General features: G+C 35.0%; 2 long non-coding RNA genes across 3 annotated transcripts; both read right to left on the bottom strand.

The window, feature by feature from the left end:
- Nucleotides 1-15,943: 15,943 nt before the first annotated feature.
- On the bottom strand, nt 15,944-29,280 carry LOC103879826. 2 transcript variants are annotated; one of them, XR_640601.4, is made up of 4 exons: nt 29,193-29,275; nt 27,983-28,081; nt 20,832-21,202; nt 15,944-16,147 (listed from the first exon to the last, which is right to left on the bottom strand). It is a non-coding gene; the product is annotated as an uncharacterized LOC103879826 (long non-coding RNA). The 2 variants fall into 2 exon arrangements; XR_004180106.1 differs by lacking the exon at nt 27,983-28,081 and having other exon boundaries at nt 29,193-29,280.
- Nucleotides 29,281-76,403: 47,123 nt separating this feature from the next.
- Nucleotides 76,404-137,584, bottom strand: LOC103879825. Its single transcript, XR_001897471.1, has 6 exons — nt 137,515-137,584; nt 130,406-130,540; nt 129,688-129,815; nt 92,167-92,295; nt 78,469-78,577; nt 76,404-76,984 (listed from the first exon to the last, which is right to left on the bottom strand). It is a non-coding gene; the product is annotated as an uncharacterized LOC103879825 (long non-coding RNA).
- Nucleotides 137,585-144,179: the final 6,595 nt, after the last annotated feature.

Raw genomic sequence — 144,179 nt, 5'->3', positions numbered from 1 at the left:
TAATTATAGGTATTCTAATGCAGATTTACTGACATCTCATTGTGGTTTTGATTTTCCTTCCTGTAATTACTAATGAAGTCAAGACATATTTCCATGTCCTTATATGCTGTCTTTATATATTTGGTAAAATCTCTATTCAGATCTCTTGCCTGTTTCATAATTGGGTTGTTTACTTGCTTATTATGGAATTTTATGCATCATGGGTTCATATTTATCACATGTGTGTGTTGCAAATATTTCTGCCCCTCTCTGGCAGGATTTTTATTTTATTTTGAAGAGCCAAAGTTTTTAGTTTTGATGAAGTCTAATTTGCTATATCTTTTCTGTTAAGAATCATGCATTTGGTGTTATACTTAAAACATATTTGTCTAACCCAAGGCCAGAGGTTTTTGTTTTTGTTTTTTAAATCATTGTTCTAAATTTTAAATTTAGGTTTATGATCTTCTTTGAGTTTATTTATGTAGGTATGATGTATGGATCAAAATTCATGTTATGCACGTAAGTGTTCAGTTTTTAAGTAACATGCGCTTAATGTCGTATTCTTTCTCTATCATATTGCGTTGCAGTTTGTCTAAAACTCATTGTTCACATACGTATAAATATGTGCAGAAACTGTATTCAGTTTTGTTTATCTATGAACTAACTTTATTCCAATACCACAAGCTCTTGATGAGTGTTGTTTCATTACCGTCTTGAAATAAGATCATTTTAACCATCCAATTTTGTTCTTGTATTTTACATCTTGTTTTGGTTATTAGTTATTTTAGGTCATTTCCATACAAATATTAGGATTTTTAAAAATTATCTACCAAAACAGATATCTATCTATCTATCCATCTATCTATAGATATATTTGAGCAGAACTGACATTTTACCAATATCGAGTCTTTTCTTATATAATCCTAAATTAGATGTATCTTTTCTTTTATTCAGTTATACTTTAGTTTCTCTCAGTAAAGTTTTACAGTTTTCCATGTATATATCTTGTACATCTCATGTCGGAATTACCTTTAGCATTAAGGTTTGAGAAGGTACAATTCTCAACTCCAGAAAATTCCTATGTCTAGGTAAGTATCCTGGATTGGGAAGGAGTAACACATAGAAAGTTTTAAGAATATCTGAGTTGATGCATCCTAAAACACTGAAACCACAGATTTCTTAGAATCTGTCGGGCCTCCACAATAGCTCATCCCTCTTTAAATGCTCATGACCTCCTCTCTCTATGCCAGCCCTTCTTGAAGACAATCAAACTGTCTCTGCCTTGAAAGATCATCTGTGTCCCACTCTGGACCTACAGAGAACTTTCTTCATGACCAACAGACCAATAAAGTGTTGGGGAGAAATTAATTATATACTGACGAAGCTTCAGGACCTAACCAACAGGTACCAGCAGGAACCAGGAGATGATATCAAAATGAATTATGTGGATGGTGAATGAAGGTGGCAGAAAATGATGTGAGAATATGGAGAGATGATCTGTGTGTCAGAGTCCACCACAAGATTTCACAATGATCCACTCCGTCAAAGACACCAAGCAAATAAGAACCCAAGATCAAGAAATGACACAAATGTGTTGATGGTTTGGAACAACAAACAAGCTCCAGAGAGTGGGAGAAAAACCTGACAGAGTTCATGGGGCCTGTTGTATTCATGAAGTTATTAGTAGTAGTTCAGGAGTCTGGTGCATGCAAAAACCTTCTCTCTAAATAGAGGACAAGTAACTTCATCAGATTATGAAGAAAGAACAATCTTGATAAGCCAATTTAATTTATGGGACAACATATTCTACACTTGCCAATATTTTTTGACCCATTTACGAGGTGATAGACAAAGTTACCACTTTTGAGAGAGGACAAAAAAGGAAAAACGTCTGCAACAAGACCAAGTTTCAGTAGAAAATCAGCTCAGCCATGTAGACCATATAACCAGATAGATCTTATAGTATACTAAAGATATGTCTGGTCAGAAAATATTCCAGGTGGAGATGGTGGCAAGTCTAATTAGGAGAATTTCAAAGTAAACACTTAGGGTTCTGGATTAATGTTACTACATTCAAACAAACAAACAAACAAAAACAGCTTTTGGACTATTATCATTGCATATGACTGAGAAACCCTGATTACAGAAAACAAACACACGCAAAAAGTGGCACAGGTGCTTTCAGATAACACACCACCTGGAGACGGCCAAGCTATTATAGGAAAAGCATAGCATGTTTGAGCTGCAGTGGAGGCATCAGCTTGGAGATAAACACCCACAGTAAAGAATGTCCTGCACCAGGCGGTTGCAGGTATACTGAAACTATGACCTTTTTGCCAACCCTTTGGACCAGCTAAAAAAATATTGGCATGTGACCCTAGTGAATTTCCATATCAAACAGAAGATTTGTCCAGCTGAGACCTCAAAACCTGCCTCATAAATGCATGAGATATAATAAGTCAGCTATTTTGAGCTGGTTAATTTTGTGATGGTTTGTTATCAATAGATACCCAGAACAGAATATGGTACCCAGAAGTGGAATACAGCAATGAGAAAAATAACATAACATCATTGACATTGGGATCAAGAGGCTAACAGAAGCTGAAAGACGCTCAACAGGGCTCATGGTGGAATCTGGATGGACTTAAGGGAACTGTTGGGGAAGACATAAAGGAGACTGTGCAAATGTTATTGAAGGCTGGAGGAAAATGGAACCTATTTTATACTGTGGGGAAGTTTGGCCAATGACCACCATCAGCGGGAGGATAAATAGAAAAGGGGTCTTATAATTTGACTGGGAATATTTCCAAGAAAGAGGCAGACAGTGTCAAATGGTTTCTTTTAGCTGTCTGTCATAAAATATGAGGGCACAGAGATCAGCCCGAGAAATAATTGTACAGGTTTTATGGAGAATTTAGAGGAAATATAAAGAAGTGAAGACATGCTAGGTGTGAAAATAAAACTGCTTCTCATCCTCATTTTCTTTCTGGAAAAAAAAAGAAAACTTCCTCAAAGTCATAAATGACCTCAGATACAGATCCCAAGGATCTATTTGTAAGACCCTTTGTTGATACCTCAGAAAGACCTAATAGGGCTTCTAAGAGTCTTAAGCTCACACATACCTCATAAAATGTTTAAAATAGACCAAACAGATTCTAGTAATCCTAAAGGTATTTTCTCACTGCATCTATTCTCTTACCTAAAAGTAGTTTAGGTTTCAAAGGTATTCACTACCTTTAGTTAAATAGAAACAAATGGATCAGTGAAGCACACAGTTTCAGCATTAATAACAGGTTGGTCTGAAAAGGGCAGATGGAGTTCAAAAGAAACAGCCATTTGGACCCTAAAACTTCCATAGGAAGGAAGCCAACCAAAGAGCCTGATCAATTAAAAACACTGTTGTTTTGTTTGTCTTATTGAAAAGGAAGGATGACAGGAGCAAGAACCAAATGCAGCCATGCATTATTCCCAAGGACAGGGCTGAGCCCTAATGCAGGAACTACTGACCTCTATAGATCGGTGGTGGCTATATCCCTTGTGATTTGCCTTTTTTCATAGAGGGTATCTTACAATGATCCTATACCCATCTGTGCACTGGATTTTGGACACGGGTGGGGAATATAACTTATCAATCTATGGGTTTCCAAATAGAGAGGAACTAGACTATGCTTGTGGAGTTGTTTGTGAAGGACCACATGGATCTTATTTACACACCACAGTCCCAGACTTGACATCTATATTCTGGGCTGAGACTTTTGAGGGATGTAAAAAGAGGAGGGTAGTTTGCTGGTAGGAGAAATGTAAATCATCTGTGGCCAGACTGTGGTATATTAAACATGGTCACACACACTTTGTTATTCTTCCCATTGAATGGTTAACTTTCATTCTCCTCCCCCTTGAATATGAGATGGACGTAGCCTGTTGCTTGACCAATAGAATGTGGCAGAATTGACATTCTGGAACTTCTGAAGTTAGATCATAAGGAGGTTGAAGTTTCCACCTGGGTTTCTTAGAACATTCCCTCTGTGATGCTGGACCCACCATGCCGGAGGAGCCACAGGTTTGCATCCTGTGTGAAAGCATTCACACACTCCAACTTTCCAAACATTTACGCCAAAGTGTCCAACATATGAGTGAAGGCAGCATGGACCTCCATACTAGCCCTCCATCCAGCCCACCGATTCACCTAAGTTGATGTTATTTGGAGCATATGGGTTGTATGTTTTCTCTCTAACCTTTCTGTTGTAAATTTCCCCAAGAAAGGAAACCAAATAGAATCTTGGAGAAGATGTTCCCAGTTGGGGTGTCTTACTAAAGGAAGTTGATCCAAAATGCACAAGGGATGGACTGTGTTGGGTGCTGTGTCTGACCAATCAGATTTTTACTTCTCTTGGAAATATGAGTGTGAGAAGTCATGTGAGCCGTTATCTGGGAATTTCCCTGAGATAAAAAGTACTGCCTCCTTCAAGTTTCAGGCGCCTGCTCAGTGGTCATGTATCTAATGATGGAGGATGCAGGAGTGTGAAGGACAGCTCCATTTTCTCCATCTGCCTTTGTCATACAAATATGAAAGATGGCCTTGAGGCTAAGTATCATTTTAATGAAATCGTTTCTTTGTAGGCACTTAGTGATTGCTGTTTAACTCTAATTTGTTTAAAAATGTTTAATAATAACTGTTGGATAAACCATGTTGAACCTATCTACACACATCTTAGTTTGCTCGTTGTGGTTTATTTTAGATCATTTAAAGAAAAGAAATTGAAAATGTCCCTGAAACTTTCATTTAAGTTAGTGTCTAAAACACACTGGTATATTTTTACTTACACAGAGTACATGTTTAGAATAACTTCTCATTTATCTAAAACACTTTTCAGTTTTATGATTTTCTTCTCTCTCCCAAAATAATTTTGAATCACCTTCAACTTTAATTAGGAGCATTGTTTCTTATTAACATATATGTAAGACATTATTATTTAAGAACACAATTACTTTTTCTCTTCAGAGTTCGTGAATGAGCTACACTATGAATATTTTAACTTTCTCATAGTCATCTAGGATTTAGTGCAGGATAAATAAAAAATATGTGGATTACCAAAATACTTCAGAGGTCTTCCTGCTTCTCCTCTTGCCTCTCTATCTTCTACTCTCAGTCTAGTAGGCTGAGGCTCAAAATGTAAAACAGACTCCTCCTCTGTGTAAACTTCTCCTGTGACTCTCTGTTCCCATTCAGGAGCAGTCAAAGTTGTAACCTTGCTTTACTAGGCTCCTTGCAACTGGAGCCAAATCACCTCTGTCCTCAACCCCTGCTTCTCCTTTCTGCCAACTGTGCTCCAGCTTCCCTGACTTCTCATTGTTTCTGGGACAGGAACCACCTTGACTTAGGGCTTTGTTCCAGGTGTTTCCCTGCCTACAGTGTCGGCCTCCCAGCTATTCTTTGCATAAATTCCCTCACTACCTTCAAGTATTTTATTCAAATATCTCTTCTCAGTGACTGCTTTCCTGGTGGTATTTCCTGCGTGCCTAACACCCGCAATCACAATGTTTCTTTCCATTGCCTACTTTCTCACACATGGATCACATTCTAGTATCATGCATCGTTTGTGCATATATCCTGGATGTTGATTATTGTCCCCTTGTCCTGCCATAATGTACGAGCCACAAGGTCAGTAGTCTTCATCTTATTTATTGATATTGCTAGTACCTAGTAGCTGTTCAACCAGTATCTGTTTACTGAACGGCTCAACATTGGTGTATATAATACTAACATTTTGCACATGCCTCATAAAATGTTTAAAATAGACCAAACAGATTCTAGTAATCCTAAAGGCATTTTCTCACTGTATCTATTCTCTTACCTAAAAGTAGTTTAGGTTTTAAAGGTATTCACTATCTTCAGTTAAATAGAAACAAATGCATCAGTGAAGCACACAGTTTCAGCATTAATAACAGGTTGGTCTGAAAAGGGCAGATGGAGTTCAAAAGAAACAGCCATTTGGACCCTAAAACTTCCATAGGAAGGAAGTCAACTGAAGAGCCTGATATATATATATATATATATATATATATATACACACAAACAAAATATACCCCAGATTGTAAGCAGTGTGGCTACAGGGGATAGGTCTTTTGTTGTTAAAAGTCGTAGATTAAGACACATACAACACACGTAATTATCAAGAAAGCTTCTGTCATTATTCCCCATGCATACACAGGTAAAGAAACATTTAAAAGGGCTAAAAGGCTTTTCAGATCCATATAGCTAATCATGGGAAAAAGGTAAGAAGTTAAATATATTTTTAAATATAAATATCTAATTATTGCCATAAGTATTTTGTGTTAATTAGAAAATAATCCAAATATTAAAAAATATGATAGGCGATACATAATTTTACCAATGACAGAGCTGACTTCACGTTTGGTGGCAATAAAATACTAATGTTGATGCTTTTCAATATTAATAACCACTTGAGAAAAGAAAGAAAATCTTTTTTTTTTTTTTTTAGACGGAGTCTCGCTCTGTCGCCCAGGCTGGAGTGCAGTGGCGCCATCTTGCCTCAATGCAAGCCCTGCCTCCCGGGTTCCCGCCATTCTCCTGCCTCAGCCTCCCAAGTAGCTGGGACTACAGGCGCCGCCACCACACCCGGCTAAGTTTTTGTATGTTTAGTAGAGACGGCGTTTCACCGTGTTAGTCAGGATGGTCTGGATCTCCTGACCTTGTGATCCGCCCGTCTCGGCCTCCCAAAGTGCTGGGATTACAGGCATGAGCCACCGCGCCCGGCCAGAAAATCTTCTAATATTGTATATGCATCAATTTAATATTGTGGGTCGCATAATTTGCAAAGCACTCTTTCAGGTCTCTCAATGAGAGGCGTAATTTTTACTTTTACTTTCTTCTGGAAAAATGCTAACATTGCTTTAATGCACATATGCACTAATAATACATTATGAAATACTGAAAGCACTGACTAACTAATATCATGTTTGGAGCTGAAGGAGCCAGGAGCAAAAGAATGCAAATTAAAGCCATTATTTCATCCTTATTCTGTATCAACAGGAGAAGACAAGTTAAGGCACTGCCATTTGGAGCCAAAGGTTGTACTTTTTGTGGGCAAAATTCAGTTGTGATTTTTAACATGATTTAATGATATAGATTCAACAACAAATCATATTCTGGGTGATTATTTTAAATTTAAATATTAAATTTATTAAAAATTGTACCTGTAATTTGTAATAACAGTGCAACCCAGGTCAGTTGAAGTTTTTGGTTCAAAGCTTCACTATTTTGCTGAAGCTAGATTTTGTTGTATCCATCATTGTTTGGGAAAATATAACTAATTGGAAATAATCCTCAACTAGTTATTGTTCAAAAGAAACAAGTTGAAGAAATAAAAGATGAAATATATGACAGGTATTTAATTTCTAGTTATTTTTATTTCATGCTGTGAAATGTTACCGTTCTGATTTCTTCCAACGAAATCCTTTCTTTTATTTTGAATGATAGGTCACTGCAAAAGGAAACATAGTTTATTTGTGCAATATTTTTCTTTACCATGAAATTATCTGTAACTTAGGACTTTGTGAACTGTGGAATACAGAAATAAATGCATAACCTAACTGGAATATTTACGATAAAATAGAATCCATAGAGTTAACAATTGAAAGTGTTTCTGCTAAGAACATACTATCTTGGTATTCCATGTTGCTAATTAACACAAATTTTCATGCCTTGGAAAATCAAACAAGCAGGAGGTGGGACTGACAGGATATTGTGAGAAGTATGATGATTTCTTCTAAAATGAAAAGATTGCCCATCTCCACTTAGGTGACCACCGGAGCTCTAGGGACAGCATGGTGAGGGGTCTACTCCGGAGCAGTGCAAGCTGTATCTGCTCCCGTACAAACCCTGATTGCATCCCCAGAGTTCACACAGTACAGCAGACTAGGGAGGATGTAGGACTTCGCTAACAAAGATGTTAGCAGTAACACACCACAGTCCTGTACAGGCACCGCTGTGCTCCTACAGGCAGTGTGATCAAGAGCAATGTGGCTTCTGGCCTGTCTGCCAAGGGAAGTAGCTGGAAAAGGCATCACAAACTAAGTAAAGGCACTGACTAGGTGCAACAAATCTTCATTGGTTGGGTGAATTCTGCACTAAGTATATCAAATGTGATAGTTTTATTTTTATATTTTGCATTTTGCATGCTTGTAAATACTGAGAATGACATTTTTGCTGCAATTTTTGCTTTGCATTAATAAATTGATCACAATCATTTAAAGGAGTATATTTATATCTCTTTTATCTTTTGTTGAAGGAAATTTACTCAACTCATCTAGAGTGTTTTAAAATCTTTACCACATTAAATTAAGGCAGGATATAAGCTGTCTTAAAATATAATCCTATTTTATCTGTTGATATCTCTGTGTAGGCAAGAGAACAGGCCTGCTTTCATTGACTCTGGATAGTAGTAAAAGCTAAACTTTCCAAGAGCATTACTAATTGAGACTCTAAGTACTATTCACATACTTGGCTCATACTCAAAATCTGTCCAAAATCAAAGGGCATTTAAAGATAGCTGAGAGAAAAAATTCTTACTAGGTTATTTTTATCAAATTTCTTCAAGTAGTGTGTTTGAAAATAAAATTGTGATCAATATGACAGTGAGCCCACTGATGCCTATTAGTTTCTAAGGTAAAGCATCTGGGTAAACATTTTAGTTGTGTAGTTGAAGGAGGAAAAGATTTTGTACTACTCCCTGCCACTCGTCGACTCCCCAGTAAATTCAGAGGCATAAAATTTTGTTCAGTTTTACTCTTTTAGTCGACTCACAGGTGACTGGGTCTGAGAAATAGACTGAAATAAATACATCCATAAAGATCAGAAAAATACTCTGATCAGTCTTAAAGCACTGGTTTATACGATTATCTCCCCAATTAGCAATTGCACTGAGCATTGAGCAAAAGAGAGCGCGATGAGTTCCCTATGAGAATGGTGTTCTGTCAGGAGAAGGACCAGGATACTGTGACAAGAGCTGGGGAACCTTAAGGTGCTTGAGCTCCTGAAAATAACTCCAAAACCAAACTTACTTGCAGCGACGGAGGATTTTATTATTGTGGTGCTAATAAATGTACACAGATGTGATGGAGTTAAAATATAGTACTCAGACATATTGACTATTTAAGTTAAAGGCATCTGGAAAACAGCAGGTTCAAAATGATCACTTTGATCTTTGTGCTGTTTTTAAGAGAAAGAAGACAAAATTCCCACGTGAAAGACGCCCTCCAATGCTATGTAAATCCAACATCATTATTTTCAAAGACGAGAAATTGAAACTGAGAGAATACTATACACACTTTGTTAGAATAACTCTTATTTTTACAGCCTCCCTGCATAATTTAGTTGCTTCTTTGCAACTGGCTACTCCTTGTCCAATTCGCTATATGAGTAACTGTCTCTAACTACTTCGGTGGGTCATTTCTTTATGAAGGGCTCCCATGCCACATAAAACTTATGCTTTCCTTTTATTAATCTGTTTTTTGTTGTTTAATCCTCAGACCCAGCTGAGATCCTAAGAGGAAAAAAGTGGAATTTTTCTGCTCCTACCCATGCCAGGAAATGCATTGTCCCAACGTTCTGGAGTTTGACCGTATTTGACCCATTTTTGACCATGACTATTATTGACCACAAAATACCAAAACGTATACCACACAGTTACATAATCTATTTCTAAATGCCACCCCCAACACCACACTAGTTCTATCTACATCTGGGCATTTTACATACGTGTGTGTGTGTGCGCACACGTGTGTGTGTGTGTTGAGCCATGTCTTTGGAGCAAAATAAGTCCACTTGCCCCTTTAAACTTTCTATTTTGTCTGGGGTGAGAAAGTTTATGTCAGTTAATCTTCCTGGCTGCTAACTTTTGATATTAAAGACTGCTGAGTAATCCAGCTTTTTTTTTTTTAACCTGTATTTCAGACAGTAGGTGGTTGGAAAAAATCCGTAGTGAAATAGATGATAAAATAGAAATAACATTTTTTAATTAGTCTGTATAAATTTTAGAAGGATTACCATGGGACCATTTGAAACATAATGAAGTACAGGCTGGAGTGTTGTGATCTTTTTTCATCTTGAGTATCCTAAGGGAGAAGACGTCAAAGACCCTTGCGATTGATTTCACCCAAACCTTAGATTTCATGTAAACCTTAGAAATCTTTGATCCATTTCCTCCAAGAAACATCTGAAGCCATGAGTTGGTAGAAAGCAAAAGTAGGGCCAATTTTTAGTCACATTTATGTCAGTAGATCCTGACTTGAAAGTTGCCTAGCTTACACAAAATTTTGAACAAGTCAAAGTACCTTAAAACTGGGAGAAAAAGGTGAACTCTCTGACATTCTGCTTTATAATCATTTTATATTTCTTCATTTAGTCACTAATTTGTTATATGATTTTTAAAAAATGGCAAGAATAAGTCCCTATTTGGAATCCTGTGACGTGATGCGTGAGGCATCATTCTGTATCCTCCTGCTCTTGATTATGGACTGAAAGTGACCACATACGGGGTGTGCTGGAGGTTAATTGTCAATAATGTTTCTTAATAGTGATAATAAATCAATTACCTTGGCATAGTAATGTTTAAAATAAAGATTTAACTATGAAGACACTTAGCAATATTTCATGTTAAAGAGAATTTAAACAGGTGCTCTTGCTTATGACGTAGCAAGGTGTACTGAATACATGTACAAGAATCTTGAGGATTGAGTTCTCTAATTATTCCTGTTTTGATGATGAGGAAACACATATCATATGTAAAATGATGTGCCTACTGTGCATGTCTATTAAATTTTAAGGGGTTCTTTATAGAGTTCTAACTTATTCCAAAGCTTATAGACATATCTTTTCAATTTCTGCACTGCCTCTCAAGAGAAATACTGGATTCCAAATGATTTCAAAAAAAAGGGATTCAAGATTTCATTTGAAAAAGTATAAATATTTTGTGAAAAAGGAAGAAAAATAACTTCAGTTTTGGCTGTTTGTATAAACACAAGTGTTAAAATTTTGTTTGCTTTTAGCCTACCCATGTTCAGTCTTCTTGGAAGAAATAGAGTTTAGAAGTATAGAGGATAAGGTATTTTCTCCTGCCCTCCTAGGTTTTTAGCATTCCTGAGATAATTCTTCATTGTCAAAAATAGTTCATGGAGAATTTTTATAGCCTTAAAAGTATAAGTAAAGACAATGATAATATTTAAAAAAGGTTCATAAAAACTTTAATAAAAATTATCTGGCAGTTGTTTCTACATTTGTTGGCTCTCAGCTAGTTAAAAAGCACATGACAATGAAAATGAAGACACTTGCTCTCAATGATCAGGAATGTACCGTATCTGTAGGGTAATAATTGATCTCAGAACCTCTGAAAACAATTCTAAAATGAGAGAAGCCTTCTCTCATTTACTATATTCTTGGAAAATGGTTCTGCCACTTCTGTTTTCTCTTAACTAATGTGAAATTACATTACTTTCTTTATTTTTCATACCAGTGTCTATTTTATTTTTTGTTCAAACATCTTTCTTAATATTTCTTTCTTCCTATGACTCTTCTTTTCTTTTTCTTAAACTAAAGCAAGCATAAAGAGAGGGATAAAGAAGCCAGGTGATTGAGGGCAGGTAAAAGGGTTGTTTAATAAACTGTATTAAAAAGTATAAAAATTAAATATGATAATATTTTCTATCCCTTTATCTTATTGAATATTACAGTTTTGCTCTCAAGACCTGTGCAAATCATTACAAGCTGATGTCAGTATGCTTAGAGTGGTCAGAAGAAACCTGAGTTTTAGTATCTGTGGCAGCTATGCATAAAGTACAGTATTTGTGCATTTCTGTGTTTGATGCAGATCAGCTATTACCTGAATCTTTAGCGTGTTATCTTATTCTGACTATCTGGTTTCCAAACTTACCTATGACTGTAAGTGGTGACAGTAAACTGGAGAATGCAAGATTTCCACCACATATTCTGAAAGCTGAACTTCATTGATTAGGAAGTGTCAAGACAGATTTTATATTCAGGGATTCTATGGTATTTTAATGCTTTGTTGAAATGTACTTTCCTTTTGAGTGCTGCAAATTCAGCATGTTTAACAGTGCCCGATTAAGAAAAAGCCTAAGGAAGCCCTAAGGAAAATCAAACAATTACACAGAAAAAAATATTGTTTAACAAGTTTCAAAGTTGATCATATTTTAAGTTTTGATGGAATCTTTACAAGGGACAAAATTTAGTAATACGTATATCAGTAAAATCTATTTAATAAATTATTAGAGAAAATTTTGAAACATCAGTTCAGAGGGAACATTTGATATCTCTCATCGTTCTGCAAAACCAAACTGTGAAACTAAAAACTGGTTCAATTAGGAACAGGCTGTCAGGGGTACTAGAATGTGAAAACTGTGTGTGCATTTTGTACAATTTGAAAGAAAAAATGTATTCTGTTTATGGAAGGAAAAAAGGCCTCAGAGTCTCTTCTTCCATGAAGATAGTTAAGGTCAATCAAATTATTGAGTATTTAAAGGTTATTTTTACATCTATTCCCTCTCTACTTTGTATATTAGATTCCAGATAGAGCAGTAACACATGAGAGTGTAGGAGATGGTTGTTTTAGCAGGGGAAAAAAAACTCCAAAAACAAAAACCAAGTTTTCCTCTGTTTGATATTATATTTGAAGCATATTTTCTTACTGAGGTTGAGAAAAATCTAGACAGAGAAGTTTTGGGGGTTAACTCTTATGAATTAAAGCATTTATATAAATGCAGAATAAAATGGTCTAAATTTTGGCCTGAGTATCAATTTATTGGCTCTGTAAATTTGTATTTGTTCAATTTTTTAAATACTTGATTGCAACGTTAATTTGCTTCCTCTGGTTTATACATAATAAGACTTCTGACTTCCTACTAAATGAAGTAGGTTTTCTACTTTTGCCTTACCGCGTTTCTTCTGCCTTACCGCGTTTCTACTATATGTATGCATATATACATATACACATATATTACATATATATATACACACAGAGACATATTTCAAACCAATGTTAAAGTTCATAAATATTATTTTGTATGCTCTCAAGACTCACCCATTCAATATTCCCCAACAAACCTTGGATCTATTCTCAAGATTTCTCTCTACCTGAAAACAGAAACTGTATTCGATTTGTACACTGAATTCCAAATGTACCTCTGTCAAAATGCATGGCTTTTTTTATTGTTGTTCAAATATTTCAAAGTCCAGCCATTTTGTTAAAATAAGGTTATATTTATAGAAATATTCCAAATATAGTCACAGTTTCTAGAGACCCTACATCCAGATTTCACTAATGTTAGCATCTTGCATAACCAGGGTGTCCTTATCAAAATTAAGAAATTAGCATTACTATGATACTGTAATCAAGCTAAGGGCTTTGTTCTGATTTCACTAGTTTTCCCACTGATGTCATTTTTCTCTTCCAGTGTCCAATCCTGGAATTCACATTGCATCTGTTTGCCTTCTTCTATATGCCTCTGTGTCGTCTTAGTCTTCTCTAATTTGTGGCAGTTTCTCAGTTTTTCCTTGTCTTCCATGATATTGGGACTTTTGAAAAGTTGCGGTCTGTGATTTTTGTAAGATACTTCTCAATATGGGTGTATCCGATGTTGTGTCATGATTACCCTGGAGTTATGGGGTTTTGGTGATAAATACCTTAGAGGTGAAGTACTCTTCTTATCATGTCAGATCATGGAGTGCATGATATCACCAAGACTTTTACAGCCAAGGTTCAACCTTAATCACCTGGCTAAGTGCTGCCGGGTTTCTGTACCATAAAGTCACTCTTCGTTAGCACTTTGAATAGTATACGCCTGTGTGGGTGTTTGTTTGTATATGTGTGTTTGGTTTTGGCATTTTTTGTTTTCGGTATTTACCCTGCTTGGTTTCCTTTAGGCTTCTTGCATATGTGTTTTGGAGTCTGTTATAATTTAAAAAGTTCTCAACTATTATTTCTTCAAATATGTTTTCTGTCTCATTCCCTCTCCTCTCTCTTACTTGTGATGCCAGTTTTGCACAGGTTACACAGCACTTTTATCCCACATTTCTTAAATTCCTCTATTTTCTCTACCCACTGTTTTTTCCTTTCAACTTCAGTTTGAGTGATTTCTGCTGACTTGCTTTCAAATTCACTGAGTCTTTTATGTTGTCAAACCTACTAACTACTCCCTCAAAGGAACACTTCACTTCCATTACTCTATACTTTCTAGCATTTCCGTTTGATGCTTTCTTAAAGTTTCTTTATCTTTGCTGAAACTACCTATCTAATCATTGATTATGTCTAGCTTTTCCATTAGATTTTCTAATGTTTAATTATAAATATTTAAAATTTTCTACATGATGGTTTCAACATCTGTGTCACATCTGAGTCTGATTCTGATCATTGCTTTGTCTCTTTAAATTGTTCTTGCCTTTTGGTAGGCTTTTTTATTTATTTTATATTTTATTTTATTTTATTTTATTTTTTTTGGTTGTTGTTGTTTGTTAAAAGCCAGAAAAGTAGTGCACAGGAGAGCAGGTAGTGAAGTGAATATATTTTCTTATTGGATATCACTTTAGTGTAGGGGTTTGAGTTAATATAGTCAGAAATTGTGCTGGGAGTGAATTTATCATTAGATTGGCCATAGGCACTGAATGTCATATTCTTCCAGTGATGCATTGTTTTTAAGTGGCACTTGTCTGGCCTGGTTTTCCAGAGAGTTTCTTTCTTTCAATTTCTTCTCTCTACTTGGCTCTTCCTCCCACCCCTGTAAGCCTATGCACTACTCTCCAGAAAGAATGTGTCTCTTCAAAATCTTCTAACTGTGGTGATGTGGGCTGGGGACAGAGGTCATCCTCTGATTTTCTGATTAAGGCTTAGTCTTAGGCAGCCATTGTATACCTGGGTCTCAGGGGTGTATGTATGTGTGTGTGTGTGTGTGTGTGTGTGTAGGTGTGGGTGGTCTACCTGGGTTCTCAAGTGTGTGTATTGGTTCTCAGGTGTGTCAACTTCCCAAATGCTCCTCTTCGCACTCCAGCTTCAGTGTTGGGCCTAGCATGTATTCGTGCCCTTCTTCCAGGTGTGAAGTTTTGATCTCCCTGTCCCCTTCCACCAGCCCCAGTGAGTTTCCACTCATGCCTAAAGGCAGCAATTTTCATTGTTACAAATTTTCTCTTTTTTTGTGAATGGAAATAGAGCACATGGATCTTGGGAGAAGTTTCAGCAAGGGCTGCTTTTCTACCCCTCTGGCCCTGCCCAACACTCAGAGAAGTTTTCCAGTGTCCTCCCCTCAAGCACCTTTCTCAAGAATCTTCTTAGTGAGCTGCTGTTTGTACTCACGGTGGAAAGGCCTGCATGATCACGAGAACACCTTGGTACCCACGAATCCCAGGAGGTTCACACTCTCACACTACCCTGCATTCGGCATACAGCAATTTGTCCATTTGCGCTGCTATAACAAAATACCTGAGGCTAAACAATTTTTAAAGACCAGAATTTTATTTCTCAAGATTCTGAAGGCTGGGAAGTCCCAGACCAAGGCACAGCATGTCTGTGGTCTGGCGAGAGACTGCTCCATCAACGCTGTCTTCTTCAGGTGGAAGGCAGAGGGGCCAAAGGAACAAGTGCTTTGTCATCACATGGCACAAGATGCGAAGGACAAAAGGGACAAAAGGTGCTAAAGTGAGTTCCCTTCAGTGCTTGTATATGGCACAAACCCTTTCATAAAGGCAGAGGCTGAAGATCTAATCATTTCCCCAAAGACTCCACCTCTTAATACCACTACAGCAAATATTAAGTTTCAGCACATGAATTTGGGGAGCATTCGGACCATAGCATATAAAGTACTAGTTTACCTCAGCTGCAGAAAGAAACAAAAGGACAAAAAACAAAACAAAACAAAACAGAACTCACAGATCAGGTCATTAGAACAGCAGACATTTATTTTCTTCCAGTCCTGCAGGCCAAAAGTCTGACAGCAAGGTGTCTTTAGAATTGTTTTTTTCTGAGGATCTCCAGGAAACGTGCGTTCCATACCCTTCTCTGAGATGCTGGTGGTTTGCTGGAACTCTTTGGAGGTCTTTGGCTTGTGACATCATACCCCTCAATCTTCACGTGGTATTCTCCTGTGTGTGAGCTCAAATTAGTTTTATTTTTATAAGAACACAATTCATACAGATTAGGGGCCCACTTTACTCCATTATGACCTCATCTTAAATAATCATATATATGGTCGGGAGCGGTGGCTCACGCCTGTAATCCCAACACTTTGGGAGGCCGAGGTGGGTGGATCACGAGGTCAGGAGATCGAGACCATCCTGGCTAACACAGTGAAAGCCCGTCTCTACTAAAAATACAAAAAATTAGCCGGGCATGGTGGCGGGCACCTGTAGTCCCAGCTACTCGGGAGGCTGAGGCAGGAGAATGGCGTGAACCCGGGAGGCAGAGCTTGCAGTGAGCCGAGATTGTGCCACTGCACTCCAGCCTGGGTGACAGAGTAAGACTCCGTCTCAAAAAAAAAAAAAAAAAAATTTCCCTTTTTTTTAAAAAAGTTTTATTCTGAGTTGCTAGGGCTTGTAGCTTCAACATATGGATTTCTTGGGTACAAAATTCAATCTATAACATACAAGATCTGTCAGGATTTGTCCCAAGTAACCAAATTTATACTTACTTTTCTCTGTGAGTACCTATCTTTCTCCAAAAATTACCCTAGTAATTTGTCTTGAGACATTAGCACTCCAATAGGCTCAGAGAAGTTATAAGTTTATAGTTTGGCCAACATTTTTCTTGTCATAAGTGTGAATACAATGCTCTTTCTAGCTCTGTATCTCTGACATGAAATGAGAATTAAATCATTGTATTTTCATTTCTAAAAATGGGTTTTGAGACCTAAGAATGTTTATAAAAATTTTACTTTATTCTCGATAATATCATATTTGTAATAAGTTATTCATGCCCTGGATTAACATTATTTACCTAATTTTAATGCTTACAATTTATGATGTCTGAACAAGGAAACTTTACGTAAGATATCTTGAAAATTTTCTGGATCAGTAAGCATTTAATAAATGCTCAATAAATACATATTAAGAATATAAATGCTATCAGACATAGAAATGAAGAACAACCACCATAAAAAATCACATACATGCTGCGTAAATGTGCATATACCTAGATTATATATTGCCATGATTATTTTTGAGGTATGGTTGACTTTTTTTTTTTTGTCTGCATTGATATCGATGAACATAACAAAACAGCAAAACAGAGAAGATAGGTTAGTTTGTAGAAATTTTATAGTTGTCATGACAAGCCACGGAATGTTTATTCCTTTGTAAAGGAAACATTTTAAACCTTTGGGATAAGTCTGCCTCATTTTGTAAACACAGGACCTGTGGACCCTCTGAACAGATGACTGGCTGATATTTTATATAAAAATGTGTGTGTGTGTATACCTGATTTTTAGTGCTCTCGTTGCTGTAATGTGACAAAGGTTTCAGAGAAGCACCTGACACAGTTCAAAATATTTCCAAAAATTTACTTCTCTGGGCAGGCATCATGATTTACTACCGCTGTCAGCTAGAGAAAGCTTCTGTGCCCACCAACACAATGCAGTTTGATACCATGCCCAGAAATGCCAGCACTGGCAAATGTCTCTCTTCAAGTACTAGACCATTATTGTGTAAGTTCCCCATAGAGCTATTTTCTAAATGGTCTGAGAAAGTACAGTGGGAATGGCTGAAAAGAATAAATGTTTCTCTTCTCCTTGTGGTTGGCAAGGAGAAAGACCAGCTTGTTAAAAGATGGGTCTAAGAGAGTGAAAAGGAAATCATCTTCCGTCACCATTTGCATTTTCCTAGATACTCTCAGCAGGATTTACTTTGCACATGTGTCTGTTTAAACTGTGTAAGCCCCTCATTTCTTCATTATCAACACACTTGGAGTTCTTGCAAGAGTAGGAATTAATATTTTTTAAAGATTAAATGCATTTATTTTATAAGCTTTGTGCATGGAAAGCTTGATATCTTACGTAAAGGAGATCTTAGGTGTTTTTGATAACTGTCATTTAGAATACTCCTTTAATGCTGAAGTCAGAGACCTTGTAAAATGACTTACAATATGTACAGTTAAATGTGTGTTATATAATATATACAAATATATGAGATGAGAAAAAATTGAATACAGGTGTTCTTTGCTATTATGAATGACTCTGCTTTGCCATGGTCATATTCTATATTGTGTATGATAGTTGCTGTTTCATGAAGAGATGTGCAAATGGTTAGGTAGAAGCCACAGCCAAATATCAGGAGGAAGTGAGCTTATTGAATTAAAGGCCTTGCAATGTTCAAATTGCTTTCATCCCCGCCTTTCTGCATCTCTCCTTAATGATATCCCAGATAAAAGGTACATTCATGTAATAAAATCCAGGCTAGTCCAGTTCAATTTTAAATGTAAATCTTACGTTTCATTCAAGCGTCTTCTGCTTTCCATCACAGGAAGAATAATTAGGAAAACCAGAGGAGACTAATATTGAATTTGAAAATATTTACAGAATTAATAGACATTCTGTCGTATTTTATTTTTACACACTTGGACAGATGTGGTTAAAATAAAATGCCCAAGCTTAGATTCTTATAGCAAAACAAGACCTGAATTGTCTTCCAATTCATATTCCTCAATGTGCAAATGTGGAAAACAAAGTTCAGAGAAATGAAGTGCATTCCTTATGACATACTTGACAATAGAGGTAACATTGGGAATACTGTATGATCTCTATTGATATAAAGGCATTTGATTAGTCTCCACTCTTCACAATCTTCCGGACCATGTTTTAGATCCATTCTCTTTTCAGCTTGATCTATTCTACATTTTCTATTCTTTTATGCATTACCCTCCCCCTTTTCCTTATTCAGGGCCAAGTTTTAGATTGGCACAGCTGGAAGTTTAGTTAAATTCAGGGGAGGTGGAAAACACAAGTAAATGCATTTGAGAATAATTCATGCCAGTGTTCTCACAGTTGGAAAAAACACGTATAAATATGAAAATGAGAAAGGCTCATTTTCTGTAGCGTAGTGTCAGATTTTAGTTGGAGGTATTATCCACACTCAGGGTGTTTAAACAAAATTTGGATTATATCTAGTCTATACATATACAATTACCTAGATGCATTTTTCGATTTATATGTATATGTATCTGTGTGTTTGTATTTATGTTTCTTAACAAAGTCAGCTTAGGGCAGCTAGAAACAATAAAATCCTAGGAGCAATGGGTATAATTACCATCCAAATCTTGGTTTATAAGTACCATTCCCTACAAAAAGAACCAGATCTATTTGAAGAAATGGCTAATCCTTAGGCTTGGGTTGGAAAAATACAAAATGAGTCTAGAACATCTGGTGCTGGAAAGTAAAGCAGTTATGAGAAATTGATGATAAATAAAAATCTCTCATTCCTAATTGTCTAAGAAAAATGATTTAGATAGGCATCCTCCATGTCCCTTGAATTCAGATTTCTGTCAATAAAGATGATCCTTTGGTAATGAAAATCAGACCTTACAGAATCAAGGTAAATAGCATATATTAAAAATGTATGTATTTTCCACATTATTTTACAGTTCCAGGACTCCTAGTGAAATCAAAATCCAACTCTGAGTATTCTAGAGGCTGTATCAGCAAATGTATACTAAAATGTGGCATTTTATTATTGATATTTTTACTTAGCAACAGTGGGAGATTACAGGTGTTAACTGAACTCTACAGAAGTCCGCAACTGCTGACTGAATGAAAAATACTCTAGACAATTATTATTAGAGAAAAGCAAAATCTACGAAAATTAACGCATACAGATCCAGAGTTGCTCCATCTCTGTGCCAATGATTATCTAGCCAGAACAATTATTTCTCTTTTAGATAAGGTTTTAATTTTTAAGTACTTTTAAATATGCAGAAAAGTTGCAGAAATAACACACACAGCTGCTTTATAACTAGCATGTAACTTGCTGATGAGTTACCCCTTTTCTCTCAATACATCAGTGTGTATAAGAACAAGGACCTTCTATTATCTATTCAGAGGTCAACTTTAAATTAAGTAAACTGAAATCAAGCCCCTATTACCATTTAATACACAGAACCCAACTTATTTCACCAATTTACTCGAACACATCATTTTTAGGTCCAGAATACAATGCAGGGTTATGGTGACAAGTCATGATTTATGCACTTTAGCCGTAAAACCACAAACATAATAATGCAATCCTCTCAGTGCGTGGTATTAGGAGACATACAATATGGATTTATCCCAGGGAGTTAGAATATGTCATTTAAGATGGTGTCTGATATTTTTTCACTGTAAAGAATATATTAACAATAATGTTGAAAGTACTACATAATAATGATGTGCCAGTAGTATGTATTTTGTGTGGAGATATCTTTAAAATATGAAATTGTTCTGAATCTCATCAAACTTTCAATCATCACTTTTAGCATTATTGATCATTCTTGTCTCAATCTATGATCACAAGGGTCATTGTTAAATGATGATTTTCTAATTTAGTTCTCTACCCTCATATTTTCTTAGGCAATTAGCAGAAGTCACATGGTGCTTTCTGGAATTTCCCTAGTGGGATCCATGAATTCATGGGGTGCACTTTTGATTTTCCACATTATGTAGGGTAAAGTTTTGCTAATTATTCTGTCAGTGCAAAACTAGGTTGTCCTTATCTGTAGCCTAAAAGAATTGTTATTTACACACAATTTTCTTGTATCCTTTTAACTTCTGTTTTCCAATCCAAATGCCAAAGCTGCATGTCTTACCTCAGCACCTAAATTCTAAGCACCAAATTATATTCTAGTTATCTAGTGTTGAATTACAAACTACTTTGAATGTTAGTGACTTAAAAAAAAAACAAAGCTGATTCTATTTCATTAATATGTAGTCCAGGAATTTGACCAGGGACCAGGTGAGCAATTCTTCTGCCCCATGTTTTGTCACCACAAAGTAACTTGATGGTATGCAGCTTGAGGCTGGATTTGCAGGCTCCAAGATGGCTTCACTCACAAAGCCTAGTGTCTGTAGAAATGTCAGTTGGCTGGGCTCAGATGGGCCACTCTCTCTTTCCACATGGTTGGTCACCAAACTTCCTGGGCTGCTTCTATGACAGTTCAGGGTTCTAAGAGTGAGTATTCTAAGGAAGAGAAGCAGAAAGTTGCCAATATGTTAGCAACGGGTCCAAGAAAGTGGAATAGTGGCACTTCTGCTATGTCTCTTCCACATGTATCAGGTAATTAATTTTTGAAGATGAGGAAATGTAATTGGAAACATAATGCTGCAACAACTGAATGAATGTATAAAAATAAACCTCAAACATAACTTCACATAATATAAAAATTTACTGTGGATAATAGGCTTATACAGAAATCCCTCATTTCTAGGAAGCATAGAAAAATATGTATTTATGATTTAGGGGTGAAAAAGACTTCTTTATATGCCATAAAAAATATCATAAGAAACAATAACTTGGAATTGATCCAAATTTATAATCTTTATTCTTCAATATACATAAATAGGAAAATTAACAGCCAAACTGAGATTCTAAGTAAATTTTACCATACATATCTTACAGATATTGCATCTAGGATATATGAATAACTCCTACAAATTAACAATAAAAATGTAAACAATCTCCCACCAAAAGACAAAAATATTTAAAGAGACATCACAAATGAGAATCCATACATTAAAAGAAGGTTAAACCTCATTCGTTATTAGGGAAATAAAGATTAAAATCATTATGAGATACCACTTCTTAAAACTAGAATAGCAAGAATTAAAAATACTTTAAAGAATAACAAATTAAGTCCAATGTAAGCAGAAAACAAGAATTAGAGCAGAGATCAGTAAAACGGAAAACAGGACATCAATAGAGAAAATCAGCATAACTGAAAGTTAACTTTCTTAAAAACATATAAATTTATAAGCATCTAGCCATGCTAGCTAAGACAAAAAAGAGAGAAGATATAAATTCCTAATATCAGAAATGAAAGAAGGGTCTCACTACAGATCCCATGGACATAAAGAGGATAATAAATAAATATTGGGAACAACTCTGCACTCACAAATTTTATAACCTAGATGAAACCTAGATGAAGATGAAACCTTCAAAGACACAATATAACTAAACTCATATAGGAAGAAAAAGATACTATGAAGAGACAAATTTATAAAAGAATTAGAATCAATTGTTAATAACCTTCCAAAACATAAACCACCACACCCAGATCAGTTCACCAGTGAATTTTCCCAAACGTTTAAAGAAATTATACCATTTTTTTTTTATTTTTACAATCTTTTACAGAAGACAGAAACAGAAGAAATACTTTCTAACTCATTTTAGGAGGCCAGCATTACCCCAATACCAAAACCAAAAAAGTCATTACAAGAAAATAAAACTAGAGATCAATATATACCATACAGATAAATGTAAAACTATCAATAAATATTAGCAAGTTGAATCCAACAATGTATAAAATAACTATACACCACAGCCATGTGGGACGTATCCCAGGTATTCAAGGCTTTTTCAACATTCAAAAAATCAATTAGTTTAAGCCTTTACATCAACAATTTCAAGAAGAACAACCACAAGATCGTGTCATTACATGCAGAAAAACATTTGACAAAATTCAACACTTATTTACATATATACGCATGCAAAGTTGAAGCAAACTATGAATGACGGGAAATAATTCCTAGATAATGCAATAAGAAAAGACAAGGAAATTAATGATATACAGGTAGGAAAGGAAAAATAAAACTATCATTGTCCTCAAAAATATTCCCTATGTAGAAAATCCCAAAGAATTGGCCAAAGAGAAATTCTTCGAACTATTAAACAATTATAGAAAGATTGTAACCATTATACAAAGATTAATATATGAAAGTCAATCACTTTGCTATACACCAAAAATGAAGACGTAACATTTAAAATTAAAAAGGCATTAACATTTACATTAGCACCTAATAAAATGGAATGCCTTTGTATAGATCTAACAAAATATGTACAAGATGTATCTGAGGGAAATTACAAAATCTGATTGAAGGGGAACAAATAAATAATTAAAATATTCAATTTTCATAGACAGAAAGGATCAATAAGGTCAAGAGGTCAGTTTTTCCCAACTGTATCTATATATTAAACACAATCCCAATTAAATACCAGCAGGGTTTTTTTTGTTTTTTGGTTTTTTTTGTATATCAACAAACTGATTCTAATGTTTGTATGGAAAGACAAAAGACCCAGAATAGCCAACTCAATATTGAAGAAGAAAAACAAAATCAGATGTCTGAAATTACCTGACTTCAAGACCTACGAGAAAGTTTAAATAATCAAGACAATATGGTGCTGGCAAAAAATAGACTAATAGATCAACAGAACAAAATAGGGAGCCCAGACATAGACCTGCATAAATATAGTCAACTGATTGACAAATAAGCAAACGGAATGCATAGAGCAAAAGAAGACTTTTTGCCAAATGGTGCTGAACAACTGAATAGTCGCAAGGAAAACAGTTAATCTGGACTCAGAACTTACACCTTTCACAAAAATTAACTCAAAATAAATCATAAACAGAAACATAGTATGCAAAACTCTAAAACTTGTAAAGATAACATAAGAGAAATCCTGGGTATTTTACTTATGATTTTGGCTTTTTAGATAGAACACGAAGGGCAAGATCTATGAAAGAGACAATTGAAAGGTGGGACTTTATTAAAATTAAAAACTTCTGCCCTGTGAAAGACAATGTCTAGTGAACGAGAAGATGAGCCACATATTGGGAGAATATCATTGCAAAAGATACATCTAAGAAAGGACTGTCCTCCAAAACATACAAAGATCTCTTAAAACTCAACAATAAGATGACAAACAACGCAGTTAAATGGCAAAGACCTGAAAAGACACCTCACCAATGAAGATATATAGATATTAAGTAAGCATATGAAAACATGCTCAACATCATATGTCATTAGTGAATTGCAAATTAAACTGACAATGGGGATGGGATCGGTGGCTCACGCCTGTAATCCCAGCACTTTGGGAGGCTGAGGTGGGTGGATCACGAGGTCAGCAGATCGAGACCATCCTGGCTAACACGGTGAAACCCCGTCTCTACTAAAAATATAAAAAAATTAGCCAGGCGTGGTGGCGGGTGCCTGTAGTCACAGCTACTCAGGAGGCTGAGGCAAGAGAATGGTGTGAACCCGGGAGGTGGAGCTTGCAGTGAGCCTAGATCGCGCCACTGCACTCCAGCCTGGGCGACAGAGTGAGACTCCGTCTAAAAAAGACAATGGGATATGATTACTCACCTATTAGAATGGCCCAAATCCAAAACACTGACGCCACCATATGCTGGCAAGGATATGGAGCAACAGGAACTCTCATTGATAGTCAGACTACAAAATAGCACAACCACTTTGGAGGACACTTATGCGGTTATTTACAAAACTAAATGTACTCTTATCATATGACCCAGCAACCACACTCTTTGCTATATTCCCAAATCAAGAGAAAACGTGAAAACATATGTCCATACAAAAATATATATATGGATATTTATATCAGCTTTATTCATAACTGCCTAAACGTGGTAACAATAAAGATGTCCTTGAAAAGGTGAAAGGGAAACCAAACTGGCACATTCATGCAATCAAATATTAGTGATAAAAAGAAATTAGCTACCAGCTACAAAAACACGTAGAAGAACATCATGTTACTGGGCAAAATAAGCCAATCTGAAAATCTACCGAATGATTTTAATTATATGATATTCTGGAAAAGGTAGAACTATGGAGACAGTAGAAGGATCAGTGGTTGCAAGGAATTAATGGGGAGGGAGAGATGAACAGATAAAGCACAAAGGATTTTAGGGCAGTGAAACTCTTCTGTATGTAACTACAGTGGTTGATACATGTCATTATTCCTTTGCCAAAACCCATAGAATGTACAACACGAAGAGCAAGCCCTAAGGTAAATTAAGGACTTTGGGTGATAACGATGTGTCAATGTTATTTCATGAGTTGCCACAAAGGTACCCATCGAGGTTCAGGATGTGGATAGTGGGGGAGACTGTGTGTGCGCTTGGGGACGGGTGTGTATGGGAAATTGCTATTATTTCCATTCAGTTTTGCTGTGAACCTAAACATACTTTTTAAAAAGTTTATTAATTTAAATACAGTGTGTAATATACACATATATATGTGTGTAGTATACACACATACACACAAATATATATGAAGACTGACAATATCACATGTTGGTGAAGATGTGGAGCTACGTATAAGTTGTTTCTGGGAGTATAGAAATCATGCAACCACTTTTGAAACCCATCTGTCATTTTGTTATAAAATTAAACACGTGCCTTCCTTATGACCTAGCAGTTTGGCCATTGTGTATATGAACAACAAAAACAAATATCCACAAAACATCTGCATAGTTATGTAGCTTCATATCACACTTGGGCAAACATTTCTTTCATAGCAGCTTTGTGTTCCTTTTTGTATACCCCTCAGTTTAAAAAGGAATAACTTGCTGCATAGTCACACAATTAAATATCACTCAACACCCAAAAAAACCTGAAAAATAAATATGAATCATTATAACATTATCATAGTGCACAAGGTAGGCACAAAAGAAAATGTGCCACATTATCCCATTTATACGAAATTGAAGAACAAATAGAACTAGGCTGTGCTCATCGCAATCAGAAGATTAGTCATCTACAAGAAAGGCAAGACTGACTGAAAGGAGGCAAAAGGGAATTTTTGGTGTCCTTGCATTGGCTCTTTCTTTTGCCTGGAGTGCTCATCTCCTGGATTTCTACATCCCTAATTCCTTCAGTTCATTCCAGTGTTTGCCTCAGCAATCCGTTCTTAAAAAGGAGAACTCGAACAAGCTACTTTAGTGTTGTTTTTTTCATCCCTGTGTTTTTCTCATACCTTGTCTTCTTTCATAAAACAAAATGGGCTTGTTTTTAAAAATAACAATAATTTTTTTTGTTTATTGTACATTCTCCTGAAATCACAAGTCCCTTGAATCCAGGGTGCTGGTTTCTTTCCAGTGCATCCTCGGGACAGCGTTGACACATAGCTGATACAGAAAGTCATCTCCCAGCCGGGCGAGGTGGCTCAGGCCTGTAATCCCAGCACTTTGGGAGGCCGAGACGGGCGCATCACGAGGTCAGGAGATCTAGACCATCCTGGCTAACACAGTGAAACCCCGTCTCTACTAAAAAAAATACAAAAAGTAGCCGGGCGTGGTGGCGGCGCCTGTAGTCCCAGCTACGCGGGAGGCTGAGGCTGGAGAATGGCGGGAACCCGGGAGACGGAGCTTGCAGTGAGCTGAGATCCGGCCACTGCACTCCAGCCTGGGCGACAGAGCGAGACTCTGTCTCAAAAAAAAAAAAAAAAAAAAAAAAGTCATCTCCATAATCTCATTACTGATTCTGATGCAGGGCTACTCTTCTTTCAGAGTCAGGAATCTCTCCCCTGTCCCCGCTTACTCTGTTGTTTATTCTATACCTTGTCTACGCTCTGGTGTCTTTATCCCAACACTCTCACAGCTTCAAATGTGTCCCCTGTCAAAATTTTCCATGTCCTCCTGTCTTCGAATTCCCATAAATGACCCTGAGCTGCGGGTTTTCCTGGGACTAGCTCCACATCTAACTCTTTTAGTTGATTCACAAAATATTTCTGGACTATATGTATGCTAATGGGGGAGCTAAAAATAAACACAAAATACGTAAGTTAGAAGAATTTTTAACCAGAAAATGTTAGTATGTGAGACTGAAATAGTACTTATTCATTCATAATTTAGTATCTTAAACACTATGGAGACTTTTCGCTTTACATGTTTCAATTAATATATTACTAATATATGTGAAAACATTTTATCTTAAATGATTCTAAATTAAAAATGAGAAATTAATTTGCTGTTTTAACAAAGTCTAATAATGCATTTGTCCTAAATATTATGTCCTTTCCATCTGTATGGACATGGAAACCTTCTTCCACACACACACATTTGATTTTGTTTGGAAAGAAGTACTGCTACTTTTATGTAAGTTTTGCCACAGATTCAAACTGATTTAGATGAGATTTACTTAAAAACCAATAGACAGTATCTATATTACAATTTCTTACTCTTTTTTTTTTCTTTCCTTTTTTTCAGTTCCATCCCTCTGAGTCGTTGCTCATCAATCATACTGGGAAGCTGACTTTTATTCCGCACACTTCACCACTAACTGCATTACAGAGCTGAAAAACTTACTCAAAGTTTAGAATGTGATAAACGTAATCAAATTGCTCTAGTCAAATTCTAACAGTGGTGAATAGATGACACTAATTACCTTTTCTTATTATGCTACAAATGTGGTTTACTCCATCTTTATTCATGAAGAAATATCATGCAACCCACCGAGAGGACTGCAGCAGGATGTAATATTGGCTTATTTGTTTCCTTAGTTTTACTTCTTTCTTTACCAGCATCCAAAAGATGAAATTTTAAGCTGCAATATATTTATATGCAGTAGTTTTTTACCCACTTTGGAAGATAATTGCTACCCATTGCAAAGCCTCACAATTCTGCATAAACAAGTGCTTTTGAAACTCCAGTAAAATGATATAAACTTTTTTTTGTGGTGGTTGGCACTTACTTTTGTTTCAGAGTAAGTGATATATTTTTTTTAAATGAGTTAACACAGAAAAAAATGAAGCATGTGCTTAAAAATGCATCGAGATGAGAAAAATTGAACCACTCTTTTCAGAAAAAAATATGGAACTATGCCACATTTAAAGTTTTTTCTACATTTTTACATGTGGAAATTTCTCACTAATTCACCTTGAAACTAGTTCATAGGAAATAATTATTCAAACTTGCTTACATGCTATCTGGTTGAAATAATTTACATACCTATTTCCAGTGGTCATAGTAGAGCCAAGTTTCAAAACCTTGTCACCAGATGATTACATGCTCTTTCCATACATCAAATGCTGTACTGGGGATGATTATCTGTGAAAGTTTCTATTTTCATTTGTCAGATAACCAGAAACTATTTTGTTTTAATACTTGCAAGGTTAAACCAACCTCAATATTTTCTCATAAGTCCATAAGGCTTACTTACGATACTAAAGGTTAGGACATGAAAATATTAAGCAGAAGTATGCCTATAACATCCTAAGTACAATAGAATATTAATTGATTTTAGAACCACTAAATTCTTCACATTACAATGGAAAGTATATCTGAAATTCAATAAAGAAGATCTAAATGAAATGAAGAGTTTGGAAGTTAATATAGACATTGAAATTAAATAAATTAAAGTGTTTTAGGTTCCTCCCAGAAGTAATCAGTATAGGAATATAAGATGTGAACCATGACTATAACTTATAAAATGACCTGCAGCATAGGAAAAGCATATACCTAATATGCTCAGGAAAATTCACTTCTATGCCTGATGTCCTTGTTTAAATATTGATAACACTTCCTTTCAGTTTTAAAAATGGTCTGGTTAGGATGCTAAGTTGGGCGGACATACTACTTATAGACAATTATAATGGAATTACATTCCATTAAATCCTTAGAAAGGATTTAAACAGATAACTCCTTGACAGATAACTCCTTGACAGAATTCATATTGCTGTGTGGAGAATAGATTGGAGACAGCAAGGCACGGAATGAGTTCAAGAGTGGCTATGGCACAGCTGGCAAGGAGGAAGGTGGTAAGGAATGAAAATGGACAACAGAAAGGCTCCAGATCTTATAATTCTTTAAAACCGTGATAGGCCAGGCGCAGTGGCTCACGCCTGTAACTCCAGCACTTTGGGAGGCTGAGACGGGCGGATCATGAGGTCAAGTGATAGAGACCATCCTAGCCAACATGGTGAAACCCTGTCTCTACTAAAAATACAAAAATTAGCCAGGCGTGGTGGTGGGCACCTGTAGTCCCAGCTACTCGGGAGGCTGAGGCAGGAGAATCCCTTGAACCTGGGAGGTGGAGGTTGTTGCAGTGAGCCAAGATCGTGCCACTGCATCCCAGCCTGGCAACAGTGAGACTCCATAAAAAAAGAAAAAGAAAAAGAAAAAGCCATGATAAGACATTTTGGTTATTTCTCCCTCTTACCTTGAGATAAAAATGTTGTAAGGCATTAAGTAGTTTATTTCAAATATGAGATTTACATTTCTTCTAATAATTTATTATTTTGCATATTATAGTGGTATAAGGGTGGACGGAGGAAGAGCAGTTGGAACCAATTGTGATGCTGCAACCAAGAACAATGAGGGCATAGACTGGCAGGTGACCATGGAAACACATGAAGGGTTTGGCAAGAGCGTTGGAGGCAGAGAAGTTGGATATATTAATGGATTCAGGGCAGCATGTGAGGGACGCATGGATTTACTGCATCCCTCACAAGGGATGACTCCTGGGTTGCCTGACTGAGCAGTGAGAGGGGTGTTATTTATGGAATGGGATAGGCATGTGTAGGATTTACAAAGAAAACGTCTAGTTCTGTTTGCAAATATTAAGTTTGGGACGTTTTGAAGTATCCAAATCCCAAGAGCCAATTGGATGTACAAGCCTGGTGATGAGAGAATTCCGATATAAGGATACAAATGTTGGCATTATTAGAATATGATATTCAAAGTCCTGTTGCTATTTGCCCTAGATTATAAGTAACAAATTTTTTAGAAAAAATACACTAGGATACACTCTCTGATGGCAAATGGATTTGGTAACCCCAGGACTTTTGCTTTGTGAAGGTGGATTAGTCAAAGGATCTCGATTTCCTGGCCCATTTGCTCCTCCCTCAAAATTATTTTAGTGGATGCTGCTCCATTGTCTGCCAGCAACTCTGCTGCTGAGGTAGGACTGAGGCCAGCCTCCCAGTGACAGGAAAATTCTTTCTCAAATCCAAAATAATTTATTGTCAAAATCCAATTTCTTAATCAATATATGTTTCACAGATGGTTAAATACAAATAACTTCATTGGTATATATTGTGTACCCTTTCGATCTACAGATTTAGGTCTTCTGTAATCAGACAGACTTTCCTATATTTTAAAATATATTTCCATTAAATGCCCTGTGCTCTCTCCTTTAAGAAAATCAGAATGCCACGTGCTGGCTCTTTACCATTAATAGTCACACATCCAGCTCCTGCATCTAATCAACTTAACTTTTTGTTCTTCTCCTTTGCATTGTGGAAATTTTTTTTTCTCAAACCAAATTTCCATGTCACTGTCCTGGTATTTACCAGTATTTTTTTTTCTTTCATCTTTATTACTTTCAGTGTAATTTTTGGCATTTCTATGTAATTATATATGTGAGCACTTACATTTTAAAAATCCATTCCAATATCCTTTCTCCCATGGAATCACTTTCTTCTTAAAACCTGTGCCTCCTTTATCTTCCTTGACATAAGGATGGATATTTTGACTATTTTCAATGTGATGGAATAAGTGTTATTCAAAAAGTATTTATTTATTTGTTTGTTTGTTTGTTTATTTTTAGAGACAGAGTTTATCTCTGTTTCCCAAGCTGGAGTGTAGTGGCACAATCTTGGCTCACTGCAGCTTCTGCTTCCCAGGTTCAAAAGATTCTCCTGCCTCATCTTCTTCATTTGTTTCTTTTATGGGCTTTTTTTTTTTTTTGAGATGGAGTCTCGCTCTGTCCCCCAGGCTGGAGTGCAGTGACGCGATCCCGGCTCACTGCAAGCTCCGCCTCCCGGGTTCCCGCCATTCTCCTGCCTCAGCCTCCCGAGTAGCTGGGACTACAGGTGCCGCCACCACGCCCGGCTAGTTTTTTGTATTTTTAGTAGAGACGGGGTTTCACTGTGTTAGCCAGGATGGTCTGGATCTCCTGACCTTGTGATCCGCCCATCTTGGCCTCCCAAAGTTTTATGGGCTATTTTAACTGACATTTTAAAAGCATTTTATGTCCGATTTTCCCACTATTAACATATTTTTAAAACATTTAATATTCATCCACACTTCGCTTCACAGTATTTTGATAGACTTTCCTTAGCTATTTTATTTATATTCTTGTGCACTATATCAAACTTTTTTGGTAGATAGATTATCTTATCTATTGTGTTGTTTATATGATTCAAGTAGATAGGGGGCATCAAAAAATTTAGTCACTGTGTATCTTTTCTAAATATTTTCAAAACCATCAAGAACTACAGTTGCTGACTTGTAGATATATCTCACACATTTTAGAAGTGCTGCCTCTGTTTAGATGTTTCCTGTTACTGGGATTAAATTTAAATTTTTCCAAACAGACAAGGGAAAAGCAGATGTTACTATAGTATGTACGTGGTAACTTTCATAAGTTAGCTTATCTACTAACAGAAAAGAGTCTATTACTTAAATATCTCACATTTTTTGTTACCACTCTTTGAGCCTTCTGTCCAACTTGTATTTCCAAATTAAGAAGGTTTATTGTTACCAAATATTACTATTTTCTAACAAATTGCTCAACTCTCTCAAGAAGAAATGTTATGTGTTAATAGTTTTAATACTTTTGTTTTCAAATTTTATCTATTTTTTCCAATCTTTCCCAATTTTGTAGTATGATATTGAAGCCATTTATTTTTATTAATACTTATTTTGGTGTATACATATTAGCTGGGTTTATTTTGGCAAGTTTTATGCAAACTAAAATTTGTAGTTTTGCATTTTTTGCAGTCATTTTTCATAGAAGACTTTTTCTAATATTTTCAGGTATTCATAGCTTAAAAAGTCATACCTAGCTAGAAAATTTTAAATAAAGCTACTTTTAATAATGAAAAACAGTTTAATATATTGAGAACATAAATATTTTAACACAAAAAGTAATGGAGGTAAAAGTCAAGATAGATATTCTACAGATGTATAAAAGAAACAGTAGACATTTTCTACAATACAAATACATTGTATTATATAGAATTTTTCTATTATACACAAATATTATATAGTACAACAAATAATAGACTGATTTTCTAGTACAAAATATATAAATCAACCCAAGTGTTTCAGATTCAAGTTATATCTGGTTAGAAATGCGAAACTGCTTATTAACACTGTATAGAAAGGTTCCAACTTAGCATGCTGCTATAGTAATGTGATAAGTGCCCAAATATGTTAAGGTTATATATAGAATCTTTATTAAATACCCAGATATACAGAAAGATTAACCATATATCATTATAAACATTGAGCTAAGTTCTTAATGTTTTAGGAAAACAAATATTTATTAAAATGTTGTAACAATTGAGAACTACAACAGCAAGAGAACTTAAATCAAGCCAAACAAAAACACAAACACATTTGAAAAAAAATGTCCTTCAAATATACTTGGAGTTCAGTAACAATGAACTAAGACGTTGTGTTAAATGTAAGTGTTGCAGTCTCCTTACTACTTAGTTTAGTGAGGTCTGAATTATTGTCCTACAACCAAGAAGAATAAGGCATGCAGACACCAGAGAGTGAGTAAGGCAGAGTAGGATTTACCAAGTGACAGAAAAGCTCCCAGGGGTGAGAGGGGCCCAAACAGTGTTGCCAAACATGGGGCTGAATTCTGGATATTTTATGTGGCAGAAACAAGGAGGTCTTCTATGGGTTCTGCCTTAATTGGAGGGTAAAATTTCCCACCTTAGCAATGCAACCGTGCATGCCTGGGGTTGTCCCTAGTGACTTCATCTTGGTTACCCATGAGTGCCTAAGCAAAAACCATGGGGGGTAGCTAAAACCACAATGCTAATGGCATTATAATGAGTTCAGGGTAATTTTAGGACACCCTCCATCCTTGTCTGCACCTGGGTGGGTGACTGGAAAGTCTCTTTTCAGCAGACATCTTGGTATAAAAAGAAGTTCTTAGCCACATTTCCTCCTGCTAGCTGCAAAACAGGTTATATCTGGTTAGAAATGTAAAACTGCTTATTAACGTTGTATAGAAATGCGTTCCAACTTAGCATGCTGGGGCATGCTACATAACAGGGGCAATGCAGTGCGGTCTTGCAAGCATTGTCTCTTCCCAGACCCTCCCTCTCTATCTGCCTAACCGGCCTCTACCTGCCTCCTCTCTCATAAGCCTTGGTAATTAGTGACAGAAAGTGACCAAGGACAAAAGCTGCTGCAAGCTTGAGTAGCAAAATTTGAAATTTCTGAGTTTCCTGAGATTACTATTTTTCAAAGACAGAACATTCTTGCTGTTGTGAGTGTACTCTTGAGAGTGCTGTTCCTCTCGGAAGCTTACTAAAATCTACAAACTACCTAGAAAAATTCTACAATGAAAGGTTGGAGGTCCTGAAATCTACACAGAGTTATTTTTTAGGACAGCCCCGTAGTAGGCTGTCCTTAGCAGCAACAGTGACTGAAATCTTGGGCTGGCTTGCATCTGTCGGTCAGGGTCCTACAACCCACAGAAGTAAATTGTACCTATACTCAGAGCAACTGTTCAGGTTCTGCAGTGAATTCTTACCAGGTAGTTCTTCAACAGATTCTTGTCTGGATTCCTGAAAACACCCAAGAGCGTTGAGAATTCAATGCTCTTCTGCATTGGCTGCCTTTCGCCTTTGCTAGTTTTCTGCAAAGAAGAGACGAGTGTCCCTTATTATTTTCACTGTGTTCTGGTTGTCTGGATAGACATCTTGTAGATAGCTGAGTTTAGAAAGTCTGTGTCTTGAAAAATATCACCCTAAAATGATTATGGAACAGCATTAAAAAAAAAAAAACTGTTCTCACAAAATAAATTTCTCATAAAAATGTGTGTTATGACTTAATCCTAATATCAGCAAAATGTTACAGAGATATTATAGAATAATTTCTAAGAAATTTTTGGCTGCAATTTTCATTAATAATGGATCCTCAGGAGTTTTGTAGATGGAACAAAATTAAATATTTAAAAGGTGAAGAAGTATAATACCATCCGCCATGTTTAAAGGTTAATATTTATTTAGTATTGTTAAGAAAAATGTGAATAATGTAGAGGAAGTTATTTTATATGAACAGTGAGGTTTTATATACCTCCTTGACTTTGTCAGGAGAGTATCTTTTAACCCAGTTCTGTAATGGGAAGAACACAAGATGCTTTTAGCTCACAGAGTGAAGGGGACTGGCAAGTACCATGTATTAATCCTGCAGCTCCTGAGACAGTCTACCTGCACTTTCTCTTGCCTTTATTCACAAAACCACTCTGTTAGCATGTCAACAGAAAAATGGAGAAAGTGGTAACATTACACATTCCTGTTGTAATCAGCAGTGAAGCTGTTCTGTCTTACTTCCTGTAATACATTTACAAGAGTACACAAAAAGTATAGAAAGATGGTAAAAAGATACATTTCTGATGATTCTTTCCCTCTTGAGAAAGCAATATGTTGGCAATTTTAAAAATAGCCAAAATTTTTCTGAGATAATAGAATTAATGGTCAAATATCTGCTCCAGGGCCGCCCCACCTCTTGTTATTGTTGAATAAGAATACATCTGTGAGTGAACATGACTCTAGGCCTTCGAGTCAACTAAAATCCCCTGGGAAAGATGGGATTAAAAGAAATGAGGACTATATAGGCTTTCTCCCTCTGTATGGCATGAACTTTTATGTACTTTAGAATTCTGATGTGTAGTACGGTGAGAGTGTACCATAGAATGAGCTTGGGCTATCTACCTGCCCACGAGCTGACGAAAAGGTTTCTCTCTGTTATGTTCAAGATCAAGACTAATATATTCTGTCTCTCCCAATATTACTGTCTTTGCCATTCTCTCTCCTTTGTCATGGATTGGAAGGTAATATATTTGACAGAAGGTGTCTGGGAACACCACTGTCTCTGGAAAGGGCCAGTTCTGGGCCATCTTTTGCTTTAGTGGTAAGGTGAAATCCAAGTACCAGTTATTATGTGATTTCAAAGCGTCCAAAAATGAAATGAGCTGTAGCATTCATAAGAGCATAACTGACTAAATATTTTAAATAAACAATGGAAAAGAAAATAAACTGTATATTTGTTATGCCAGCGACATAAAATAAAACAGCTCTGCTGTATGTTAATTTTTACATGTTATGTGAACTCACTTTTTAATAGAGTGTGATGACATTTACATCTCTCTAGAGCGAGACATGACATTTAAGTCCTGAAAGAAATTTCAAAATTGTAATATTAACAAAAATTACATGGTAACACAAAATACAGTCTAAGGAATTAAATTTTATAAAGGGATACCTATATTTATATAAAAAACATAGTTTTCCCTTTAGCTCCTTCCCCTTCGAAAAAAACAACCATTTTCCCATGAATTCTAGATTTTACTCAAGTTTAAATTACATTTTAACTCATAGATATTTTAGTGTAACTGAGAAATGTCTACCTTCATCGCGCCTTTTTTTTTTTTTTTACAAATATAATTAATTGTCTAATTGATTTAGTTGGTAAAAGAGCAATTTTCAAGGTGATTTCTGGAAATGAGCTCGCGGGTTAGGACTGGGAAGTCTAGTAATAAAATGTAACATATTGTGTGTGTGCGCATGATACGGGTTGGATATTTGTCCCCTCCAAATCTCATGGTGAAATGTGACCCCCAGTGTTGAAAGGGATCTGGAAGGAAGCGTTTGGCTCATGAAGGTTTTGGTGCCCTCCCCACGGTGATGAGTGAGTTCTTGCTCTGAGTTCTCTTGAGAGCTGGTTGCTAAATAGAGCCTGGTACCTCCTTCCCTCTCTCACTTGTTCCCTCTCTCACTTTTTCCCTCTCTCGCCACATGACACACCAGCTCCCCTTCCCTTCTACCATGACTGAAAGCTTCCTGAGGCCCCACCAGAAGCTGAGTAGATGCTGGTGCCATGCTTGTACAACTTGCAGAACCTTGAGCCAAATAAAATTCTTTTATTTATAAATCACCCAGCCTCTGGTTATTCCTTTATAGCAATGCAATAAAGGGTAACACGCAGTGGTTTGCATGAGTGTGTGCGTGTGTGTTTCATTTCTTTTTTTGTTTGCTCCCCTGACACACTTTTAGGCTTCTTCAGTTAAGCACATCACAAGGATATTGCTATCTTCTTCCTCTCCCTTTTTGGTCATATCAATATGAACAGAAACATTTATTGACCTACTACAGTGTACTGTGTTTGAAGTTTTTAAGGTTTTATTTCTCATAATTTTTACAACTTTGTGATGAGTTTCTTATAATTTCCAAGCTTATGTCGCAGAAGTCAACATTAAAGTTTATTGATCTTGTGTGAGAGAAAGGTAATTTAAGTAAAATTCTCCTAATTCTTGAGAAGCTAGAAAAGAATGCATATTCTGTTTAGCATTATATGAGAAATTTAAATTTAAGTACCAGTTCAGATTTATATTACTTCATAAACGTATAAGTCATGTTAGACTTTGAAAATCTATTTTCACAGATTTATGTATATATCTACTAATTGACACTTTAAAAGACAAAAATAAATTCTATCTCATTTAAATCCTTTCCTTGAGCCACTGAGATATGCTGCATGATGTTACATATCAATATTCTTGGTATGACATATAATTTACTGAAAAAAAATAAAAAGGATTCCGATACCTCCTGAGAAAAAACTGATGTATTGAAAACACTTTAGCATTAGTAGTCATTCATTATATTTTTAAATACACTAGTTTTAAATGTATTTATAGTAACTTTTTTTTGTAAAAGATAAAAACTTTAGTATTTATTTTTAGAAAAATTTACCCTTTAAATTATGACATAAAATCTTAATTTATATCATCTATTCAAATAATATTGAGGTGTAGCATAAACACTAAAAATAGATTCACAGAAGAAAGTATAAGTTAATATTTTTATAATGAGGCTGTTCTTCCTCTCCAAGAGAAGAAGGAGTAGCCTGGGATCCACCGGCACCCCCAAGTAGAACTAGAAAAGCCACACAACAGATCAGACTCATCTCTATAAAACATCATATAGCTGCTGAGGTCACAAGCATGATAGGCCTTTGGTGAGGGCAAAGTTGACCCAATTTTCCCATAAAACTGATGTTGATAGTGTCTTTTGGATAAGCATAGGAATTAACCCTTCTAGTTTTAAAAGTTATGTCTTATCTGAGTTATTTTCTCAGATGAGTTAACAGCCAGAAGTCCTCCCAGATAATATCAAGGAGCTGAAACTCACCAGATCACTGCCTTTGGACAATGAGAATTCAGAACCCTCACCCATCAGGACTGCCAACGTGATCATCTGCTTCCTGTTGAGCAACTCCTTCTCCTTACCTCTTCCTAATTTCTGTTTTCCTGCGTGTAGTTTTTTTCTGCTATATAAATCCCTAATTTTAGTCTATCAGGGAAATGGATTTCATGATAATCTCCCATCTACTTGGCTACAGCACCCGATTAAAGCCTTCTTCCTTGGCAGTAATGGTTGTCTCAGGTATTGGTTTTCTGTGTGGGAAGCAGAAGGGCCCAGACCAAACCCCTGATGTTTTGGTAACAAGGGATGAACCTCAGAGAAGTGCACTAACTTCTCCCCATGCTTTGGGTTGGGAATCACTGACCTTAGGAGTCTGAGGCTCCTGACTGCACTGGCTTTGCACAGAGCCACTGCTCGGGTGAGAGCCACTCTGTAGCATGTTTGGCAAAGATGAGGTGGGCCTTAGCACAAAGGCAGCGGTTCTCATGGAAAGTTTGAAGAATTCTTAAGGTCCCTGCTTGAGTGTGCTCATGTGCACATGCAGATCTGTGGGCACGTGTGTGTCTATATGCTAAAGCCTCTACAACTCAGTATCTGAAATGCAAAGTTTACAAAGCTTTTGAAAGAAGCACAAGTGTATGGAACCTTACCAGTCTTGCCCTTGAGCCTCAGGTTATTGCCCAGTAGACTGGATTAAATGAAGGTGGTGATGAATTAAATGTGACGGTTGAGGGAGAGGGAGGTGTCAGTAAACATACCTGGATATTTACTTGAGAAAAAAATGTGCGTGAAAACCAGAAGCATCATATGGGGTGTATCATCAGGATTTCAGAGTTGGACCTCACAAATCGGGTAAGCGTATAAAACACCTGAATGTTCGTATCAGTGAGGTGGTGGAAGTACGACTCATGAATGTTAAAGGAAGAGGCTTCAGATAAATTGGTATTCTATTAGCATATTCATAGAATATAATTGTGGGAATGTATTCATAGGAGATTACCTAGGGGAAAAGATGGGACAGTAATGAACCCCTAAGGAATCTGATATTTTTATGTAAAGAACAAAAGGATACCCTGACCTGTAAGTTCCTGAACAGATGATAGAGTGGTGAGAGGCGATTTTTAATTGTTTACAGCTCTAGACAAGCTTTGTGGCTATGAAGGTGAGTTAAAGTGACTTTAATGTATTGAATTTATTTCAATTTATTTAACTTTTCAAACTTCATTTTTTATATTAATTACATGCAGAGGTAGTGCGGTTGGAAGCAATTTTATTAAATGACTGGGAAAAGCAAATTAACTGAAAGAAATTTGGAAATAAGTGCAAAACTACATAGGTGTGAGAAAGTGTAAACTTACAACTCAGATCAATTTGACAATGAATATTTTCTAAGTTTTAAATTAAAGGGGGTTTATCAACTCTTCAGCTTTACAGTGTAAGGGAACAAATGTCTGTATTTGTGAAAATCTGGGATTGATTTTCAGGCAGTTGCATGTTCCATATCCTCCTTTGTATTAGTAAAGTTTTCTGTTACTGGGAACAGTGAAGTACCAGTTTAAAAATAAAACAACCAACAGCAATAACTGCAACAATAAAAATAAACCTTCCTTCCCAATAAGGGTAACAATGAAAGGCATAAGGAAATAATTTACTAATGCTTAAGAATTTGGGGAAAATTTATTGACTCAGGGAGAAGCTGACTCAAAGGTCTTGTTCCCATGCACAGGATGGTGGAGGGGCAGCTGCCCTGCTTAAGTCATGAAGGTTTGAGCCCCACCCCAAGGCTGAGAGTGGAAAGACAAGGGACATTGTGTTCTTGGTCCTATGTGGATTCATACAGCTGTAGCTGACTTCCAATGGACTTCTCATTATGAGAAAGTTAATAAACTGAAGTCGTCTTAGTAAGCCACTAATTTTCTTAATTCTGCATTAATTCATAACTGCTTGACTTCCAACCTCTGTGATCTTGTGCAAAGTATCTAACCACTGCATGATTCAGAGACTCATCTGAAGATAGGATACGCTCCACGTTGCTTCTACAGTGATAAACAGGGATGATGTGCTTGAAATCCCTAGCACTGTGCCAGCCAAAAGTGAAGTTTCAGATATTGAAATAAGTTATTAAAATTTAAGAAGGGGATGACAATCATAAGATGTCTACCATATTGCAGTTTTTAAAATATGCTGTACAAAGATACTATAAATAAAATAAAAGTCAGACCAGAGTGGGGAAGGTTATTTGCAACCAACATGACAAACTACGGATTAGAATTCAAAATGCATAGAGCACCTACTGATCACAAATCAAATTTCAAATAGAATAGATAAATGAGCCAAAAATATAAATAGGATGATTCTGTTTTCCTGAAAATTATCTTGGGCAAATTTTAATATCAAACATTGCAATTTTATTTAACTGTGTTATGAGCACATCAGTCTTTAATATCTTTATCTGATCAATATCTTATAGTAAAAGTAAATATTACTAGTTGGCAAGAAAGATAAGTGTTTTTACAAATATTAAAAATGTACATGAATCTGGACTTTGGTGAATAATGCTCCCTCCACCTAAAGCTAGCTGTGTCCTGGAACCTACGAATATGTTATTTACAGGATAAACGGGACTTTGCAGACGTGATTAAATGAATAATTTTGAGGTAGTGAGATTATCCCGGATTATTTGTGTGGGTCTGTTGTTATCATAAGTGTCTTTATGCAAAGAAGGCAGAAGAAGCAGAGTTGGAAAGAGAAGATGTTAGGATGGAAACGGAGGTGAGAACAGAGAGTTTTGCTATGATTCTGATTTTGAAGGTGTAGGATGAGAACATGAGCCAAAGAATGTGGGTAACCTCTAGATGCTAGAAAAAGGCCAGGGAATGAATTTTTCCCTAGAGCTTCCTGAGGGAATCAGCCCTGCCAACACCCTGACATTAGTCCAATAAAACTGATTTCACATTTCTGACCTCCAGAATTGTAAGATAACAAATTCATTTTGTTTTAGCCACTACAGTTGTGCTAATTTGTTACAGCAGAAATATGAAATGCAGTCTCCTTCCTGAATTTCTGTAGCACAGCTTCATTGTCCGCAGCTGTATCGTATCATCTGCAAGAAGTGGCTTGTACTCTCATCCATCCAGGTTTTTTTATTTATTTTTTTTTAAGTCTTATCAACCCAAATGCAGTTTAAAGCCCTTAAGGCAGACAATGTATTCTATATTTCTTGGTATAAAATAAGGGTGGTGATTAGATATATTTCATATCTATACTTTTATTTTCTCATTTAAACATGTTCTTCAGCAGCACTTACCTCCAAGAATCTTTTTCTCGGACAATGAGTTATCATCCCCTGGAACCCATGTAAAATTCAGTGATCAGCTTAAAATTTCACAAATAGTTTTCTTGAATCTTAATAAATAATAGTAGTACAGTTTGAAACGTAGGCTTTGTTCTGGAAAAGAAAAGGGACTCTCAAACTCCATCAACTGCTAATTAACATATCCAGCTTGGCACAAGAAGGTAGAAGAAGTTGTGTGGGAGGACGAAAGGGAGGACACTGCGGTCCCTGAATAGAGATAGCACTTGTCACTACACACGTGACAAGAGGGCCCCATAGTCACAGATTCTGTAGACTAGAAGGTCAGGTACTTGTTGGAGGATGCTGACTAGGCTGCCATGCGGGACAGGGTGGCCAGGCGGCTGTTCTCAATGCCTAGCCCTGGTGCCTACACATGACCCCCAACATCTGGACAGGGCATTTCAGAGCACAGACTGCAGAAGCACCAGCCCTTGCGAGAGAGCTGTGATGCAGCCCCTTGAGAAGAGCAGGGACTTGGACTACACACGGCTTTTCTCCTAGGACCATCAGCAGGGGTTCCTGATGACATTTTCAGAGGAGCAGGGAGAAGGAGAAAATCTGAAAAATAGCTGAGAAAAAAAAAATAGCAAAGTTATATGCAATGTAAATTCCTGTTAGACATCTTTGGTTGTCTTACGATATAGAAAAAGTATGTTCCAAAATGAGTCCGCTGTTTTAAAATTGTCTCATCTTCTCCACACCATCCCTGCAACGGACATTTCCCACTTGTCTAACATTTCCTAAGTGTCATTTTTATCCACTCTGTCACCCAACACTGAGAAAATAATTATCATAAACCACTTGCTCAGTCTGTCTATCAGACCGTCTCAACATCCCTTCTCGACTGTCTCCTTTCCCAGAAGCCAAGGGCCTGCTTTGAGCTCCCGCCATCTCTTGAGTAAATTATTCCAAGTGAACCTTGTTAAGGCAATCTTTTATATGTCATCACAAAGCCCTCCATTTATGATACAGGTAGATTGTAAAGTAGCTCCGAACCAAAGTGAGCCGCATTCGGTCACTCAAGAGTATATTCATCATCTCTCTGAATGACAGCTTTAGAAATCTTCCTCCTATCTCTATCAAGTTCAGCGTCCCTATGTCGAAGAACACAGTGAAAAGTATAAAGAGAAAAGGTGAGAAATAATGGCAAAATGTGAATGTACTTTTCAGCGAGTAATGAAGACGAAAAATATTTAATTGCCTGAATTCAAATTTATTTTGATAGAAAATAACCATATGTAGGAGAGCTATATATCACATAACTACATTTGTTGTGCAGATATACTTGGCTCCACTTAATAGACTTTTCCCATAGAATGAAATGTAAGGTACAAATATGATAAGCATATCCTTTTTAGGGACAAAGAAGTTAATAGAGAGAATTAACCTCAACAAAAATAAAATTAAGTTTTCAAAGAAGATGGCTTTTATTATAAACAAACACACCCTTTTATTATAAATACAGTTCTACTTTTAAAAGTACCTGTCTACTTCATAAACACTTTCCTACCTCAGACAAAAATATTTTAAAATTTCTCAAACTGTAAATGTAACAATGTATCTTTAACCGTGCTTTATTAAAGAAAAAAGCTCTTCTTATTACTTATGTAAATGGGGAAGACAGACACTGATGATTTTGAATCTGGAACACAGCTCCTCGCATGACATCTGGCCTCAAGCAGGTAGAAAAAAACCACTCTGGAATAAAGTATACTTTAATTAACTGCAAACACTTCTCAAGGCCATCTTCAAACACTTGCACTTCATTGCAAGACAGAGAAAAGATAATTAATAAAAGAGTCTCTCTAGAAAATAAATTAGTCAGAAATAATTCTTTGTTAAAATTTTTGGCACCGATGACATCCAATGTGACAGGAGTTGGCCGCCTCCACCTGCTGTTAGTGTCAGTCTCTGCTCCCAGGACACTGTTCTGAGATTGTCGTGTTCCTTCCATCCAAGCAAGAAAGCAATAATCAACAACTCCATCGAGTAAATGGAAGTGTGAATAGCACTGGATATGCATGAATAACTGGGCAAAGTAACTCTTTGCACCTGCTCCTTTTTTGTATTTCATAATTGACATCAAAGGCTTATAAAGGCAGTGCTTTTTCCCAGTGATTGCTACATTGGTGTTCACTTACTCTTTCTATTTCATTAGAAGTGGAAAAATGTGTTCACATTTAATGACTATCTACCTGACGCATTAGTGTAGTCACCTGTGATGGTAAAATCCTGTTGGGTTTATTAATAAATTATTGCTTATCAGGCAGAATAACATTTACAGTCACACTAAGTATAATTTGTCTTGAGCTCCAAGAACAATATAAAGGATAATGGTAGTGTGTCCTAAGTTGGTTGTGAATCTATTTTCTATAGAAAAGAGTTCATGTTTCTAAAAGTGGTCTTAAGGCCCTTCTTTTCTCACTGATACTACATTCAATACACACACACACACACACACACACACACACACACAGCTCTTTCAACATGTCTCAAATGTAATAGCACTGAAGAAAAAGCGGAAAATTGAACAAACCCATAGGGACAAATTCAGTACAAAAAGAGTTTGAAGGATTTCAAATAATGTAAAAACCTACAGAATCCCTACCATAAAGATCCCCAATGTATATAAATTAATCGTAAGAAGGGAAAAAAAATATGGCATCTAGAAATTTGTATTTTAAGAAAAAGCCTCAATGAAAAAGCAATCTTCTTTGGCAATTCTTACTACTAAAGGCATTGAATTTGATAGCTGTTGTAGAAATTTACAAGAAAATTAGGTGTTCTAAAACAAGTCGTGCTTCAGTTTTCAATGTCTATTTTGAACTATTTGCCTGGCTAGGTAATGATGTAGAATAGCAGCGGGGGCACTGGCATGATGATGTTAAGCTGTAAGATCATCAGTGGAAACATGTATCACTGTGCATCTAACAGTATATTGCCACCCTATGTATGCTTCCTAAGACTTCATCCTGTCTCCTCATGAGAAACATAAGTTGAATAAAAGTGAGAAAGGTAGTGCAGTACTTGGTCTGCTATAACCAGTATGGTTTAAAACTTATCATACTTGGGGTATTCAGAGGAAAGCTGAAGGACAGTAAGATGGAGCTAAATGATTGAATACATACTTTTAACTCTGGAACTGGAGTAGGAATGAATAATGTCTTGTTTAAAAGGTGTGATTGTGGGAATTGGAGGTTAAGGAAACCTGGTGTGCTAAAGTGTAAGAGGTAGTCAAATAACAGAGGCCCTTGATTGATGAGCTGTTCACATTGTCCTTGTCACTCAAGACTCTTTACGGATTGATTAGAATTTTCTTCGATTAATAAAAATCTCAAACTTTTTCATTGAAAATGTACATATTATTCCTTTCCCTTTGATGTTTGTCTTCACTTATTCTTAGTGGTTGGGTAAAATGTCACCTAATTGGAGAAGTATCCCTGGGTGTCCTTCCCAATAGAGCATTCTGCAATGATTCTCTGTCACTGCTCCTGGCTTTCCTTTGCTCTGCATTTGCTTTTTCCGGTGTTTCTTGATGGTCTACAATGTACATGCCAGTAAGGCGCAGACCTTACTCTCCTTAGTCAGCACTCAGTGCTCAGCATTCAGCAGAGTGACTGGCCCTTGACTTGTGTTCAATGAATTATTGATTTTAAAAAGCAAAATAAATACTTTTGAATAAAGAATAGATAGCAACATATTAGCTTCCTAATAAGTGCATGAAAAGTCACGAATTTTAAGGAAAACGGATCAAAGATATATAGAAAATATAAGTAGATCGAGATCTGTTAAAAATAAAAATAACTCTTTCAAACGGCTTCTCCCATAAAACTCTCCATACTCAGATGGTTTTATGAGTAAATTCTTGCAAATTAAGTGAAATCGATAACTCCCATGGTGTTTGCATAGTTCAACAGCACACAGGAAAAAGATAGCTTCTCAATATATTTATAAAGCAGTGCTGTGCTGGCAAGGAGAGCACATAGAGAATATTTCACTTATAAATATTGATACTAAGTTGTAAATAAAACATTAACACATAGAATCAAGTAAAACATCACATGAATAATACACCCAAACAAATAGGAATTACTCTTTTAAGATAAGAATGATAGAAATGGTTTGGAACTACCAAATTAACTAAATGTATTTTATAATGTTAACTGGTCAAAATAAGAAATATATAAAAATTTTTACTGATGCCAAAAAGGTCTTTCTGACAAAGTAATCCACTAACATGTGAATCGAGGAATACTTTCTTAGTAAGCTGGGAGTGCAGGCCAAAGTGCAGAAGGCTTAATGTTGAGGCGTGAGAAGCATGCAGATACAGGAGCAGGAGGAAGACGGAGATTTCCTGGTCTTTGTAAAACCTTTAATGGTGTTACGAAATTTCTCACCAATTCAAGTAGACATATGAATGACAAAAAACAAATATGATACATACAGGAGTACCTTGGAAATGTTGTGGGTTTGAACACAATGAAGCGAATATTGCAATAAAGAGAGTCACAAGAACTTTTTGGTTCCTCGGTGCATATAAAAGTCATGTTTACACTACCCTGTAGTCTATCGTGTGCAATAGAATTGGGCTTGAAAACCAATGTACGTACCTTAATTAAAAATACTTTACAGTGCCCTGGGGCGGTGGCTCACACCTGTAACCTCAGCACTTTGGGAGGCTGAGGCAGGCAGATCATCTGAGGTCAGGAGTTCAAGACCAGCCTGGCTAACATGATAAAACAATGTCTCTACTAAAAATACAAAAATTGGCCAGGCATGCTGGTGCATGCTTATAGTCCCAGCTACTTGGTAGGTTGAGGCAGGAGACTTGCTTGAATCCAGGAGGCAGAGGTTGTAGTGAGCCGAGATCATGCCACTGTGCTCCAGCCTGGGCAACAGAGCAAGACTCTGTCTCAAAAACAAAAAAACACAAAAACAAAAAAACTTTACTGTGTGAGTCACATGTATTTTTTTGGTTTTTCAGTTCATACAAAAGTATTGTATACACTATACTTCAGTCTCTGAAGTGTGCAATAACATTATGTCTAAAAGCAATTTGCATGCCTTAATTAAAAACTGTTTATTGCTAAATAATGCTGACAATCATCTGAGCCTCCAGAGAATCGTAATCCTTTTGCTAGTGGAGGGTCTTGCCTCAATGTTGGTGGTTGCTGACTAGTCAGGGTGGTGGTTGCTGAAAGCTCGGGTGGCTGTGGCAACATCTTACCATAAGGTAACTGTGAAGTTTGTCACATTGTTTGGCTCTTCCTTTCATGAAAGTTTCCTCTGTAGCATGTGATGCTGCTTGATAGCACTTTACCCACAAAAGTCTTCTTTCAAAATTGTAGTCAATCCTCTGAAACCCTGCTACTGCTTTATCAACTAAGTTTATGTAATAATCATTTTTTGGTTATAATTTCAACAATGTTTACAGTGTCTTCACCAGGTGTAGACTTATTCTCAAGAAATCACTTTCTTTGCTTATCCATAAGAAGCGACATTTCATCTGTCGAATCTTTATCATAAGACTCAGTAGTTCCAGCACATCTTGAGTCTCAACTTTCAATTCCAGTTTTCTTGCTACTTCCACCACGTCTGAAGTTACTTCCTCCACTGAAATATTAGACCTCTCAAAGTCATACATGAGGGTTGGAATCAACTTCTTCCAAACTCCTGTTCATGTTGATATGGCATCGAGAATGGTAAACTCCTTTTTTTCCTTTAAGGATATATTTTTCCTTTTTAAAAGAAGTTCTACTGTAGTTTAGATTCAGGGTGTAGATTTTCATTTTTTAAAAAAATTCCAACTTTTCGTGTAGATTTAATGGGTAGATGTGCAGGTTTGTTACATGGATGTATTGTGTGATGTGAGGTGTAGGGTAAAATTGACCTCATCACCCAGGTAATGGGCATAGTACTCAATGGGTAGCTTTTCAACCTCTGGCTCCCTTCCTCTCCTGCACCTCAAGAAGTTCCTGGTGTCTATTGTCACCATCTTTATGTCCATGTGTACCCAATATTTAGCTCCCATTTATAAGTGAGAAGACGCAGTATTTGGTTTTCTCTTTATGCATTAATTTCCTTAAGATGTGGGTCTTTCACTGCACCCATGTTGCCACAAAGAACATGATTTCATTCTTTTTTATGACTGCATAGTGTTCCATAGTGTACATGACCAATCCTAGGTTGAGTTCATGTCTTTGCTATTGTGAATAGTACTGCAGTGAATATATGTATTCATGTGTCTTTTTGGTATGATGATTTGTTTTTCCTTGGGTATATACTCAGCAATGGGATTACTGGGCAGAATGGTAGTTCTTTTTTAAGCTCTTTGAGAAACCACCAAACTGCTTTCCACAGTGACTGAATTAATTCACATTCCCATCAACAGTGTATAAGCATTCCATTTTCTCTGCAGCCTTGGCAACATCTGCTATGTTTTGACTTTTGAATAAAAGCCATTCTAACTAGTATGAGATGGTATCTCACAGTGGTTTTGATTTGCATTTCTCTGATGATCAGTGATGTTGAGCATTGTTTTCATATATTTCTTGGCCACTTGTCTGTGTTTTTTAGAAGGTTTTCAATTTGCTTTGCCAAGACCCATCAGAGGGATCACTATCAATTGCAGCTATAGCCTTACAAAATGTATTTCATAAATAATAAGACTTGGAAGATGAAATTTCTCATTGATCCATGGGCTACAGGATGGTTGTTGTTTTTGCAGGCATTAAAGCAAGAGTCATCTTCTTGTATATTTCCATTAAGGCTCCTGGGTGACATGATGCATTGTCAATGAGTACTAATATATTCAAAATAATCTTTTTTTTTTTTCTAAATAGTAGGTCTTAACAATGGCCTTAAAAATATTCAGAAAACCATGCTATAAACAGATGTGGTATCATCTAGCCTTTGTTGTTCCATTTATAGAGCACAGGCAGAGAAGATTTGCAAAATGCTTCAAGGCCTTCTGATTTTTAAAATGGTAAATGAGTACTGGCTTCCATTTAAAATCACCAGCTTCTTTAGCCCCTAAGATGAGTCAGTCTGGCCTTTGAAGCTTTGAAACCAGCCATTCACTTCTATATTCTATCTATGAAAGTCCTAGTGGTGTCTTTTCCAAGAGAAAGCTGTTTGGTCCACGTTGAAAACCTGTTGTTTTATGAAGCCACCCTCATCAATGCTCTTAGCTAGATTTTTCTGGATACCTTGCTGCTGCTTCTATATCAGCACTTGTAGCTTCACCTTGCACTTGGCCATCCTTTCCTTAAACCTCATGAACCAACCTCTACTAGCTGCAAACTTTTCTTCTGCAGCTTACTGACTTCTCTCAGTCTTCATAGATTCAAAGGAGCCTTGCTCTGGATTAGGCATTGGTTTGAAGGAATGTTATGTCTGGTTTGATTTTTCTAATCAGACCATTAAAATTTTCAATATCAGCAATAAGGCGTTTTTCCCTTGTGTGTTAACTGGAGTAGCACTTTTCATTTTCTTCATGAAGTTTTCCTTTGCATTCACAACTTGGTTAGCTGTTTGGTGCAAGAGGTCTAGCTTACAGCCTATCTTGGCTTTCAAAATGCCTTCCTCCCTAATCATTTCTAGCATTTGATTTAAAGTGAGAGTCATGCTTCCTTTCATTCAAATACATAGAGGCCATTGTAGAGTTACTTATTGGCTTAACTAGAATATTGTTGTGTCTTAAGGAATAGGGAGGCTTGAGGTGAGGTAGACGGAGAATGGTTGGTCTGTGGAGCAGTCAGAACACACAACAGTTATCACTGAAGTTTGCCATCTTATGTGGGCATGGTTCATGAGGTCCCAAAATAATTACAATAGTAACATCAGTGATCATTGATCACAGAGCAGCATAAAAGATAAAATAATAGTAAAATTATTAAAATCTTTTGATAATTAGCAAAATGTAATACCAAGACATGGAGAGAGCACCTGCTGTTGGAAAAATGCTGCCAATAGACATGCTGGATCCAGGATTGCCATAAACCTTCAATTAGTAAAAAATGCACTTCTCGGCAAAGTGCAATAAAATGAAGCAGAGCACAATGAGGCATGGCTGTATTTTAAAATGACAAATCAATAAAATATAAACATGAAAACATGCAGTAATTAGCATTTTTACAAGTATAATGTTCTAAATCAATAACCTTCTCATATATAATAAACATAGGTCAATAATAAAAATCCCATTCACAATAATAACTGCAGTGTAAATAAAAAGAAAGCAAAACAAATGGGCAACATACACAATCATGTGAAAATGTGCACAGGGTGAAAAAAATGCATAAATAGATAATATTTTTGTTTCAAGTATGAAGCATTTTAAGCATTTTTCCTAAATTTAAATAAATTTCAATGAGAATTACATAATTAAAAATAGTTGAAAGCTTCATAAATTTTGAAGACTAATCATCGCCAGGCAATTAGGAAAGATAGAACGTACTAGAAGACATACTGCTCTACCAGCACTGAAATATTAAAAAGAAAGCCAATTATGATCCTGAAGACAAAATCCCAAATGCCATAGTCCCAAATGTTGAAATTCTGAGAGATGAAAATCCCAAAATATAATTCTGGAAAAAATTATTTTAAAAATTATTCAAAAATATGCATTTACATTTTTAAAGGAGATTTATTTAAGAAACATATAAAGACATGGCAGGACACTTCATAGTCCACTTTACACAATAAAACAGGCAATAATGCCATACATATCTCTGCAAGCATAAATACCAAAGTATATTAATGAGTCACACTGGTATAACAGTTATAAGCAGATGAACTGTATTCATAAAGAAATAGGTCAAAAAGAAAAATGTGTAAGTGTATATCATTATGGTTGATAATTGTATGCACCTAGCTTTATAACTTTGTCATTTCTGAAGTACCATGATGGACAACCTGTTTTTTGACAAGATTGATCAAAAACTGCAGTGGGTCGCCACTGCATATGCAACCATCCAAAGAGCTGAGATCTGAAGAAATGTATCTGTCACAAATGTGGATGTAGACATTTCTTTATTTATTAATTTTCAATCCTTTAATACATACATATACAATGCTCACACACAAAGTCCACATTGTGCAAAAAAAAAATGCATAAAACAAATTAGAACTCTCTAAAAGTCTTTACACAATTTGTGCATCCAGTATAGAAATAAGGCAAAGATGAAATGCAAAGCTTAGTGAATTATAAAATATAATGTAGCCAATTTAAAATAGTGGGACAAAAAAACTAAGTAAAGGAAAAATAAAAAAGGATAAAAACTAAATAAAGGCTAAAAAGAAAATTCAACATGTGAAAAAGTGTATTATAGGAATAGATTATAAGCCATTGCATGAAGGTTGTCCATAACAGCTGGCCGACTTTCACCATCATTCATGATTTTTGAAGTCTTACATCATGATGAATAGCTGCTGTTTTGCTTTTGAGGCATAGCTCTCCATGGAGAATATGTTCACATGCATTTTCTATGTGATGCTACTCTTTATGGAATCCCATGATACACTGACATGAACATTTCCTATTAAATTTTGCCATATTATTTGCCATGCTCCTGTGTCGTTTTGGGTGAAGAGAAATCCTTCTGCATGCTCCTATCTACAGGCCACAGATTTGGTGGAAACAATACTGGTGCTCAAACAGCAACATCATTGCATAAGTGTCTTCTTAACCTATATTGCACATAATTATTTCCTAATTAGCCAGTAGCTTCACTGATTTCTTCAGGCAAATGTAGCTTTAATTCATTAAAACTTCTTGGAATTTCATCAACTGAAAGAAATGCCAATGCAGACAAATAATTCATTTTAAAACTGAAATTTTCATTGTGTCAGTCCACTCATCTGAGTTTTCCACTAAATGCAAATAAAGATAACTAATAGTTTCTCCTAACATGATGCAACTATCCTATGTACAACCAAAAATGCACTAACCAAAAAGGACAATCGTATGCTGTTTATCAATGCAATGCAAACATATGATTTGTACTAAACATATTTTTAAATTGAAGAAGTTAATCACACACAGGTTACATGCTCTTATTTATGTTAATGAACTACCTGGTTGAATGCTCAGAAAATTATCTATTAATCGTTGGATATATAATTTCAGGGATTTGTTTCACTTTTATTTTGGTGTTCTAGTTATACTAATTGAACATTTTTACCCCAATAGTTTGTTTTTAATAAGACATCAATTTTTTCCCTTTTGTGTAACAAAGGTGACTAATTTTCATTAAAAGATATAATTCACTCAAAATTTTTCTTTCTCAGTTTTGATTTTGATTCATTTGAGTGTAGTATTTTTAAAATATATATTTTTGAAGATTTGGCATAGATGTCCATTAATCAGATGTTGATTGTCTTGTATTTTTCCAAACATGGATATATAATATTCAATATAATCTATGTAAACATACAAATTTTCACCATGGAAGGAGTGCTGTTTTTTTAGTTTTAGCATTGAATGGGTAATATTATAATATTCAGCAGCAAAATGTATAAATATGAAATTATATGAGCAAGATAATTTTGAATTTCAGCCTTTATGATTTTCCTAAATGTCAAAGAGAATTTGGGTTTAATATTAAAATTATCAATTAAGTGTGTTTTGTGTCAGCTACTTTGCATAAGAGATCTCATAAAGTCTTCACAAAGGCAGTTTGGAGTAAGCATTAGCATTCTTATTCTGTGCAGTTCATAGTATAGAGCTGTTAAGGCATCCGAGCAATGTAATAAACCATGGAGCTGGGGTAGGAATTCAGGTTCATTTGACTCTATTCACAAGGATTGCTAATGCTGCATAATGCCGCTAATATGCAGAAGTGAATGTGATGGCTTATCACATCACGTTAGGAGATATGTAAGAAAAAAATATAGGTGTAGTCTCTTAACCCCTCAAATAAAGGCTGAATTGACATTTAAGAATTTATAATGGAATAATTTAAAGTATTTTTCGGGGTGATTTAAGTCTCTTCTCAGTCTCTAACAACCTTGGTATTTGAACTGAAAGGCAAGATGCTAAGGAGTACTAAATACAATCAACACCATACGCTAAAAATGCCTGAATTTGTAGAACAGAATGATATGGATTGGTATGTAGCTCAACTCCTTAATATTTTTCAATCTTGTGAAACTTACTAATCAAAATTCCCTTAAAAACAAGATGCAAGAATAAAATCACCAGAACTCCTACCACTCCAGATATACTCCTGTGGTAGATGACATGGTTGTTCCTAATTCTTTGTTTTCTCATCGTTTAATTTTGGCATATACCAGGAAAGCAGAGATTGTATATGCAGTTTTCTCTGACTAATGTATTATTAAGAGACATAACATGAACCAAATATTAGATTTAAATATGTTTATGTTATTTTGCTTTCCCTCTTCCACTTCTACTATCTGCTATAAGAACAATCCGTGGAGAGTCACTCTGTCAAGTACCATGAAGACACAGAGGAAGCAGACCTGGCCCAAACCCCAATTGGTAGGCAGGCAAAGCTGAGCCCACACATGATCAGACAAACTCCAGACAATGGAGACCTGTGAGTAAAACACAAAAGTATTGTCATAAACCACTAAGGTTCTGAGGTTGCCACACAGCAATAACTAATACATGGACTCTTGACCTTCTGTTGACTATCCCATCATATATTTTGCTAGATGTGTGCCCGTACAAATCCACAACAAAATGGTCAAATTTATAACTTAAAATAATTGTGTATAATTTTCTTCATTATTTCTATATGTGAATATATATAAAATATATTACGATACTGCTTTCAGTTATTATTTTCTTTATTGTCTTTATTATCTAGTTTATCATCTGCTCTTTTTTTCTAGAAGATTTAATGTAAAAGTTCAGATAATATTTATTCCTGAGAGCATTAAGGGGTCATTTCTGCATGTTTTTCACAAACTAGAGCAATTTGAGATAAACAATATTGCAACATATGTTTTTGTAATTCTACATTAAGAATGCAATTTACATATTACATGATAGGGCAAATTTGTTTTATACAATGTACAAGAAAATCAGCAGAACTTGTAACTAAGAGCCTCTCTACAACATGATCTAAACAAAGCAGGTGAATTTGCTGTTGGTTGTTAATATTAACTCGTCACTCCACCTTTTAGTGTGTCAAATTTTCCTGTTGCAAAACTGGATAACATGAGGACTTAGGTAACTCTCAGACTTCACCTGATGAGTGTACAGTCTTTTCTGCAGTTTTGATTTTCCAGTAACTCCTAACTGACTTCTGTCATTGGCATAAAAACATGGCAGCAAATGCACCACTCCAGACAACTTTACATCTGAAAGTTATTTTGGAATATTTGTAATTCTGCAGTGTCTGTGTCAGGTTTTCAGTTGATGACTGATCAGCACACATGTGGGAGGAAACTATCTAAGCTGGGTAAACATCACCCAAAGGATTAGAAGGGAAAGTACTCTAAGCTCACACCGGTTTGGCAGAACACGTGTTCCCAAAATCCAAAATGAAATTCTCATAATTCACAAATCTCTTAATTCTGGGGCATCAGTTGCAATTCTGTGTCAGAGAGATACATAGGATGGCAAATTTCTACATTAAGAAGTAGTGAATGTGGGCTTCAAAAGTGAAATTGTTACAATTGCATTTGTGTCACAAGGCAGTTCTAGCTGCTGCCGTATCCACACAAGTATTTACTTTCCTGAGCCCCGCCTGTGCAGCTGCTGCATCAGGGCTGTGTTCCTCATTTCTTCCCCAGGTATCATTGCAGCACACCCTCATCCGTCAGGGTTCTCTGGGCATGCCACTTTAAAAAAATCTGAAATAGTCTTACCAAATAGTCAGGCAACATGAAACAAGCAGGATGCAATGAAGAAAAAATGATGCCACAAAAACGGAGCACCCACCAAACCCAAGTTCCTTTAGCTAGATTTTAGCTCAAATAATGCAGATTAAGAAACAGTGATGTCTTTGTGTATGCTATATTATTGCTGATATATTTTAGCTGCTTTAATTACCAGGCATTTCATTGTCATTAAGAAGGGTGAAACTATTGATGAAATTTATGTATTACGGGTCCACTTACCAGCATTTCCTGAACAGGATATATTAGTATGAATAATATCAAGAAGTAAATATTTCACAAAATATGTATTTCCAAAAGTATCTCTACTTTATATTATGCAGAAAATATTCCACTATATCATATTTAATTAACTAAACAAATCTCATTTTATGGAAGAAACAACATTTTCCCTTTTTGTTGACTGTAATTTGATACTAATGTACTGCAACAGTATACTTCTCTATAAAGAAAATCTCATTTTAACTTTTTACACGTAATTTCTTTGAAAAGTGGATTAATTGAAAGACATGCCAAATTTTGAGTTTTCAAAATGTGTTGAATGAATTCCTAACAGTTGGTGAATTCTTAACAGTTCATTCTCTAAAATATTTATGCCAATTAAGATTCCCACTATTTGCCCATTCTTTTAATTCTGATTATTAGTTATTTTTTCCACATACACTTTTGACTTTCTTCATATGCAAATATCTCATTAATTTTTACATTTATTTAGCATTTTTTGCTTTCTAATGAGATTGAATATTTTGTTCTCTTCTTTTATTTTAGTTGACATGTAACACCTGTACATATTTATGAGATAGTGTTATTTTGATATATGTATAAAATTAAAAAATGTTTAATTTTCAAATAAGAGAAATTAGTACATCCATCTGCTCAAACATTGATCATTTCATTGTGTTGGGGACATTCAAAATCCTCTCTTCTAGCTATTTGAAAACATACAATAAAGTATGTTAACTATTAACACCCCTACAGTGCTATGGAACACGAGAACTCATTCTTTCCATCTAGCTTTAACTTCGCATCCATTAACCACCCTCTCCCCATCCTCCCCTCCCCGCTATGCTTTCCAGCTTCTAATAACCACAATTATACTCCCTACTTCTATGGGCTAAAATTTTTTTTGGCTCCCATGTATGAGCGAGAACATGCAATACTTGTGTTCCTATGCCTGACTTATTTTACTTAATGTCCTTTGGGCTCATCCACGTTGCTGTGAAAGGAATAGCACAATGTGGATTTCATTCTTTTATGGCTGATTATATTCCATTGTGTATATGAACGACATTTTCCTCATCCTTTCATCTGTTGATATACACATAGGTTGATTTCATATCATGGCTATTGTGAATAATGATGTAGTAAACGGGGGGTGTAGATGGCGCCTCAGTGTACTGATTTCCTTTTCTTTGGATAAACAGTAGCAGGATTGCTAGATCATGTAGTAGTTCTACTTTCAGTTTTGCTTTTTCCAAGATCATTGCAGCACACCCTCATCCATCAGGGTTCTCTGGGCATGCCACTTTTAAAAAATCTGAAATAGTCTTACCCAATAGTCAGGCAACATGAAGCAAGCAGGATAAAATGAAGAAAAAATGATGCCACAAAAACGGAGCACCCACCAAACCCAAGTTCCTTTGGCTAGGAGCTCGCTCTGTCGCCCAGGCTGGAGTGAGTGGCGCCATCTTGGCTCACTGCGAGCTCCGCCTCCCGGGTTCCCGCCATTCTCCCGCCTCAGCCTCCCGAGTAGCTGGGACTACAGGCGCTGCCACCACACCCGGCTAATTTTTTTTTTTGTATTTTTAGTAGAGATGGGGTTTCACCATGTTAGCCAGGATGGTATCGATCTCCTGACCTCATGATCTGCCGCCTTGGCCTCCCAAAGTGCTATTTTCAGTTTTCTGAGAAATCTTTAGAGTGTTTTACATAATGGCTGTACTAATTTACATTCCCACCAATGGTGTTTAAGAGTTTCCTTTTCTTCACATCCTCACCAATGTTCGTTATTTTTTTGTCTTATTGATAATAGCCTTTCTAACTGGGGGAACATGCTGTCTCATTATAGTTTTGATTTGCATTTCCTTGATGATTAGTGATGCTGAGCTTTTAAAATACACTTTTTTGGCCGTTCGTATGTGTTTTTTGGAGTAATCTGTTCAGATACTTTGCCTGTTTTTTGGTTGGAACATTTCTTATTTGTGAATGATCATGTCTTCCGGTTATGTTCACATTTTTCTCGGGAGATTTTTATCTTTTCTGGTTAATCTTTAAGAGATTTTAGAAAACGTTTTCAAGACGAAGTTTATGTGCTTCTAATCTTCCTTTTATTATTTCTAATGATGTCTTTTATTTTTAGTGTTCTACTAGGTATTTTTGAGCCACAGAAATGTGTGCATTTAAAGATTTAATGCAGTGAAATCTAACATGTTGTGTGGAGCTTTTGATATTACTATTATTTGTTTTGTTTTGCAATTGGTGTCATTTTTGCAAAGTCCAACTATATGGAGAATATATTATCATCATTCTCATTTTACTATTGACTTCTATGTTTATATGGCAGATTATATCTGTTTATAAAATATTCCATATTCTTTGATATTTAGCAACACAAGATTTCTTGTTCTTTTCATTCTTTGGGGTTCAAGTTACCTGTCATTTCTCCTCTATCTCAATATTCTTATGTCAATGATAAAGACACTAATTGGCTTCTCCTGGAATATATGCCCATACATATGACAAGTTATAGTTGCCAAGGGGGTTGATTTAAATGATTCAACATATGGGGACTTGGAGTCATCCCTATACCAAGAAAGGAAAGTTATTTTATTTGTACAAATAACATAGTACAGCGAACCAGCAAAGGATGGTGGCCTAATAAACAAAAACGACAACAAAAAATAATTTAAAAAATACCTGGCAGAAAAAAAGCTCATGTTACCTACATCTAGCCACATTTTTCATTCCTGTTGCTACTACCATAGTTTAGTCCTTTATGATTTTTTACTTGAATTGGTTGGGCAACTTTCAAAATGAGATTACTGCCTTTTGACCTTTCTCATCTGATTTATTTTAACACACTCAGGGCAGTATGACATTCCTAAGAACACGAATCTAATAATGTTGTTTACATGGCTGAAGTTATTTAAGGTACTTCCATTGTTTTTAGGAAAATGTGAATTTGTTTCCTGGAAATAGGAGGCTGGTTTTTAATTCAGTTCAATTTATCTCTTCTCTCTCCTGTGTTAAATCTCAATATCAAACTATACCAAAATTCCTAGAATTATCACAGTAGGACCAGATGCTTCCCACTAACTAGTACATGAACATGACCCTCCATGGAAAAGTACTTTAAATGTAATTTATTTTTTCTGCCATAGTATTTTGAATTAACCTTAATAATGGCATTTATCACAGTCTATGATGTCGGCTTGCTTATATTCCTCTTCAGAATGTAAGTTCCTTGAGGGCAATGACTGTGTTATTCATCTTTGTAATGAGTGCCAAGTGGCTATTGTAGAGTAAGGACTCAAAGCATGCTAGTTCAGAGAGCACATGCATGAACTCAGCGTGAAGATGCCCACGATTGGGGAGAACAGCTGTTCATGGTATCGAGTCTCCATGAGGGCATCTCCTCAAAGTCCCACTGCAGTCTCTCCTCCCCTTTTTTTTTCTCACCACCGAAAAGAACCATTTACATGATACATGAAAATAGAAGAAGAAAATAAACAGGCTAGCATATTCTTTTCTCAACACGCCTTTCTCTCTCAGTTCATGATCCAGATGCCTATCTAGAATGACATTCCCGCCTTCCCTCCACCATAGAGCAGGAATGTATCTGCCTCTTCAAAGGAGCTATCAGCTTATCTCCCAGGCAGGTTTAAAGGGAATAACCTTGGAATCAAACATCCTGCTCTCTAATTTTACCAATTAGACTTTTTGTTTTCCCACTCTTCTGATTCATGTGCTTGTTTTTCAATCCTTTATGAACTCAATATGGAAAAACAGGTATTATTTTGTTAGAACCCTCAACCCAAACATTTATGTGCAGATTTTCTCTGATTTTGACAAGATCTTATAAAAATTCAAAAATAACTTTCAAATTTAAGGTAGTCTAGGGTGGGATACATTTGCTGGAATGTTTTTATTCCATACCTTTCTTAATCTTTTATTTTATACATTCTTGAAAGCATTTCTGTTTGTGGATCTAGATGTTGCCGATCTTACCACCTGCATTCTTTTTCTCTATACCTTATATTCAAATTCGACTGGAGGGTTACCTGGCTACAAGACAGTCAACTCCCTGTTTAGAAGGGCACTTGTACTATAGTCAAGTCACTTATAAGCAACACGAATGATGACTTATGTACAAGGAGACACTATTTGGTGTTTTGCTGGGTAAAAGGTAACTGATCGGTATGAGGATGGATAATGAGTGTCTTACTAGAGAGTGATGTGATTGATGTCTATAAGAATCATAAACAACCAAACGTATTAATGATTCAAGCTCATATTCAACTTTCTATTTTGAAGGCTACCATTTCCATAACTTATTGTTGTGTATTTATTTAAACCTAAAAATATATTTACATTTTGCAGATAAATTTTCTGTTACAGTACAAATTCAACGTGGAAGAAAAAAATTGAGAAGAGTCCAAATGACCAAATCCCTCAATTACGGAACAGTTCTTTGGTCAGACAATTGATGAAAATAAAAAGGAAAACTTGCTTGTAGGAGACATTTGGTGAAAGTGCCATACTCGACGTTAAGAGGGACTCACAGTAAAAGTAGATGTGGGAGTTGAAACTTAACGAACGAATAGCAAAGCTCTCATCTCATTGTACATCGGGAAAGCACTCATACAGACCTTGAGTCTTTGAGTGGGATGATAAATCAAATCACTAGCATTTTTTTTTTTAATTCCGAAGATGGAATGTGTCATTGAGAAACACTACTGACCAGAATCAACAGAAGCAAAGAAAAACAGCTGTGGGAGGATGAATTCTTACAATATCTGCTTAAGCACTGTGGTACTCAGATGTCTAAGGTGGTCCGCATGACCCACAAATCCTTGTGTGACACCCTTGTGTAACACCTCCTCCCTTCGAATGTGGCAAAAAAATATATACAAAGACCAACCAAATGAGAAAAACAATGGCCATTTATCCTGTGCTCGCATAGCAAGAGAGTCAACCAACATTACCTGCATGTTGGCATGGATTCAAAGGCAGGCAGAGAAGTGCGAGAGCTTTGTAGTGAAAAACAGGACAGCTTCAGGCTTGCCATGATTGGAGGCTACTGGCATGAAGAAGCTGCAGGCCAGTTACCTGGAAGTGGGACATCCTATGGGATTGGTTAGGAGTGTGTATTTGTCTTTCTCTGGTTGAGCGTAAGTTAGAAAATGGGACAAAAATTAGAGAAACTGTGAGTTGTTAAAGTTCTGGTCATTTTGAACCAATTGTTGCAAAAGTTATTGTTTAGCTTTCTGAATTGTCACTAGAGACAGCAAACTGGCTTCCCACAGATCTGATTTATAACAGGCTGGCTTCCTGTTTTGTTCTGATTTCCGTTGACAAACAAAATTGTATATATTTGTGGTGTCCAACATGTTTTGACACATGTATACATTGTGAAATGGCTAAGAAAGCTCATTAACTTATGCATTACCTCAAAGACATTTCTCTCCCCTGCGGTGAGAAAGGGGGCTGTTTCCCTGGTTGCTGCATATTGTGAGTCAGATTCTCTCCTTTTGTATATGAACTGGTCATTGTTTGTTTATATATTCAGTGCTTCAGTTGGCTTTACTTAGAGACTTTCTTCTTACAAACAGAATAAAGCAAAGTTGGTGGAAGGTAGCAGATGTGATTAGGTTACCTTAGATTGTGATTCCATCTTGTTCACTGACTTTCTCTTACTGGATGTGATGAACCAAGTTGTCCAGTTGGAGAGATCCACGTAGCAAGAAATTGTGGGTGGGCTCTGGCCTGGAGCCAGTGGGGAGATAAGGTCCTCAGTCCATCAGTCCTTCAGAAATGAGTCTTACCAAAACTGGTGGAGGAGATCTTTTAGTTGAGCCTTCATAAGAGACCCTTGCCCTGGAGGATAATCTGATCATAGCCTTTTGAGAGACTCAGAAGCAGACAACCTCATTAAGCTATGCCTAAATTCTTGAAAAACTATAAAATAGATGCATATTGTTTTAAGTGCCTAATTTTAGGGTAATTGGTTACACAGTAACAGGTAACCAATGTGATACATAGAAGCATCACACTTTTGGAGTTTGAGATTCAGGTTCCAACTCAGAATTGCCCCTATCACGAAGTATTAAAGGTAAATGCATGTTTGTGTGTGTGTGTGTGTGTCTATATGTATGTGTCTGGAGTAATAATGGACTTTGTATATCTTAGCCTGGTAACAATAAACATTAACTTAAAAAAAAAAAAAAAAACTAGCTCCTTTTCTTTTCACCACATCCTCATGTAAAGACTTTCCAATTCAAAGGTATATCAGTCCATGCGGAGAAAATGTGCAAATCGTAACAGCAATGGGCCTTTCTAGTCATCCTAGTCAGATATTTCTTAGAGTAAATCAATAAAGAAGTTCTTGCTTTTGACTTCTTTTCAGTTGGTTTACCAAAAGGTGTGAATGAATTGAATGTTTTTAAAGACTCCCTGTTCATGCAACAGTTGCTTTTGTCTTTGATTGTAACAAGCTGTCACTCTGTTATCAACTGTAGTGGGCATATTTTTTAATTAACTTATAATTATCCTCTAGGCTCAATCATCTGTAGGATCTGACAAAAGTAAGTCTCTAGGGCTTCAAAGCAAAGGGCCATGATATAGAAACTGTGGTTTATTCAAACTGATCTGAACGCTAGTGACCCCATGTGTTTTTCTCCCCTCTGTTCCTTAATAGTTGATAAGTGCCCAGAATGTTACAGTGGGAGAGGAGGAACAAATAGGAAAACATGCTAAATATTGCACGCTAAATTTTACAGCTCAAATCTTGAGAAACCACATAATTTTTCTGAGTTTTTCAAGACATAGAGTATTTTTGTCCTATCAGGCAGAAATCATATTTTAAAAGAGAATACAGCATAAAAGCCTAACAAATGCAAAAGTAATTTCACTCTGAGAAGATTCAAGGATACAATGCAGTTTCGTTTTGACTACGATGAGTTCAGGAATTAGAGTGAGCACCTGGAGAAGGTTGTGTGCTGATGAAAGTTGTTTATAGAATTCTAAATAGATGCCCTTAATCGACAAAGCAATGTGATGGGCATTGTTCAGGCGTTAATTCCATCTGACAGTGGAGCTGGCATATTTATGTTAATGTTTGCATGAGTAACAATATGATCCAAAGATGGGATCTTAGAAAGAGAAATACATAATCAGGAACCAGCATCTAAAAGGGAAGTATCAGATAATGAAGAAGAATGATCCCCAAGAGATGGGAAACCAACAAAGTGAGCCTTGCACTGGCCACAGATTACAGCGTGAAGAAAGTGTCCAGGCTCCCTGTGCGGCAGGGACGGGAACCCAGGCACAGCCTGGCATTTTCCCTGATTTTAGCAGATGGAACAGGGAGTCTAGGGAGGCCAAGGTGAGTTCACAGGGCAAAGTAGAGAGTGCTGTCAGTAAATCAGCTGTGTCTGTGTTGGGTTTTCAGTTGAGTACCAATGAGCATACGTTTGGGAGGAAACAATCTCAGCTGGGTAAAGCATCACCCAAAGGATTGGAGGGAAAAGTTCTCTAGGGTCACACCAGGTTTGGCAGAGCATGTGTTTGCAAAATCCAAAATGAAATTCTCGTAATTCACAAACCTCTTAATTCACTGGCAGCAGTTGCCATTCTATGTTAATCTGCATCCACACAAGAGATAGACACCACTAAAAGATTTAAGCAGGGGAAGTGTAACATTTGAAATTATTATTTATTCTGGTAAAAGAATGACTATGAGGCATATGAAGATACTACATGATACCATATGGGTTGAGGGAGAGGACACTAAAAAAAGAGAATTTTGGAAGTGGGTTCGTTTCCTGAGAATGGATTTCAGACCTCTTTGCAGAAATTATAGTTGCAGCCCATTGACTGCTAGAGAAATGTGCAGGTTTGGTAAGGCCAGAGCCAGCCTGAATTCCCTAGGCAAGATGCAAGTAACCTCCAGAGCACAGGAACGGTGCAGGTGACTTGCTATGGGTGACTGGCCATGGGTGGCTGGTGAAAGGGTGTTCAAATAAACAATCAACACTCTGGCAGCCAGGCTCCAAAGCCTACCAAGGGAGAGGACAGAATTGCATGTAACTTATCTCAACTCATGTTTCAGGAATGAAAGAGGTGACATCAATGCAAAATATACATATGTGTATGGACACAGATAAAGATCAAGATAGAACACACATAGGAGAATAAGAAACCTTTATTTTAAAAAAGTTATGCTAGGAAATCTGACAACTTACAGCAACATTCTCACCCAGAAGTGACTTTCCTTCCCACCCTCTCTTCTCCATTCCTGTCCAAAATGGCAATAGTGCCGGCCAAAGTGGAGAAGCCTTGATAATAGATGAAGTTGATACATTTCTTGAATAATACAAGCTGCCAAAATTACTCAAAAAATCTGAATTAAATTCTTACAATTTATGATACCTGAATTATGTCTCAACATAGCTGGCAAAAAACATCCTATGAAATCTTTAAACCTCTACCTGAACTATCTGAATTATGTCTCAACATAGCTGGCAAAAAAACATCCTATGAAATCTTTAAACCTCTACCTGAACTAAGCAAGTCAAGGAAGTTTTTCAGTTACAAGATCAACACACAAAATCAATGCATTTCATTATATTCTCAACAAACATACATTAAATTTAAGACAAAATCGTATATAATAGCACAAAATATTAAATACAGACAAATCTGGAGAAATATGCACAGACCTAAATACTGAAATACATGGTATTGATGAGAAACACTGAACAAAGTCTAAATAAAAGGAAGATGTAATGGGTTTATTTATTGCAAGACTCTATTTTGTTAGGATATAAATTCTCTCCAGAATGAAGTACAGATTTATTGTAACCTCAGTAAACACTTTGCAGGATTGTTTTTAGAGAAACTGACAAAGTGATTCTACATATTACATGGGAATGCAAAGTTTCTAGCAGCCAAATCAGCTTTGAAAATGAACAAAGTTTAAGGCATTGCAGTACCTGATTCAAGGTTTATTAAGTCAGCTACTCTTCAAGACAGTGTTGTGGTGATGTTGAAATATTCCAATATTTTAGTGTTGTCACTTTACCTTGCAGTCTGGTAGCTAAGAATCTGTACTTTCTCCCCCATAGCCTGTATTCAATTCCCAGTCAAACTTATTTGTGGATCAAAATAGAAAATATGGAATTGGACTCACTTATACATGTTCAATTGATTTTTAATAGAAGTGCAAAGGCAATTTAGTCAATAAAAATAATCTTTCAACAAGTAGTGATAGAACAATTGTATGTCCACATGCAAAAAAAAAAAAAAAAAAAAAAAAGAAGTGTAATTTATACCTGCACGCTATTTACAAAATAAGCTAAAACTAGATCACTGACCTTAATGTAAATTTATACTTTTCAGTTAGATGGATGAATAAGTTCAAGAGATCCATTATACAACATGGTGACTATAGTTAATAATATATGATATTCTTAAAAATACTAAGACAGTGGATGTAAAGTGTTCGCACCACAAAAGTGATAACCATGTGAGGTATGCATATGTTAATTAGCTAGATTTAATCATTTCACAATGTATATATACCTTAAAGTATCATGTTGTACAAAGTAAATACATACAATTTTATCAATTTAAACACATAAATAAATAACATCATAAAACTTATAGGAAAAGAAAAGAATAAATTTCCAGTGATCTTGGATTAAGCAAACATTTCTTAAGTATGACAACAAAACTATGATCAGCTTAAAAAAGAGAACTTTTACTTCATTTAAATTAAGAACTTCTGCTCTTCTAAAGATGCCTCTAAGAAAATGAATAGGGTTTTAAACAGTTTTATTAAGACATAATTTACACACCATAAATTCACCAAATTAAATAGTACAATTCACTGGTTCTTATTATATTCACATAGTTGTACAACCATGATCACAGTAAGATATTCTTAGAGAATTATAAAAGACTGACATTCAGAATACATGACAATCTTTCAAAACTTAATAATAAGAAAACAAACAAATAAGAAAATAAAATGTGGGCAGAAGTTTAAATAGACTCTCTATGAGAGAGGACATATTGGTGTCAAAAAGCACATGGGCTTGGTTAAGATTTCTTAAGTAGATAATAAAAGGCATTCACTATGTAATCAAAAATTGTGCTTAGTAAAATTAAAACCTTTTTATTTTCAAAGGATACCTTTAAACAATGAAAAAGCCATCCACAAACAGAAAGAAATGTATTTCTTACAAAGTACATGAATCTAAACTGCATAATGAACACTCACAAATCAATAACTTGCATGCAAACAACCCAATTAAAGGTGGCAAAGTATTTAACAGCCTCCTCAGACAAAAAGATATACATATATATATACATATATATATATGTAGTGAATAAGTTTATCAGTTGATAGCCATCTCATTACTCATTAAGAACATATAAATTAAAACCACTTGGAAAACAGTCAGGTAGTTGATTAGTAACTACATTATATAAATAAATATACTTTATGCCCCAGCCATTTCAATCCTGGGTGTTTACTCAAGAGAAATTAATGTATACATCCTTGTGAAACATGTATGTGAATATTCAAAGCAGTTTTATTTGCAATAGTCAAACACTTAATGCAACCCAAATGTCCATCAGCAGGGGAATGGATAAACATTTATTAGTATACGAAAATATTGGAATACTTCTCAATAATAAAAAGTAACGAACTATGGATAAATACAACAGCAAATACGAATCTCAAAGTAATCATACTGAGCATTGATGCTATACCCCAAAAGTAGATATTCTGTGATTAAATTATGTAAGATACTAGAAAATGCAAACTAATCCATAACACCAGGAAGCAGATTAGTGATTTCCTAGTGTTAAAATAAATACTGTTTGTTTGTTTATTTGTTTTGAGATAAAGTCTTGCTCTGTCACCCAGGCTGGAATGCAGTGGCATGATCTCAGCTCACTGCAAGCTCCGCCTCCCGGGTTCAAGCCATTCTCCTGCCTCAGCCTCCCAAGTAGCTGGGACTACAGGCACCTGCCACCACGCCCGGCTAATTTGTTGTTGTTGTTGTATTTTTTTAGTAGAGACGGGGTTTCACCGTGCTAGCTCAGATGGTCTCAATCTCCTGACCTCAAGATCCGCCTGCCTTGGACTCCTAAAGTGCTGGGATTACAGGCACAAGCCACCGTACCTGGCCAAAGAAATACTTTTAACAAATTAAATTTAGCAGAGCTTACTTGAGTAAAAGCCCTCAGAACCAAGAATGATTCAGCTATCTCCATCCAGCAATGTGGACAGGTCATATTTACAGACAGAAGAAAAAAGGGATGCCCAGAAACAACTTAACTGGTCACAGGTCTGCATTTGCGTTATATGGGCATGGTCTGATCAGTTGGCAGCCTGTGACTGGCTGAGACTCAGCTATTTGTTACGAGAATATACTCTTAAATTAGACTGCAGTTTGCTAATTAGGAACTCAAAGTACAGAGGCAGCATTAGGCCACATTTAACTTAACAGGAAGGAAGGCTGGTCTGGGAGAATGACAGAAAATGATTACAAGGAGACAATGAAAGTCTTGGGAGTGATCAACGTGTTCACCTTGGTTTTTGGTGAGAGTTCCACAGCAGTATTCATGTGTCAACACTTAAACTGTACAGTGGAACATATTTCAATTATATCTCAATAAAGCTTTTTATGTAAAGACCAATGGAAAGCCAGAGTTGTTATTTATAACAAAGAAACTTAAGAAATTTAAAGTTTGACACAATACTATGGATGAATTTTACATAGTGTTAAGTTTCCATTTATATGATATTCAAAAACAGGCAATACTAACATGGTGAAACAAATCCCAAAAATGTTTACCAGTAATGGAATGATCAAGAGGCTGTTGATCAGAAAAATTATGGAACTGTATTTTGGGAAGCTTGAAATATTTTCATCATTTGAGTTGTGGTGCCATGGTATATAAATAAGTAAAATGTACTGAATTTTACAATTAAGATCTGTGCCTTATACTGTAAGTAATGTATCTCAATAAAAAAGAAAAAAATCATTGCCTTTATTTCCTTGTTCCTTATTACAATCTGATCTCATATCTTTTTGACCAAAGACTTACTGTATAAGAATACGTATTTTAATATAGTGCTGATATTAGATATTTTCAAATGTTAAACATTTTGCACATTTCACAGAACTTGAAAATATATTAAATATTTTCAAAATAGTAAGTATAATATTAATTACAGCTGGCTAAAGAAGGGCAAATCAAAAGAGTAAATATTTTTCTCAATATAGTTCTTGGTCTAATATTTTGAAAATTCTAATTCCTTGTAAGTTTTTTGGAGCATGTGCTTTATTTTATTTCCAAAACCTTCAAGTACAGTATACGATTTATATACGACTAGATTATTGTTGGGTAATACCTAGTTGCTTTAGAAATTCTGCAGAACATTTAGTGAAGCTGATTATGGACATAAGCTTTCAGTGAAATGAAGAACGTATTGAAAAAAGTATCTATAGTAAAATGCGATATACTAAGCCATCTGCACAGACAGCAAAACCAAAACTTTTTCTTTATTTCACTGAGGCTTTGTTCAGCACCATACTTTGTACATTTTCCCCCTTTTATTTCAGGTCAGAGAGTTCACGTGCATTGTTACTTTTATTTTTTAGCATTTGACTTCTATTTTTTTCATACTCTTTCTCTTCTTCTTTTTGCTGCTTTTGGCCAGATTTCCTATTGAAGAGTTTAAATAGAGTTGTAGAGGAATAGCAGGAAAAATGGCTGAGATCTCATCACTTGTCAGATAAATCCCAGGGTGCCTCTGCTATATAACCAAGATATTGATTGATTTCTTTACTCCTAGAAGTCTGTGACATTACTGCACCACTTAACGCTCCAAAACGAAAAGTCTTTGCTTGAAGGTGCACTTCTGTTTCAGGTACCTTTACTAGTACCTGTGACTGAATATTACTTTGAAATTTGAAATATCATGCAACGAATAGCACTCCAAAGGGAAATATTGTATAACAAGCTTATGTGTAAAATATAATGTGTATATATCAATTATTTAATGCTCTAAATAACCAATTTACCTTTTTCTTATTTCTCCTTCATCCTATATATTTTTATGATATTGGATTAACTATTGCCTGCACTAAACAAAAGGGAACAGCATTGTATTCCATTCAATATTACTCTTCTCTTTGAAATTAATTCATTCCTGGCATATTTTAATAAGCTAGATCTACTAAATGTTCCTAATTTACTGTGATTTACTTCTACAATGACTGGGCGTGTTGGCTCACGCCTGTAATCCCAGCACTTTGGGAGTCCTAGGCAGGTGGATCAATTGAGGTCAGGAGTTTGAGGCCAGCCTGGGCAACATGGTGAAACCCCATCTCTACTAAGAATACAAAATCAGTTGGTCGTAGTGGTGGGCACCTGTAATCCCAGCTATCTGGGAGGCTGAGTTGGGAGAATAGCTTGAACCCAGTGGGCAGAGGTTGCAGTGACCCAAGACTGTGCCACTGCCCTCCAGCCTGGGTGAGAGCCAGGCTCTGTTTCAAAATAAACACAGAAATAAAAGTCATATTTCATACTCTTCACTGTTTCAAAATAAATAAATATAATATATATAGTTTAAAAGAAAATTGAAAGAAATTATCTAACCTTGTATTAAGTTTGTCCTTAAACACACGGTGAAAGCAATTTATTCAACGGACTTTAAACAGAACATGTTTGATGTAATTCCCTGTGGAATTCTAAATGTATACACACATACACACACACGCACACACACACAAATTGATAGTTTATCAAAATGTAATTTATGAAAATTTAATTGGTACATGATTTATCCATGTATAATTAGTACATGAAAAACTGCACGTACTTAATGCATGCAATTTGATGAGTTTGAATACATGCATACATAGCTTACCATTGCCGCGATCAAGGTAATAAACAGAACCATCACCTCAGAAGGTTTTCTGGTTTCCCTTTGTTTGTTTGTTGTTTGTTTTCGGTAAGAACACTTAAAATGATAGCTACCTTCTTAATTTTTTAATTTTTTAAGCACACAAAAATCTTATTTTTAACAATAGGTTTTATGTTATATAGAAGATCTCTGGAACTTACTTATGTAATATAACTGTAACTTCATACTCATTGAAGAAAACCTCCCTATATTCTTTATCAACATCCTCTGGTGACCATCATTCTATTGTCTGCTTCTGCAGAGCGGAATATTTTGGAGTCCGCATGTAACAGGAACCATGCGGTTTGTGACCTTCTGGGGCTCATTCATTTAACGGAGCAAAATGTTTTCCAGGCTTATTAACGTCGTCAAAATGGTAGGATTTCATTCTTTTTAAAGGCTAAATACTATTCCATTATATGTATATACAACACTCGTTTTTAATACACTCGTGTTTATGGATATTTAGTGGTCTCCCTGTCTTGGCTTTTGTAAATAATGCCACAATAAAGAGTGACAGTATAGATGCTCTTTAAGATTCTGACTTCAATTCTTTTAACTATATGCCATAAAGTGGGATTACCGGATCATATGTTAATTCCATTTCTAAATTATTGAGGAACATTTGTAGTGTTTTCCATAGTAGATGCACTATTTTACATTCCCACCAAGAGTATACAAAGTGAAATTTCTCCACAACTTTGCCAGCACTTGTTATATTTCTTTTTTTTTTTTTTTGAGACGGAGTCTCGCTCTGTCGCCCAAGCTGGAGTGCGGTGGTGCGATCCTGGCTCACTGCAAGCTCCGCCTCCCGGGTTCCCGGCATTCTCCTGCCTCAGCCTCCCGAGTAGCTGGGACCACAGGCGCCGCCACCACGCCCGGCTCATTTTTTGTATTTTTAGTAGAGACGGGGTTTCACCATGGTCTCGATCTCCTGACCTTGTGATCCGCCCGCCTCGGCCTCCCAAAGTGCTGGGATTACAGGCGTGAGCCACCGCGCCCGGCCTGTTATATTTCTTATAAAATAATAGGCATCATAAAAGAATGTAAGGTGTGAGGTGACAAATATCTCATCATCATTTTGATTTGCATTTCCCTGATGGTTCGCAATGTTGAGCATCTTTTGTTATACCTGCTCGAATTTCTGACATATATAAGGAACTCCTAAACTTAATTGAAACAAAATGATGCAATTTCAAAATGGGCAAAGAACTCAGATACAATTATTAAACTTTCAAATATATTTAATAGGTTTATTGTTACTCTGAAATTATTATTATATATATTTTGAAAAGTAAATGACTACAGAGATAATAGTAACATCAAGATTTTCTGTATAAAAATAAAAGACATATGAAATCAAGGAAGCTGAAACAGAAAACGTATAAACTTAAATCAGAAATTTCGAATTGAATTCGTGAAGTCCTAGAATATAAGTTTTCTAATCCTGTTCACTAAATGCATTTAAAAGCAAATATAACCAATAGTAATGGCATCACTAGTGATCAGATTATTAATAACAACTTACATAATACATAGCAAAAACCAAGGCTTTTTGGAGTAATATCTGTTTCCAGTTCTCCTATAGGATATTTAGGAAAAGCACTTGGAACATATTTTTATTTACTATGAAATATGTTTTTATTTAAAAATCTTTGAATTTCAGTTTAAATTTTTTCAAGTTTTTTTACAGATCATCAAGCACAACACTTAATGATAAGTGAGTACTGTCACCAAAATCAATTACATGGTAATATCTTCTGCTGAAATATTTCTGGTGTTTGAGAACATACTTTCTCTTGGGGAGGCATATAATCCTGGAACATCTTATAGAGCAAAATATCAAGGAAGGGAACATAGACTAATAGGTCATCTTAAAAGCACACAAGAGCCTACCTAGAAGGTCTCCCACCGTCCTATGATGGCAAATTCGAACCTCAAAAAAATGAAGGAAAATGGGTTCACTCATATTAGATATATGTTTATCTCAAGATTATAATGACTTCATAGTGATCAAGGCATGGCATATTATCAATCTCATTACTTATTTTGAAAGTCATTAAGTTGCCAGCTCATTACTTGAGAATTGATAAATAAAATATTAAAGCATCTATCATGTCTTTATTTATATATTGTGTTCTCAATAGCTGGGTATTTGATTAGGGAAAGATTTCTAGATAGACTATTTCCAAAAAAAATGAAAAGATTAAGAATATTGAAAATACACCATTTTCCCCATGCACAATGAAACGTAAATCTGTATGATGATCCTCAAAGATTAGGTACAAAACACTTAGATATAGTTATATGGGAAATTTTCTACTGAGGGAATCAAACTGACATGATCTGAATCCAATAATCATCATAGCGTTGGAATAAAATGAAAATAGTAAGACATTATTGCACACCTAATTGATGGAATGGAAGATAGTCCACACTGGCTTGAGCTATTCTGCACTGAATTAAAACATTCTGAATCTAACTAGCCACTAGGATTATGAAAGATAGAAGACTTAAAAGTATAGAAAAAGAACTAAATGGATGACCTGAGATAGCAATCAGCCAGGTAAAAATATGAGACAATGCAATGGAAAAAATGTCCCCAATTTATCTAGCAAATCAACTGTCTGTGTGTGTTTGTGTGTGTTTGCAGAAAAAAATAATTTTGAATGAAAGAGGTTTACGATCTGACTATTCTTTGTATAACCTGCTTGAATCCTAATTTGAAAGAAAAAAATTGAAAAACACGTTTTGAGACAATCAGCAACAATATAACTGTACTGTATTCAACCAGGACATTTGAATATGTACCAGTCATTTTGTTTTATTAAGTAAATGTTATTGAATCCTTATTTGGACATCATTAATGTGTGATTATACTATGAACACTGTTAATTCCAGCAATTCTTCATTAAGTACTTTATTGTAAGGCATACAATTACACAAAATGCACGTATACTGTTTTTTTCTCAGCACTCTATTACATAAAATATTGAGAACATTACAATTTTTTAATAAGTTGGGAATTGAAGATATGACTTAGGCAAGTGCATTTTTATATGTTTATACATTGCCATTCAATGAAGCTATTGAAATGCTGTATATTCATATTCATGGATATAAAATATCCATGAGTAAGATAAAAGAACACTGTAAAAAAATTGTATATTTTTTGTAAATATTAAATAATATGTGGTTTCATACTGTTGTATATGTCTAAAATATTTGTTCCTTCACTCACATTTAGTCATTTATTTAATAAATTTTATGGAGCATTACAATATATTATGCAAGTAGTTTAAGATATAGGGAAATCAGAATACAAACGTTTTAAAACATTTTAAACAGCAAATACTTTTTACGTTAGGTTTTTTTTCTTTTGCTTTTTTAAGCAAAAAAAAATGTGGAGCAATGTTTCAGGATTCTATGGTAACATTTTTTTGGAAATATTCTTTGACGAAGTATCATTTAAGCTGTGATGAAGCCAGTTGGATGATAAAAGGATGAAGAAATTTTTTAGAGAGGGAATGATATGTAAAAAACCTTGGACTTGGTTTGGGGTAATGTGAAAGGACACAAGGAACAAAGACTTGGATGCAAGTTGTCTCTTCAGGAGGCACTTCAAGTCCTAGAAACAAGAGTTTAGAGAAATAAGACAGGGGGTCAGAAAAGCCAATCAAAGAATGTATTACTACCCTAGTATCCACTGTGGGCAACTGGAATTCAATCCCATTCGAAAGTCTCTTAGGAAAATGTGGAGAAATTGTCTCAAAATTGTTGCACTAGAGAAAGGAGGCTTGAGTATTTATTCATCAGTTTTCTGCCTTCTTCTGTTGAGGGGTACCTCCAGTTACCTTAACTACCTTGAACTTTCATGTTGCAAATCTGCAGCTAAGCAACATTCTGCATCTTCAGCAAAATCATAACAGATAAAAGCTACAATGCATGCTTGAAGAGAGGACAGAAGTGGAGGGACTTGTCAAGCATAGTTGTGCCAGAACCAGTGTGGTTAAAGGAATGTGGTGTTTGCCGCTGTAAACTCTCCTCTGTACCTCCCACCCTGCACTGCTCGTGTCCATTTATGCTTTCTAAGTCTGCTCTATCCCTAGCTCTTCAAATCAGTGCTACTCTCAACAACTGAAAGAAAAAAGGGGGAGAAGGTTGTTGGGATAAACTTTAGTCTGGGTTGTTGCAACTGGCCCAGAAATTATAACCAATAACCAACATCTAACTCCTTCCTCCAACACCATGGTTGACCTGCTACTATTCTGGGATGCTTTCCTTTGTGGGTGAACTAGGCCTTTCTCCTAAAGATGGCTGAGATTTGTTTATCTAATCATTGGTCAGCCATTACTGTGATCATCACCAAGCAAGGAGACACCAAGACATGTTCTAGTATACTCCACATACCAGATCCTCTCCCTTGCCTCATTTTGAAGCAACAGTCCTAGTTCCTCATAATGTTCAATACTGATTTGCATACCACCATGGTACCTTTTTCCTTTGCCTCTTAGTCTGCCAATATGAGTTCCTAGAATCGTCTACGTGGGAATCATAACTTTAGGTACAACCAAGCACTCATTGTGTCCCTTTGTAGAAGCATTCATACCCAGAATATACAACTCACCAAAGTCTAGGGTGAAGGGATGAAAACACATTTGCAATAAGTCGATAGGAGCAATGGTGAAAGGGGTCAATACTTCCTCCGTCTTTGTTTTCTGTTCTGTATATTTTAGCTAAAATATTAACAAAAAATCTTGGGATTATAGCAGCATACTTACCCTTTGGTTCAGCACATACACCACATGCTGGGGGATAGCATGCCAGGACTTCATGATGCTATCAATCTGGCACATTCAGTACATTGGTCTTATATGTACCATGTTTGATGCATTCCAGTGCTGTGGTCTCAGCACACAGCCATGTGCCACATGTGGAATACGTTAACCTAAAATAAGTTTATTTTTCAGTGGAACTATTTGCCGGATCCAAAATACTGACTGCCAGTTATCATAAGTTCCCCCTCTCCATGTGGGGAAAATAAATAAAGTGTGCTGTGGTCAACCCAGCATTACGTGGTAAGATGGTCTCCCTAAGGGATGGTGCCCTTTCAGGTCTCAAAGTGATCGCTACTGATATTGCGATATAGCACTGCCATTGGTTAGGTGGCTCTTCCTGAAAGGAAGTCTGTGCTGCTACTCCCTTGAATAACATTCACTGCAGCCACCAACGCCACATCATGCATGGGCCCTTGACACAAGCATTGGAGGCCAAGGAAAGCTCAGAATGACATCCACCAGTGGACTCACTTGGACGATCTGGTAACTGAGTCCTTCCTAGGAGACTGGGCATTGATGTGACCTTCCCATTCCCTGTACACTCCCATATGTCAATCCACACACCTCTTTCTCTGACGTCAGTGTCCCTCATTTTTCAAATCTTACTCTTTCAAAGTCACAACAAAATAGTTCTTCATAGGTCACAATCCCAGTTATATTCTTATCTCGGATCATGTCTCTTGTTGAGAATCGTGTTCACAGCTTGGAAGAGCTCTCAGGAAGAGTTATTTCCCTTTTGTTATTTAGAGCCACTCATGAGTTAGGCCGCAGTGCTGAATCAGTTCATGATTTTGCTAACACAAAAAATTACATCCATGCACCTGTGAATCACACCTGATACAAACTCTCCTTTCTCAGTACAGTGTAGGAACTACCATGATGCCACAGATACCGGCAGGGTTAGAAATACCAATACAAAGTGATAGGTGTCATTCCGTATGCTTCCTTTTCATGTAGCTTTCTTGTAACTTCTGGAATTGCCCAGGTTTCATATCAAATGCACCTTTCCCCTCATACAGTGTTTAGTTCCATCTCTTCAAAGCATCTGAGTTGTTGTCTGTAACCACATTCAGCAAATGATGGATGAGTGTAGACACTTGGTGACCCATTGTTAGCTGCGCAGTTATTACTAATGCCAAGAAGCATGACAGCAGCTGTTTTTCATCACAAGTAGTTCCATGCCACAGAAGACATGGTCTTGCTCAGAAACTCTGAGGATTTTCACTGTGACTTTCTTACTGGGTCTTGTCTGAGAGCCCCTACAGTATCCAACTTTATCGTGCATAGTTATAGAATGACAAGATAATCAAGTATTTTTTAAAGAATATATTATTAAAGAAAGCATGAGAATTAAAATAACAACTGAGCAAGGTCACCAATGAGTACAGCTAGGGTAACTGTCTCAGCTTGTCCAAGATATTCCTGGTGTTGGGACTGAAAGTTCTATGTCATGGAAACCCTCAGTCCCAGGCAAACAGGTGTTTGGGTATCCTAGGTATGACTGTCCATTCCAAGAAAATGAAAATTAATTTAGAACTTTCTTTTTGAGACAGTCTCACTGTGTCGTCCAGGCTGAAGTGCAGTGGTGCGATCTCGGCTCATTGCAACCTCCACCTTCCTGGTTCAAGTGATTCTTTTGTCTCAGTTTCTGGAGTAGCTGTGACTACAGGCACGCACCACAATGCTGGGCTAATTTTTGTACTTTTATTAAGGACAGGGTTTCAACATGTTGGCTAGGCTCGTCTTGAACTCCTGACCACATGTTATCCACCCGCCTCAGCCTCCCAAACTGCTGGGATTACAAGCATGAACCACCATACCCAGCCAATTTAGAACTTTTGATGGGAAAGAAGGCATTTTCCAGATCAGTAACTACACATCAATTGTCAAATACTAAAACGTAGAGATACTTGACATGACGTGCTGTCTGCAATAAGAGCTACCACTTAGTTAAATATGTGGTAGTCTCCTGTCTTATTTTACAATAACCGTCTGGGTTTCGTAGCAGTTATGCAGTCTATTTGAGCAGGGATACTAGGAGGATTAGCAAGCTTGCAATCTCTAAGTAATCAATGTTCCACTAATCTCTGCAATTCCACTCAAGATGTAATACTGACTCTACTGTAGTGTCTTCTCCCTGGAAATTGGGGAAAATTACATCGGGGGAGGTTGAATTTTGCTCTTCTTACCAAAATGTCATCTATATTTTGTAAATCAATTGGAGTGTTTAGTCAGCGTCTAAGCATATCTGTCCTAATTATACTTGAGAATGTGGCAAATAAATATAAATTAGGTCTCAAGACTCATTGGACTTACTTGAAGATGTACTTAGGCCAATAACTTCTTGATCCCTTGACTTTGAGAAACGTTTACTACAACTGGGGAGCATCACTGATGTTTAAAGTCACCAACTAACAGTATCAGATCCAATATCAATCCAAATACTCTTTCGATTTCTGGGTATTTCCCTATGCCCGTCTAATTTAATAAATGATGTCTTAAAATACTAAAAATGATACTATTTCAATAAAAGATGAACATTCGAAATAGTGGCAGGAGCTATAAAAAAATAGCATACATCAGAATGAAGAAAGCTCAACTATTATATGATCTGAGAAAATAAGGATATAAAAAATGGGCTGAAAAAAATAAGGTATTTTTAAAGAATCAGTATTTTATGATGAACCTAGAGTGAACAAACCATAAATACTGCAGTAAGAGAAAATGGAGTTGAAGGGAGAAAAATCAGACAAAATGTTTTGAAGTAAAGAAAAATATGTAAAGGACTCAAGAGAAATATATATATATAATATATATGCACATATATATACATATATATGGAAGATGTGCTATGATCAATGTAAAATAAGCGCAAAAAATAATTAATAGAACAAGTAGTAAATGACTATATTAAAATTTATAAAACTAAGGAAGACACGAATGTCTTTTTGAAAGGACATACCTTAAAACTCTAAAAAAAAATAAATGGTCAATTTTAATACAGAAAACAAAATTATAGTTGATATTGAAGTGCAAAAAATGTGAACACTGAAGACAAAAAAAAAAAGTTGCTTTATTTGTTTATTTATTTTTGATACAGAGTCTCACTCTGTTGCCCAGGCTGGAGTGCAGTGGCACTATCTTGGCTCACTGCAACCTCCACCTCCCAGGATCAAGCAATTCTCCTGCCTCAGCCTCCTGAGTAGCTGGGACTACGGGCATGCACCACCAAGCCCGGCTAATTTTTTAGTATCAGGTATCATGCCCGCCTCCGCCTCCCAAAGTGCTTGGATTACAGGCGTGAGCTACCACGCCAAGTCCAAAGTCACTTTAAAGAAAAGAACACAAGAGTATCTTCCATTGTTTAGCTTTGTTTTGTTTTTGAGGGATGTTTTTTATGTTTTTAGATGATTGAGTAATTTAATATTATGAACAAAAAGAGAAAATATTAATTTGAACTAATTATGAATAAATGACTCCAAAAATTAACAAAATAAATATTTCCTAATGTTTAAAAAAATTTTGAGAAAGGGGCAAAAATCCTGCAAATATACACACACCAAAGAACTGGCAAGGGGGAAATAACAAAACAAAAACAAAAACAAACAAACAAAAACAAAAAAACCCAGAGGGAATCAGTAGATAGCACGTTGAACAAGGGTATGCAAACGCATGTGAATACCTAGGTGAAATAACACTGTGGTATGAATATATGACAGTTTAAAATGAATCCCAATAGAATGAGAAAGCTTTAAAAAATAATTTCCATAAAGCAAATTTCATAATAGTCTGCAAATCAGAGCAAACCAAATTAAAGTATCACATCCACATAGTGTTACAGGAAGTTTTATGAATTATGTAAAGATCCATGTAATTTCCAGGAAGTTTTATGAATTATGTAAAGATACACATAATTTTACGAGAAGCATTTATGAATTAGGTTTTAATTATACTTATACTCTTTCATAACATAGGTGTAAAAAGAAATGTTTCCAAATACTTGTTTGAAGCTAGCATGCCATTGACATGAAAAATCAGAAAAGATTATACAGAAGAGACAATTTTACTAATAAATATTAGTAAATATATATAACCATTTTTTGACTTTGTCATTCATGATTACTGCATTTATACTGATTAATTTATGCTTTCAATACTTTGTTACATTTCTGCTTTTCCTAATATTTAAACTGTTTTAAACTGTTTTTATTTGACATAAATATTTATATCCAAAAATTTTATTGAGACGTATTTTAGCTATGTCCTACATGTTCAGATGAATTACTTTTTCATTGTTATTAATATTTTCTGGAAATTCCACAAGATATCACGTATTTCCTTTTGATCAGATTTGGTAAAATAATCTGTAGGCATATCAAACAAATTTACAAATGTTCATTAATAATGGCCAGCTCAATAAATTATGGTACATTTACTCAAGTAGAATCCTCCAGTGGAATGTAGAAATGATGATGTCTTTTATATGCAGTCCGGGACAAATCTTCCAAGCTATATTTCAAAGTAAAAAATAAAAACAATTACAAACTACAACAACAAAATCCAAGATGTTGAATGGAACGTTATATCATCCCTTTGTAGAAAAGCAAGGGAACATGAATTTACGTAAATATTTAATTGCGTTAAGTAACGGACAAAATAAAAATAGTTTACTAAGAAGCAACAAAATGAATAGGGTACAGGGAACAAGTATGCTATCTCAACTTCTTTATCAATTTATTAGTGTTTATATAAAAATATTACATTTCATGGTAAAATAAAAACAATCTACAAAACTAAGATACGGCTGAATGAATGTTACTACTTATTGTTAATATAATGGTGACAAAGAAAAATGCAAATTTAACTAACTATAGACAAAGTATTTTTTTAAATTTAAGGGCATAACAAATAGCAAATGAATAGGCAAAATAAAGTATCACATCTAGAAGAATTATAACCACCTAAGCCATAAAATAGAACATAGGCATCTCCCAGAGGTGTTCCTCGTGTGCCTTTTAACATGACCCCCACCTCCAATCCTCACTTCCATCATCATGTTACTTTGGCATTTATTATTCTATATACAGTGTCTGTTATCGTGCTTCATTTTTCTCCTTAAACATTACATTTGAGAATTTCATTTACGTTGATGTATATATTCACACTTGATTGAACGTCATTGCTATATTTTAGTCTATTGCAGGAGTATAAAACACTATCCATCCTGGCATTGGTGAACATCGGGATTGTTTCTGCATATGAATAATGCTGGTATCAACATCCTAGTACATGTCTTCTTATGCATGTATATTTCTGTTGGCTGCATTCCCAGGAATGCATTCTAGTTCAATGGATATGTGCTTGTAAGATAATGTGAAACCCTTTTGAAACCCATGTACCAATATATGCTCACACCAGCAGAATATAAAAGATTGTGTGGCACCTCATTTTTACTAATGTGGCATTATCAGTCTAATGTTAGCTATTCTGGTTGGATCTATAGTTGTCTTTCATGTTTTTTGAAAATTTGCATTTCTCTGATGATTAATGATTTTTATTCTCATCACAGGCTTATTGACTATACTCATATAAAAATAAATATATATGAATATAAATATATATATATAATATACATTCTTTTATGATGTGCTCTTCAAACCCTTCACCCATGTTCTATATTTTGTCTCTATTACTCAGATTGAGTTATTGGAGTTATGTATACAATCTGGATACAATCCCTTTGACAGTCATATGGAACAGGGAGTATCTTTTCCTATTGTAAGCCTTGTAATTTCAATCCTTTTATTGTGTCTTCAGATGAAGAGAGGCTCGGCATTTTAAAGTAGTCCATTTTATAAATCCCATTCTTTAAGCTCTATCCTTCTTGTTCCTCTTTAAAAGATGTTTGCCAACCTTAATGTCATAAAATATTCTTCTCATTTATCTTCTTGAATCTTTGATGTGAAACATTTAGTTTTAGATCTACATTTTACCTGAAATTCCTATGAGGTAGGAGTCTGGCTGCATTCAGGAGCTCCTGGCACCAACGTGTTTGCTTCTAAATATTATTGACCACAAAGAAGAAAGCAGCCTCTTGAAAATCTGGTGAAGAAATATGTAAGTCTAAAACATATTGTCAGGCCTGCATCAGGGACATGTCAAACACCATAGGTGCCAGAATAAGGAAACAGAAGATAACTTGAAGCACCTCTTATTCTACACCTCTTATTGGTGTAGAATAACGCATTTTGAACAAAAATAAAATAAATTAAAATATTAACTGCAATTTATCAGAAAACACAAAATATATAAGAACCTATCAATTTATAATGGTATTAAGATAATTAATTGTTACTTTCGTAGTGGGCTCAGATTTACTATTTTAAAAACTGGTAAGTAAAAAGATATTAATAGAATCAAACATTTATTCAGTCCTTTACTTACACTCTCTATTTTGGGGTTATTAGATAGTGGGTGGGAAAAGCTGACCTTGTAGAAAAATTCCAGTTATAAGTGAAGAAAAAACAACATGATAAAATTATAATTATAAAATTACTCCATTATAACAAGTGAAATAGTGCATCTAGTCAAGGTCCTAAGTGATTACTAAATCAATCAGACTGACATACATCAAACTGTCAGTTCTCACATCCATTGACTAATCATACCATCAGTAAGACCAGGACAAGATACATCTCATGATTTCTGATGTATTGCAGTTTAATAAGCTATATTGAAAGGAAAGTAATTCTAAAATCCAACTATCAGTTTGTAGCAAATGTAGAAGATAGTGGAATATGTCATTTGTCTTGAATTGGCACTATTAGAATGCAGTAAACCAAACAAAAAATGTGAGAGATTCCATGAGGCATATGACCTAATTTTTCAAAAACACAAAAACCATAAAAAGGGAGAGAAGATTTACAGATTTTTAGGATATATACTGATCAAAGCAGTAAGGATCTTGTTCGAATCCTGATTTAACTAAATCGACTGTGCAGAAATCACTTTAAGACAATAAAGAACATTTGAGTAAAAACTGCTTGTTATGTCAATGAATTGCTGTTAGCTTTTAGGTGTTCAAAAGCTATTTTCATTTTGTTGATAAAATATCCTTATGTGTTATGAATGCATAATGTATAGTTGATGCAGAGAATACTGTTATGTCTCAATCTTGTTTCATAGTCTCCAGTTAAAAGCAAAACAAAACAAAATTAAAAAAAAAAACAGAAAACAAAAACGAACAAATGAAACAGGGAATCAGCAAATTTTTCACATATTTGAAAGTGGATGATGAGCTTATAAGTGGATGATGACTTCATCGCAGTTCATTAAAAGGTCACTCTACTTTGTGTACCTTTGAAAATATCCATGGTAAAACTTTTAAAAACATTGGTAAATGGGTGGCTTCTGTACCCTAAATTGTTCTTCTACACTTGACATATTCTCTTCTATTAATTCTTGATAATAAAACAATCCCAAAGAGTTAGAACTCTTTGACACCTAACATGCTGAGAGCTGGGACTTTTAGTGTTGCCCTGCAGTGCAGATAGATGGCTGAAATTACTAAGTACTAAATAATGTCTGCTCCCCGCTATATTAGTAAAGACATGTAAGTCCAGGCCTGGTGGCTCATGCCTGTAATCCCAGTACTTTGGGAGGCCAAGGAGAGTGGATCACCTAAGGTCAGGAGTTCGAGACCAGTCTGGCCAATATGGTGAAACCCATCCCTACTAAAAATACAAAGATTAGTGGGGCATGGTGGCGCACACCTGTAGTCCCAGCTACTTGGGAGGCTGAGGCATGAGAATCACTTGAACTCGGGAGGTGGAGGTTGCAGTGAGCCAAGATGATGCGGCTGCACTCCAACCTGGGCAACAGAGCAAGGCCTTGCCTCAAAAAAATTAAAAGAAAAATGAAAAAAAGAAATATGATCACAAATTTTCTTCCTTCATTCAACCTTCTAACTCTTTGCCTATATATGTGTTAGGCACTGTGCTAGGCAGCAGGGGTAACAGGCCGTATGCTCAAGAACCTGGATCTCACATGGATCCTCGCATAGGATTGGGGGAGAAAGGCATTAATCAGAATGAGTTAAGTGACTTAAGTGAAAATGCCTAACGTTATGTAGATGTGATCTGATAATAGAGAGATTCCATCAATCTAGATTAAGCTGAGATTTGAATCTAGAACACAATTTTAAAACATTAGAAATGCTATATGTTTCCTTATAATCTGATATGATAGATATGAAAGATTTATTTCTGATAAATTAGCTTGATAATTCAAATACTAAATGTATAAAGTTTATAAAGTCTTATAAATCTGTGTAGCCTTCAATGTATATCATTTCGTATATTTTAAGTTACTAAATCTATTATTTCCACATATACATAGACTTAGAGATACATTATGAATAGAACTTGAGGAAAAGTTTTGTTTGGGATATAACATAATTAAACATAGCCTTTATTTTAGAAAACTTATTGCAACATTAAAAATACGTTTGAAGTTACAGTAAGCGCAACCCCAACTTCTGCCACCAGCCAGGAGTTAAAGCCTCTGAGTAGCACCTATCCAAATGTCATCAGAGAATTCTAAAGCAAATGCCAAGGTGAATCATAACCTGGAAAAGAGAATCTGCTTAAGAAACTGTGAGATTAGCTGATTAGAGATGAGTTAATTGTAAAGATCATATCTCTTTGTGACCATTGGGATGAAGTGCCATCATAACATGGTAGAAAAGAGAAATGAAGATTTTTGTTTTAAATCTACTCTAGGGAAATATATGGATTGATCTCTTTGAGGAAATAAAGATAGTCCAGAAACTGAGATCAGAAAATTCTTCCACTAAAAAGATACCTGCCATGAGCCCTAACATCATGGGCATGTCAGAGTAGGAAGCTCCAATAATTTGTTCATCCATTAAAGCAACCATTAAGTTGACAGAAATAGATAGAGTCAACTTTTTGGAATTCTGGCATCAAATCGAACACTGACACCCATGAGAGGAATGCTTAATGAAGAAATGAGCTGCTAAACTTTGGTTAGAAGGTGCATTTTTGCTTATAGCCTATTATCCCTCATGTCCCAGCTCAGCAAGGCCTGTGGAAATTGCAGCCCTGGCTCCTAGTGCAGTTTTCTCGTACCAGGAGAGCAACACATACCTCACTCTCAAAACAAGAAGAAGTCTGTTTTGACCTGTCTTGTAGTTCCCAAAAGGACGATTGTCCAAATAATCTCCAAATAAGTCTAAAAATAAACAAATGCATAATTCTAAAAAAAAAAAAAAAAAATTAAAGCTAACCAAATTCAACAAAGTTGCAGAATATCAGATTGACACATAAAAATTTATTTTGTTTGAAATACTAGCAATGAACAATCTGAAAACAAATTAAGAAAATAGTTCTTTTACAATAGCATTAGAAGGAATAAAACACCTAGCAATACATTCAACCAAGGAGGTTAAAGACTGGCACACTGAAAGCTAAAAAAAAAAAAAAAAAGAAAATTCTAAGATAAATTAAAGAAGACCCAAAGAAATGGAAGGATATCCTGTGATCCTGTGTCCTGGATTCACTGATTGGATGACTTACTGATTGGATGACTTAACACTGTTAAAATGACAATAGTACTCCAAGTGATTTACAGATTTAATGCAATCCCCTATCAAATTTCTAATGTCTTTTTATTGTTAGAAAAGGAAATGCTGATTGCCAAATTTATATGGAACTTCAATGGGCACTGAACCACAAAAATATTATTGAAAAAGAAGAACAAGTTGGAGGAATCACACTTCCTGATTTTGAAACTCATTGCAAAGATAAATTAATCAGACCAATGTTGTACTGGTACGAGGATAGACTTATAGATCAATAGTATAGAATTGGCAGTCCAAATATAAATCATACATCTATAATCAATTTATTTCTACAAGGTCCCAAATCAATTCAGTGAGGAAATAACTGTCTTCAACAAATGTTTGGACACAGGCTGCTGAATATCCACATGCAAAAGAATGATATTGAACCCCTACCTCTCACAATACACACACACACACACACACACACACACACACACACATCAAAATGGATCAACTGCCTACATAAAAGAGTTAAGCTATAAAACTCTTGATGAAAACGTTGAAGTATATTTTTGAAATCTTGGATTTCATGATGAATTTTTGGATATTACACAAAAGCATGAGAAACAAAATAAATGAATATGTTTAATTCATCAAAATTTAAAATGTGTATACATCAAATGGCATTATTAAGAAAGAGAATAGATAACATAGAATAATAGAAAACATTTGCAAATCACATATTTGAAAAGGATCTAGTACAAAAATATATAAATAACTCTTATAACTCCTCAACAAAAAGATAAACTTTTCAATATAAAATGAAAAAAATACTTCAATAAATGTTTCTCTGAGAGATATACAAATGGCAAATAAGCACATGAAAGTTATGCGACGTCAGCAGTCATCGGGAAAATTCAAATAAAAGCCAGAATGGGAAACCATTTTATACTCACTAGGACTGTTACAACTTTTTAACAAAGAAAAAAACAATTGTTGGCCAGGATGTGCAGAAACTGACTCCTCCCACCCCACATTGCTGGTGGGAATGTCTGGTGGTTCAGCCACAGTGGAAAAGGTTTTGTTAGCTCCACAAAAGTTAAGCATGCAATTTTCACATGACTAAGTAATTTTGCTCCTAGTTATGCAACTCAAAGAATTTAAAGCAGGGAGTCCTGGCTAACACGGTGAAACCCTGTCTCTACTAAAAATGCAAAAAAAAATTAGCCGGGTGTGGTGGCGGCGCCTGTGGTCCCAGCTGCTCGGGAGGCTGAGGCAGGAGAATGGCGGGAACCCGGGAGGCGGAGCTTGCAGTGAGCCCAGATGGCGCCACTGCACTCCAGCCTGGGAGACAGTGGGAGACTCCATCTCAAAAAAAAAAAAAAAGGCAGGGATTCAAACAAATACTTGCATAAGAATGCTCACAGCAGCACCATTCACAACAGTCAAAAGGTAGAAACAGCCCAAACATCCACTAACAGATCAATGAATTAACAAATTGTGTTATAAACATACAAGAGAAAGTTATTCAGTTATGAAATGGAGTGAATTACTGACCCATGCTACATTGTGTATGAACCTCAAAAACATAACGCTAAATGAAAGAACACACATCCAAAAGGTCACATATTGTGTGATTTTATTTATTCATAATAGGTAAATCCATAAGAAAGCACATTAATGGTTTCCAGGGACTGAGAGGAGGGAGAAGTGGGGAGAGATTGCTTAATGAAAATATAATTTTATTTTTGGACTATTAAGGTATTTTGGAGCTTGATAGATTTGTTTTTCAAGCACATGTCAAATGTACTACATGCCACTGAATTGTACGCTTTAAAATAAATATTTTTAGCTTAAGTGAATCTCATCTGAATACAAATTCTCTTTAAAAAGGCATCTACCACGTATATCCACTTCCTGATGTAGTCACGTTGGAAGCCCACAGTGCAGTGGGAAAATTCAATGGGATTGCATGTCCAGGAAAACTGCCTTTGATAGCTTCTGAAAGATAATGGAGACCAAGATTCAGGTCCATTTCCAAAACTTTGGTCAACATGTGTCCCTAGAAATCACATGAGAAATTGAAACTTCATTGTAAAAAGTGAAAAACTTAACGATGTCTTTAAGCAGCTTGTGGAGGCTGTTTATTCCCGGTGTATGTCATTTGGGTGCTGTACTAGCTGCGATAAAATCACTAGCGTACTATAAAAAGTAATATATATCTATACAGTGTTACTTTGACAGAAAGAGAGAGAGAGACCAAGAGAGCGAGACAGAGAGAAGAGTGTGTGTGTGTGTGTGTGTGTGTAATCACTGTCACCGAGTAAAACAAGTTCTGCCTTCCATTGCTTTAAAGGAATATTTAGTTTATTGTACAAATACTCAGAATATTGCTCACTTTGTTCCTATGTGGAACAACTTCTCTTGTTCCTTGACTTTATGATTATCAATAGTGTAATTACATAATGCTGTCATGAGAGAATAAAAAAGTAAGAAAAGAGAAAATTCTGAGTGGAGGGAAACATAGTGACGTTTTAAAACTTAAAAATAAAAAAGAAGAAGTGATAGAGAAAAAATAGAATGAGACAAATGACAGCTAAACATTTCAGTGGAACTTACTAGATAATCTGCTTTAGGAGAAAAGAATGTTCTGGTAAATAAGTATTTATTTGCTAGATATTTTTCAGTGCACAAATAAATCTTATTACAATGAGCTAAAATAAACATAGTATATTTACCATCTATAAAAACATAAAATAATATTCATGGTTTGTTGATAAATACAAACTGTATGTTGGACCAAATTAAATCCAGAATTTAATAGCGTTGCTTCCTAGATATTTTCTCTCCTTTTATTTTTACCACCAATTGTGTGATAGTAATTGCATATATGTTATACTGTTTCTTAAACACGAATATTAAACATAGGATTATTTAACATACTAGGTGTATTTTTATATAGGTCATGAGGCAAGTATCTATATTCTTTGCTTTTTCCAAATACACCTTTTTAATATTATATGTTGAATACTTCAGATTTCAATAAATTGACCACATATAAATGATGCTCATTTGTGACATCTTCACTGATGTTCTTAGATCATTTTTTCCTCTTAACTATATATACAGTCTTTAAGTTGGGAATAGATAAGAGAAGACGACACTTTTAAAACGACCAATTTTTAAAAAATTTTGCTCAGCTCGTGAGAAACCCACTTATTGAGCTTTTCCACCTTTCCAATTTCCTTCAAATGCTGAACAAGCATAGAATGGTCAACATTGAATTCTTCGGCAACTTCTCATGTATTTGTGAGAGGATCAGCTTCGATGATTGTTCTCAATCGGTCATTGTCAACTTCTGATGGCCAGCCACTATGCTCTTCATCTTCAAGGTCTTGTCTCCTCTGCAAAACTTCTAGAACCACCACTGCACTGTACATACATTAGCAGTTTCTGGGCCAAATGTGTTGTTGATGTTGCGATTTGTCTCTGCTGCTTCACGACCCATTTGAACTCTAACAAGAAAATTGCTCAAAGAGAAATGAAATATAACATAACCACATTTGTTTAAGAATGTATTCCAGTATCAAACCGCAAATTTCAACAATGCGAAAAATGCGAATTACTTTTGCGCCAACCTAATAACATGAAATACATAGAATATCTAATAGTACAATACTCAAATATTAAACTAACATAAACTGATAAAACTATTAAATGTAAATATAGATAGATTATATACATTTTCATGGGTGAAAAAAAAATGCATGACCTAAAATTTGTCGGTTTAATTAGTTTTAAATGTACAATTCAGTGGCATGAAGTATATTCACTTTGCTGTACAACCATCACCGCTGTCTACCTCTAGAACTTTCTTTATCTTGCAAAACTGAAACCCTGTACCTATTCAACAACTCTCAATTCCACCATATTCCCAGGCACTGGCATCTGGTATTTTATTGTCTGTCTCTATGAATTTGACTCATCTCATTTCCTCATATAAATGGAATCATGAGCATTTTTCTTTTGTTACCAGCTTATTTCACTTAGCATATTGTCCTCAAGGTTCATTCATGTAGGAAGTGTCAGAATTCCCTCCCTTTTTAGGGCTAAATACTATTCTTGTATTCATAATATTCATGTACATATATTTATAGTATATCCATTCATATGCCGATGAACATTTGGTTTGCTCCTGCCTTTTGGCTATTGTGGATAATACTGCTATGAACATGAGTGTAAAAAATATCTGTTCAAGTTCCTGCTTTCAATTCTTTTGGGAAGATATATATTTCTATAATATGTTTTTATTCACCTCTGATCAAAATTTAATAATCCCTAAAATATACAACTAAGCTGCAGAAAATGTATATTGAGTGCATGTACTTTATTTGAGAATAACTCTGGTTACTTAGCAATTCTTCCAAAATGATGACATATTTTTATAGATTTTCTTAATCTTTTAAATGCATTAGCTTAGACTCATTCCAAGAACATTCTATCAATACTGGCTCCTCCTGTAGTAAGACAATGACATATTCTTCTACACATATTTTACATTTAAAAATAGCTTTAAATTGCAATCAGAATATTCACATAGGCATAATATGTTATGAGTACATTTTCCAATTATTTGGAAATCTTACTCCCTCTTAAAATCTGCAAATATCTAAAACAGTTTTATAAATATTAGTTATTTTTTAAGACTTATCTGCATATAATCAAATCTTCCTGATTTGTATTTTTGTATAATTTTGTTATAAATTTTTCTCAATGGCTATATTTATATTTTCCTTTAATAGCAAAGTACATGATTTACTTTTCTTAAATGTAATTGAAATAAGCTTTAAATGTAAAAATTTACTGATATTAATGATAATTTATTCTATTTATTTATAGGCTTAATACTTCAAACTTGTCAATTGTTATTTCACCAGTTTCTTTAATGTTATCAGTAAATATTAACTGTTTATGATTTCTCCTCAAACTTAACATCTTAAAAATAATGTTGCCAAATTGAAACTGAAACTTAAAACAAAAAATAAGTGTGGCTAGTTTATTATTATTATTATTATTATTATTATACTTTAAGTTCTAGAGTACATGTGCACAACGTGTAGATTTGTTACATAGGTATGCATGTGCCATGTTGGTTTGCTGCACCTCTCAACTCGTCATTTACATTAGGTAGTTCTCCTGATGCTATCCCTTCCCCAGTCCCCCACCCCCTGACAGGTCCCGGTGTGTGATGTTCCCTGCCCTATGTCCAAATGTTCTCATTATTCAATTCCCACCTATGAGTGAGAACATGCAGTGTTTGGTTTTCCGTCCTTCTAATAGTTTGCTGAGAGTGATGGTTTCCAGCTTCATCCATGTCCCTGCAAAGGACATTAACTCATCCCTTTTTATGACTGCATAGAAATCCATGGTGCATATGTGCCACATTTTCTTAATCCAGTCTATCATTGATGGACATTTGGGTTGGTTCCAAGTCTTTGCTATTGTGAATAGTGCTGCAATAAACATACGTGTGCATGTGTCTTTATAGCAGCATGATTTATAATCCTTTGGGTATATATCCAGTAATGGGATGGCTGGGTCAAATGGTATTTCTAGTTCTAGTTCCTTGAGGAATTGCCACAATGTCTGCCACAATGGTTGAACTAATTTATACTCCCACCAACAGTGCAAAAGCTTTCCTATTTCTCCACATCCTCTCCAGCGTCTGTTGTTTCCTGACTTTTTAATGATCACCATTCTAACTGGCCTGAGATGATATCTCATTGCGGTTTTGATTTGCATTTCTCTGATGGCCTGTGATGATGAGCATTTTTTCATGTTTCCTTCGGCTGCCTGAATGTCTTCCTATTCAGAATTGCTACAACGAGAATAAAATACCTAGGAATTCAACTTACGAGGGATGTGAAGGACCTCTTCAAGGAGAGCTACACCACTGTTCAATGAAATAATAGTGTGGCTAGTTTTTTAAAAATCTACAAGCATAAATATTTTCAATCAAAGGCATTCTGATACAAATTCTATTTTTTTCCTCCCATTTTTTTGTTTTAGACAGTTAACTTTTTCTTGATATGCTGGGACATTTCAATGTGGAGATTGGGGGAAAATTACTAAATAGTGATGCTCAAATTACATCTAGTATATTACAATACATTTTGAATTTGCTACTTAAATAGGCTGACATGTGGCAAATGAAATTTAATGTTCACAAATGTAGAGTAATGCAAATTAGCCTCAGATATAATAAGTTAAAGATTAAAAATTATAGGTAATTGACTTGATGCATGAAGACCTTGGAAAAGACCTTTAAGTGTTTACAAGCTTTCAGGAACCTTCTCACCTGAAAACAAACTGTGCTGAAGTCGAAATACCTCAAGCTCTATATGAAGCAATGTTTAATTGGGTAACACGGTTCCAAATAAAAAAAAAAATTATATTATTTTTCTGGCCACCTCATACATCTTCTACAGAGAAAAGCAACTTTATCTCACTGTAATGCTTTTTAAAATATTTAAACATAAAACAAAGCAATTTCCCTTATGAACTCTATTAACATCTGAAGTGCAATTGTAAGGGAAAGATCTAAAACTGTTGTTTGATGTCCTAGCATATAACTCCAATGCATATCTCTATTAGAGAGAGAGAAACTAGCAGATTACACAGTTTTTTTCATGCTCCACAATCCCTGGGAAGCCATCTAAGATACCTTACCCTTTTAGCCAGGTCAGGAACTTGTGTGTTTTCAGTTCAGTTCACTGTCCTTGGCATGAACATTAATCAGAATCAGTTACAAGTCATTATTTGGCTATAAAATACTTCAAGAAAAAAATTCACCTCTCTTACCCATCATAAAAGAATGAAGCAGATATTGGAAAATCAAATGTTTTCTGTTTTTTCCATGTTATTTAATGCTCACAGGCAAAGAAAGCCAAAGGTATGTTATTTTCCTTCTTTCAATTATCTGTAGCTTTTAAGCTCAAAACCTTGGTCTGAAAACCTATTTGCAAAATGTGTGCATCATGTTACACATAAATTAGCATTTCCTAATTGGTGATTGTTAATACTAAAACTTAAAATAGTTCATATATTTTTATGGGGAAGTGCACATATTTACATGATTATATACTAAATGTATTTAATTATTTTTAGGCATATGTAATTAAAATGGTACACATATCCTTACAGGAGCTAACTTCTTTGCCACACTATTGAATGTCTACAGAAGAGAAGGGGCTAAACAGTGGAGATGAACACTGTCCTGGTTACCTGAGCCACTCAGTTTACATATGAAATTGTAAATGACTAATGACTTTCAAAATAAATGTAGATGAGTGATGAGAATACAGTATATTTAATATTCCAAAAACAATTACAATTTTGTATTTCAACATATACCTTTATTCTTGGAAGTAAAAGAAGGGGAACTGTTTACAATTCTTCATAAGTCATACATGTATAAATATGTATGAGTGTTTAGAAGCTATTATAACCAAAGAATAAATATTAAAACAAATAATATTATGATGCATATAAATATCTTTGTAACTATAAATATTATTAAATTCAGTTATGAATTGCTCAGTATAACATTATAATTGAAAATGTAATTCTCTTTTATGCACATATTTACAGAGGTGGATGGTGGTGAATATTACATATTCATTAAATATCCCTGAGAAAGCCAATTCCACATGGTATTCAGAAAGCTTAGTTCAAAGAATATGCTTTTTCCCTTTGTAAACATTCATTTAGTTGGATGTTGTGTCCATTTACAGTAGAATAATATTCTTCCCAACAGAGTGGAACAGAGTAGTGCTAATCTTTATTCATAAGGCCAATAAATTTGTTCAAAGAACACATCTGCTAAAGGGTAAAATGACTATGAGTAAGATGAATGGTGACTTTGTTTAGCTTTCTAGTGACAGCTATTATAAAAGGTTTAGGTTATTTATTTTTGGCTCACTGATAAAGCTTATGGTGTGGCAGGCGAAACACTAGAAAAAATGCTTTCAGAGTTGGCTTTATAATAATTATGTCCCCAAGAGTAAAAAAGTTACGCACACACACACACACACAAATACACACACACACAATTTCAATTATGCAAGGGAAACATTTAAAAATTTTTGTAAATTCACGTGTGATACTATGATTTCTTTTGGGAAAGTAAACCAACCATTCACAGTTTGTATTGCTTTGTTTTATTGGTAGTATACCTAGTAATTTTATTACCTTAGTTTTATGATACCTTATTCTGAGATGCATTATTCCATCTATTCAGCAAGAATAGCAAAATTCTTTTACTTCTAACAAGACAATCGAGACCTGAAAAGTTATGTAGCATTAAATAAACAAAACATATTTATAAGTGGATTATGGGAAGGTAGTGTTGTCTTTAGAGAAAAATAATTATTTACTCCTTGTAATCCAGTTGGCCCTTCATAGCCACAGATTCCACATCAAAGATTCAACTAATTATGGATAGAAAATGTAGTTAGGCTTAGGACGGTCGTGTCTACACTGAACATGTAAAGACTATTTTTCCTTGCTATTATACCCTAAATAATACAATGTACCAACTATTTGCATTGCATTTACATTGTATTACATATTATAAGTAATCTAGAGATGATTTAAAGTATACATGAGGATGTACATAGGTTATGGGCAAATACCATGCCGTTTTATAAAAGGACTTGAGTATCATCAGATTATCTGCAGACGGTCTTAGAAATAAATTCCCATGGATACTGAGAGACAATTGTACTTTGCATAATCATTTATTTTTGGTTTTGGAGTTAACCACCTTTAATTATTGTAGCTTATATCATAGAAAGGCATTATAAGTCTTTGTCCAAATATGTAAACACATGCCTCCATCTCCTCCTGCAATTTTTAAAAATTTATTTTTTAGTTAGAGAGAAAAGCTGTTTTTCTTATGTTGCTTTTGCTTTAGAAATTGGTAGTCTGCATTTAGCTATTAACTTGTGCCGAATATTCTTAATGATAGACTTACGTAGAATTATTATTAAATCTAATTTTTCCTTATATTTTAAATGTAAACACAAAAACATATTTGAAAGTCAAACTTAATTGTTATATATTTGCTTTGTAACAGTAAATACTAAAATATTCAGTATTTTGGTCACAACATTCAAATTGTGAAAATCAGATAAGCCAGTCAGTGAGTAGATAGTTTCCTGCCTGCTTTCAGTGAAGCTCTTTGGATTACGCTTTCTCTGCAAGCTTAATGTGAATACCCTTTGTCTCTTTAGCTCACATTCACACTGTCAGTTGCGAGGAATACCATCTTTTCAATATGCCAACTTAAAACAAGAATACATCATCCTGAATCACAGTGAAGAAATATTACTCTAGATTCTTTTATAATCTAATTTAGGCTTTAATTAATTGTAGATGGAAAATCCAATCTAATCATATGGACAAAAAATTATTTCAACTTTAGCTAAAATATTAAATTGTTGAATATCCTGTTACATCTTGATCAACAAAAGAATGAGAAGGTTGAAACAATGATTAATTTATTTTGTTCCTTTTTATGTACTTTTGTAGAAATACTTGGTAGTTTTCAAATGAGTATTATTATATTAGAGAAGGAGAATAAGACAAAAAAGGAAGGTAGGGAAAGATGGAGGGAAGGGAGTGGAAAAAACAGAGAAACAAGGGAAGAAATAAGGAATGAGGCAATTGACTATGATTATCTGTTCAAGAAAGTGGAAAGTTGGAGATGGATTGTACAACAATGAACAATCTTGGAGCCGTCTTTTGTGATTTATAAAGCCTAAAATCTATATTTACTTTAAAAATTATTTCATGAGTATGATATATCAAACAATTCATAGGTGATTTGTATACTGACACCAGAAAGTTAATGGCTGAGCAATTTTTCCATTTAAATAAATGAACCACACACACGCACATTTGCATGTACTTTCACACACACACAGATACACACACTCACACACGTGTGCACACACACCCACAGACCTTATCTAATTTAGGTAATAACCTCTTTAGAACTTTTTATCCTAAAATGATAATGAGAGGAAAGAGAGAAAGAGAAACTTACACTCTTGCACTTGTAGAAAATACTCCTCTTAGTCAAAAATGCTAACTTCACAGGTCACCTTTCCTTTCTTTCTGCACATTCAAAAGAAGATAACTGCTGGGATTTTTACATGTGTCTGTATCCTCTCATCTGCAAATAATTGATAATTATTCACTTAAAAACTATTTATTAAGTTCCTATCTATCCAGCCACAGGGTATATAGCAACCAATAAAATAAACAAAGCATCTCTTTTCTTTTTTTTTTTTTTTACATTCTAATGACATGATAGACAATAAACAAATAATTTTAAAACTAAATCAGATGTTGCTAAGTGATACGAGGACAATCAAGTATGAAGGTGATAAATTTCTAATTGGGCTTAAAATTTTAACTGTTGATCAAGAAGAAGTCATCGAATAGGTAATATTTGGAGAAAGGAAAACAAATGTGAGGCACGAAGTCATGGAGAGTACTGATAGGTGAGTGCACCAGGAAGAGAAGACAAATGCATAGATCTTGAAATAGAAAAATATCAGGTGTAACCAGGGTACATGGAGTGGCCACAACAGTGTGGTAGGACAGTGGAAGGTAGTGATGTAAGGAATTAAGGGCAGATCATGGAGGAATTCAGGGATCATTGCATGGAGTTTGAGTTTTGCTCTGAGTGAAAATGGAAGGATTTACAGGTATGATTTGATTAGGAACGACATCAGTCAGAAATGATCTAACTCGTAGCTTGAAAAATGGCCAGAGGGAATAGTCAGAAATGAGATGAGGCATGTGACATTTGTGTGGCCCATTGAACATTCAAGTGAAAGGGTTGAATGCAGAATTGGATACTTGAGTCTGGAGTTCAGGGGAGAAGTTCAAGCTAAAGATAAAATTTGAATGTGTCTGTCATATTTCATTTTCAAAGAAAAAATATGCAATATCCATAAAAACTACTTAAGTTGGTGTCTTATTTGCAAACATTGAATTTTTGCTTGATATATCCTATAATTTTCTCATTAAATTTAATGTAACTGCTTCTAAAACCTATAATTTTAAAAATAGTTAATTTAAATAATGAAGTGGACTTATATGTTGCTGGAAGACAACTTTTTTTTTAGCACTAGTAAATATTTGCTCTCATATAGTTGTGCCTTGTGAGAGGTGAAGACATAAAAGAAAACTTACAAAGTTTCACATCTGTATCGTTATCCGCTCAAGAAATACACTTGAACTAGTATGACAGTAAGGAAAACATAGTAACTATTGTTTAACATGATGCCTATGTTAAATCTTCATAACTTCACTTTGATTTTTAGTTGGAATATAAAATGTAAATGTTTTATAATGAAAGGTTTCAACAATTTTCAGAAATGTCTAGAGAACTCATAGGCAATATTTTTAACAGTAGAAACTTCACTTCCTTAATAAAATAGATATAAAATATATGTTTATTTCTTAATGATTATAATTGTTCATGGCTTTTGAAGGATCATTGTGTTCCAACTATGAATCTAACTGCCTTTTAATATTATCTTATTGATTGTTTGGTAGCCCTATAATGTAAATTCTTTTTTAGTAATGAAAAAACAAATGGATTTAACAAGTTTCAATAACTAACAAACAGCCCAAAGACGAATAATTGTTGAAGACAGGATTTAAACCAAGGAAGAAAGAAATCAGAGCACATGCTCTAAGTGAGTTTTACTAGGATCTACTCTGCGTGAAATGGGATCCATTTATGACTTATGTGGGGAAGAAAGATCCTGTCTGCAAAAGAAGAGCAATGAAGAGGAAGTCTTATTCACTAGGAGGATCAGGATTAGGCTGAAAGTGGAGGAACTCAGATTGCTCAGGGGAAAAAAAATGGAGTAATGACTAGGAAAGTGATGTATAGGAGAGGGAAAAAGTTCCATTATCAGTGCTTACAAGCAGACGACCTAAGGGTAAGCAAGTCTGAAAAGTACATTTCACAAGTTTGAATTTTAGAAGAATGTAAAAGATTTAAATAAATCTGGGATAATACATTCCATGGTTTCAGGTTTCAGGTTAAAAAATACAGCTTTTTTTTTTTTTTTTTTTTTTTTTTTTTTTTTTTGACTGCTGGCTTGGAAATCCATGTATAGAAGTTGAAATAAAAAGTTAAAATCCTTTATCTGTATTATTCAGAACTTAATGTTATTTAATGCCTAGGAAGAATGGTAAGATATTCTGCTTCCATTTTTATCAATTTATATTTGCTCAAATCTTACGCAACAGTTATGAAAAACTATATTTAAAGCTTCATAAAACATCTTGCTTCACATTACAACATTTCATTTTTATTCGATGATATCTAACTCGATAACACTTTCAAATTAACCTTCTAAATATAAAAGCAGTATCCCAAAGTCTCTACAATAGAATTTCAGAGAATATTGAGCACAAATAAATAATTACCAGTTTCAAATTCTTGTTTGTGCCATTTTAATTTATTCTAGTTCGAGAAAAAGTATAGGAAGGTATCATTTTATACACAAATGTATCCTCTTCACTAAATGAAATTTGAATCTGTTTTCTAGTATCAGTGACCCATTTTAATGAAATCCTGTGATAAGCATGCAGTTATTACCTACTGTGTACAAGAAATGATTTTAGCCTCTGTGTAGCATACTAAGATGAATGAGACATATAAGTTCAAATGCAAATTAATAATCAAAGGTTTTGTTTATATTAGCTAATAGTAAATCCTGTTTGATTTATTCCACAGTATAGATCCATAAATTCCATTTAGTTTGTGTAAATTCTTGGCGTGGGAAAGTATCAATAACATAAGAAGAGATATGTGAACAATGAGGCACAGCAAAAATTTGCAGTTGTAATTTGGGGCCTCAACTATGTGCTTTAACTCAATAATCTCTTCCTGATCTTCACTGGCCTTATGTTCAAGCAGTGAGAGTAAGTTCAAGATTGGTCCATATCCATGCAGAGCCCCATAGGGGTTACCTGCAAATTTAAGTAATTAGATACACAATATTTTGCCAACATTTTAAAGAAACGCCTTCAGAATAAGGAAGTAAAAGCTTTCTCTTCTTAAAAAGAATGCTTCCCTGTAGCTTCTTGATTCTTGTTACTTCCATATGGCTGATATTTTTAAAAAGAGCCTAAAGCCATGTCCCACTTCTCATGCCTTGGAAGACCAGAATAAAATTCAGGAGCAACAGAGCTCAAAGGAAAAGGTGTAGGTAAAGACTGACTTAGGTCTTACTGAAAACATGAGGTATGTTTTGCATGCTTTCTCTCAAGTTGGAGGGATAAGATACAAATATATTATGAGGCCAATAAGAAAGCTTCCCCAAAGTTTTTTTTTTTAATTTCACAAAAAATTAAATGAAGAAATTAAGCCTAAAGAAGAGAAAATGATGATTAAAGCCAAAGTTGATGATAAAAATTTGACAGTCAATTTTCTCAGTTTATCTTCATTTTCTGTGTGCATTGAGACTCAGCAATAGTGATTTATAATTTGCCAAATATTTAGAAATATAACAAGTTGCTTGTCACGTCAATGTTTAGAAATAATAATACCCTATCCAGGGAAATTTTTAATCACATGCTTTTAAAATATTCTTTGCTGAGTTAAGCATAATAAATGTAGATTTAAATTATCTTTTACTCCCATAGGATATATACAATTAGTACTGTTTAATAATTTAATATTTAAATTATATCATTATGTTTTAAAATAAATATAAAAACAAACCTATAAAGCATATGTACTGATTTTTAAAATGTACAGTGTTTAAAGATATATGTGAATATAGATTAAATATGTATTACATAAGGAGGAAAAAAGAATGGGTGCATTTTCTTATTTGATAATCTGCAAATTTATTTAGAATCAACTTCTGAGAAAAACAATAGGATCTAAGTACTTTACTTTGTATCATCCACTATGAAATACATCTGATAAAAAATAAACAAACAAAACACCAGACAAGCAAAGATGAGAAAAATGTGCTCTCTGTATAGTTATGAAACAGTCCATTTGAACCCAAGATAGCCTAGATCCTGGATTTAGAAGATGAGTATTTGAAAGGAATTCAAGGAATTACAGAAAAATGTGTTCAGATAAGTAAAATGCTATCTTAATCAGAAAAGAGTCAAAAAACCTCAGCAGAAAAATTGAGAAGGAAGGAAGGAAGAAAGAAAGGAAGGAAAGAAGGAGGAAGGAAGGAAAAAAGAAAGGAAGGAAGGAAAAAAGAAAGTCCAGAGCCAAATGCACAGTACGGTTTATGGCCATGATGGAATAATTGGGTCATGTATTGCTTCCCATAAACAATTCAAACACCGGGCAAATATATCTGTCAACTGCTTAAGACACTGTATAGTTATCAGCGTAGCACCATAGTCCCTGAAGGAAGGCAAACAAATAAGGTGATATCTTGGGTTGCGTTGCATCTGTGCCTTGGAGTGTCTGTCTCGGTCAAGGTTCAGGGAGGGTTATTGCAAAAGGATCGCCGCCTTTTTCCAGAGTGAAGAGACAGAGATCAGAGTTCAAGTAGCTGCTGCAGCTAGAATTTGGAAAGAAATCCACATAGGGCCATTTGGATTCTGTTTGTCTAAATATGAAGCCATACAGGCATAATGTAAAAATGTATAAAGCGAGTGAATAATAACCAGGTTGCTTGAAGCTGAACAGAGTCCAGAGATCACATGGGACTGGGATACTAGGGAGTTCCAACCAGCCAGAACGAACTGGCTTTTCATGGCTGTGGGGCCCATTCCCATTGGAGCAGCTGTGCCAACCTTGCCGTAGGTGACAAAGTGTCACTTCTTGACCCTTGCAACCCCAGAATCAATCAACCCCACAGAATTTAAAGAACCTACTTTGATGGCAGCAGTTCCTATTGCCAGTTTGAGTCACCTTAGAATTCCTCAAGGATACTGGGCCTCTTGCCAGGAGTATACCTCGCTCAGTCTTCATGGGGGAAAAGTCATATGAACAGACTGAGGGATGAATTTAGGTTGTGAGTGAATAAATCTTACACAATAAGTCTAGTCTAGCAATCCAATCTTCAGGAGTCTCTGGATACCTTCCTCTACAACATACCAAGACTGGCATTTGAGCATTTTTAGGATTCAAGTTTCAGGCAACTGACCAGCTAGTCATGACAACCACTCTCAGAATCTTTAACTCAACCAATGCACCCAGAATCCCTGCCTAGTAAACTTGTATCTCAATCATTTCTTCCTAATTCATTACATTTCTTTAACCACAGGCCAACAATTTTGGGATCCATTTTCATAAATGTACCCCAGATTTCTATCAATAATATTGACAGACATTTTGTTTAGTGTTTTTCACACATGCTAAGAGGTCACACCTACTCACCCTCTGAGTTAGGTGTGAACTTTAATGGAGTTTTAGGTCTGGACGCAATGAGAAATGGTGAAGATGGGTCCTTAAGAGAATCAGATTTTCCTAGAAAGGCAACTAGAGTAGTGGTGGTGATTGCAAATTCTTCATTCAGGAGTGATGATTTCCTCAATCCTAGAAAAGACAGGGCTCTTCTATTGATAAAGGAGACTTGATAGCATTTAGGGATTCAAGATTCCCAAATTCAGTGGAATCTGCCTTTGTGTCTCTGTTTTCATATTAAAGGTCTTATTCCTTCCCAGCCAATGTTCTAATTTTAACATAACAGATTGTGAATTAAGTTTGTGTTTAATTTGACCACTGAGAATATTGGATCTGGCATTTCATTTTTACGAATTTTGACCATGAGGCTGGAGGAGACAGGGTTTCCTTTTAATTATAGAATTTTCTGATCTCTTACTTGGATGTTGAATTGGTGACAAAGATCTGAGATGAACATTTTTTAACTGACCTCTCTTACAAGAAATAACTAGTAAATTATATAATATTTCTTATTTTCATTATTCTATGACAACTACATTGCCACCTAAAATGTTTTACTTTTAATAATTTGATGTCATTATATGTATAGTTGATAAAATTAAATGACTGTTTTGCAACTGTATGACGTGCTCCTAGTGTGCCCTTTATCAATGGAAAAAGTGTTCTTTAATGGCTTTTAATCTACTCAGATCAGTTAACAAATTCCAGATATCTAAGAACCAATTCAAAAATCATTTTGTTGTTTTTGAGACAAGGTCTGGCTCTGTCATCCAGGCTGGTGTGCACTGGCACAATCTTGGTTCACTGCAACCTCCACCTCCTAGGCTCAAGCCAGCCTCCCGCCTCAGCCTCCCAAGTGACAAGACTGGGTATTTATAAAGGAAAAGGATTTGACTCACAGTTCAGGATGGCTGGGGAGGCTTCAGGAAACTTACAATCATGGTAGAAGACGAAGGGGAAGCAAGGCACCTTGTGGACAGGAAGAAGTGCCAAGCAAAGGGGAGAAGAGCCCCTTATAAAATCATCAGATTTCATGAGCACTCACTAGCTATCACAAGAACAGCAGGAGGGTAACTGCCCCCATGATTCAGTTACATCCACCAGGTCTCTCCCTTGACATACAGGGATTATGGAGATTATAAGAATTACAATTCAAGATGAGATTTGGGTGGGGACACAAAGCCTAACCATATCACAAGGTTTGTGGTATTTGTCCTAAGGTTAAAAGATCTGATTTTATTGTATGTTTTATGGTTGCATAATAACATTGTCCTCATTCTCAGGAAATTCACAGAAATCATGAATAAGGTGAAAAATAGATTATATACAGTGTTTAAAATGTTTTTGATATAACCTAGTAGGGATGTCTACTTGTCAGCTAGATATAAAGAGCTTTACTCAGACAATAGCTCTGAACCAAAAATGTAGCTTCGGAGATTAGTTATATAGGTTGTGTATGAATAGAGAATTTATTGAGAATAAATATAATAGATTGGCTAGGATGAAATGTTGAATAATGACAAAATTGAACAATCAGTGTAAAGAAGAACAGCTAGCAGAGAAAAGAGGAAATACTAAAAAGTATGATTTGGTGAAAGGTAAATAAAGATGACTCAGAAATAAGAATAGAGTCAAGAGTGTTATAATTTTCTAACAGCTTAGGAAAAAGGAAAATAAGCGAAAGAATTTATTGCATTTAGAAACATGAAGGAAGTAGTGAAGTGAGCAAGAGTGTTTGTTTGATTAAAAAATGCAGAAGCCAGAATGAAGGAGAGGCTAGAAAATTAGCAGCTACAAAGTTTGTGTGTTGATGATTCTTTGAGAATTTGGCCAGTGGGAAGGACAGAAAGCAAGTAGAGAATATGTTTTGGATCATGTGAAATAGATGTGACCTCGAGGAGAAAAAAATGTTTAAATTGTATGCATAGGAGCCACTTACAGCCAGAAATTGAAGGTAACAAAAATGTGGAAACAAATGTAACTAACTCTACAAAAAGGAAGAGGGAATTCTCTGTATGAAAAAAGGTGAGCTGGAGGGAAATATTAAAATGTTAAATGTAGATGTCGAAAGAGCCAGTAGAAAGAATGAATTTGAAGATCCAGAGATGCTGGATAAGATTTGTATTCTAAAAATCCCTCAAAGGATCAGGAAGATTCACTCTTGAATTTAGAGAATACATAAAGAAGGAAAACCAAAAAGAAGCCTATTGTCGAGGTGATAGATACGAATTGATTTTTTTAAGGCATTAAGAAATAGATGAAGGAAACTTTTACTAAAAAATTTCAGGGAAAATCTGACAGCCTAAAATAAATGTAATGTGTATGCATGTATATGTGTATGTGTTTGCATATATGCATTGTGTAAATGTATATATAGAAATCATTGTGTATGTATATATTAATGTACAAATATATGGATGTGTGTTTGCATATAATAAGTGTGTGGTTGAATAGCAGTTTGTGCGTATGTCCGCTGCTTTCGCAGACTCTGGTTTCAATAGCACAAGATTAATGTTTTAGGCATTCTTGAATACTACATATAATACCTTGTGTTTGGGGCATATTTCTGCAGTAAATTCTTGTGGAAAGAATGACTCCAGTGTAATTTACTATCGTTCTCAACCAGACCTATTTCTAATTGCTAGTTTCTTTTAAAGAACTTTTATGAAAGATCACGTTAATCGTCATAGAAAAGTTACTTTGAGCAACATCTTTAAATTAAACTAGTCTGTTCACATGTAATTTAACAAATCAGTCAGTTTACAAGGGAATCCAGTTAGACCAGGAGTAAGGGCATTTTGTGGTATTAACATAGTGAAACATAGGACAGCAAGCACAGTTCTTTCTGGCAACATTACTTCCTGCACCCCCACTGTGTGATAAACAATGGATTGTCAAGTCTCTGCCGCTTTCTGTTTGGTTTGGTTTTGCCTGTGTGATACTGGAATGTCTATAAAGAGACACCTGCTATTTGAACTTAGCTATTTGAAATATATTCTGAAAAATAAGTAGACGCTCTTGGAAAGCCAGATCTAATTTTACAAAAAGATCAGCATGGGACTAGAATGTATGTGCCCAAATATATGATAGCATATATTTTTATTTGACTATTAATAGTAAACTTCCCAAATATAGTGTTGTAGCCACGTAAAAATGGCCGATAATTAAGGTTTCTGTCTTACAATGGTGAATGTGTGGGGAGTATGCGTAATTTTGAACATTAGTGATTTTATTTAACCTATGTTTACAGAAAATAAGTTACACCACCAGTCCACATACATAACGCTACGGGACATTAGTCCTGGTGTCCTAAATTATTTTCACTAATTAAAATCATTATTTATTAGTTATGTACTGTTTTAGGAGATTATAGTCAATCATGTAAATGCATTACTACAAAGTGCAAGATAATTAGGGTATAGCACAGATGCATGATAATAAAATACTCGACAAATTCCTTGCTAAATTATTGTGTTCTTCAAAAGTTTTATTAAGATGCTGTAAGATACCAAGAACTAGATTATTTTAATAGGGCCATCTTTGTATTACTAATCTCTATCACAGAAATTCATGTCTTTGAGGGTACAGACTGCTGGTATAATATATGATGCATAGTAAAGATTAGTCAATTTTCTCTATCCAATTCTACTCTATTATTTTAAAAGTATTTCATTACCGTTTTCTCAAAAATTTCCATATTTAAATTTCACAATATTTTCTTACTATGTCTATGGTTACTTCAGTAATGAAAGAAAATATTTGGTAAATTTTGTTGATATTTTTACTACAGTAATGGTTTATGCTGAGACTTTATTGAATAGTTTTAAAGGAACATGCAGATATAAGAAAGAATAGAGACTGCACTGAGTCCAGTTTCTTTGAATATCACAATCACTATACTGATATCGATGCACTCCACTTAGGTTCACTCAGCTTCGACTTGTACTCATTTGTGTGTATACATATAGTTACTTCCAAACATTTTTCACTATTTTCACCATTTAAAAGTGCACAATTCAGTGGCTTCTAGTATATTCACGATATTGTGCAACTGTCAATGCTATGTAATACTAGTTCTATGCAATTTTAGTGCATGTGTAGGTTGCTGTATCCACCCCTGCAGCCAAGACACTGCACCATCCCTCACCCTCTGCTCCTTCTGTTCCTAACCCCTGTCCACCACTCATCACTGAATTGTTTTTTGTTTGCTTGTTTGTATTTAAATTCTTAGAATGTATAATCTGAATGACTACTACTACTAAGAAAAATCATTTATTCTCTTTGTGATTCTTAGTCATTCACCTATCTGAGAATTCTAAAATATGTCTAGCAAGGTCATTTTCACTGGAAATTATTTTTCTCATTTTTACTTAAACCTTTACTGAGATTTATTATTCAGAGTAGTTAGCTTTTTAATCTATCAAATTTTTTTAAATTATGAATTTGTATTTTAGCCTAATAAGAATGGTAAGAAGTAATTCCATATCCTCCTGAAATACTGCAATGTTCTTTTATTTCTGATCACAGTAACAAAATATTCATTATGTAAGGGACTGTTCTTATTACGTCTAGTTATTCAGATCTCTCTACTTTAGTTCTTCTGTAATTAACTCTTCATCACCGCTGAAACTGCAAATCACCCATCAAGGCTGCAGCAACCAGATGAAGAAGTTGCAAATAGAACTAAAGGCCACAGCCTGCAAAGAAAACTTAAAGTCAGGTTTGCATCACACTGTGAACGATTACCGTGAAGTAATTCAGTTTTTTTTAATAAACTTCACATTTAGAGGAGTTTTAGGTTCACAGAAAAATTGAGCAGAAAGTACAGAGAGTTCTCATGTAAGGCCTGCCCCAACACAGGCATGGCCTCCCCCCATTATCAACATTCCACTCCACAGTGGTCCATCTGTTAGAATCCATATACCTATATTGACATATCATCATGCAAAGTCTACATTTCATGTTCAGGTTCACTCTTGGTCTTGTAAAGTCTAGGAATTTTAGCAAATGTATAATCACATGTATTCACCGTTATCATGCAGATTAAGTGCACTGCCATAAATATTCTCCATGCTCTTCCTATTCATCTACCTCCAACACACGGCAGCCACTGATCTTTTTTACTTTCTCCTTCATTTTGAATTTTCAAACTATTATACTCTTGGAATAATATATTATGTAGTCTTTTCAGGTTAGCTTTTTTACTTAGTAATATATATTTAATTTTCCTCCAAGTTTTTTTTTTTTTTTTTTCATGGTTTGATAAACCATTTCTTCTTAGTGCTGGCTAATATAACATTGTCTGGATGTACTACAGTTTATCCATTCACCTACTGAAAGACACTTTGGTTGTTTCCAAGTTTTGACAGTTACAAATAAAGCTGCTATAAACATTGGTGTGCAGGTTTCTTGTGGATGTAAGTTTTCAACTCATTTGGGTAAATGCCAAGGACTGTAATTGCTGAATCATGGTTGACTAGATTTTACAACCACTAAGCATAGAAACACTCATTAACTTTAGATTTTGACTCATTCGTAGGGGTGAGGAAAATAATCTAGGTGATTTGGAATAATTTAGTTTCTTTTTTTGTGCAAAAAGTAGAATAAGTCAAAAAATAAATGAGAAATTGCTACTGTTGAGGCAGAAGTCCCATATCATGTTGGCTTTTTACTTTTATGGTTTTGAAAAATTACTCTTCCAGTAAAATCATACTTGTTATGTATACAGTTTCTGTAGTATGTGTGCTCAACCCTTAGCTCTGTTTTTGTATTATTGATATTACTGTTATTTTATAGACAAATATATTTAAATATCAAAATAAATGGAAAATTATAATTATGAAAAATATTAACCTGTTTATATGCAATGTGTTTTTAATTATACAGTACATACATAGACTGAAATTTTAAATGACAACACAAAAAATTGGCCCTATACATCTACTCGTTTTCTCTGTACTTAAATTTTCTACTTAAATCATGTGCTATGTTTGAGTCCTAGAGTATCTGAAACAATTTCATCCATTTGAAATTTTTAAAATTCTGTCATAATATTGAAGACACAATAAATATAATCAAAAGTTAGAAACAGGCCATCAGCAAAATAGGAAATTTGGCCATTAGAGCAGCAAAAATTTAGAAATAATGTCAATTTTAAGAATTAGCCAGCATATGGAGTAAGAAGAATACTCTCATCTTGCTAATGGGATTTTTTTTTTCAAAACTTTTTAAACAATTACAAAAACAAGTTGGCATTCTATGAGAAAGCTGATTATGTGCATAAACTAAAACCCAGAAATTCTGAGGCTTACGTCTTCGAGTTGGCCTTCAAGTCTAAGATATTTACTGTCTTTTCCTTTACAGAGAAAGTTTGATAAACCTTTGATGTCTTGAACATGCACACAAATAAAATATACAAGGTTGTTTATTCCCCAAATTCCAGTTAATAGAGAATATTTGATTAAAAATTTATATGTATTATGAATAAAATGGTAAAAAGATATTGTGATTATTTTTCACAAGAATAAAATGAGAAGGTGCAGACATTTCTGTCTAGTATTATTTCCTTCATATCAAAAATCTAAAATTTGTAAACCAATACAATATTACATGTAGATAGATACATTCAAATTGTAAAGTCATGCATGATAATTATAAACACCAAATTTAGGATAGTTTTTTTTACTGGTTTTAGATACTGAGTAGCTTATAGAAGGGTATATGCATGTGATATTCGCTGACATTGTACATGGGAAATCTTTGTTTATTGCTTTTACGACTGAAGCATAACTTGGATCAGCATTAAAATTTTAGGCCATACTTTTTCTAGAAACTCTGAAAAAATTACATAGGTGAGCCATGGATGTGTATAGGCCAAACACAGAGACAAAGTAAATAAATTACCTGATTGACCACAGCCAGGCATTTGCATTATTTGAGAATGCTGTGATGAGACATTCGCCTAATTTGGATATAGTCCAATGGGATGTCCCTGGTTGTACCAGACATCAGCTGGTTGACTGTCTGTGATGGACTGAGACCGATTTCTTGTTTGTTTGGTTTGGTTTGGTTTGGTTTTAAGCCAGTTACAGAAAGTGTTTCCGTGTTGCGTTGCAGTTGCTGATATAAGAGCACCGGGCGCAGAAACAACCCCAGACGAATGGCCTGATGCTTCTTTTGCTTGCATACTTTTGTTTCACTAAACACACGAGGGTTTTTAGACTATATGAGCATAAATATCTGCATATTCTAATTCATGAAAAGTAGTAACATACATTCACAGGAGACACAGTTAACCTAGTCAGAATTTTAATTTGAAGTGGAAATCATTGTAGTATGGGTTGAGCTTATCTTTAGAGATGTTCCACCTGACTTAATATTTAATAATGTCTACAAGAAGTTTATGTTCTTATTCCTCAGGTACTCTAAATAATAAAACTTATATTTCCTGCCTGTTCTGTTTTATGCACTCTATGAATGATATTACTGTTGCTGTTATTTGCCCCAAATTATGAAGAAAAAATAAAACTTACCATTCTTAAAAATAAGTTTGAAACAGCGTGGTTAGACAGGTGGTTTCCTGAAAGGTCCATTATCACCATTTTTTCTTTAAAGCCATAATCGCATTTTTAGTGAGTCAGATGGCTGTACAGTTGCCTCCCATGCAGCCAGCTGTGGCCCTCTGAAGACTTTCAGGGAAATTTCAATATATGCAAAAGCGGCCTTTGTACAGCTGACTGGCTATGTCTTTTGAGAAGGGTGTGCCCTGCACTTAGCTTTAGTTCTCTCTACTGGTAGATGGACCAATAGGATGGGGGAGATGTGCACCAGCTGAACTTCTGAGGTGTTATTTGTATGCCTGGATGGTCCAGCACATCAACACTGAAGGAGACAGGATTCCTGACCCCATGTACCGACATATTACCTGGAATACTAAATGTGACGTAAGACTAGCCAACTGAGCGCAGTAGCTAAAACTTCAGAAAATAAAATACACAGCTGGCAAGATTTCACTCTCAATAATCTGTTTTACCTTGAAATTGATACATCGTTTTAGATGAAGCTATGCTGCCTTTCCATAGAAGCTTTAAAAGGGGATTTCACCTTTGGGTGTACTCTCCAAGGCATACTAGCACTTAATTTAGCTTAAATAATTTATCACAGACGATAAATGAAATGCACGTTTTCAATCATTCAATTGTAGTTTGTGGAAATGCCATTCTCGTGCACATACGTGTTTTTTAAACTTTTATTATAACCCCAAGGTAACATGCTTCAGAAAATATACTAATGATGTACTATTGTAAAGTCTCTTGTTTAAGCTCATCGAGGTTTTGACTTATTTTCACATCAGATTTAGTTTGCTATCCACTTAATTAAACATCAGAAGAACCATTCTTTTTATTATTGACATATTTCTTTCACATTTAAATTGTCTTCTTCCCATTTTCAAGAAACGTTTCATTAATTTTAATTACATTAAGGGAGCTATTTCAAGATACTGTTTTATAATCCTTGACATCTTTTCATCAACTTTCACTCTCACAGCTTTTATTTTCATCACCTAGAGTCTTAAGTAAATTCAATAAAACTATGTAAAAGTTTATGCTTTTCACAAAACTTATGTCTTACCTTACTTTTATTTGCTTATGTTTACTTTATAGCAGTGCAATGAAATAAATGTCTATATAGATCTAGGGTCTCAAGTTTATAGAGAAATAAAGTTTATTTATCATTATGGAAAATGTAGATGGAAATTTTCATAATTAGGAACATTTGTTTTTCTTTGACAAGGGCAAATTTGTAAATGCTTAAATTCATTTTTCCATGCATTTTATAACCCTAAATTAAAATGTTTACATTTGTATTGCCAAATTATTTACAACTGTGTTGTAACCACTGGAACTGATACACAGGTAAGTATCTACGCATCAGTATGTATACAGCTAAGTATTAGGTAAGATACTTAATTATATATGGGTAAATATCTATGTACTAGCAACAAATCTATGTGTATTTTAGTAAATCAAAGTTGCAAATGATAAGAAGTGTTTGAAGCTCATACTTGGTGAGAAAATGTAGTATAGAAGTGGCGTCAGAGTTGACACATGAAGACCTGGCCTCCAGTCTTCCAGTAATGACTATTTAACTTTTCTGAATCATCTTTTTATTAAGATATAAAATCATTATACAAACTATCCTCAAAAATATTTTACAGAGCTTGTGTCCTGAAGGTCTCGAAATATACCTGTACAGTACAAGTGGAAGTGCTCATGTGAATTAATAAATATAATGATGCTTTTTCTTAGCTCTCCTGAAGACCAAGTACATCAATAAAACAGTGTCTGTGGCAGGGGTTCTCAGTGTTTGCATGGCACACAGATCCTCACGGGCTGCTGTTCGATGACAATCCTGCACTGCTCCTCTGCTCTAATTAACTGCTCACTTCTATCTTCTGTTTTCCCCACATGATTCCTGCTGCTCCCCAAGCATCCTTCCCTTGAAGGCTGCTGCTGCTCTGCTGTCCGGAGTGCAGCTGTCTCATAATAGGGAGAGCTTCAGCTCCATTGCACCCATCGTCTCCTCTTTCACACACCTGGAAATTGTCAGGGCTGTGCACAGTACCTCATCAATGGGTAACACCCAGTGCCATACTTTCTGCTTTTCCAGGTGGTTTTTACCAACAGTAACTGAGAGTTTCACACTAGCATACCCAGATCCTTGTACACCATGTGGCACAAACGTAGCCTGCTGTGTACTGAGTGGTTAGAATGCTATAACACAGAGCGCGGGCAACAGAGTTGCTGCTGTGCAGCCGCCTCCCACAGAGGCCTTTAACACATGCACTCCCCATGCCAGACAGACAAGGAGTCCTGTGTGTCTTTCTCTCTGTTCCTCTTCTTGCTATGTGTCTTGTAACCCATAGGTGGTTGTTAGAGTTTGCACGTTTTTTTTTTTTCTTCTTTTCCGCTAGACACAAACTTGGGCATTGTTATTTATGAGTCTGGACGATACCAAAACTGCTACCAGAAATGGTTTGCTTCAGCCCAGGCCACAATGCCACTGTCCTGGATAACAGGGCCCCAGATGACATGCACAAGTTGGGTTCAGTTATGCCTCCATAACACTGGGCTGGGACTGTCTCTGCTGTCTGTTATCTCCTTGGCCTAAAAACAAAATAGATCATTTTCTGCTGATATCAATTTTTATTTGTCTGTTGAAACTTTTAATTAACAAATTAAACATTATAAAATAATTTTCTGGATAATGTCTTCTGCTTAGAAACACATCTTGTGTGATGTTATAAACATATTCTTGTGTGTTTGTGTATGTATGTCAGTGTGTGTGCGTGCATGTGTAGAGAATCTAGATACTGAGATTTTAATAACTGTTCCTACAAAAATTTAAATAGTCCTCTGAGCAATAATCTATCTTTGTATTTTTTTTTTTGAGTCAGGGTCTTCCTTTGTTGCCCAGGCTGGAGTGCAGTGGTGCAATCAGGGCTCACTGCAGCCCTGATCTCTTGGTTTCATGCAATCCTCTGCCTCAGCCTCTTGAGTAGCTAGACCTACAGGCACGTGCCACCATGCCAACTGAGGTGTTTTCAGCTTTTCAGTTTTGCAGAGGTAGGGTCTCACTATGTTGCCCATGCTGGTCTTGAATACCTGGCCCGAAGCAAGTCTCCTGACTTGGCCTCCCAAAGTGCCAGGATTACAGGTCTGAACCACTGCACTGGCCTATCTTCATATCTAATTTGCCCTGAAATTTTGAGTGTTTGCTATTTAACATGCTTCAGGGAAAAATGAAATGTTAAACAATTTGCACAGTAAAGACAGTCTATTTGTTGTACTTCCCTTTAGTGACACATATTAACCTATACATTCACCTATCATTTCACTGAGCCTTTTACATGAGGCATTTGACTCACTAAATTGTTTTACACTTACTCCCATCATAAAATATGTCACTTACTATTTAATAGGATCTCTTGTTCTAATTTTAAAATTTTCTCAGATTTTTCCAAAATTTCCGTTTTTATCTAGATGTGTTTGACATTCTCTTCACATTCATCTTACAGCAGTTATTTTCTACTAGTCAGGATGTAGGCTGTGTTGGTTAATATTGAGTGTCAACTTGATTGGATTGAAGGATGCAAAGTAGTGTTCCTGGGTGTATCTGTGAGGGTGTTGCCAAAGGAGATTAATATTTGAGTCATCGAACTGGGAGAGGTAGACCCAGCTTCAACCTAGGTGGGCACCATCTAATGAGCTGCCAACCTGGCTAGAATAAAGGAGGCAGGAGAAGATGGAAAGAGCAGACTTCCTGAATCTTCTGGCCTTCGTCTTTCTCCTGTGCTGAATGCTTCCTGCACTGGAACATCAGACTCCAAGTTCTTCAGCTTTTGGACTCTTGGACTTACAATAATGGTTTGCCAGGGGCTCTGGGGCCTTCAGCCACAGACCGAAGGCTGCACTGTCAGCTTTCCTACTTTTGAGGTTTTGGGACTCAGACTGGCTTGCTTGCTCTTCAGCTTGCAGACGGCCTATTGCGGGACTTCACCTTGTAATTGTGTGAGTCAATGCTCCTTAATAAACTCCCTTTCATATACACATCTATCCTATTAGTTCTGTCCCTCTAGAGAACCCCAACTAATACACAGGCCAAACTATTTTTCAGTTCATTTTATAATATAAGAAATACTAGGGGAGCAATCCTCACATACAAGGCTATAAGGTTGAGAATTTTCTTACAACAAAATCCAGATAATTTTTTTTTTAATTTAGAAGTCAAGTTGAGAGGCCTAGAAAAGAAAACGGAAAGAGAGCAGTCAAAGAGGTGAAACCTGATAAGTAACAGATCGATTTAAAAACAGTCTTATATGGTTTGGCTGTATATCCACCCAAATCTCAACTTGAATTTTATCTTTCAGAATTCCCACGTGTTGTAGGAGGGACCCAGGGGAGGTAATTGAATCATGGGGGCTGGTCTTTCCCATGCTATTCTTGCGATAGTGAATAATTCTCAAGAGATCTGATGGGTTTATCAGGGGTTTCCGCTTTTGCTTCTTCCTCATTTTCTCTTGCCACCACCATGTAAGAAGTGCCTTTCACTTCCTTTCATGATTCTGAGGCCCACATAGCCCATACATACTATAAAGCAACAACACTATCAAGTCTACAAAACGCTTAGCTAACAACATGATGACAGGATTCAAAATCCTGCATATCAACACGAATCCTAAATGTAAAGTACCTAAACACCCCACTTAAAAGACATAAAGTGACAAGCTGAAAAAAAAGATAAGATTCAATCACCTGCTGTCTTCAAGGGACCATTCCCTCATGACGTAACGACATCTGTAGACTCAAAGTAAAAGAATGAAGAAAGATCTACCACGCAAACGGAAAACAAAGAGCACACATCACTATCCTTACATCAGATAAAACAGACTTTAAACCAGTAAAACTTTAAAAAAGGACAAAGAAGGCTATTACATAGTGGTAGAAGGTACAATACAACAAGAGGACTTAACTATTCTAACCGCCCAACATTGGGGCACCAAGATTCATAAAACAAGTTTTTCCAGGATGACAAAAGCACTAAGACAAACACACAATAATAGTGGGGGACTTCAATAACCCTCTGACAGTGTTGGATCATCAAGGAAGAAAACTAATAAATTCTGCACTTGAACTGGAATTCACAGAGACCTGGATGAGATTGGAGACTAGTATTCTAAGTAAAGTAACTCAGAAATGGAAAACCAAACATCCTATATTCTCAATCATAAGTGAGAGCTAAGCTATGAGGATGTAAAGGCATAAGAATGACAGAATAGACTTTGAGGACTCAGGGGGAATGGGTGGGTAGGGTCTGAGGTGTAAAAGACTACAAATAGGGTGCAGTGTATACTGCCTGGGTTGTGAGTGCACCAAAATCTCACAAATCACCACTAAAGAACTTACTCATGTAACCAAACACTACCTGCTACCTGTCCCCAATAACCTATAGAAATAAAAATAAGTAAGTATATTAATTAGTTAATACACTTGACATTTGACCAATTAGACTTACTAGACATCTACAGAGCACTCCTCCCAGCACCAGAGACTAAACATTCCTCTCATCTGCACACAGAACATATTATAAAATTGACCACATGCTCAGACATAAAGCAAGTCTCAATAAATTAAAAAAATATGAATCATACCATGCATACTCTTGGACCACTGTGCAACACAAATTAATTCAATATTAAGAATACCTCTCAAAACTTCATAAATACATATTAATTAAAGGTGCTCCCGAATACTTCCTGGGTGAACATTAAAATTAAGGCAGAAATAAAACATGTTTTAAACTAATGAAAGTAGGACACAACTTAGCAACATCTGTAGCATGCACCTAAAGCAACATTAAGAAGAAAGTTTATAGCACGAAATGCCTTCATTGAGATGTTAGAAATATCTCAAATTAACAATCTATCTTAGCAACTAAAGGAACTAGAAAAAAATGAACTGAAAGCAAGGAAAATAAAATAAATAACTAAAATTAGAAAAGAACTGGATGAAATTGAGATGCAAAAAGCCATACAAAAGATAAATGAAACCAATAATTGGTTATTTGAAAAAATAAAAATGATTGACCACTAGTTAGATTAACAAAGAAGAAAAAAAAGAGGATCCAAATAAGTACAATTAGAAATGACAGATATGACATTACAACGGATCCTACAGAAATACAAAAGTTCTTCAGAGAATACTATAGAGAACTCTATGCATGCACATGCAAAAATCTAGAGAAAATGGATAGATGCATGGAAACAAACAGTCTCCCAAGATTGAATCAGGAAGTTTGAAACCCTGAATAGACATATACTGAGCTCTGAAATTGAATAAATAATAAAAAACTTACCAACTAAAAATCAGTGAACCAGATGGATTCACAGCCAAATACTACAGATGTACAAAGAAGAACTGATAGTCACCCTATGGAAACTGTTCCAAAAAGTTGAGAAACTAGGGATCCTCTCTAACTCATGCTATAAAGCTGGTATCAGCCTGATACAAAAATCTGGCAGAAACACAAGAAAAAAAGAAAACTTCAGCAACTATCCCTGATGTACGTTGATGCAAAAATCCTCCACAAAGCGAATACAGCAGCACAACAAAATGTCGAAGCACCGTGATCGAGTAGGCTGTATTCCTGGGACACAAGACTATTTTCACATGCACTAATCAATAAATGCGATTCACCACATAGATGAAATTCAGAGCAAACACTATGCGATCACCTCAATAAACACAGAGCACTTTCAACAAAATCCACCATCCATTCATGATCAAAACCCTCAACAGGCTGGACACCAAGGGAACATGTCTCAAAACTCTAAGACCCCTCTGTGACAAACCCACAGGCAAAATCATATGGAATGGTCAACGGCAGAAAGCATTCTCCTTGAGAACTGAGACAAGACAAGGATGCCCACTCTCCCCACTCCTGTTCAACACAGTACTGGATTCCCAGCCAGAGCAGCCAGGCAAGGGGAAAAAATCAAAGGCATCCAAACAAGAACAGAAGGAGACAGACAATCTCTTTTTGTTGATGATGCAATTTTATCCCTCGAAAATATTAAAGACTCTGGCAAAAGGCTACTAGAACTGATAACTGATTTTTAGTGAGGTTTCAGCATACAAAATCAGTGTACAAAAATCAGTAGCAGTTTTATACGCCAATAACATCCAGGCTGAGAGTCAAAGAAAGAACACAATCTCATTTACAATAGCCACAAAGAAAATGAAATATTTAGAAATCCATCTAACCAAAGAGGTGAAAGATCTCTATATGGAGTTCTACAAAATATTGCTGAAGGAAATCAGAGATGACATGAATAAATTTTTAAAATTCCATGCTAATGAATTGAAAGACTCAATATCACTAAAATAGCCCTACTGCCCACAGCAATTTACAGATTCGACACTATTCCTATCAAATTACCAACGTAATTCTTAACAAGATTAGAAAAATAAACTATTCTATAATTCATATAAAAACAAAAAAGTCAAAATAGCCAAAGCAATCTTATGATGTTACTTCACCCCTGTGGATTCTTTCCCACAATCTATAACTTCGGTATAATTGTTGAAGAAAACACCAGACAATCTCAAAGTAAAGAACATTCTACAAATACCTGACTAGATTTCCTCATAACTCCCAAGGTCAGGAAAAACAAAGATCGAGAAAGTGTTAGAGACTAGAGGATCCTAAGGATACATAACAGCTAAATGCAGGAGTCTGGGATCATGTCCTGGACAAAAAGATATTAGGAAAACATCTTGTTAAACATGCATAAATCTGGAGTTTAGCTGATCATTAACATAGACAGTGTAAATACTGGCATTTTAATTTTGACGAATATACCATGATCATTTAAGACAGTAATAATAGGGAAACTGGGTGAAATGTATGCAGTAACTTATAGAATTTTTTGCAGTTTTTATCTGAATCGAACTTACTTTAGAATAAAAAAGTTTATGTAAAAAGGAAAGGTGGAGTGGCTATATTAATATTAGACATATATTTCAGAGTTACAAATATTGCTAGAGATAAACAGGGTCATTTCATGATAATAAAGGGGCTATTCATCAGGACATCAATACATTTGATACATCTATTGGCTGACAGACAAAAATAAGGGAAGAAAGAATTAAATATTAGGAATGAGAAAGTCTATTACTACAGAACATGCATTTTAAAAAGATAAATAACATTATGAATAATTTATGGCAATAAATTCGATAGCTTAGATAAACTGGACAAATTCTTTGAAATACAACTGACCAAAACCCTCAACTAAGAACAAAATTAAAATTTGAGTAACCATATATCTATATTAAATCTAATTTTATTTATTATTTAATATTTTTTTTGAGATGGAGTGTCCCTCTCACACCCAGCTGGAGTGCAGTGATGCGATCTCGGCTCACTGCAAGCTCTGCCTCCCAGGTTCATGCCATTCTCCTGCCTCAGCCTCCAGAGTAGCGAGTAGCTGGTACTCCAGGCGCCCTCCGCCATGCCAGGCTAATTTTTTGTACTTTTAGTAGAGACAGAGTTTCACCATGTTAGCCAGGATGGTCTCGATCTGCTGACCTCATGATATGCCCCTCTCGGCCTCCCAAAATGCTGGGATTACAGGTGTGAGCCACCACACCCGGCCCTATTACATCTAAAATTTTTAGTTGTATACCTTTACACATAAAAAACTCCAGGGCCACATGGGCTTATTGGAGAATTTTAACTATACATTGACTATTTAGTAGAATTTTGCAATATTAATGCCTTTTGTTTGTTTGTTTGTCTTTTGAGACAGGGTTTAGTTCTGTCACCCAAGCTGGAAGGCAATGATGCAATTACAAATCATTGCAGCCTTGACCTCCTGGGCTCAAGCAATCCTCTCACTTGACCCTGCTGAGTAGCTGGGAGCACAGGGTGTGTGCCACCACACCAGAGTAATTTTTTAAACAATTTTTTTGTAGAGATAGGGTCTTGCTATGTTGTTCAGGCTGGCCTTGAACTCCTGGCCTCAAGTGATCCTCTTGCCTCAGCCTCCGAAAGTGCTAGAACTACAACTGAACCACCACACCCAGCCAATATTAATGCCAATATATAGTAAATATTTAAGAAAGAAACAACACCAATTCTACATACAGCCTAAAAAAGAGGTACTGAATATTTCTTAACTTTTATGAATCCAGCATTAGCCTGATTAAACACATACATACACACCCTTGACAAATAAAAATAAAAAACAATGCTACATAATAGGTTACAAAAAACAACTTACGTGTATAAATCAATGCAAGGATGCAAAATACAATTTTAGTAAATCTAATCCCACAATATATAAAAATGATAATACATTGTGACCAATGGAGAATTTTTTCCTGCCCATGAATCAATCAGTGTAATTCATCCTATTAAAAAACAAAAAATAAAAAGTCAAACAATCACCTTAATAGGTGCAGACAAAGCATTTTAGAAAATTTGACATTTATATATGATTAAAATTTCTCGGTAATCTAGAAATAGGAAGCTACTTCTAATCTGATAAAGGACACCTAAGGAACTGAAAAGACAGTGAACGTTAAGTGTTCTCACCACAAAAAGGATACCTATGACAGCGAATGCATTTGTTAGCTAGCTAGATTTAATCATTCCACAATCTACACATAATTGTTGTACATGCTAAGACATACAATTTTATGTTAGTTAAAATATATTTTAAAACCCCATAACTAACATTACACTTAATCATAAAAGACTGAACACTTTCCCCTTAAGAATGTAGGTGAGGGGTTTGGCTATTGTCATAGCTTATTCAACATCGTAGACAACTCAAAGTGAATGATGGGGTTCAGTGACTGTGGCATAAACAAGGCTATAGTTATATAACACCTAAAATGTCACAAATCCAAAATAAGGAGAAATGACTGCATTTGTGAAGTAGGATGGAGAACCAGCAAGGCAAATTACAAGAAAAAGTGAACTTCTTAAAAAATCAGCAGTACCCCTCACACATGTGCATATTGTAAGAATGTTGTATTTCATATATATTTTTTAAAATGTTTTTTCCCCATATTTCTGAATCTAGAACTCCTCAAATATTAGCAGGTTTATCCTTGTCATTTATTTTATGTCCATTATAATAAATATCTATCAATAATATAAGCATTATTAATTCTAAAATAGGATGGTAAAATATTATTATTAAACAATTTAAAAATACAGAATAGCACAATATTGATAGAGGGTTTTTCTGGCATGAGAAATTTAAGGCTATTTTATTTTTCTTTTATTTATTGACTCTTAGATTTTCTGCAATTAGCACATATAAAATTATATTCATCCACTTGATAGATATACAGAGGATACACACATTTACACATGCATACACACTAAGTTAAGGTGTCAGGCACAGTAAGAGACTTAAAACCTTCAGGATTATTCAGGCACAGTTAGAGGTTTAAAATTTAGTAAACTTTAGAAAACAAGAATATCCTAGCTTATTACTTAACGTAAAGGTAATTAAGGAGCACTAATAAAGTACTCCTAGTGTCCAAATGAACCCCATAAGAAATGGTACATTTCACAGGAAAGGATCTGGAAAGGCTTTATGAAGGTAATAGTATTTGATAAAAATCCTGATGACTACAAAATTTTCATGCACAAAAATGGGATAAAGAGCATCTTAAGCTGTTGAAAGGTCATTTAGAAAAGCACAAGTGGGTGAAACATGAAATGCATTAAAGGAACAGTCTGCAGCCAAGTAATGTTCCTGTAGAGAAATACCGTATCATAATGTGTGATTCGAAAAATTGGTGGCCAATTTGTGGATGACCCTAACTGCCAGGAAGAGGAAATTACACTTACTTTGGTAGGCAATGGAGTTTAAATGCATTAGAACAAGTAAAAAGGAATCTGTCACTCGTGTACCTATGATGTATCACTATGTTCCTTTGGGTTAACCCTAGAAATAGAGCTCGAGACGGGGCTTGTGGGCAGGTAGTTTATTTGAGAGAAAATTCCTCAAGGAGAGAGTGAGGGAACAAGGAGGAAGGAAAACAGGTGAATTCTCCAGTTTGCTACTGCATGCAACTTGGGTTTCACTCTGCTGTGACTTCTGAAACCCATGCAGAATCCTCCCAAGGATTGTCTGCACGATGAACGTGAGAAGGAGAAAATTACCAGTCGACTCTCCGATACCCCCATTTGGTGGCATTAACATACCCATAGGTTCCTGCCTCACTTACTCATATGCAGTTCCTGCCTCACAAGGTGTTTTCCCTAAGGCAGAAGACTGAGCTGCATTTCGTGCTTGGAATAAGGCGTCCTCTGCTTGAGTTTGAGAATCCAAGGAATTTTTGATCACAGATGTGGTTGAAAACAGAAGTGACCTGAGAGATAGGACTCTATGTTCAGGGTTTTAGACACCTTAACTCATTTGATCCCCAAAATAGAAATAGATATTATCTCAACTTAGGTTAAGTATCTTTGATGAAAACTAAACTAAGCAAAACTAAAAACTAAAGTAAAGGTAATATGAAGCTGTGCAAGCTAGTGAATAGCTGGACTCTTGTTTTACTCTAAAGGAAAGTTTATATATGAGCAAAGTAATTGCATGATCAAAACTGCAGTTAAGAAATGACTAGCCAGTATGTCAATGGAGAAAAATGCTTAAAAGGGAACCAACTGACAAGAGGGGAATTCATGAAAGATATTTGTATGTAAGCAAAAGGGACTGTATTAAATTAGGAGCCAAAGATTCAAATTTATACTAATTATTATTTAGCTATGTAGCAATGGCTAAATTATACAATTTATTTGTTCATCAGTTTTCTCACTGGAGTCTACAGAGACTGCACTTGTGTTCTAATACCTGGCCAGTGCTGACGTTTCATGATTATGTGGCTGTAATAATAACATTGAAAATGGAAAGTAGAAAGCAAGTATGAATGAAATTAGGGAAGTAGAATATACTGAATGCATTAATTGGATAAGTGTAGAAACAAAGGTGCCAAACTATCAAAATACAACTTGATTTTTAATAAGTAATATACATTTTGCTATCTCTCTGTGGGGGATTACAAACTTACAGTTCATGAGCATTGTCACATTTAAGCCACAAAATGCGTCTCTGATGAGGTTCTATTTTTAACCCATAGTCCATCTAACGTTTTTAAAAATAGAATCTATTGGCCATATTTACATAACTAGTAAGTGTGAAAGTATATTTTACCATCTGCTATCATATCAGAGTCAGTACTTACTGTTTTATATTGCTTCTAGCTTGATGCCTTTAAAAATTGGATTTGGTACAGGGAATAGAAACTTCAGTTTTGAATATATGTGAGTTCTAAAGACAGAGGATGTCAACTTGATTTTCACATGTTTATTTCTTAGTGCTACAGAGTAGGTAGAATAAAATTATGTATTGTAATATATGTTTTGTAAAAACAAAATCAGAGGACTAAAATCTGGTGCTATAAATTAGCATATTGGTCACCACTCATAGGGTTAGTGACTGGTTGATGAGGGCTTCTAAGTGTTGTCATTTTTTGTTTTGTTATCTGAGATTTGGTTAAAAAGGTATTCTCAGTTTGAACAAATAAAATAAACTATGCTTTCATGATTTCTGCAATTTTACATACATATATTATAATACAAAAAGTTTTAAGAAGCATTTACTTATTAAAGTGAATTACCTGAGGGTTTCCACTTCCAGGAATATAGACAGAAAAAAAAATTGTTCCATTCCTCTTACTAAATACAACAAAAACCCTGCATAAAGACATCTCTGCAAATGTCTTGCATAAAGACATCTATGCAAATAAATATGATAAAATTTAAAAACTGGGAAGAAGAGGGCAGACAAGTAGAGACCTTAGGACAAAAGGATGACATTAGTGTGGTTTCCCTAGATTTTTTTCCCTCATAGTGTCCAGAATTGGAGCTGAAGAAGCTCTTGGAAACTAAACGAATCACTTCTAAAGAATCTATGGGTCAAATAGAAAGTAAAGCAAAATTTTAAAAAAACACATTGAACTGAATAAAAATGCTACATGTCAACATTTGTGAAATTTAGCTAATGCAAAGCTGTGAGAAAAATTCATAGAACTAAATGCAAATATGAAAAATGAGGAACTATTCCCTAAATAACATAAGCTCCCACATAGAGAAACTAGAAATTTACCCTCTGGTTGAAGAAGTCAGTGTCTTTCTCGAGGTCCTGAATACTGCTTATTTTTAAAAAATATTTGCATCTTGGATTTTTGAGATACCAAATCTTCTGATTTCCTTTAGCTCTGGATTTTTGTTCAAATTTTCCTTATGCATTTTACATTTTAAAATCACTCCTTACATGTCAATATAACACAGAGCTTTGTCATTACTTTTCTTTCTGTATATTACAGACTACCTTAGTGAGAACGTTTGACACTGCTTGGCTCATCTCATGCTTGTGATGACTCCTGAAAATCTCCCTTTAACCTAAGATTGACTGCTGAGATCCAGATGTATTCTCAGTTGTTACTTAGAACCATCACTGCAGTGTTTCATGGACATCTCAAACTCAGCTTTAAAAAAGCGAACGTTGCTAAGGTTGTTGAAACATGGTACTAAAAATTAGTTGGCTTAAACAACAGAAATGGGATGTTTCACAATAAATAGTCTCTGCAGACGAGAATTCCAAAATCACAGTGTTGGCAGGTATGGTTCCTTCTGAGGCATGTGAGGGAGAATTTGTTCCAGGCCTCTCTCTTTGGCTTGAAGATGGCTGTTTGCACTACGTCTCTTCCCAGGCTCTTCCCTCTGCCTGTGCCTCTGTATCCAAGTTTCCCCTTTTCATAAAGTTATCAGTCATGTGGCTTAGTGCCCATCCTAATGACCTAATTTTAACTTCATTATCTCTGCAAAGGCCCTATCTCCAAATAAAGTCACTTTCTGGGTACTGAGGATTAGAACTCCAACATCTGAACTTCAAAGACAAACAATTCCACCCATAACAATCATTTTCCTGGAAAACAGGAAAGTGCCTCAGCAACTCCAGTGTGCACAGCAAGCGCCAGGATGGAAGGCGATGTGCTCCAGTTGAAGGACCTTGCTGTCCTTTCTCTGTGTTTTGGTTGTATTCTATTAATACCTCTATCCCAGTGCTTACTATTGTAGTTTATTTTCTGTTTGCTTGTTTCATTATGTTTTTGATAATTGGAGATTACCAAAAACATCAACTATTGCCAGCTCTTTAAATGCAGCTATGATTTATTTTAATGTGCATCACTGATGCCTACAAGAGTAGATACAACTCCATATTTTCTGAATACATAAAGTGATAAAGGATCTAATGGTCTGCCCATCTCACAATGTATTTCTCACTGCAAATACACTAAATTCTCACCATTATCAAAAAATGCTATTTTATTGCATATCTTTATATATACTATGTACTCTGCTTAAAATATCCTTCTATAGATATAAGAAAATTGTTTATCTCATTCTTTTAAAAAATACTGCAATAGTTATTTAAAATTTTAGTAGATATTAAATGTTCAATGTCTACTGAACAGTGACTGGTGTTTCTAGCACAAAGTTTATCAAATTTACAAATCAGTGATCTTTTTCAAGAAAACTAAATATTACTTTAATCTTAGGCTCTGCGTTTGGTTGACAATTTCGATTCACAGATTTTTAAATAAATGTACTTCCATTGTATCCAATTCTTAGAATAATCATAACTAAATATAGTTTAAAAGATGAAATAATTATTCCTAATTTGGTCTTAATTTATTAATATGTTATTTTAGTCTGTGGGTATGAGAATACTGTCTTATATATTTATATGCATATCATTGTGCTTTTCCTAATACTGAACTAATTCTTAATGTACTTTTTTCAGTTTTGTATATTTATGTTCATTGAAATGATTTTTTTCTTAGACATATCCAAATAAAATGATAAGAAGGTAAAATATCAATGGCAGAACACAGAGTAACATATTCTCACCTCTCCTGATCTTTCTATGATTCATATATTTTATGGGACTATCAGACAGCTACATTTGCATAGTTTAGTCTTCATGTGCAGTTTTTTTAATGGCCTAAGTCATTTCCAGTGGCAATTTCCTAGTGAGTGTTTACTTCCAGTAAAATGCTACTTCCAATGAAATAAGTCTACTGTGAAAGCTACAGGAAGAAATCAATATGAAATCAGTAAAGTTAATGTTGCATCTCTTTCGAGATGTTATTTTTAGCCCGTCTCCTTTCTGACTTCCAGTTATAATTACAGAACTTACAATATTTTATATATTTCCCATATCAGAGTTATGGGATAATTTATTTGCCTAATAGGATAATTAATTTCTCATCACAAATGTAATTTCTTATGATGGTGTTTACTATAAAACTATCTTTAATGTTACCAGGAGCACATCCCATCGATTAGAATCTCATAATCAGCCTGGTAACAAAGGCATGGCACAACGTCTAGCAGCACCTGGTTCTAGGATGGCAGAGTATTGGCAAATTAATTTACTTTGTGCACCTTAAAATATGCCTAAAAATACCATACTAAAAGTGTATGTTAACATTTTGTATCTATCCAATCAATGGAAAGAGAACAGAAGGAGCCTGTACAGTATTAATGAGACTTTTACAAATACAAAGTCAGCTGCTTGACCGGCAGCAGCCTGACTTGAGTTGGTTACATCGTGATGGATCGATGATGAGATTTTAAGAGTCCTATTAACTCTCAGGCATAGTAAAAGAAAACTTGACTCCTTACTCTTTCCTTATAAACGGTAATCTACATTATCTACATTAGTTCAAATTTTATGAAACATTTAAACCCATGTGCCCTAAATTTATCTAAATGAAAGATACTTTCCACATATACTCAGACTTCTTTGCCACTCTATTCACTACTAACTAACAAACACAAGCTTTATGTAAGCCATCTATAGTTTCAACATTTCCTTCGTGTCCTTCTTCTGGAACAGTTCCTCCAAGTTCCTTCCAGTATATATTCATTGTATTGCCACAGTGTTTCTCAGAAAAATATTATTGTAATCTTCCTGCTACATACAAATGCAAATATACCTCTCCTGATTATCATGAAAGTATGTATCGTAGTCATGGTAATTAATATTATATTGTACTTCACCATAGAGTAAATTTTATTCTATTAAATATTAGCAGATAGTCTATATTTCATTTAATCATTTATATTAACATTTATATTAATAATATATTTATATTAATTATATTAATAATATATTTATATTAATTATATTAATGATAACATTGTTAAGGCCGGGCCTGTGTCTTATTAATTGTTGTTTCAAAATTCATACGCTTTTGTGTGCATTTATATCTTAATGTACCAAATAATACAGATATCTGCAATGATTTACATAAAATAAAAATATAGTAGTACTAGTAAGTTCGGTTAGATAATCTCATATAAAATTGACTTTTCTTTCAGAAGTTATTCAAATATTTATTGCTCATCCTATTAAGACCAGCACTTTCCTAAGGTGTGTAAGAAAAAAATGCTTATAATATAAAGATCTTCATATTTCTATGTTTTATTTAGTGTCAAGATACAATCAGCAAATGAGAAAGTAAATTACTATGATTTAAAATGAGTGGGAATACTTTTCCCAATAAAACATATAATATTTTATTTATTTATTTATTTATTTATTTTTGAGACGGAGTCTCGCTGTCTCCCAGGCTGGAGTGCAGTGGCGCGATCTTGGCTCACTGCAAGCTCCACCTCCCGGGTTCACGCCATTCTCCTGCCTCAGCCTCCCACGTAGCTGGGACTACAGGCACTCACCACCGCGCCCGGCTAAAAACATAAAATATTTTATATAGATATTATCATTGCCATAGCACTGGAAAAGATTTATAGAAAGTGCATAAAGGGAAAAATAAATGGCAAAAATGACAAGAAGCTAGAGTCTAAATGTATACAATTTTTTTTTTATTTTGTAGGGAATTACAAACAATTTGTGTGTTCTTTTATTTAGTATCCAGAGGCTCTGAGAGATGTATTCTTCTTCTGACAAAACTGTCTGAAGTTTTGCTTGACACTCCCTATACTTTCTCTTAGGGAAAAAGGAAGAGCCTCATATTCTTACATAGAATAACAAATTAGGATGGCTTAGCCCACTGGAACTGCTACAATATAACAAACAAAACTGAACATAAGATTTTCACTCCCACAAGAAGAACTGAAGGCAGTGAGGAAAGGTATTCCCATATGGCTTGTTACAGGATGTTTCCTTCCAGTACATTAATTATTTTACAAGTTGAGAAAACATGTTGACAACTAACTCTACCAAGCATACTGCACCAGTCTGATGGAAATAGTTTGGTATATGGGAACAGGTGCAAATTATTACATATTACAAATCCCAATCCTGAACCTGGTTGTAGAACTCCTAAAGGATATACAATAATTCCTATATTTGTCCTTTACCATGTGGAGAGAGAACATAGTTGTGTCTCCAAAAACGTATTGCTTGTGTTTATGTTACAAACCAAATTGGTGAATATGTGCTTGCAAATTTAATCTCTCACACATTTTAACAAATTATTTATTTTCTAGTATTAGGAAATACATTAACTTTCCTTAGCTACAGTATTAATTTCCTAGGGCTGCCTTAGATAAAACTCCATAAATTTAGTGGCTTAAAACAACTGAAGTTTATTATCTTCTCATTATGGAACCTGGAATCTGAAATCAGGTTTTCAGAAGGGCAGTAATCTCTATAGGGTTTCTAGGGGAAAATCTGTTTCTGTCCTTTTTGGCTTCTGGGGCTGCTGATTTCCTTGGCTTGTGGCCACATCACTCCAGTTTCTGGCCCTGTCTATACCTCACCTTCTCCTCTGTAGTTCAAATCTCCTTCAATCTCACTTGTCCTTAGATTTAGAGCCCATCTGGATCACCAAGGATATGGGTCTCCTCTAAAAATTCCTAATTTAATCACATATTTTGCCAAACAGAGTAATATTCACAGGTTCTGGGGATTAGGATGTGAACACATATTTTGGGGGCCACCATCTGTAAATGTTCCTTTTTACCCAACAAATACAGCACAGCATGTGAATATGCACAATTTTTGTAAAAATGTTTTCTTTTCTCTTAAAGAAGTTTTAAAGAAAGTTAATGACAAATTAAATATAAACAAGAAAGCAAACCAAAACTTTTCATGGGGTTTTACTGAACTAGAACAATATTCTCAAAATCGTATAAAGCGGAAAATGTGTGGATCTTTTGTCCTTGTCTCTGCAGCAGTGGAGTTTCCGTTTTGTTACAATATTGATTTACTTAAAAGGAAAAGATGGAAGCGATTTCTCCTATTTTGCCCTCCTCTTTCTTCTAGATGACAGGTATAAATCCTTTGGCTGATTTTTTTTTTCCTTTTAATCAGAAATACATCTCAAAGAAAAAAGTGATCAAGATTGGTATCATCATGGTGGCATTAGTATGTATTCCAGACTGCCCCAAGGGTCTACTAGGGCACAGTCAATGTGTTCACACCTCATTGCAGTACCAGTGAGTTTTGGAATTTAAATATTAATCTTCCTCTAAGCATATACATTAAGATGTCTTCAGAAACGGATTTGCCTATTCTGACAGTCCTCTGTAGAATGTGAAGCTTTCTAGCTCTTCCCAAATTGCTTTAATAATTTTCTATTAGTAAACACCCATAGGATATAGCTGCACTTCTCAGAAGTCTCAAAACATACATTTTTCAGTTTGGAAATAAACAAGATGACATTCTCAGGGTATACAGTGAGAAGGCTATAATTATAGATAGATCTCTTTTCCGAAATTAGATGTTTTCTGAGATCCTTCTCAGCTGTTTCAAGTTATTATAGATTATTTAATGCAGTGACTCTCTAAGAGGGTAGTAAAGTAAAGCAAACTTTGAGAATGAGTATAAACTGAGTATTCAAAAAGACAATACATGTTTTCTGCTGTTTACAAGTAAGCTTGAAAACACAGTGTAAGAATTTGAATCACTTTCTAACTGCTGAACACTTTCCCAGTGTAACTTATGTGCTTTTGAATATCAATATAGGACTTATTTTAATGAGTTATCTATGTTACATATATTGTGCCTAAAATATCTATTTCTTATTTGAATATCTCTTTTGAAAAGATTTTTAAAATATCTTCCATCTTATAATCCCAGCGCTTTGGGAGACTGTGGCGGGGGGATCAGAAGGTCACGAGTTCAAGACCAGTCTGGCCAATATGGTGAAGCCCTGCATCTACTAAAAATACAAAAAAAAAAAAAAATTAGCTGGGCATAGTAGCGGGCACCTGGAGTCCTAGCTACTCAAGAGACTGAGGCAGAAGAATCGCTTGAACCTGGGAGGCAGAGGTTGCAGTCAGCCGAGATTGCGCCACTGCACTCCAGCTCGGGTAACAGAGCAAGCGAGACTCCGTCTCAAAAAAAAACAAAAAACAAAAACAAAAACTTCCACTTAATCAGACTTGATAATTGATTATCAGTTGTTCAGTCATTACTCACAAAACCGGTGTGTTTGCCATGATGCAATATCTACTTACTCTCAGACTAGATTGATAAGTGTGTGTGTGTGTATATATATGTATATATACACATTTATTGTCAGTATCATCATCACATTTATCAAAGGACACAGGGTCTATTTTTGGTGGTACAATAGGGCGATTATGGTTATCAACAATTTGTTGTATATTTCAAAATAACTAGATGAGTCGAATTGGAATGCTGTAATATGAAGAAATAATAAATATTTAAAGTGATGGATATCCTAATCACTTACTTTGACCATTAAACATTGTATGCTTGTATCAAAGTATCAAATGTACCCCATAAATAGGTACAACTATTATGTATCCATAAAATAAAAAATAAATATCAATAATGTTATAGGATCTGATGAAACACTGAAGAAAATGCTAGACACATAATATATGTCAAAAGAAAAGGAACCATTTCATTATTTTTCAATACCTTGATTCATTTTGATATATGAAGAAAGCCAATACACCTTTTTATAAAAATGTATTTACCTCTAAAATATGAACATTTTAGCAGTAAAGAAGGAATGCAATAAAGACAGATTTTTTTTGAGTTTCCAAGCATTTTTTATTATATCACAATATTCTGTCAAACTCCAAATGATTCTGCTATTAAAAATAGGGAAGTTTACAAGTAGAAAAATTAAAAGTAGTGCATTCCAACAGTATACCACCTGTTCACTTTTGTGCTTTTTTAAGTTCCATGAATAAAAGCCTTTCCTGGTGCATGGTCCTGAATGTATTTCTCAACATTATATTCCAATATACATGTGTTACTTTTGATATTGAGGATTTGAACCTCCTTGGAATTGTTGGCAATGAAGGGATGAGAGGTAATTACGGTTTTATTAAATATAGATTGTGTAGTATAGCAGTATTAGTAATAAAATGTTTAAATCTTTTCTCACTGATATATTATTCTACTACTGTCACTTCAATTACAATGAGGATCTCTTTCAGCTCGACATTCTATTCATTGCATGTTGACATTTGGGCCAACGCTGTGCTCTTTGGTTAGTGTAGTTTTATTACTCCTTGATTCTTAGTGTTTTTAGATCGATTTTTTTTTTGGTTGTTGTTGTTGTTTTTGTTTTTTTGTTGTTGTTGTTTTTGAGACGGATTCCCCCTCTGTCGCCCGGGCTGGAGTGCAGTGTCCGGATCTCAGCTCACTGAAGCCTCCCGGGTTCCCGCCATTCTCCTGCCTCAGCCTCCCGAGTAGCTGGGACTACAGGCGCTGCCACCTCGCCCGGCTAGTTTTTTGTATTTTTAGTAGAGACGGGGTTTCACTGTGTTAGCCAGGATGGTCTCGATCTCCCGACCTCGTGATCCTCCCGTCTCAGCCTCCCAAAGTGCTGGGATTACAGGCTTGAGCCACCGTGCCCTGCCCTAGATCAATATTTTATCACCTGTTGCTTTTCCTCAGTTTTGTTTTCTGTTTAGCTCTTCTTTACTACTTATCCTTCCAGAATAATTTTAAACAAACTTCAAAAGATCTATGGAAATCCCTATGGGGTTGTGGCTGACATGACATTCATTTACACACAGATTTGAAAAGAAGGCCCTTATGTAGTTACTCTATGCATTAAATCTGCATCGATATGTAGTTTTTAATAAATGTTAATAAAGTGACATTCTTATTTTTTCTAAATATTATGCATATTTTATTAAATGTTTGTGTACTTTCTAGGTTTTGTTTGTTTCTATTAAAATTGGTATTTTGATTTCATTACAATGTCTTCTGTGTATATTATATGCAGGAACCTGCTGAATCTATTAATAGTATTCCATTTGTTGGCTGGGGAAAACACCAATAAAGAATAATAATTAACATTGTAAACATTTGTTCAGAAAGTGTGAAAATAGAAAATAAGTAAGCAAATTAAAAATTTAACAACAAAAATGAGTGTGGTAAAACAGCTATAAAATATATAAACCTTAGCCAGAGTCTCCAAGAAATAAAAGAAAGAAAAAGAGAGAAGAGACAGTTTACTAAAGTTAGAAAAAACCAGAGTATACATCTCTACCAGTTCTCCAGAAATTAAAATGATGAGAGAAATTATGTGCAAATGTATGTCAAGAAATAATATAACATAGATTATGCAATTTGTCAAAACTGACTCAAGAAGAAATAGAACACCTGAGTAGAAAAGTATTGAGCGAAATAAATTGAATAAAAGAAAAAAGTAATAAATTGGACTTCATTGAAATTATACTATACCCTCCTTAAAAAATCTACTCTAGGAATGTTACATTTGTCTGCACAAAAATATCTGTATGAAAAGGATCACAACCAGCCTGACCAACATGGCGAAACCCCATCTCTACTAAAAATACAAAAATTAGCCGGGTGTGCTGGCAGACGCCTGTAATCCCAGCTACTCGGAAGGCGGAGGCAGGAGATTCACCTGAACCTGGGAGGTGGAGGTTGCATTGAGCCAAGATCGCGCCATTGCACTACAGCCTGGGTGATAGAGCGAGACTCTATTTAAAAAAAAAAAAAAAAAAAAGGTCATAGCAGCTTTATATCTAATATGCCCAAACTAGAATAAGGCCAAATTCCATCTACAAGTGAATGGATAAACAAAAGACGGTATAGCCAGATAACAGAATTCTATTCAGCTGTAAGTGGGAACAAACTATTGATACATTATGTGGATGAACCTCAAAGTCTTTACTCTAAATTAAGTAACAGTAGGCCAACACAAAAGACTACATATTGTACAATTCAATTTAAATGGAATCTCAAGAGAAGACAAATTCAGAGATACAGAAAGCCAGTCATCAACTGTCTAATCATGAAGCCGAAAGCAGAAATTACCCATAAATGCAAATGAAAGCAGCTTTGGCAGTGATGGAAATATTTTAAAACAAAATTGTTGTGATGGTTGCACAACTCTACATTTGCTAAAAATCTTTGAATTTTATACTTACAATGGGTGAATGTTATTTCATGTAAAATATCACTCAACAAAGCTGTTTTTAAAAAGCAACAAACCCAATGTTACTACCATTTTCTCCAAAGCCCATCTCCCATCCATTTTAAATAAAATATATTAGTTTTAAACGTAAGTTTGAACATTAAAATGTTGGTGTTACTCATTTTGAATCAGGAAATATTTTTTCATTTATTAGTAAATATAATCATTTTTCAAGTAAAAATATTTCAACTGCAGACAAGTGATTCTTTGGTTTAAATCCAGTTATTTTATTTAGTCACATATCTTATATTCTCTGTGATACTATGAGTTTTTCTTTGGAAAGGGAAAATATTAAAGTCCCAACATGCCTTAGAGCTGTAATTACTATATGGGTCATTTTATCCATCCTTTTTCTTTTCAGATAAAAATCCCTTCAGAAACGTTGGTGTTGCAATTTTGCTAGTAACTTGAAATGTCATCAGTATGTAATAATATTCTTCAGGAGATATCATATGCTATTTTGGGCAGTGCTGTCCATCAAATCTGAAAGCTTTAGGAACTTTTTTACTTATTTTGGTTTTAATCTCCCAACGGTTCACTTTTCATTTATTAAGCAAGTAAGGAAAATTTATTTTTATTTTATACTAATCTTGAATTTTATTATGGCTTATAAGAGAAATGAATTTGTCTTAACCTAGAAAATTATATTGATAAATATTATACTAGAATCATAAGGCACTACTTTATGGCATTTAGAATTGTAATAAAATTGTGCTTATTGAATTTTCATTGTACTGTAGAAAGGCTTTTTGAATTAAAAATTATTTTACTGTATCATGCAATCTTTTAAATTAAAAATTGTGATGGATACATAAATTTCTAAGTATATAATATTTTCTTAGACTTTTAAGTAAAACTACCAGGAGGCAAAAAATGAAAATAAAAGTTACATGTAAATTTTTTAAATGAGTTTCTTAATAAAATTATTTGATATACTTAGGATAAAAATAACTAAGAAAATTTCAAGGACATAAACAGAATAAAATATAACATGGTTAGGAATGGGCAAGCGATAAGGTGCTCTTATTTGGTATAATTTTTTTAGCAATTTTATAGAAGATTATTACTTTGTCACTGCTTTTAAGAGTTATATTCATTTTTAAAGTGTATTTTATACTACCTTAAAATGTGCATTTTAATTATTTCATCAAAGTGGTTTACATGAACAGTTCTGGCTTAAAATGAGCATAGCAGATAGAAGTAAATGTAGTGGTAGAAATTACGGCAGATTTAGCATTAGATGACATTTAAAATGTTGACTTTTCCCTGTAGTATGTCATGATTTGGGGAAAGTTATTTAAACAATTTTCCTCTTTGAACTATTACAGGCAGTGTAGATTGAAGGCATTTGCTATGAGGTTGTTGTGGGAATTTGATATTATGTGTTTAACTGTGGTTTTTTAAGTATTATTTCAAATAAAGATTATTACTTAGTTTATATCCTAATTGAGTATGTCTGTCTCTTCACTATATACAACTGTCTTACCCACTTGTGACATTTTTTGAAAATTATAAATGACCTTTTTGACAAGTGAAAAACAAGTGCTGTGATTTGGCTGAATCCCCACCCAAATCCCATGTGGAATTGTAATCCCCAGTGCTGCAGGAGGGACCCGGTGGGAGGTGATTGGATCATGGGGGAAGACTTCCCCCTTGCGGTTCTCACGGTACTGAGTGAGTTTTCACGAGATATGGTTGTTTAAAAGTCTTAGCACTTCCTCTTTCCCTCTCCCTCCTACTCCACTATGGTAGGACATACTTCCTTCCCCTTTGCCTCCCACCCAGATTGTAAGTTTTGTGAGGCCTCCAAGCCATGCTTCCTGTACATCTTGCAGAACTCTGAGTCAATTAAGTCTCTTTTCTTCATAAATTACCCAGGTTCAGGTAGCTCAGTGTGAGAACGGACTAAAACAGCAAGACTGTGTGAAACCTTGGGTCCATATACTATCCTACGTGCTTCCTCATTCTCTCAAAGAGTCAGGTTGGGAATAACAAATGGAACTGGAAATCAGGAGAGCAGAATCAGCAGCTCTGTACTTACCAGCTACATGCTGTTAGGAGAAGCCTTTCACCCTCACTTCGTCAGAATAAAGTGCAGAGCTTGGACAAAGTGACCTCCAAGATGTCAGCAAGCTTATCATGTTACCTTCATATCATCTTCTCCCAGTTCTGTAAGGAGTGATAGGAAGTGTCAGTGAAGAGGTTTCCTTTAAAATGAAGTTATGACAGTATTATGAGCCATCTGAAGTATTCTCCACAGGTCTCACATCAGGCCAAAGTTCATTTTACAGTGTAAGTGCGCTTTTTAAAAACATTTCAAATATCCTTTTGTCCCCTGAGATAAGTTAGAACTCTGGTGCTTTCAGAATTAATCAGAAGAATCTCGGTGTCTGGGAAATGATTGTTGTGTCTGTTTTCAATAGAAAGAGGATGATTCTCAAAGCAATTTGCGTAAAATGATATTTTTCTTTGTTTTTGACTAGGGGAGAAAAAAAGGTTTAGGTCCTTAAACCTCAAAATAAAAAGGAGTCTTCATAATCATTTCAGCATGAGAATCAGCAGGCTGCTGCCCCAGTTCCTGATGTCAAGGAAAATGCTGCACAAAGAGACCTAGATTTCTGCTTCCTCTTTCTCTTGATTTTCTGAATTTCCTTATTCCAACCTTTATGGTGCTCCCTTTTGTGTTGCTTTCCTTTTAAAGTCTGGGCTGGAGAGGACAGAAAGTGGGGAAGGCCTCCAAATTTAAATTTTTTCTTTACCTGATTCAATGATTAATGATGAATTTCTCCAATGATGCTAAAGCTTTCGATTCTCTCAGGTCAGACTGCCAGCCTAGTCCACCCCAGCTTCCTTCTGCCAGCTGCCTCTCTTATGGTCCTTTTTGGAGTGTTGACCTAGGAGAGTAGTCAAGAAGGACACACTACAGTGTAATACAGCAGGTGTTGAATCTGGGATATTTTTGAGGTGAGTCAATTATTAATCTCCCTTTGGATGACCTGTTTCTTGGCTCTCAGGCCAGTGTTCAGTCATCCTCAACACATCATTTAGGAAGTGGAAAAGCCAAATGGTCATGAAGGTATGAGATTTGTCAATTAGTGTATGAAAGGAAAATCTCAGTATGTTTCCATATCCATGAATCTTATTTCTAATACTTGAGATTTTTTTTTTTTTTTTTTTTGAGACAGAGTCTCACGCTGTTGCCCAGGCTGGAGTGTAGTGGTGCGATCTTGGTTCGCTGCAACCTCTGCCTCCTGGGTTCAAATGATTCTCCTGCCTCAGCCTCCCAAGTAGCTGGGACTACAGGCAAGTGCCATCACACTTGGCTAATTTTTCTATTTTTAGTAGAGACAGGGTTTCACCATGCTGGCCAGGCTGGTCTCGAACTCCTGACTTCAAGTGATCCGCTCACCTTGGCCTCCCAGTGTTGGGATTACAGGTGTGAGCCACTGCACCCAGCCTAATACTTGAGATTCTTAATATTACATTAATTTTAAATAATTTCTGGTGCTTCTTCATATCATGAGGCATCTTAAATATTATGATGCCTATAGATCTTAAAGCATACTAATAAAGTCCTGCCTTTAAAAATCACAATTTAATTTTCCTGACACCTTTGCGTTAATATCTACATTATGAGATGGATTGTGAGTTTGATTTTGTAGAAATGATCAGTCTGTATTTGTATTAAAGGAAGAATTAGATAACTTTTTTTCTTATGGTCCATAGCTTATTTCACATATAACTGCCCCCACTTTTTCCTTTATATTTTAATTTACAAGATCATCTTCACAGTCACTCAAGAGCAAAGCTAAAAAGTATGAATTCCGAATCCTGCTTTGCCATAGAATCACTACTTTATCTTGAGCAACTGATTCAACTTGCTGTGCCTGTATTTCTTTCTATGTAAAAATAGAAGACGTTGGCCAGGCTCAGTGACTCACGCCTGTAATCCTAGCACTTTGGGAGGCCAAGACAGGCAGATCACCTGAGGTCAGGAGTTTGAGACCAGCCTGGCCAAAATGGCGAAACCCTGTCACTACTGAAAATACAAAAATTAGCTGGGCCTGGTGGTGCGTGCTTGTAATCCCAGCTACTCACGAGGCTGCGGCAGGAGAATCACTTGAATCCAGGAGGCAGAGATTGCAGTGAACCGAGATCATGCCACTGCACTCCAACCTGGGCAACAGAGAAAGACTCTGTCTCCAGATAAATAAATAAATAAATAAATAAATAAAGTAAATTGGATGACTACTGCAGATGGTTGCCCTGAGGATTAAATTAGATAATAACATACAGCCCCAGTACAATGCAGTATGTGAAATGACTTTATGATGAGGTTCCTGTATGACCAGGGAGGTCCATACAGGCAGCTGCCTAGAAGACAAGTGGGTTCAGCTGAGCTCCTCCAATTCTGTTTCTGTCCCAGGACTACTTACCATATTCTAGAGACCACGTTCAGCTCAGTTTGGGGAGGACTCAGTGTACAGTGGCTGCTCTGGAATTACAGCTACCATAGGTTCCCACCCAATACAATCACTCATTTCCAGATTTTACCTACACACTTCCCTTAGAAGATAAGAATTTTAGTCTTTCACTTTTGATACAACAGGGGGAGAAAATAATGGCTTGAGGTTTGTAGTGGGGACAGATTTACAAGTGGAAGACAAGGACAGTTACATATGACATTGCATCTACATTTAATTGATTGCAGTGTTTTACTGTATATGCTTAAAGGAATTAGAAGGCAAAAACGTAAAATTTTAAGTTTTACACAATGACTAGGTATTATTAGTGTCAGCATTATCATCACCATCACCTTCATTCTTTTTCTGTCAGTATTCCCTGTAGCACACCGAAATGAGTCACTCCATTTTCTGAGTGCAATAATACATATTTTGTTTTATGTTATAAACTCCCCTTATTTTATATAGTTACAAAATTATTCATTTTGTTCATTGAAAGGTAAGATTTTAAAGGTCAATGTCCATGCTGTATCTTTAAAACCCTAGCATCATTATGTGGTTTGTGACACACAGTTAATACTCAGAAGTATTTAGCAAAAAACAATAAATGTATCTGCCTTTAATCATTTTTGGAAATGTTGGTATGAAGTCACATAATAAATTAATAAACTATGTAAAATGTATTAAATATAAAATAAAATTAAGTCTAATTGACTATAGCTGTTAAATGCATCAACATACTTAAGATTAAAAGTTAGAAAATAATGTACATGTGAGACTACGTGAAGTGGAGATGACCAGTGGGTGAGACAAGAATGAGAGGACAAAGCAATGTGAAGTGATTAAAAGGCATTTCATGTACATAGGGCTTAAAGCTGACCTACCTTTGTTCGGAAGCTAGATTTTAGCCTTTGCTCCTCTTGCTCATGGATCTAAACCCTTTCAAAGATCAATGCTTGATTCCTCAAGCATAACCAGAGAAACAACAATTATGAACACAGGCAAGTAAAAGTAGCTCATTAAGCCAATAAATAATAACTATTGTTTGTTGTTCTAAGCAATGAAATGATTCTGTTAAAGTTTGTTTCTCTAATAAGATCTTTTTATTTGCAGGGGTCAAGTCCAAGAATTATTTAGCAAATATACTGAACACTGTGACCTTCAAAATACCTTTGCTAAATTAATATCTATTAGCAAAATCTCCTGTATTTTCAGAACTGTCTCCGGTGAGAAGTTAGTCATTTAGAGAGAAAAAGTGATTTGAACTGAATGCAGCAACGCAAAGGTGTTTCTGCTTCCATTTTAAGGCTTTCCAGATAGCACAGATCCACGGGCACTTCATTTAATTTACAGAACCCCTGACAGAAAGTATTTCTATAAAAATAGTTTTAATGAAAATCTGAGGAAACTCTGAAGGGCTCAATTTTCATCAGTGGAAGACAGAATAAATAAATTTATTTTATAATTTTTTATTGGGAACTGAAGGAAAAGAGAGGATCCACAATTAGAGAAAATACTTGAGCAAGCAGATAATTCTAAACACCCAAAGTTTTTCAAGGATTCAAAAAATAAACATTTTAAAAGAGAATTCTGGGTTTATTTTCCCCAGCCCAGGGGATATGTTTTATTATTCTTCATTATTCCTTCCCCCTTAAGCCATTGTCACGTCCCATTCTCAATGCCTTGGGGTATAGTTGGATATTACAGATTTATCAATGTTATTAGTTGATTTCACAAGTGAAACATTGTTCTGCAGTAAAACAGAAGAATGCTGTGTACATTCATTGAGTATATTTTAGACAAATAGAGTAACAGTTTCAAATTTAATAACCTAAAAATAAGTCATGACTCACAAAAATGCTGGGAGGAAAAATAAACTATATTCACAAATTACATAAAGCAACTTTTGTTGTTATTGTTACTATTTTGACTGTCTTTCTCACCACTTGTATTTTCTTATCTGATAAAAAGTCCCAAATCTACTTATGTCTTGCCTCCCTTCCCTTATCTGGACAACTTCTGAGCATATGGGTGATCCATATAAATGATCTACAGGGGCTTTGTTAAGCTGGAAAAGCACAAAAACGTACAATAAACGTGAAAACATATGCTTTCAAGTGCAGTGGGCTGTGAACACTTTTCCTGAGCTCTCTCTAAAGAACTTTGAAAAAGATCATACCTCGCTTGCATATATATTCTAAAGATTACATTATATTTAGAGATTATATTCAATCTATAATTTTGCATCATAATTTTAAATTGTCACAAAAGACTAATTTCTACCATGAATCTTGACATTTAAAAATCAAATTGCCACACAATTCTCCCAAATGTTTCCAAAGGTCTATAAATACCATAGTGCCTTGATAGTCACCATCATCCATTTAAGAAATACTTGAGGAAGTTCTGGATTAGTATCAGAAATTTTGAGGTGATGGCAGAGCATCTTAGAGATAGTGGGAATGTGTCTCCCCACCTAAATAATGAATCTTCCTCGTATAACTATTTGGAACTCTGAAATCTATTGAAGGATTTCAATTTCCATTGAAAGGCTTAGGCTGTGCATTTTAGTTAATTTGGGTCCATTTTAGCTATGGCAGAGGGTTGTGCGTGTGTTCCTGGAGTAGCTTGAACATAGACGGGGGAGCTCAGTAAGGAACTGAGGTAGGTTAGCTAGTCTTGTCTCTCAGTTTGAAGCAACCATTTCAAAGATATCAAGATAAAGAATGTATAAAGAAAATGAAAATATCAATAAAGATATAGAAAATCCAAAAGAAATTTAAAAGAATTCTACAGCTGTAAAAGACAATAACTGAAATGAAAAATTCACTAGAAGGATTAAAGGCAGATTTGAATAGGTAGAAACAGGATTCAGAGAGCTTGAAGAAAGGGTAATTAAAATTATGAAGTCTGAGGAACAGAAAGGAAAAGATTAAAGAAAAGAGTACAGAGTCAAGGGACATGTGAGACAACATCAAGTTAACTGATATTTGCATTTCGGGGGTCCCAGAAAAAATAATATAGAGAGAAAGTAGCAGAGAAATTACTTGAAGAAATAATGGCCCCAAAATTTCTCATTTGATGAAAAATATTAATATGGACATCTAAGAAGCTCAGCTAACTCTGATTGAGAAAATCAGAGACCTACATTAAACTTAAATTTCAAAAGACACAAATGAAGAAAGAATTTTGAAAGTCACAAGAGAAAAGTTGCTCATCACATAAATCTCAGCAAATTACTCATCAGAAATTCTGGATGCCAGAAGGCAGTAGGCTAATATATTTAATGTGTTGAAAGAAAAGAAAGTCAACTCAGAATTATATATCTGGTAAAATGTTTGTTCAAAAGTCAGGAGTAATTAAGATGTTCTCAGACTTTACAAAGCTCAGGGAAGTCGTTACCATTAGAACAGACCTGCAGGATATGCTAACAAAAGTCAGTCCTGCAGGTTGTAATGAAAGACACTAGAAAACAGGTCAAAGCTGTTGAAGAAAGAATGATCTCGGTAATGGTAAATAAATGGGCTACTATAAGAGCTAGTATTTTTGTTTGAATTATTTGTAATTCTACGTTTCTCTTTTCTACATGATTTAAGAGCCTAATACATTAAAAAATTGTTAATCTAAAAGCTGTTATTATTCTAACTTTGATTTTTCTTTATACTTTATTTTCCACATGATTTAAGATACTCATTCATTAAAAGCAATTATTATTTTATGTGTTTGGACACATGATGTATAAACATAATTTTTTAACATAAATAACTGAAAGGGATAGTGGTAGACATGTATAAGAGCACAGTTTTTCTATGTTATTGAAGTTAAGCTCCTATAAATTCAAATTAGAGTGTTATATAACTTTAGATTGTTAAGTATAATACCCATGGTAACTACAAAGAAAGGAGTTATTAAATACACAGAAAAGAAAATGAGAAGAGAATTTAAACATTTTAATAGAAAAAATCAAGCTAAATATAAAAGAAGGCAGTGGTTAAATAAGAGAGGAAAATAAAGCTGTAAGAAGTATAGAAAATAACTATCAAAATGACAGTTGAAAGTCCATTCTTACTAGAAATTGCATTAAATGTAAATGGATTAAACTATCTAATAAAATACAAGAGTTGGCAAAATGGATAAAAATAAAACAAGATCCAATATGTGCTGTTTATAAGAGTCTCACTTTAATCCAATGACACAAAAAGGTTGAAAGCGAACAGATGGAAAAAGATACTCCATGTAAATAATAACAACGGCAACAACAACAAAAAGTATAGCTGGCTATACTAACACCAGACAAAAAAGAATTTAAATTTAAAAAGTAAGAGACAGAGAACATCATATGCAATAAAAAAGTTCAATATAGCAAAAAGATGTGATAATTATAAACATTTAGATAAATAATAGACAATCAAAATATATGAAGCAAAAATTAACAGAATTAAAGGTAGATAAAGATATTTCTACAATAATAGTTGGAGACTTTAATGCCTCACTCCCAATAATATATAGAACTATCGGAGGTAAAATTAAAAAGGAAATAGAGTACTTGAACAACACAGGAAAACATCTGTATCTAACAGACATATACAGACTGACAGACATATACAGAGCATTCTACCCAACAACAGTGTATACGTATTCTTCTTAAGTGTGAATGAGATATTCTCTAGGTCACAGCATATGTTAGTTCCCAAATTTAAGTTTCAATACATTAAGGAAGATTAATATAACACAAAGGATCTTCTCTGACTATAGTGAATGAATTTAGAAAAAAAAAATTAGAAAACACACAAATGCATGGAAATTAAACAACACGCTCTTAAACAACCCATGGATCAAAGAAAAATCTTTGGATTTTTCCTTGGAACAAGAGGAAATAGAAATAGAAAATACTTAGAGACAAATGAAAACAAAAATACATCATACCAAACTTATGTGGATTTCACTGATTCAGTGAAATCAGTTTTTTTGTTTTTTTATTTGTTTTTAATTTAAAGCTATATATGTTCATGTAAAGCAAAGAAACCACCAGCAACAACAGGAAAGATTTCAAATCAATAACTTCACAACATGAGGAACCAAAAAATGGAAAAAACAAGCTGAAACCAAATCTAACAGAAAAAAAGGAAATAATCAAGATTAGAGAAGAGCAAAACAAAATACAGAATATAAAAACAGAAGAAATCAATGAAGCCAAAGCTGATTTTTTGAAAAGATCGAAAATGTTAAGATATATATTATTAATAATAGTAAAGGGATGATGCTTAAATTACTAAAATAAGAAATAAAAGTAGACATCCTTATCAATTCTACAGAAATAAAATGATTGTAAGATAATACTGTGAACAATTGCATACCAACAAGTGGATAATCTAGTTGAAAAGAATGAATTCCTAGAAACTTACCAGGATTGAATCATGGAAACAGAAAATCTGAATGGTCCTACAGTTAGTAAGGAGATTACATCAGTATTCCAAGATCTCCTCGTGCACGCGCGTGCGCGCGCACGCGCGCGCACACACACACACACTCTTCTTCTGCAAAGGAAACAGCTGTGATTGCCCCAAGGGAGATATAATGTATGCCTATCTAAAAGTGTTAATATTTTATTTCTTTAAATGAAGTACAGTATTAGATTTTACATCTCCAAATAAAATGCAATGATAATCTCTGGGTTTTATAACTTCACTGATGAGTCCTACCAAACATTTCTAGAATAAATAACACTAATTCTTCTCAAAATTTTTCAAACAAATGAAGTGTAGAAGAACAGAGGAATGTATAAAAAATATATGGTATATACATACAATGGAAAATTATTCACCCTTTAAAAGGAAGGAAATTTTCATACATGTTAGAACATAAATGGACCTTGAGGACATTATGCTAAATGAAATAAGCCAATCACACAAAAAATATACTCTATGATTTTATTTATCTAAGAAACCTAGAGTTATTAAAATTATAGGATGTAGAATGCAGATTAGTAGGTGCTGGAGGGAAGCGGAAATGGGTGTTGTTATTATTTAATGCATGTACAATTTCAGTTTTGCAAGATGAACATAATTCTTGTGGATGATGGTGGGTGATAGTTGTATAACAATATGAATGTACTTAATATCACTGAGCTACACTTGAATGTAGTTAAAATGGTTATATGTATTTTGCTACAATAAAAAGTTTGGAAAATAAAATTACATGTAGAAAGCAAGACACACACACACACACACACACACACACATTTCTTCTGCAAAAGAAACAGTCTTGATTGTCCTATATAATCTTGGATTTGTGACCATCTAAAATGTTCCCATTTTATTTATTCCTGTAAAGGAAGCACACTAGTGGATTTTACATCTCAAAACAAAATGCAAAAGCCAAATACATTTTGAATATTGAGATTGTGCTCCTTAAGATAAACTCTCACAGAAAATCATGAGGAATGAACATCAGCACCTGCAAGAAAATACAGAATACCATAATTATGCTGAAAATTATAGAACACAGTCCAAAAAGCACCATTCTTCATAATTCTAGAAAACATACTTCAGTAAAATGTCAATGTGATTGTTAAAAAGGGTTTTACTGTTTCTTGTATTAGTGTGAATAAATATCTTCAAAATTTTATAGATAGGATGAACATATATATGTGTGTGTGTATATATGTATATAATTTATTTTTAACTTCTATTTTCAGTTTAAGGGTACATGTGCAGATTTGTTATATAGGTTAATTGCATGTCATGGGGGTTTTGGTGTACAGATTATTACCCAGGTAATAAGCATAGTGTCCAATAGGTAGTTTTTCAGTCCTCTCTCTCCTCCCACCCTCCACCCTCAAGTAGGCCCCAGTGTCTCTCTCTTTTTTTTTTTAATACTTTAAGTTCTAGGGTACATGTGCGCAATGTGCAGATTTGTTACATATGTATACATGTGCCATGTTGCTGTGCTGCACCCATTAACTCGTTGTTTACATTAGGTATATCGCCTAACGCTATCCCTCCCCCCTACCCTCACCCCATGACAGGCCCCGGTGTGTCATGTTCCCCTTCCTTTGCCAAGTGTTCTCATTGTTCAATTTCCACCTATGAGTGAGAACATGCGGTGTTTGGTTTTTTGTCCTTGCGATAGTTTGCTGAGAATGATGGTTTCCAGCTTCCTCCATGTCCCTACAAAGGACATGGACTCATCCTTTTTGATGGCTGCATAGTATTCCATGGCGTATATGTGCCACATTTTTAATAGCAAGGATGAACATATATTTTTATTTTCTTGAGTAGAATACAGTGAATTTTAAAGGAATATGCAGGTGTTATTTATATAGCTACCAAAGTTCAATTAAATGTTACTTAAATGTATAACTAAATATAGTTTATAATTCCAGATTTTTAAAAAAATGTTAACTCACCTCTGATATTTACAATAAAGAGCATATTTCCACATATTTTTACTATTTAACTGTAGGTGGAACTCATTTTAAGATGTGAAATTATTAAACTTCAAGAAAACTTATTAAACTCAGGGAAGCTTCAGGTTTCTTATTATTTTTACTTATAAAAACCCATCTTTCAAAATGTTATTAGTACGTAAATAGTCTGATTCTTTTTGTAATATTTAACCAAAATTGTTAAGATTTTCTAAAAGTTTCACAATTCTGCTAAGTCTGTCTTTATAGGGAAACCATTCAAAAGACAGTTTACCCAACTGACTGTGAAGAGAATTATCAATGGCCCTGTTCATTCCTCTACCCCTAATTTTGTCATAAGTCATGAATTACTTGAAGTGAGAGAATGTGACATATTATTTGAACACATCCTTAAAATTATATGAAATGCACATTTAAATTAATTGTAAAATTTTTCAGTAATGATCTAACCAGTAACATCAACCATAGAGTTATTTTCTTTTACTGTATTGTAATACCAATAGTGGGGTTCCAAGAATATATTTATTCAATTATAACGATTGATAATTTGCCTGTGGATAGAATTCTAGGATGAAAAAGAATCTCCTGGAGAATTTTTAAAATACTGTTCTATTGGCTTTTTGCTTCCATTATACTATGGAGAAATCTGATGTCTCTCTCATTACTTTCTATGTAGTCTTGGATTGTTATTCCTTTCATTGTCTAGCAACATTAAAAAAACGACACCAAATATTGTCTTTGACAAACCATTTGTTGTTCATATAGTTATGTGTAATATGACATAATAGATTAATAAAGAAAAAACATTTATTTAAAATATTAAGAAGTTATTTTTAATTATATATTCAAAATGAACAAAAATAATAAAACATTTATTAATAACACTAAGTTCAAATAATAATTGACATTAAAGATAAAATAAAGCAATTATTTTATTAATTTGCTAAGTACACTGTAGAAATTAACAGCTTAAATTTAATCACTGTGGTGGGCAGACCGTAACTAAATTTTTACTGAGAAATTTATTGTTTGAACTTTTATTTGCTTTATTATCTTAAGCCTTATTCAACAGAGGGGTTTATCTTGTAAAAGATCTAATATTATATTTAATAGTTTTAATTTTGGAAAAAAGTATAGCTTTTGTTTTTCATATGATATTGCTACTTACGGGAAATTTTGCTGGTCTATTACATCAAGATGGAGTTTAAAGAAATTACCCGAGTACTTGTAAGCAATTGTCCTTAGCAATCTTAGCATTGCTAAGATTGTTCTTAGCAATGGTGTGTTAGGAGACGTCAGTTGGAAAAAAAAAATCAGATGTTAAAGGAGTCTGGAATATTAATTTTGACTGTGAGTGAAAATGCATTTTTATTTGAATGTTTATTAATATTGTCTTCTTAATTTACATGGCCCCCAAATCTGTTTTTCCACACTAGATATTTTGCCCTAGGAAAAAATGTTGCATTATTTTGTCAATTTTTTATACCATCAAATGTCATTTTAAGCTTTAAAATACATTAGCATACACAAATATATAAGCTGGGATATTATTACTTCTATTCAAATAGCAAATTAACAGAGAGCAAGTGAGTGTGATTTATCTTCTCATTCTTGTGAAAAATATTTGTGTAACATTTTAAGCATATTTGCCTTTGTACACGGACATAGTTTGATTAGAAAATGTTAATTTTTCATACTTTACAGGTGTTTGTTATCATTCGGTTTCTGGCGCATTTCTGAATGAAGCTTTCTTGAATGACACCAAAAAAGAACTTATCAGGATATTTTAAAAACTGGATAAAGGTTTTTTTTTGTTTTTTTTTGTTTTTTCAATTAGATTTTACTAAACGGAATAGGTAATTTAATTAAACTGTACAGACCATTTTCTCCTGACAGACAGGTTTGATACAAGACAGCACCGAATAAAGTGATTGTCACATAAGAGGCAGCCCATCAGTATGTGCTTATTCCTTATTCTTTTCTTTGCTCATAAGACACACACTAAAGCTATCTTTCTGCTTATTTCTTATTCTTTTCTTTCCTCATAGGACACACACTAAAGCTATTTATCCTGTTGCAGTATAATTGGTAAGGTGTTTTGTAAGTTCTACCTACCTGAAACAATAAATAAAGCTAGTTGAGATTAATATTTGCCTACAGAATGGCAGCTGACAGGAAAATAATTCACATGATGTTGAAAAGAGTACAATCTTAAATGGCGTATGCAACTATCATGACGTTTTTGCCTCACTCCAAAATATAACTGTATCTAACTCTATTTTAATGTATATTTTCAAAAATAAAATATAATGAGAAATATACACACAGAAAGAGAACGAACAGCAAGCTTTGCCAGGAGGCTTCCCCAGGCTATTTTAAATTGCATAACACCTCATCATCAACTGACTCAGTCCCAGACAGCAGGCAGACAGTAGGGCACATTCTTGAAGCTGTAATAAATAACAGGTTCAAAATGCTGATATCAAAATTTGTGTCATGCTTCAAAACAGCAAGGAATAGAAATGTAGAATGCAAGCCGTCCCCCCTTTTCTTTTAAGGGTTAGAAATTGGATTTGCTTCATAATCTTTCACAAAACACATTTTGTGCAAATGAATATATTCTGATACTCTGTTTAGTTTAGCACAGTTAGCTGTACTGTTACAAGACAGGTTGATCTCTTCCTAAGAATGTTGACTTTCCTCAAAACATCCTAATCACATGTAAAGATTCTTATAGAACATATGGGGAACTGACTTTATCAGCAATTTTAGCTTATTTAGTGTGACCCCTTTCTTCTATTATCCTGAATGTATTTGTCTTGAAAATAATTTGGAAATAAATTCCTGAGATTATTAATACAACAAACACCATAAGAGTCAAGGAAAGTGCTCTGTCTCTTTAACCCTCTAATGACATGCAAATTTTATTGACAGGTAAGAGGTAGTTCTTCAACATAAGCCAGACATTTGTCCCAAAATGTATATCAAAGTTACGTACTCTTTATTCCTTGCACAGGAATTCCCTGTGGCCCTAAAATTCTCCATTATTTTAAGAAAAATGTTAGGCAATATGAAAATGCCCATTTGGTAAGATGTAGCCGGTGGATTTCATAAGTCATATAACTCAAATAGCATCTGTAGTTTGTCACACGCATCTGTGAAATGGACTGAATGGAGACACTACCACAGAAACGAACAGTTACTGCGTCGGACCCATCCCGCTCCGAAGGTATTTTATCATCTATTGCGCTGATTATCACAAACTACATCAGTGAAAGGTACTAGTAAAGAACGACCCAGAGTGGTTTCTCAAGTCTTTAATATTCAGAGGAAGAGGAAACCTTTACTTTTCAGGCGTTCATTAAACCTCTAATTCAGCACATTGACATTGGAGCAGAGAGTTCAAACACACCTCGGCAAGCTGGGCATCTGGCGTGTCTGTGCATGTCATTTTCCGCTGTCAGAGCCACAGTGACACCAGGGCCAAATCCATCCCTTCGTATCTGAGGTGTAAGTGTTTGATCAGGCATCCTTTGCTTTTCCCTTTCACGGAGGAGAAAGCCGGGACAGTTAATTGAGGTGAAGTGACATCTAGTCACTTGAGTTTCACAGATGTGGCAGCATGCTTTCTGTAGGGCAGAGTAGAAATTGAGCTGAAGCAGGGTGCTCAGGTTGAATGACAGGGAAGGGAGTCAATTAAGGAGAAGTAGAAATTCAATACTTTTAAGATATGCATAAAGCCAAAAAAAGTATCTTAGTCATAATCTGGAGCCAGAATTCATTCAGTAAAAAATTTTATAGAAATACTTTTAAAACAGAAGATTAGAGGAGCATGAACCAGAGGTACATTTTCAAGGAAAATTGCTATAATTAATATGTGCAAGAAAAAAAAGAGAAGAGTTAAATGAGGGTGCTTCTTTATATTTACCTTAAATAAAAATATATTTTGTAACTCATGAATACATGAGGTTTCTAGCATTCCATGACTACTTATAGGCTAAATTATAATACTAAGTCAAGTGCTTAAAATATAACTTACTTTCAGTTATGTTCTTTTCAAATGATCTTAAGTATTTTATGTGTATGTATTCTTGACTCCATTTATTTAATTATTTCCACAATAATTTAGTTGTGTGTAGTTTTCGTTGTCATTCTGTTCCCTGACTATAAAAAACAGAGCAGGGCTTTCCCAGCCCTTCAAAAACATGAAGGTCCTTACCCAATGGAGGGACAGAGGCCGCGGTTAAGATCTGTGAAACAGGAGAATCCGGGACATGGCCATGGTGTAACAAAATGAGATGTAGCTCAACATCCTAGAAGAAAGTCCATTTTGTAGGCAAAGGAAAAGCAAGAGGAGGTAACAGCCGAATTGACCCATAACAGGAAAAAGTGCAAACATCCCTAGAAAGGCCCATGAATGAGAGTCACCAGCCACAGGGTCCAGTTATATCCTCTTTGAAGATGTTACAGGAAAAGAGTGTTTCTACTGAAATGTGTGGACTCTATGCTGTACTCAGTTTTTGTCCTTTCAGTATTCTAGCATGGACACTATTCGCCAAAGGATTGTGTCAGCAAATGTGCTGAGATTTTAGAGCAGATGGAGATAGGTGCATTTGAGTGAGAAGTCCAGAAAGTGATTTACTG

The sequence above is a fragment of the Papio anubis genome, chromosome 19, assembly GCF_008728515.1.
Source record: "Papio anubis isolate 15944 chromosome 19, Panubis1.0, whole genome shotgun sequence".
In the NCBI taxonomy this organism is placed as follows: Eukaryota; Metazoa; Chordata; class Mammalia; order Primates; family Cercopithecidae; genus Papio; species Papio anubis.
Note: the sequence above shows the minus strand (reverse complement) of the source record. Positions and strands in the feature narration are given on the sequence as shown.